Source organism: Schistocerca piceifrons, chromosome 7, assembly GCF_021461385.2.
Source record: "Schistocerca piceifrons isolate TAMUIC-IGC-003096 chromosome 7, iqSchPice1.1, whole genome shotgun sequence".
Classification (NCBI taxonomy): domain Eukaryota; kingdom Metazoa; phylum Arthropoda; class Insecta; order Orthoptera; family Acrididae; genus Schistocerca; species Schistocerca piceifrons.
In genome coordinates this window covers 23777013-23921191 of record NC_060144.1, presented here as the reverse complement: position 1 = coordinate 23921191, position 144179 = coordinate 23777013, and the positions used below count along the sequence as shown (strand labels likewise).

Here is a 144179-nt window from a genome sequence, read left to right as displayed (position 1 = left end):
CTTTTTCTCATGGTAACCTCCCTCTTGGCAGTCCCCTCCCGGAGATCCGAATGGGGGACTATTCCGGAATCTTTTGCCAATGGAGAGATCATCATAACACTTCTTTTAATTACAGGCCACATATCCTGTGGATACACGTTACGTGTCTTTAATGCAATGGTTTCCATTGCCTTCTGCATCCTCATGTCGTTGATCATTGCTGATTCTTCCGACTTTAGGGGCAATTTCCCACCCCTAGGACAGGAGAGTGCCCTGAACCTCTATCCGCTCCTCTGCCCTCCTTGACAAGGCCGTTGGCAGAATGAGGCTGACTTCTTATGCCGGAACTCTTCGGCCGCCAATGCTGATTGTTTATCAAAATTTAGGCAGTGGCGGGGATCGAACCCGGGACCGAAGACGTATTGATTATCAATCAAAGACGCTACCCCTAGACCACGGGTATCCGTCATGAATTGGTTATAGAAACAATATTCCACACATTGCCTTCTCTACCAGAAATTGTTTAAATAATATTCCATACACTACAATCGATTTCCCACCGGATTCTATAAATAAATAAACTATATTCCATACACAGTCTTGTATGCAATAAATAGTTTAAATAAACAATATTCCACATATTAGCTTTTCTACTGGGAATTATTTAAACAACGTTCCATACGCTGCTATCGAATTCTCATCAAACAGGCAGTCAATTGAGTCTTTTTCCCGACATTTTCCAGATGGGAGGTGTGGGGGGGGGGGATGTCTCCCTGAGGGGAGGGCTTAGTTAATTGGTTGGTTTAATTAACTAGTCGATCTTGTTGATAGAGTAGGAGGAAGCTATTTGAATAACTCAGGCCTGAAAATGTACTTGTGTTGGCAAGGTGGAGGCAAGGTTTCCGGAGGAATGGAGGAGGGAGATGGGGAGGGATGGGGGATTTCTCCGAAAGATGTATTATCTTCAGGGGGCCATAAGCCAACTGTCAGGGTCATAAACCCCTTAACAGAACAACAGGTTAATGGAGGGGGTCACAAATCAATCAGCTGTCACAGTTAAATTAATTTGTAAATCAGTTTGATATCAAAAGTGGCGTAAAATAATAAATTAACGGCCTTTCAGTCAAAAGAGAACAACTGATTAAGGCTGACTTGGAGCAGAACAATAGGTTTGCCCCTGAATATATGCTTGACAATGACGTAAGCAACTTGCACTAACGAAATGGCCTGATGCCCCCATTAACATACTGCTCACCACAGCGTCACTGACCCACCAGATGCGTTATATTATCTTTTGTGGATGTGTGCAGGTCTTTGTACAGCGAGTTGCTGCTTTGTTTGAGCTCAAACTTGATTTCTTTTCCTTATCTTTCTTTTTCTTATGTTAGCATAATGACACCATTTCTTGTCACCAGTAACGATACAGGTTAATGACTGATATTGGTCACGACCTGTTTGATGACAATGCACAAATGGCAACCTGCTGATTTTTGTGGTTTTTGACATACAGCATATGATACCCACACAACCAATTTTTGAACCTTCACCATTGCGTGCAAATGTCAAACTATGGTAGAATAATGACAGTTCGTCACACTGGGCAGTTCTAGGGTACATTGACGAAGATCATTCTGGATTAATGTGTATAAACGATCTTCATCAAACCATGAAGTCTTCCTAGATGCGGAGAGTTACTAATGTCAAAACGATTCTCCTTGAAACCACAAAACAATTTCCTTGCTGTGCTCTGTCCAGTGGTATTATCCCCATACACAGTGCAACTGAGTGTGGCTGACTCCACCGGTCACCCCTCTACGAACATAAACAGAGTAATATATCGGAAATTCGACTTGGCACATCCATTTTCTAGCGTCCACAGCTCCACTTGCTGCCTCCAAATGACCAAATGTAAACTAAAATAGCAACAGTGAACTACAAATAAAAAATAACGAATCGATAAATAAACCCATTGCAACAGGAATGCCAACATGCAGAACCAATACGGTACAAACTTATGCACCAACCAAATAGAACAGGTAACTTTCAAGCTTTAGACAGAACAGAAGTTGTCAACATTCGACTTTCATTATAAATTCATGATATGTCTTTTTTGGATCAGGTTGCTTGTGTGGATGTTTACGTTGCTATTTGCAAATACTTTCCTTTACAGCAGCATAAACAGACGAAGCTAATTCTTTAAACATTTTGCCAACTGCGCAAAAAGCAACTCTAGGCTATCATGAGAGTTACTTGAAAAATGATTGCTGGTGGTTGCTGGGAGACAGTACGTTTAAATATACAGCCTTTGTGGGGCGGTAAAATGTTTAGAAGTGAGTTTGTCTTAGGACGGTATTACACGATCAAATTTCTTTGTCAAATATCTTTGTCAAAGATATCTGATGGTGTAATAGGGAACTTCGTCAAATGTCGTCCAATATTGGATCAAATCTAGGGCCTCGCTGTAGATTTGATCAAAGAAGTCGCTTGTCTTCTGTTAACTGCAATGTCACATGTTACCACATGGAGCGCTAGCATCGCTACAGCGTTCTGTCGTCTGTAGTGTTTTTATAAATATTGCTTGTAAATACAATTGGTGTGTGCCGACAACTACAAAATTAATAAAGATGTATGAAGCTGATGAGGCCCTCTCCCGTAGCAAGGAATCGGAGTGTTACAGTGAGCCTGTCTTCTGCAGGTGTAGCAGTTCTTAAGTGAGTATTGTGCTTTGTGATATGAGGATACACTTCACTGAGCAGATACAGAAATGTATGCTCATCCATTCTTAAGTAATTGATGTACGACTTGACGTCCTCCACTATAAGCTCACGTAACAAGTTTTGTTGAATGCTTTTATCGTGTGGTCGTAATACCCACGGCTTCACCCAGGTCTGTTTCCTTTTTTTCCACCACTTCTCTCCCGCATGTGCACACAGTGCAATTGTGGTACATGCAACTGCTGCGGTTAACAAGAAGTTGTCGTTGTCAGCCATCTTGAACTTTGACAAAAAATTTGATGACAGTGTAATACCCCTTCTAGCGCTACGTCAAAAATCTTTGTCAGATATATTTGACGTAATATTTGACCACATCTTTGATCAGATCTTTGGCAAAGAAATTTGATAGTGTAATACCAGCCTTATGTGTTACAAAGAGTTGCAAGGAAACTGTGTACCGCACTGGCATTGCTTGTCTCATACGACTTGTGGGCCAACAGCATCAATCGACAAAATGTTCTGAACTGCAGCACAGCCTCCGTATGTAATTCCCGAACTAGGGTGTAAAGCTGCGTTTACACCCGAGCAACTTTCATTGTGCACTAGGCGCATGAGGTCGCTGCAGGAAGAATGAAGGGGGCGCGGGCAAAGGTGCGATGCGCGTTGTGGAAGTCACGCTTGTCTGTAGCAGAATCCACAATGCACGCCGGCCGGTGTGGCCGAGCGGTTCTAGGCGCTTCAGTCTGGAACCGCGCGATCGCTACGGTCGCAGGTTCGAATCCTGCCTCGGGCATGGATGTGTGTGATGTCCCTAGGTTAGTTAGGTTTAAATAGTTCTAAGTTCTAGGGGACTGATGACCTCAGATGTTAAGTCCCATAGTACTCGGAGCAATTTGAACCAATCCACAATGCACACGCTGCATCGCGCAGCACGAACGCACGGCGCAGAGCTGCTGAGAGTGGAGCAAATTATTCGGCAGGTCCGCAGCAGTATTCCAGTCAGTAACAATGGAAAAAGAGAATAGCCGTCCCAACAGAGCCAAGCACGAACGAACCACTGGGCGGGAGTTGTCCGTAGTTGCGCAGAGTGGAGCGGCCTGACGTCGGCTCCGGAGGCGCCGTGGTGTGACAGGAATGGCACGGAGAGGAGCGGCGCGGCTGTTGATGTGTGTGCGCGCGCGCGGCCACAGTGCCCGCTCTAACCCGGCAAACACGTGCAACAGTCGTCCGGCTGCCCGCGGTACTCTCCGCGTGTTTGTTTGTTTCACAAGCGCTGATAGCTGCAAGACTCAGTTTTCTACACGCCTTTGCGTTAGCTCCATGGGTGGACTAATAAAAGACATATAGAATTTCTGGAGGATTTACGGTCTTTTCCTTGTTTGTGGTTCGTCAGTTCTGGCGAGTATGCAGACAGAATGAACAGAAAATATTATCTACAGTTCGTCACAAATAAGTACAATATGCAAACAACGAGCAACCCTGTTGTTGTTGTTGTTTTTGTTGTCTTCAGTCCTGAGACTGGTTTGATGCAGCTCTCCATCCTACTCTATCCTGTGCAAGCTTCTTCATCTCCCAGTACCTACTGCAACCTACATCCTTCTGAATCTGCTTAGTGTATTCACCTCTTGGTCCTCCCTCTACGATTTTTACCCTCCACGCTGCCCTCCAATACTAAACTGGTGATCCCTGATGCCTCAGAACATGTCCTACTTCTTGTCAAGTTGTGTCACAAACTCCTCCCCAATTCTATTCAATACCTCCTCATTACTTATGTAATCTACCCATCTAATCTTCAGCATTCTTCGGTAGCACCACATTTCAAAAGCTTCTATTCTCTTCTTGTCCAAACTATTTATCGTCCATGTTTCACTTCCATACATGCCTACACTACATACAAATACTTTCAGAAACGACTTCCTGACACTTAAATCAATACTCGATGTTAACAAATTTCTCTTCTTCAGAACCGGTTTCCTTGCCATTACCAGCCTACATTTTATATCCACTCTACTTCGACCATCATCTATTATTTTGCTCCCCAAATTGCAAAAGTCCTTTACTACTTTAAGTGTCTCATTTCCTAATCTAATTGCCTCAGCATCACCCGACTTAATTCGACTACATTCCATTATCTTCGTTTTGCTTTTGTTGATGTTCATCTTATACCCTCCTTCCAACACACTATCCATTCCGTTCAACTGCTCTTCCAAACCCTTTGCTGCCTCTCACAGAATTACAATGTCATCGGCGAACCTCAAAGTTTTCATTTCTTCTCCATGGATTTTAATACCTACTGCGAATTTTTCTTTTGTTTCCTTTACTGCTTGCTCAATATACAGATTGAATAACATCGGGGAGAGGCGACAACCCTGTCTCACTCCCTTCCCAACTGCTGCTTCCCTTTCGTGCCCCTCGACTCTTATAACTGCCTTGTGGTTTCTGTACAAATTGTAAATAGCCTTTCGCTCCCTGTATTTTACCCCTGCCACTTTTAGAATTTACGAGAGAGTATTCCAGTCAACATTGTCAAAAGCTTTCTCTAAGTCTACAAGTGCTAGAAATGTAGGTTTGCTTTTCCTTAATCTATTTTTTAAGATAAGTCGTAGGGTCAGTATTACCTGACGTGTTCCAACATTTCTACGGAATCCAAACTGATCTTCCCCGAGGTCGGCTTCTATCAGTTTTTCCATTCGTCTGCAAAGAATTCGCGTTAGTTTTTTTCAGCTGTGACCTATTAAACTGATAGTTCGGTAATTTTCACATCTGTCAACACCTGCTTTCGTTGGGATTGGAATTGTTATATTATTATTGAACAAGATAAAAAGCCTTCGTTCCCCCTTCCGAAGCGTCATACGTAACGAGTTTATGAAGAAGGGGAGTGGTTTTGAGGCTGTTGACGTGCTGGATCTCTCCTGCTTTCTTTAAAAGGCCTTTCTCTTTATTCTCGCTAGGGCAGGGACAAAGCTTGGCAGAGAAATATTCACGGAGAGAAAGGTTAACTTTCCATCACTGCATCGGCATGCTCCGACTGTGGGGCGCACCAGCACTTTAATCACATCTTCTTTGCTTGCCCTCGATACAGAAGGGACTCCGACTGGAGCTTATCTACATGTGTAAAAACCACTTACTTCCCATCAAATAATCGCCGGCCTGTGTGGCTGAGCGGTTCTAGGCGCTACAGTCTGGAACCGCGCGACCGCTATGGTCGCAGGTGGCAATCCTGCCTCGGGCATGGATGTGTGTAATGTCCTTAGTTTAGTTAGGTTTAAGTAGTTCTTTTAAAGTTTTAGGGGACGAATGACCTTAGAAGTTCCATAGTGCTCAGAGTCATTTGAACCATCAAATAATCCTGTTTCTACGAAGAAATTATAGTGGGATCCAGAAAGGATGCCAATTCGCGCAGGTCGAGACTCCGATGGGTACTGCGTTGATGCTGGTTGCATGCGTCGGTTCCGGTAAGCGCATACAAGAGCTCCGCGCGTGAAGAAAGCGTGTATACTGCAATTATGACTCTCCCTTGCTCGGGCAGAATTTGTCTCTTACCACCAACCGTGACATCTCGCAACAAATGGAATAAAAATTTACTAAATAACTCGCGTCAATCACGTTTAATGGTGGCATTGGGTACAGCGTTCACAGAATAGCCCTGAGAACACTACTGAACGCTTATTGGTCGTCGTAAAATGAGTGATGTAGATGTGTAGAACAAGGCTAAACGTAACCGCCATCGTTCGTGCCTCCAGTATAGTCACTTTAAATTTACTAGTGTCCGCCCACGGTAGCTGACTGGACGCCGGCACGGTGCCTCAGCGTGTTCGGTCCGAGGGTTTAGCTACCCTCTGCAATAAAAAACTGAGTGAACGCATCAACGAGCAACCTGAACGAGTGTCGTCAGACGTCCGCCACGAACAATTTCAACGAAAAATATACAACAAAATGAGATAAAAAGAAGAAGTGGTCAGCGCGACAGAATGTCAATCCTATGGCCCGGGTTCGACTCCCGGCTGGATTGGAGATTTTCTCCGCTCAGGGACTGGGTGTGGTGTTGTCCTAGTCATCATCATTTCATCCCCATCGACGCGCAAGTCGCCGAAATGGCTTCAGATCGAAAGATTTGCACCCAGCGAACGGTGAACCCGATGGGAGGCCGAGGTCACACGACACTATTATTATTACTTACTAGTGGAATTTGACTCAAAAGTTGGAATTAAAATATTTATAATTAGTACTGAACAAGAATTTCGGGTCTTTTTTATAAAAAAAAAATTCGCCGAATGAAGTGTAATAAATTATAGCTAATGATGTTACATTTATTTATATTAATTTCACAATTAGAGGAGTTGCTTATATTCACACTCGGAAAATTTGACAATACGAACTAATTCTTCTTTCTTCGTGTGTATAGCGCAATACACCACTTCCTGCAAGAAGTGCAAGCTTTTATGTACTTATAGGTCTTTGCTCGTGGCACATAAATAACAGCATCCTTTCTTTGGCAGACTGTACACAGCTGTACATATTACTTTCCTTCACAGCACCGAGCGAGGTGGCGCAGTGGTTAGCACACTGGACTCGTATTCGGGATGAGGACGGTTCAATCCCGCGACCGGCCATCCTAATTTAGGTTTTCCTTGATTTCCCTAGATCGCTTCAGGCAAACGCCGGGATGGTTCCTTTGAAAGGGCACGGCCGATTTCCTTCCCCATCCTTTCCTAATCCGAGCTTGTGCTCCGTCTCTAATGACCTCGTTGTCGACGGGACGTTAAACACTGATTTCCTCCTCTTCCTCCTCCTACTTCACAGCTGTGTAATCATATTTCCTCTGCTTACAGTACTTTGATGTTGATTACGCTCGTACCCCAAGGTTAATATTGCTGTTATGTATTTTGAGTGTAAGCCTATAGCATTTTGAGCGCGTCTGTTCATGTTGACAATTTTTTCGAGCAGCATCTTTCACATACTATTTTCTTTCAGAGCTCTTTGTGGGATGATCCTTTGCCCATTTCTTGCGTGTATCTCGATATACAACGTACGAAATGTATGCTACAACGTCAGTCAAGTTGAAAAACACCGCCACTGGCCATAGCCACGTTGGCCGACGGCAGCTGTACATTCTTACACACTTAACAAGTCTATCCACTGCTGACTTTGTACAGTTGTATAATGGGATGATGTCTAACTTCTCTTCTGTCACATTCACATCGTGGTGTGGAGCTGACAACACTTTAACAACCATTCCAGTCTTAGGCAGGTAACTGACTAAAGTGTCATCAGCCCTGATTAGGAGGAGGAGGAGGGGAGGATATTAGTGTTTAACGTCCCGTCGACAACGAGGTCATTACGAGACGGAGCGCAAGCTCGGGTGAGAGAAGGATGGGGAAGGAAATCGGCCGTGCCCTTTCAAAGGAACCATCCCGGCATTTGCCTGAAGCGATTTAGGGAAATCACGGAAAACCTAAATCAGGATGCCCGGAGACGGGATTGAACCGTCGTCCTCCCGAATGCGAGTCCAGTGTGCTAACCACTGCGCCACCTCGCTCGGTCCCTAATTACGGAAACCGGACTATTTCCTGTCGGAGCAGTTTTTTTTATTTATTTTTTATTTTTTTTTTAGGAAAACAGGATGGAGCTCGTCACTTCGAATAGTACCAACTGTGCTTATTTTCAGTCATTATCAGATGCTACTGCAACGGTAGTGAACTTTCAATCCATGGATCCATGGTGGTGTTAGAGATTTCAACCAAACTTTTATTTCAGTCTCGCTGTTATGGTTCTTCTCACTGGTATCCTTTGCAGCCTAGCGATCCCGCATGAAACACTATTTCATATCTGAATCACGTAACAGGTTCACCTGTCTCCTATATTTTCCTGATTTTGTTGGAATATATAGTCTGAATGGCATCGCACATGGAAGGTCATAAGTACTTCATCCACCGAAACTGACTCACAACGATTATACCGGGTGATCAAAAAGTCAGTATAAATTTGAAAACTTAATAAACCACGGAATAATGTAGATAGAGAGGTAAAAATTGACACACATGCTTGGAACTACATGGGGTTTTATTAGAACCAAAAAAACACCCCATATTGCTAGACACGTGAAAGATCTCTTGCACACGTCGTTTGGTGATGATCGTGTGCTCAGCCGCCACTTTCGTCATGCTTGGCCTCCCAGGTCCCCAGACCTCAGTCCGTACGATTACCTGAAGTCGCAAGTGTATCGTGATCGACCGACATCTCTAGGCATGCTGAAAGACATCCGACGCCAATGCCTCGCCATAACTCCGGACGTGCTCTACAGTGCTGTTCACAACATTATTCCTCGACTATAGCTATTGTTGAGGAATGATGGTGGACATATTGAGCATTTCCTGTAAAGAACATCATCTTTGCTTTGTCTTACTTTGTTATGCTAATTATTGCTATTCTGATCAGATGAAACGCCATCTATTGGACATTTTTTGAACGTTTGTATTTTTTAGCTTCTAATAAAACCCCGTCATTCCAAGCATGTGTGTCAATTTGTATCTCGCTATCTACATTATTCCGTGATTTATTCAGTTTTCAAATTTATACTGACTTTTTGATCACCCGGTATAACTCAGGAAACTTACTATCATTTTCCGTGTATCCCTGATAGGAGCAAATTTGTCGGTCTGTCTTCGAACTGCTCGAATTAGAGCATCACCAAAACTCAAGCATTTCAGTGACTGTCTTAGTCTGTGCTCCGAAAATGAAGCTTGATAAATCGGAAAATTGTCTTTGCTAAATATACCACATAAACTGTCCTTGTCCTATTTGAGGACTCCGCAGTTCAAAGGAATTCCAGTTCCTGGCACAATTTCTTCCATTTCAAAAGCTTTCGAATTTTTCTCCAAGATATCTCGAAATGATTCCGAAGGAATGCCTAGCTTTAGACTGGTGTACATCACAATATCATCCAACATCTTATCATCAAAGTACACGAGAAGAACTTTTCCTGGTGTTTTAACTCAGATTTAGTTCCTTTTGCAGCTTTAATTATGTTACCAGCAGATCTCCGTCTTTGATTTACAGAAGGTTCTGTCTTCCATATCAAAGCTGATGAAGCCTCCATTTCTCTGTCAAAGTGATCAATTTGGTCGTGTGGTCTGGGTCGCCTTCTTGATAATTGAATATTTATAAAAATACTGAAACAGAACCGAAAGCTAACAAGCTGACCACTCATCTACCAAGGCAGACATCCTAATATACTCAATAATATCTGCAAACAGTAATAAATATCAGCACTTACGCCGTTCATTTTCATCCCATTCGGGAGACTGCTTCATCTGGAAGTTCCACGAGTACATCTTTAGTTTCACTGCTTGAACTTCCGGATAGCTCCTCACTAAATACATTGCCTGAGTTCTCAAGCAAACTTCTTAGTCCGTCATCTGTCTGTTTCATCTTTTTATACATTCTGTCGCTTACCGGTTGACTGAGGCTGACTTTTGTGCTGCTACACATTCAGTAATAACAAAATGTTCAAAAAATAAAAAATGTTCAAATGTGTGTGAAATCTTATGGGACTTAACTGCTAAGGTCATCAGTACCCAAGCTTACACACTACTTAACCTAAATTATCCTAACGACAAACACACACACATCCATGCCCGAGGGAGGACTCAAACCTCCGCCGGGATAAGCCGCACAGTCCACGACTGCAGCGCCTTAGACCGCTCGGCTAATCCCGCACGGCAGTCATAACAACAATGAATGTAAACCAAAAGCCCGTCAGTTGTAGCAATTATCATTACAATAAATGCCACGTACGTATTAAATAAAGCACTCAAGTAGCGGGACTGCAATTCGATAACTTCTTTTGTGTCAGTCACAGACCCTCACTGGTACACAACTGTTACTGTGACCACCGGCTGTGTTCGATGTCTACGTGCAGTGCCCACTCACACACAGCAGTAGGGAGCACCCTAAGGAGGGCATATAAAGCGTGTCTTGGGGACACGGAAAACAGTGCAGGTGTTGCCGTAAAGCGCAAACCGATTTATCTGACATCCAGAAGGGCATGATCATCGGTTGTTGGGCCAAGGGTGGAAAAATTTTCAAAACGTCTAAGTTCGCATGTCACGCTGGTTAAGGTATACTGTGCAGGACAAAATGACACTATGCAAAACCAGTGGCGAAAGAAATGTGATGCATCAAGGGCCATAGATGGCCGAGATGAACAATGACTACGGAGACGTGTAAGGGCGAAGAGACATGCAACTGCAACACAGCTGATGTGAATTTCAAAATTTTCCCAGTGAAATGAATGTTCCAACAAATGTTGGGCTCGCAGCCGGTCGTCGTGTAATTCAGTGCGCGATATCTCGACTGGGGACCTGCCAGTCACCATCAGGTGGAACCATTGAGGACGGAGGAGGACTTGCTCAGCTCCGCCCTGCATGGCTCACTGCGAGTATTCCAAGCGTGCGTCCAAATGCACCTGTCGGCGGCAGCACCCTCGCTGGTGGAACCGCGCAACTCAGCTCGCCTCTGCTTTACCACTCCAAGCAGTTCAGACCGTTTGGTTAGCTTTAATGTGGATTCAGTTTTTACAAACGTCCGTCTCGCAGATCCTTTGGCATTAATTTGCAAAAAAAAAAAATTCGGCGGACATTACTGCTTTGTTTCGGCATGCCCTTTCCTAAACCTGTTTTATGCTGAGCGAAGAATATTTTGAAGATTATATTAAATTTGAGCCTCCAGTTTCTAACAACCCTACCACAACAAAGGTCAAAAATTTATTATGATTACAGTGTTGCTCACGCTGCTAAATATTGCATATTGGGGCAACAACAAAGTTATACTATGTGGCAGGTGTCATTAGAGCACAGTTAATAAAGTCATTTCTTGAAATAATGGATAAACTAGGCACTCATCTTTTCGTGTTTCCCACGCTGGTCTCGTTGTGAACTCATGGCTCAATCGTCGTAAATCTAGGTAGTGATGATTCTAAGCTCGGATGCAAAGAGGCCTAGGTGTTATTATGCGATATCAAAAGTTTAATAGATGTGTTTCATAAACCATTCTTGAAGATTAAACTTTTGCAAGTTAGGACAATGGTGATGTTAAAAAGTAATCAGCACTCCGAATTTAAGTTACACTTCCTTTTTATTACTTTTGATGCAATATCACGTAACTCGTTCCAAAACATCACTTCACAATATAAAACATGCTTCAAAATATCTTCCTCGCTGTTAAAGTTCACATTTCATAAACTGACTACAATTTGCGTCTTTTTAATATGACGACCAAAGCTTGAATCTCTAATAACCGCTTACACGCCCAAAAATCAGAACTCATTCTCTTATATAGTCTACTCCCTCTTAAGCTAACTTAAATCTACTGAGCTCAGATGCTAAACTAAGGGACGAGGCAATGCAGCAGCACAAAACAATTAACACAAACAGCAATGACAAAAAAAAAATTCAAATTTGCAAAGCAAGCAGCATTATAGAAATTAGCAAAGCAATTGCAATATTACAACTAATATAAGGCAATGTGCGGCAAACAAGAAAAATAAATCTGGCTTAGCAGAGTCACACAAATTAAAATTCAGTAGCACTATGCCTGGCAAACAGCAGCAGTAAATGCTATAACGTTTACCTAAGCATGACAAAGCTCAAGCAGAAAAAATAGTACAGTAAAGATAACAATGCAGACAAGGGAAATGTATAATCACATCTTAATGTCTAAGTAATTAAAGTGGTGCACCACAACAACTTATTGTAAAAAAAAATATTACCATGTACTTGAAAAGAATATTATGTATGCAGTTACTGTTACTAGTCCCTTCTTATTGTTCTTTCCTTTCCAAGTGCTCTTTTTTTGAAGAATGTGGATCACAAAATTATTATTTAATAGATCTGTTGACAGAAAGTGTTCACATTAGCAAATGCATTTAATTTTATTTTATGAAACCAATGCTGCAAGACAGCTGGAAACCAGATATCAAATGAAATAAGCAACTATGAAAAGCAAAGCATAAAAATATCATTCAATAGTCATGTGACATTTCATAAGTTAGTAGAAATTCTCTCAACTAGAGAGACAGTAGTCATAATCAGGTGTATAGACATAAAAATATTTCTCGTCATTTCATTAGGCATTTCAGTAAATATCATAAATTAAGAGCTCCACAGTGTAATCATATGTTTTCAAGTTCGACTATGTCGTTTTTGCGATGCTTTCTACAAAGGAACGTCAATAGCGAGGAAATGGCCTCAATTTTTTTTCTCCACCTGTACCTCTGAAGGGGGCGCACGCTAATGGCTCTTTTCCAGGCGAATGTCGCCCAGCTGGGTGCCCACGACGCATTACGTGCAGGTGGTCACTTAACTTTCTTACCAAAATATTTACGACACCAGTTTCCGTTACAGTGACAGTCTCATATAAAAATATTTCACAGGTCATGAATTTGCGTTACAAATCTGTAGAAACAAAATGCTGTAAATATAACAGCGTCCAAAAAGTTTTCGTCGGCATTGTGATACATTCACGCATTTACATACATTTCATAACTCTTAAAGTACGATTCTTGGTTTCCAACAACCTTTTTCACAAGTCAGAGTCCCTAACCACTATTCATTACTCCTTACCTTATTACACATATAAATATTCGTCGACACTTCTTCAATATTTCATTATAACAGATACGTAGCATAATCAAATAACTCTTATAGCATCAGCTTATTGATCATAAACATACCGCAACACCATAATACACATAGTCATCGTAATAATAACATCATAACACCTCAGTCAAATCTCAAAAACGTTGTAGCTTTCTGCAATAATTTCAAAACCTAAAAAAATTCTCTGCTCATTTCAATAGTGTCATCTACCTCAAACGTACTTTACAATCATGCTCCCTTACCAAATACATCATTCAAAGCTCTCATAGTATCACAATGGTTCTGAAAAAGTATGAACAGTTCACAAAGTACAGACAAAATACAATTTCGTAAGTGTGAAGTTACCCAATTGTGTAATTACGTAAGCATTTGTCAATGATGTAATAAAAAAATGTTTGTTTCTCTGTTAAATAATCAGATAGCTGTGTAATTTATGTGTTAGAGAAATACGGTACCGATGTGTAAAGTTGTATAAGCAAATACCATATTAGCTAGGGCTCCTTGTGCTTGCCAAACACATGGTACACAAAGTAGGCGTGTACCCCCTGAGGATTAATGTCATTATACCCTCAGGTGTTACAGATTATAACAATGGAATGAAATTATTACGGAAAACCTTTGTATCATTGTACTTGAAATATCTTTAAAAATAAATGTTTTAAATACAAAATTAATCACTCAAATACGTGTCCTGTAGCGCTAAATGTGCGTCTTGCTGTAAGATAATCGCTGTAGAAGTGTCGTAGTTATCGTCCTCCGAAAGCTAAGTTCTGCAGAAGCCAATGTACTTACCTCATGATACACCAAATTTCAAGTAAACCAAAATGTTGCATTAAAATCTCATTAGCAATACTAGTAAATGTTCTAAGTATGTAAGCCATATATTCGTTACGTAATCGTGCAACTAACAAGCAAGAATGTACAAATAACAACACTGTGTCGTCTGTTCACTATAACAACGCATTCGTAATTTCTGTTTAAATAAGTTCTCTTGGTTCTAGACTGGATATTTAACTTCAAACATTGTTGCATGGTAACAGTTTCTAAGTCTGACAATGCATACTAGAAATGTGAAGTGAAAAGTTATATGGCAAAGACAAAGTTAAAAAGCAGATTATCTTTCAATAAACGGTTTTACATGTGAAATGTGGTGTAAACCTTTACTCTTCCTAGTGCACAGAGTTTCAACTTCAAAGCAATTATCATGTTGTATACATCGGTAAAGAATGCTAAAATTTTTCTCAAGGCTAGCGTCTTATGTTATTTTTCTCGGAGCCAGCGGGCGCACGCGGCTACCTGCGGTGCGAGTCATTATCTCTTTGTTGGTGCGCGCCGTTATTGGGATTAGGAGACGTAGCTTCTACAAATTCACGTTGTCGAAAGTGCCCTGCTCTGTTTGAATCCCGCAGTTCTGATGAAATTCAGGTCTGTCGTTATGATTATCTCGTCTGTCGTCATGTCGGTAGATTTCATAATTTCTTTCTTGTCGGTCATGTGGTGGAGAATTTCTTCCTGAATCGTAACTGCGCGCTGAACTGTTGCGTCTGAAGTTATTCTGTCTCCCTTGATAATAATTGTTTTGGTTCCCATATTGTCCATTTCTAAGGTAATCTCTGTCATATTCACTACTTCGGAAATGCGATCTTTCTCTGTAACTATTATTACTCTGCCAGTGGTTGTCATATGGGTGGTGTCCGTTTTGGTCACGATTTGCGCGTGTAAGTAGGCTGTTTAGGTTTTTTTATTGGTAACGCCACTTCTGTATAAAAATCACTGGCTGTGCTGTGTGCAGTCTGTGTCTAGTTTGCATTGTTGTCTGTTTCTCTGATTGTCTCTGTGATAGTCATTACTATGGAAATGCGATCTTCCTCTGTAACCATTACTACTCTGCCAACGGTTGTCATACGGGTGGTGTCTGTTTTGGTCACGATTTGTGTTGTGAGAATAGCCTTGTCGTGTCCAGTTATTATTTCTTTCATCGCAGAATTGCGACGGATGTGACCTGTAATTGTTGTGTTCCTGTTTTCGCGTTCCGCGATTGTCAGTGTCAATTTCTAATTCTTGTAAGAGTCCCTGAAAAGCTTCAATGTCGTCTTTGCAACGTCCTGCTAAAGTAATATTTCTTAAATGTTCAGGCAATTTCATTAAGCAAATGCAGATGAGTTCTGAAGGGCTGTATGGGTTTGAAACATATTGATTCTTATGCAACATGTCTTCAAAATATTTGACAAGACTGGAAAATTCTGATTGTTCAAAGTGTTTCATCATCATGATGCTATGTTTTACTCGGTCTTGTGTAGCTTGAGACCAATATGCTGAGAGGAAAGCATGGTAAAATACTCCTTCACTGTGACAATCGTGAATGACCGATCGCATTCTTACAGCTGGTTCATACTCTAAATAGCCACACATAAATTCTAATCTGTGCTCTAATGACCAGTTGGGAGGAAAACAATGAGAGAATTGATGGAGCCACGCTTGTGGATGAATGTCATTGCCAGAATTCTTAAATGTTTTGAATTTGCGTGTAGTAATAAACAGCTTATAGTCAAAATCATCATGTCGGCGAGCCGCATATTGGTCATTGTTAGGTCGTGTCGGCCGTTCCATCTCAAAATTTGGTGCACATTGCCAATTTCTTTCATAACTTCCGAAATGCCCTGTGTTAGTATTTTGCGGCTTTTCCGTATTTCTAAGTCCCTCTTCCCGTGTTGGAGCGCGAGTGTCCTCTGAAATACGTAATTCTTGTATTACCTGTGTCAGCTGATCTTGTACTTCCCGGATTTCTCTTTGGTGTTGCGTATTAATTTGATTCAGATTTTGTTTCAGTTTCCTAATTTGTTCGCTCTCTTCTGTGTCATTAAAGACTACCGGTTTTGTGTCATTCAGATTATCATCTACCTTCGTAGATAAATTATTTAGCTGATCCGAAAGTTCAACTACTTTCTCTGATAATGAACTAATTTCCTCCATGTGTCTTTCTGAACCAATTTTCAGAGTATCTACTGTGCCCTTTAAGTTTTCTTGAGTTTTTGCAAGTTGCATAACCGAATCGGTAGATGCAACTGAGTCAATTTTAGCTTGCAGGGTCTCATGATTTTGATGAACAATAGTTTGCAGTTCTTTTATGGCTGCTTCGTGATTCTGTAATGCATTTTCATGACGCGAAAAAATAGGTTGGAAATGCTCACAAATTTGTGTTTTTACGTCATTATAGACTTTTTGACATTTCGATTCGATGTTATGTAACTCAGTAGTTAAATCTTCACGCGTTTGTTCAAGCGTCGTGTCTAACTTTTTAAGATTTTGTTCCACTGTGTCTAACTTTTGAAGCTTTTGCTGTGTTTGTCTCTGATTTTGTTCCATTGTGTCTAACTTTTGAAGCTTTTGCTGTGTTTGTCTCTGATTTTGTTCCATTGTGTCTAACTGTTGCTGTGTTTGTCTCTGATTTTGTTCCATTGTGTCTAACTTTTCAAGCTTTTGTCCCATTTGTTGCATTAATTGTAATAACAATGCACTGGTGTCTGAAACATGTTCCTCAGTGCATTTCGGCAGTGAATTTGCACCGGCAACATTCACATTTTGACAAGCGGAAAATGTGTCTTGACTCATTTGAGAAAACGGTGAGGACGCAAAGCCCGAATCTACAGTATTTGCAAAATTGTGTCCTGTCATTTCGGATTCCTGAGGCGAGCTGTTGCCGAGCGATCGATCGATAATGCTTCCCTGTTCACTACCTGTTTCACTGTCTACGCCATTGTTTGTAGCCCGCTCCATTTCCCTATGCACAGTTACCAAATTACTACTTTGAACGTCTGTTAATTCATTACACAGTGGTGCTGGCAAGCTACGCTCGTCGTCACTATTATTTCTCAGTTTACTTTGGACCCTAGTGTTACGTTTTTCACACGCCATTATTGTCACAATATGTCACACGATAACACAGAAAAGCACAATTTTAAGAGCAAAAATAAGAGAACACATTAAAATAGCACTGAAAATAATATCTAGTTAATTGCAAGCGCAGCTGCGAAATACTTGGTGCAAATTTACATGCATGCCACAACTGTTTTACTGTACAACGATGAAATACTACAACTACAAAGGAGATTCTCTCTATAATTACGCGCTAGCAATAAACAACAGCTACACTAATTACACAAACTACAAAAAAAAAATCAGAAGATTCCAGTGAGGTATCCTCGGCTAAGGGTCGACATATGAAGCGTCCCCTTTCAAAGAATTATACAAGACTGTGCTTTAACTGACACACAATATTTTTAGCGCAACGCAATCTGACTTTCAAAAAATCCCTACGAAAGAATGGCCCTGACTAACATTAACCTATGCGTTTCACAAATCGCTTACCTCACAAAAATCTTGGTTACTCGAACTACTGCAATACAGCAGGCGCCACTACTGCCAGCTAAATAAAAGATTCAAACTATGGAAGGCACTAACTACTGATAGGGATAGTTAGCAAATGAAAGATATTAATAGAGAACAAACACTGTATTTACCTTAATAGTCATAATATATATAGCAGTTCATGACAAATTACAAAACTCCGCCATCTCTCTCCCCACATCCACCACTGCTGGCGGCTCACCTCCAACTGCGCAACGCTACGCGCTGTTCACATCCAGCTGCCGCTGCCCAACACTACAATGGCAGACAACAATGCAAACTAGACACAGACTGCACACAGCACAGCCAGTGATTTTTATACAGAGGTGGCGTTACCAGTAAAAAAACCTAAACAGCCTACTTACACAAGTACGTCAGAGATCATAGTGACAAAAGAAAGAATACACATAAGAATATTATCATTGCAATATATACAGTGTCAGTCACTTAACGTTACCGCTGGATATATTTCGTAAACCACATCAAATACTGACGAACCGATTCCACAGACCAAACGTGAGGAGAGGGGCTAGTGTAATTGTTTAATACAAACCATACAAAAATGCACGGAAGTATGTTTTTTAACACATACCTAGGTTTTTTTAAATAGAACCACGTTAGTTTTGTTAGCACATCTGAACATATAAATAAATACGTAATCAGTGCCGTTTGTTGCATTGTAAAATGTTAATTACATCCGGAGATATTGTAACCTAAAGTTGACGCTTGAAACCTTCGACGTTCAGTTGCGTGTTGTAACAAACACGGGCCACGGTCGGCGAGCAGCATCTCCAGGGACAGGTTTACGATGACCACCGTGTTCACGAGTGTGGCTGTAGTGCACTGTTGGGGTTTGGTCTAGCTGTCGCAGTGTCTGCACGTAGCGCTTGCTGCTATTGTTATTCTGCATTCGTCTCCGCACGCAGACCAACTGTAGTACACCGTGTTACCAGACGTCTATGATGGTGTAGTGTTGTAGGAACTGTGACCATGGTGTATTCGAACTCTGAAAAGGCGGAGATGATACTCATCTATTGCGAGTGTCGACGAAATGCAGCTGAAGCCTGCAGGGTGTATGCAGAACGGTACCCGGACAGAGAGTATCCAACGTGCCGCACATTGCAAAACAGCAACCGCCAACTGTATGCAACAGGTATGGTCGTAGCACGCAAACGGGTCCGTAACAGGCCCGTCACAGGAGAAGCGGGTGCAGTTGGTGTGTTAGCTGCTGTTGCCATGAACCCACACATGAGTACACAGGACATTGCGAGAGCCGGTGGACTGAGTCAAAGTAGTGTCATGAGCATACTGCATCGTCACCGCTTTCACCCGTTTCATGTGTCGCTACATTAGCAATTACATGGTGATGACTCGAGTGCAATTATGTCAATGGGCATTAACAGAGAATGCGTTGCAGTTCTACCTGTTTACCGATGAAGTGGGTTTCACAAACTACGGGGCAGTGAATCTACGGAACATCCATTACTGGTCCGTGGACAATCCTCGCTGGCTCAGACAGGTAGAGCGACAGCGACCGTGGACTGTAAATGTATGGTGCGGAATCATTGGCGACCACCTTATTGGTCCTCACTTCATTCCAGGGGCCCAAACAGCTGCAACATACATAGCGTTTCCACAGAATGATCTGCCAACGTTGCTCGAAAATGTCCCACTGGAATCGCGTCGACGTATGTGGTATCAGCATGATGGTGCACCTGCACATTCCGCAATCAACACTAGGCTGACCCTTGACAGAATGTTCGACGGGCGTCTCATAGGACGTGGAGGACGCATAAATTGGCCAGCCCGTTCTCCTGATCTTACACCTCTGGACTTCTTTCTGTGGGATACGTTAAAGGAGAATGTGTACCGTGATGTGCCTACAACCCCAGAGGATATGAAACAACGTATTGTGGCAGCCTGCGGCGACATTACACCAGATGTACTGCGGCGTGTACGACATTCAATACGCCAGAGATTGCAATTGTGTGCAGCAAATGATGGCCACCACATTGAACATCCATTGGCCTGACATGTCGGGACACACTCTATTCCACTTCGTAATTGAAAACGGAAACCACGTGTGTACGTGTACCTCACCCCTCACGGTAATGTACATGTGCGTCAGTGAAAAAGATCAATAAAAAGGTGTTAGCATGTGGACATAATGTGCTGTTCCAGTCCCTTCTGTACCTAAGGTCCATCACCGTTCCCTTTGGATCCCTACGTAATTCGGTGCTCTCCGATACACACGATCGAACAGCGGAGGAGTGGTACTCAAGCGTCAACTTTAGGTTACACTATCTCCGGATGTAATTAACATTTTACAATGCAACAAACGGAACTGATTACGTATTTGTCTATATGTTCAGATGTGCTAACAAAACTAACGGGGTTCCATTTAAAAAAAACGTAGGCTTGTGTTAAAAAACACACGTCCGTGCATTTTTTTATGGTTTGTATTAACCAATGACGCTAGCCCCTCTCCTCACGTTCGATCTGTGGAATCGATTCGTCAGTATTTGATGTGGTTTACGAAATATATCCAGCGGTAATGTTAGGTGACTCACCCTGTATATATATATATATATATATATATATATATATATATATATATATATATATATATATCGAAGTACCTCTACATTGATGAAATCATATCTGAATATTGTCACAGAAATATGTTAATTATTTTACAGAAACACGGTAGAATATTGCTGGTATCGAGAGGTGGAGGTGACGTGTCGTAATGGTTACGTAATTCAAGTACCATTACAAGTTGCATAAGCAAAGAAACATTACCTAGTTTTCGGCTATAATAAATGGTTCAAATGGCTCTGAGTACCGTGGGACTTAACTTCTGAGGTCATCAGTCCCCTAGAACTTTTGAACTACTTAAACCTAACTAACCTAAGGACATCACACACATCTATGCCCGAGGCAGGAAGCGAACCTCCGACCGTAGCGGTCGCGCGGTTCCAGACTGTAGCGCCTAGAACCGCTCGGCCACTTCGGCCGGCTCGGCTATAATAATGTAGCCTTCTTCAGAAATGCCACAATATAAAATGATAGCCGATACCACAATCTATTGGTTATGAACTGCAGATTGAAACTGAAGAAACTGCAAAAAGGTGGGAATCTAAGGAGATGGGACCTGGATAAACTGAAAGAACCAAAGGCTGTAGAGAGTTTCAGGGAGAGCATAAGGGAACAATTTACAGGAATGGGGGAAAGAAATACAGTAGAAGAAGAATGGGTAGTTCTGAGAGATGAAGTAGTGAAGGCAGCAGACGATCAAGTAGATAAAAAGGCGAGGGCTAATAGAAATCCTTGGGTAACAGAAGAAATATTGAATTTAATTGATGAAAGGAGAAAATACAAAAATGCAGTAAATGAAGCAGGCAAAAAGGAATACAAACGTCTCAAAAATGAGATCGGCAGGAAGTGCAAAATGGCTAAGCAGGGATGGCTAGAGGACAAATGTAAGGATGTAGAGGCTTGTCTCACTAGGGGTAAGATAGATACTGCCTACAGGAAAATTAAAAAGACCTTTGGAGAGAAGAGAACCACTTGTATGAATATCAAGAGCTCAGATGGCAACCCAGTTCTAAGCAAAGAAGAGAAGGCAGAAAGGTGGAAGGAGTACATAGAGGGTTTATACAAGGGCGATGTGCTTGAAGACAATATTATGGAAATGGAAGAGGATGTAGATGAAGACGAAATGGGAGATAAGATACTGCGTGAAGAGTTTGACAGAGCACTGAAAGACCTGAGTGGAAACAAGGCCCCGGGAGTAGACAACATTCCATTAGAACTACTGACGGCCTTGGGAGAGCCAGTCATGACAGAACTCTACCATCTGGTGAGCAAGATGTATGAGACAGGCGAAATACCCTCAGGCTTCAAGAAGAATATAATAATTCCAATCCCAAAGAAAGCAGGTGTTGACAGACGTGAAAATTACCGAACTATCAGTTTAATAAGTCACAGCTGCAAAATACTAACGCGAATTCTTTACAGACGAATGGAAAAACTGGTAGAAGCGGACCTCGGGGAAGATCAGTTTGGATTCCGTAGAAATGTTGGAACACGTGAGGCAATACTAACCTTACGACTTATCTTAGAAGAAAGATTAAGAAAAGGCAAACCTACGTTTCTAGCATTTGTAGACTTAGAGAAAGCTTTTGACAATGTTAACTGGAATACTCTCTTTCAAATTCTGAAGGTGGCAGATATAAAATACAGGGAGCGAAAGGCTATTTACAATTTGTACAGAAACCAGATGGCAGTTATAAGAGTCGAGGGGCATGAAAGGGAAGCAGTGGTTGGGAAAGGAGTGAGACAGGGTTGTAGCCTCTCCCCGATGTTATTCAATCTGTATATTGAGCAAGCAGTAAAGGAAACAAAAGAAAAATTCGGAGTAGGTATTAAAATTCATGGAGAAGAAGTAAAAACTTTGAGGTTCGCCGATGACATTGTAATTCTGTCAGAGACAGCAAAGGACTTGGAAGAGCAGTTGAACGGAATGGAAAGTGTATTGAAAGGAGGATATAAGATGAACATCAACAAAAGCAAAACGAGGATAATGGAATGTAGTCAAATTAAATCGGGTGATGCTGAGGGAATTAGATTAGGAAATGAGACACTTAAAGCAGTAAAGGAGTTTTGCTATTTAGGGAGTAAAATAACTGATAATGGTCGAAGTAGAGAGGATATAAAATGTAGACTGGCAATGGCAAGGAAATCGTTTCTGAAGAAGAGAAATTTGTTAACATCGAGTATAGATTTAAGTGTCAGGAAGTCGTTTCTGAAAGTATTTGTATGGAGTGTAGCCATGTATGGAAGTGAAACATGGACGATAACTAGTTTGGACAAGAAGAGAATAGAAGCTTTCGAAATGTGGTGCTACAGAAGAATGCTGAAGATAAGGTGGGTAGATTACGTAACTAATGAGGAGGTATTGAATAGGATTGGGGAGAAGAGAAGTTTGTGGCACAACTTGACTAGAAGAAGGGATCGGTTGGTAGGACATGTTCTGAGGCATCAAGGGATCACCAATTTAGTATTGGAGGACAGCGTGGAGGGTAAAAATCGTAGAGGGAGACCGAGAGATGAATACACTAAACAGATTCAGAAGGATGTAGGTTGCAGTAGATACTGGGAGATGAAGAAGCTTGCACAGGATAGAGTAGCTTGGAGAGCTGCATCAAACCAGTCTCAGGAGTGAAGACCACAACAACAACAACAACAACAACTTAGGTAAAGTTTCTTTGCTTATGCAACTGGAGGCTGAAATTTAATATAATTACATTTTACAGTCGCTGACTCTGCTGCACCATGCTAAAAATATTCGTATTTTGAAGAGACTGACGGCGTCGCCATGGGCAGCCCACTGTCTCCCTTGTTGGCCGACCTTTCCATGTAGCATTTCGAGGAGAGCGCGTTTGAATCAGCTGCCCTTAAACCATCTGTATTTTAGATGTATGTGGATGATACTTTCATACTTTGGCCTTACGGAGATGGTAAATGGGTGGAGTTTCTTCAAAACCTCAACTCTATTGACAACTGCATTCGGATCACCGTGGAAATAGAGAAAGATTGCTCTCTGGGACATTCTGTTTATCGTAAGCCCACTGCATACTGATTTGTATCTCCAAGCGTCAAGTTTTCATCACCCGTCGCAAACTGTTAGCGTGCTTAAGACACTCTTACACAGAGCTCACGCTGCCTCAGACCCAGATAGTTTGCCTAAACAGCTCGCCTCTCTAACCAAAGTATTAAAAAAAGGGGCATTCCACCAAATTAACAGGACACTGACAGTTAAAATAAAGTATTAGGAATGGATAAAGAGGAAAATCTTTAGCTATTCGTAATTTTGTGGACGGCATTTCGTTTCAAATAGCAAAAATTTTCCGTAAATTTCAAATGAAACTGCTTTCCCGTCCACCATCTAAGATTGCAGACCTTTCGGGACTGGTGGAGGACTACGTGTCTGTTTTTGTACATGACCGGAATTTACAAAATATCTTGTCAGTGTGGTAAGGAGGAGAGGAGCAACCAACTCCATCATGGCTGGCGTTGCGATATTTGCCACAAGTGACTTCACCCTTACATCCTAAGTTGGTGTGCCCAAAGCGCTGGCATTTGAAACTGCACTTTGCGTTTGGGACATGGTCTCATAGGACCATATGCCTGCCTCGATATGCTGTGGGAGTTTCGTGCTACTGAACTAACGACAGAGAAGCCAGGTTTTACGAGGCCCCCATCCACTCTGTTCAATACACTTTGCAAATCAACGAACCCTTCTTGAGCCCACTCACCTTTCAGTTCCCTAGGAATGTCAACCGCATCCCTATAGTTCAAGGTGTTGTGCTTTCCATGGCATCTTTACGAAGGCATTTAGATTTCCAGAGGTAGGTTGCTTGTTGGGAACTAGCAGTTTCAACCAAAAATGTTTTGTTACACAATTGCTTGACTGATTTCAGTTACATAGCATGCCCTGTAAACCTTTTTACTATAAATAGGCGACAAACTTATCAAGCAGTGTTTGACCTGCAGCTTGTGTTCTGTTACTATGTACTGAAGAACCATGTATAATCCGTGTGTCAGGACGACTGACAATACAAGCCCTCTTGTGAGATTGGGTGTTGGTACCTACCAGGAGACCACCCATTCCACTGGGAGGAAGAAAAGGAAAGTTTGAGAGTTCCATCGCAGTCCCATGAGCAGCTAGGCAAATAAAAGTCCACCTAAACAGAGCCCCACGCGCCTGGGTAAATCTTACGCAATAGCGGCGAGGCATGTTCCCAAGAGGTTGCTGCAAGCGACTGTTCCATATCAACAACCATGCAGCTCTTCGGCGCGAACAGCACTTTATGGTTGGAGCTTGTTTTTAAGAGAGCTTTTACCATCCTCGCAGTCTGGGCGGTGAAGTCGAGATCCCCATTCCCTGTGACACACAACATTTCACTGCTGCACCACACGGTGGCTGCTGAAGTGTGCCCAGACCTTATGGTGACTTGAAGACTGTTACCAGTCCCCAGCTCAGGAATCCTGGGGTCTCCAAGCAAGTGAATGCTGACTCCTGAGTGCTAGTCTGAATAACACAGGTGCTACTGTGCTGCATACAGGATGAGTCTCAGGCGTTCTAAAGGTTCTAAAGCTATCCTATTCGAAACATTTTAAGTATTTAGTCACTGAATATTTAACTAACAGGACAGAATGCAGTAGAATGGACGGTGAAAGTTTCATATCTTAGTGTGTATAAAGTATTTAGTAGAAAGGATCAGCACCATTATAACTGTGCTCGGCGAAAATGCTGCTATGTAGAAGAAAGTATCATTACTGGACAATCATAAGGAACTGTGTGGAAATGATGAATGAATGTTACCTTGGCATACTGAATAATGATCAATTTAAATTTGTGATAATGTCTCTAACATAGAGAAAGAACCCAATAGTATCTAAGTACAAGATAAACCGTAACGGTCAAATAAATATTTGGGGATAATAGTATTAAATGGAATAGTGACATAGAATAAGTATTACGGAAGGCGAATAGAAGTATTTAGCGAAAATGCAGTGCAACTGTAAAGGAAATCGCATGTAAGGTGCTAGTCTCCTAGTTATGGAGTATCAGTGTACAAATGGTCGCAGGTTCGAATCCTGCCTCGGGCATGGATGTGTGTGATGTCCTTAGGTTAGTTAGGTTTAAGTAGTTCTAAGTTCTAGGGAACTGATGACCTCAGCAGTTAAGTCCCATAGTGCTCGGAGCCATTTGAACCATCCCCACGGTGAATTGTAACAAACTACCTGACAAATTAAAGCGAAATTCTAGTGACTGTGTGAAAATACAGCTGCTGTAGTCTGACTAGTTTATTTATTTGCCTACAGTCGCGTTCCTGGCTGGACATGTGCCCTAATTTAAATTGAGTGGGTTCTATATACAAATTATACTATGTTTCGATCAGGTACATACGTGTGTCAGGGCTATGATGTCACATTCTGGGACGTCATAAATTTCACAAATAGCGCCATGCAACATCAAGTTGTGGCAGAATTGTAACAAATCATCGCGTGCACTGTGATAAACTGCCACATACATTGACACAATACAGCAAAATGCTAACACATTACCGCACACATCACCACTGTTAAACGATATTGTAGAAAACTGTCCAACATATTGTTATACGCCTCCTTAAATGCATGTTCTGCTGTATTCGTTGACATCTTTATTTATAGAATCTTAAGCATAGCCATCACCTTCACTGAATAGCTCATCACAGTCTTCTTTAACTAAATTTAGTTATTCTTCTGATATTCTCTGTGAACCACGTATGCTGCTGTAATACATAACGCATTATCACTATAAGCCTCTAACATATTTGCAATGATAGTCTTCTATTTGAGCTCGTTAAAATGCTGTCAGGTCCAATCTTACAATCTATTAACACCAGCACAATGGTAGCTGATACATTGACAAACACAAATGGCTGCAGAATTAAGTCGGTGTGTAACAGGTAAACACAAATTGTGCTCCATAGAATAGGACGACTACGAGCAACTGTTGGATGAAGCTGCTAGCGACTGTACTTGGAAATCTGTCTCTTAGAGCATTCGTTTCGTGACTACATATAGATACTGCTAGTAGGAAGGTTTTACAGTTCCATAGCTAAAGTTATACAACACTATTGCAGTTGCAGAGGAAAAACGGTAAGTAATACATAAATTTGTAATAAAATCCGTTGTATGTGTACACTATACTCAGTACAATAGTTTCTTTTCAAATAGTTGTAATCACTAATACAGGTGATGTCTTTCATCCATGCTGATGATCACACCGCTTTAACCACCACGATTTCGCAAGAACTACGTCATCGTTCTTCTAGGGGATCTTATCTGACTTCCCCGAGTACCCTTCCATATGGGGTTGTATCAACCTGTTAAGATCCTAGCAGTGCACCCCTGAATTTTGTATCTATTGTCATGCCTTCTTGGTAAGGTTCAAATGGATCTGAGCACTATGGGACGTAACTTCTGAGGTCATCAGTCCCCTAGAACTTGAGTTAAACCTAATTAACCTAAGGACATCACACACATCCAAGCCCGAGGCACGATTCGAACCTGCCACCGTAGCAGTCGCCCTGTTCCAGACTGCAGCGCCTAGAAGGGCTCGGCCACTCTGGCCGGCTCTTGATAGAGACTCCAAGCACTGAAAACTATTCAATAACTGCAGAACTGGCAGCTTGTATGCGATTTCCTTTACAGATAGATTGCATTTCCTCTGAACACTTCCATTCGCCTTCCCTTATACTAACTTTATGTGATCATTCCATTTATTAGTATTATCCCTAAATATTTATTTGATAACCATCGCTGAAGGTGGCAGGGGTAAAATACAGGGAGCGAAAGCCGATTTACCATTTGTACAGAAACCAGATGGTTGTTATAAGAGTCGAGGGACATGAAAGGGGAGCAGTGGTTGGTAAGGGAGTGAGACAGGGTTGTAGCCTCTCCCCGATGTTATTCAATCTGTATATTGAGCAAGCAGTAAAGGAAACAAAAGAAAAATTAGGAGTAGGTATTAAAATCCATGGAGAAGAAATAAAAACATTGAGGTTCGCCGATGACATTGTAATTATGTCAGAGACAGCAAAGGACTTGGAAGAGCAGTTGAACGGAATGGACAGTGTCTTGAAAGGGGGATATAAAATGAACATCAACAAAAGCAAAACTAGGATAATGGTATGTAGTCGAATTAAGTCGGGTGATGCTGAGGGAATTAGATTAGGAAATGAGACACTTAAAGTAGTAAAGGACTTTTGCTATCTGGGGAGCAAAATAACTGATGATGGTCGAAGTAGAGAGGATATAAAATGTAGACTGGCAATGGCAAGGAAAGCGTTTCTGAAGAAGAGAAGTTTGTTAACATCGAGTATAGATTTAAGTGTCAGGAAGTCGTTTCTGAAAGTATTTGTATGAAGTGTAGCCATGTATGGAAGTGAAACATGGACGGTAAATAGTTTGGACAAGAAGAGAATAGAAGCTTTCGAAATGTAGTGCTACAGAAGAATGGTGAAGATTAGATGGGTAGATCACATAACTAATGAGGAGGTATTGCATAGAATTGGGGAGAAGAGGAGTTTGTGCCACAATTTGACTAGAAGAAGGTAGGACATGTTCTGAGGCATCAAGGGGTCACCAATTTAGTATTGGAGGGCAGCATGTAGGGTAAAAATCGTAGAGGGAGACCGAGAGATGAATACACTAAGCAGATTCGGAAGGATGTAGGTTACAGTAGGTACTGGGAGATGAAGAAGCTTGTACAGAATAGAGTAGCGTGGAGAGCTGCATCAAACCAGTCTCAGGACTGAAGACCACAACAGCAACAACAATCATCACTTATCTTGTAATTAGATACTATCACGTTCTTTATGTTACAACTGTTCGGTGTACGCAGATATAATTTAGTCTTCAGTTTTCCACAGTGACTGTCCAAAGATGATACTTTTCTCTACACAACAGCATTGTGACTGAACAAACTAACAGTGCTGCTAAAACTGCCTGCTAAATACTGTAGTTTATATGTGCTGTGATACAAGATATTTACCATCCAAGTACACTGCATTTTCTTCTGTCAGTTAAACGTTCGTAGATTAAAGACTTAAAATGTGTCAGGTAGGATGGTTTTAGGAAGCCTAAAATTCTTTCTGTATGCTACACACAAAAGGATAATATCATTTGAATGTTTAAAACCAAATCACAGGATTTTTTTCTGCCCACTATGTTAAACAAATAAATATAACGTTCCTGTCCTACAACTCATGTGGTGGTTTACCCATTCAAGATTCCATTATAATGGAATGTGTGGCGACTACTCTCACATCCATGACAGTAAGCAACTATGGTTAGTTGCAAATGTGTCGTACCACTTCCACTGTTCGACCACAGCCTTCCAGAGATTTAAGATGTCTGCATCGACCATTTTGGTCCGTATGGAATGAGACTTCGCCTTTTGACATCACATGTCGCTGGTTGCTGTGGTGTTCTGACCCTTAGTCATCCCATGAGATAAATGTCGATCGATGGATATGTGTGTATGGTGTCACCGCCAGACACCACACTTGCTAGGTGGTAGCCTTTAAATCGGCCGCGGTCCGGTAGTATACGTCGGACCCGCGTGTCACCGTCAGTGATTGCAGACCGAGCGCCACCACACGGCAGGTCTAGAGAGACGTCCTAGCACTCGCTCCAGTTGTACAGCCGACTTTGCTACCGAAGCTACACTGACAAATACGCTCTCATTTGCCGAGACGATAGTTAGCATAGCCTTCAGCTACGTCATTTGCTACGACCTAGCAAGGCCCCATTACCAGTTTATATTGAGATTATTATTGATGTATCAATAAGAGCGATGTTCTCCAATTATGGATTAAAGTTAAGTATTACATCAACTACGTACTTTATTTGCTACTATTAATTCCCTTAACTGTTCCAGACCTCACGCCAGTTTGCGTGAGCTAAACGCGTGCCTTACGGCTACCTCCGAGTGGCTTGGCTGTCTTGCCAAGTTACTACAGTTTGGCGACGAGTATAAAAACGGTCTTCTTCTTTATATTGCACTAATTTACTTGTCATGGCTTCGCCACAATCTCCAGATGTACTGTCCAAATTTTATCGCTTGCAGAATCAGACGCAGGCCTTGCTGGATGCCCTTGGACAGCTCGTCCAGGATCAACGTGCAATGCAAAACGATGCGGCAGCCGTCGCTCCACCGCTACCGCAGCCACAACATGCTGTTGCTGCGACTTTTCGTCCTTTTGATGCGGCACTGGAAAGCTAGACGGAGTGGTCACGCCAATTTGGATTCCATCTCGCCGCCTACAGAATTCAAGGTAACGAGCGGCAGCCTTTTTTGTTGGCATGCGTCGGAGTGTCCACGTACCGTGTGATAGTGAAATTATTTCCCCGGCGCGACGTACCAACTCTGTCCTACGACGAAATTTTGTCTGCATTAGATGCATATTTCAAGGAATCAGTCAATGTCGTTGCAAAAAGGTATACGTTCTTTCGTACAGAACGCACGGCCGGTCAAACTAATCGGGAGTTGGTTGCAACTTTGCAAGGCCTTACTAGGGATTGTGCTTTTGAGTGTGAATGTGGACTCCCTTATTCAGATACTATGGTGCGTGATGCAATTGCACAGAACGTTTCTCATGTTCGTATAAGAGAACAGATTTTGAAACTAGTCAATCCCTCCCTTCAACAAGTAATAGACATATTGGATCGGCAGGACACACTTGACTTTGCTCAGGAATCATTTGACACTTCGCCAGCTGTGTGTCACATTACCTGGCCCGCCGGGCGCGCTGCACGGAACAGTAAACAGCCCTCATGCCCGGCCGCACAGCTGCCGCCAAGCTCTCCGCTACGTGTGCCGCGCAAACAAGCAAATGCAGTGCTAAAATCATGTCCGTGGTGTGCAACTAGACATTCGCGTGAGAACTGCCCGTCAGGCCAAGCTATTTGCTTTTTCTGTAATAAAAAAGGACATGTTCAGAGTGTTTGCCAGAAAAAGCTCAGATCGGACACTCCCAACCATTCCAGGCCCTTTGCTTCGCGCTGGAATCGAACCAATAATACTCAGGCTCGTGAACCTTCGCCCATGGACATTCATGCAGTTCATTCCACTCCGCCCAGTGCCACTCTCTTTAACAGTGACTGTGTTCGTCCCACAAATAGTGTGCGTCGACGTCGACGGACATCCCGTCAAGTCGCAAGTGCTTCTGTACCAGTGTCTGTTCACGTTGCACGAGACAGTCGCTCTTGTCGTCAGCAGAACAATAAAATTGTTGTAGACTTGGACATTAACGGCAAAGGGATACTGTTCCAGCTCGATACCGGAGCTGATCAATCACGACACGTACAAACAGCTGGGCACACCTCCGTTGCGTGCCACAGATGTTAAGCTAACTACATATTCAGGTCACGGGCTCCCTGTGTTAGGGCAGTGCAGCCTTCTTGCAACATACAAGGGACAAACAAAACTTGTGTCATTTTACGTACGTCGTTCTTCTTCTGCAGTGAACTTGTTTGGTTTAGATTTATTTCAGTTGTTTAACTTGTCTATAGTCAATCAGGTCCTATCAGTGAACCAGACTGTGCCTTCAGCCAGTGTTTCTCGTCTATGTGAAGAGTTTGCAGACATTTTTGCACCGGGCCTTGGTTGCGCTACGAACTATGAAGCACATTTGGAACTGAAAGTCAACGCGCAACCGAAATTTTTCAGTGTGCGCAATGTTCCCCACGCATTGCGTGATGAGGTCGCAAGAACGTCACACGATTTGGAATCACAAGGTGTGATTGAACGTGTGCAGGCTTCTCTCTGGGCATCACCCTTAGTCATTTCGCCAAAAACTTTCGGAAAATTGAGACTTTGTGTGGACTTCAAGGCGACGGTGAATCCACAACTAATGATTGCAACTTTTCCTTTACCCCGCCTGGAAGATCTTTGTGACAAACTGTACCTGGGTAAATATTTTTCGAAGTTGGACCTCACAGATGCGTACTTGCAAATACCGGTGGACGAAGAATCCCATCGCGTTTTGGTGGTTAACACGCATCTTGGCCTGTATCGATTCAAAAGACTACCATTCGGGTGTGCATCCGCCCCTGCATTGTTTCAGCAATATCTGCAAACTGTTTGTGCCTCGCTCCCTACTGCAGCAAACTATCTGGACGATACTGTGATCTCCGGAAAGACGGAAGAAGAACATTTAGCCAATCTCAGAACATTATTTCAGGTCTTGCGACAAAATGGTCTTCGCTTGCGGAAGGACAAATGTGTGTTTTTAGCTCGTGACTTACCCTATTTGGGACATGTAATCAATGCCCAAGGCATACATCCCAGTCCAGAGCACCTCCGTGCCATACAGGACTTGCCTTCGCCGCAGAATTTGAAGCAGCCACAGAGTGTGCTGGGAAAAATCAATTACTATAACAAATATGTGCGCCATGCCTCTTCCATTTCAGTTCCGCTTCATCGCTTACGCCCCAAAGGTGTTCCGTTCGTCTGGACGACGTAATGCGAACGCGCCTTTCGCCAGTTGAAATCGGCGTTGCTTTCCACTACTTGCCTTACGCCATTCGATCCCCAGAAACCCCTTTTGTTGATGGTGGATGCATCGGATTTCGGGATCGGTGCTGTGCTTGCGCACAAAGATGTTTCACACGATCGCCCTATTGCCTTTGCGTCCAAATTGCTCTCGTCTGCGCAAAGAAATTATTCACAGATCGAGAAAGCAGCTTTGGCTCTCGTGTTTGGTGTTACAAAGTTTCATGATTTCTTGTATGGTCCTCACTTTCCCATCATCACAGACCACAAACCTTTGACATCCCTTTTTCATCCGAACAAGCCTGTCCCTCCACGTACAGCGCAGAAATTCATTCGCTGGTCTATTTTCCTCTCGCAGTACCGCTACGATATCTTGTATCGGTCCACTGCTAAGCACGGAAACGCCGATGCGTTGTCGCGTTTACCTGTTGCTGAGGATAGAGCATTCGATTCTTCCGAACTTGCTTGCATGTTCATTGATGCGGAAACCGATGACGTGGTCGAATCGTTTCCGATTGATTTTCGTCGTGTAGTTACAGCAACAGCTGCTGACCCTGTCCTTGCTACCGTTCTGCGTTTTGTTGCTACGCAATGGCCCTTGTCAAAGTCACGGATCGCGGATCCGTTGGTTCGCCTATTTTTTGCTCACAAGGAGAGACTTTTTGTACGACGTGGTGTTTTGCTGTTGCGTTCTGATAATGATCAGTCCAGGGTCGTAGTCCCACGTTCGTTGCAGTCTTCTGTCTTACGGCTTCTCCACCAAGGACATTGAGGTATAGTGATAACGAAACAACTTGCTCGTCAGCACTGTACTTGGTTCGGAATCGATGCTGCGATTATGGATATGTGCTCTTCTTGCATGGCGTGTGCCGAACAACAATTCGCCCCACCGCGGAAATTCTTTGCATGGCCGAAAGCCACTTCCCCTTGGCAACGCTTACACATCGATTTTGCTGGTCCATTCTGGAATGCTCGATGGTTGGTTGTCGTAGATTCATTCAGTAATTCTCCTTTTGTTGTCAAGATGTCTTCCACGACGTCATCTGCCACCATCCAAGCGTTAACCGCTATCTTTTGTATTGAAGGTCTTCCACAGACTATTGTTTCCGACAATGGCCCACAATTCATGTCCGCAGAATTTCAGTCATTCTGCAAGGCCAAGGGTATTCAACATCTGACATCCGCGCCGTTTTCGCCTCAGTCAAACGGTGCCGCTGAACGATTGGTCCGGACTTTCAAGTCACAGATGTTGAAGCTGAAAGAGTCGCAATCTCGGGAGGACGCGTTATTGCTCTTCTTGTCCTCGTATCGCTCTCAGCCCCGCGATGGTCGCTCGCCGGCTGAGTTGCTCCGCGGTCGTCCTCATCGAACCTTGATGTCTTTGCTACATCCGCCGCAGCAGGTTCCTGTGCAGCGGCAGACGCCTGCTTTTTCTCCAGGCGACGTTGTATACCATCGCAACTATCGAGGTTCACGGTGTTGGCTCGCAGGGCGCATTCTTCGCTGCCTCGGCCGCGCTACGTATCTGGTTTTGGGGGCCTCTGGTGAGGTGCGCCGGCATCTCAATCAGCTGCGCCTCTGTCGTCGCACGGGTTCTGCCGCTCCCCGTCTGCTTTCAGCGACTCTGTCGTCCGGTCAGCGCCCTGGGGACCCATCTACTGGCTCGCCTCATCCCCAGGTGATACCGACGCTGCCTTCCCTTTTGCCCCATGACGCGCCACCGCCGCCGCCGCCTGTTCTCCCGCTGGCGACGCCCGCAGTGGACGCTTCGCTGCAGCCGCCCAGCGCCTCACTGGGTCACCCGCCGCCGATCGCTTCCCGTGACCAGCTGTTCTCCGACATGGAACTCTTGCCCGCTCCGGACCAGATGTCGTCTTCGCCCGTCGGCTGCCCCGACGCGATGGAGGTCGACCCTTCGGCCCCTCCTGTCTCTCTACGGGCGCATACACCGCATGTTGGCGTGCACCCTGGACTAGGTTTTCAGGCGTTTCCTAGATCCCCTCGGACCGAATGGCAGGGTGCGGGTGGCACAGCCTCGCCTGTTGTTAGGCTCCCCACCTCGTCGCATACGTCAACATGGGGTCCTTCCCACGGCGGGCGGAAGCCTTATAACACAACCGTTCGCCGATTTCCGGGGGAGGAATGTGGTGTCACCGCCAGGCACCACACTTGCTAGGTGGTTGCCTTTAAATCGGCCGCGGTCCGGTAGTATACGTCGGACCTGCGTGTCGCCACTGTCAGTGATTGCAGACCGAGCGCCGCCACACAGCAGGTCTACAGAGACGTCCTAGCACTCGCTCCAGTTGTACAGCAAACTTTGCTAGCGATGCTACACTGACAAATACGCTCTCATTTGCCGAGACGATAGTTAGCATAGCCTTCAGCTACGTCATTTGCTACGACCTAGCAAGGCGCCATTACCAGTTTATATTGAGATTATTATTGATGTATCAACAAGAGCGTTTTTTCTCCAATTATGGATTAGAGTTAAGTATTACATCAACTACGTACTTTATTTGCTACTATTAATTCCCTTAACTGTTGCAGACCTCACGCCAGTCTGCGTGAGCTAAACGCGTGCCTTTCGGCTACCTCCGAGTGGCTTGGCTGTCTTGCCAAGTTACTACAGTGTGATCAATTTTTATGTCTTTTGCAATGCTTCCAGTCTGATGTATGGCTCTGCTATCGACCTTCGTTCACAAACGTGCGACAGTTGTCACCGGTCATGCGAAGTGTAGCAAGGCAGGTCTTCATTGAACCAGAAGGCCTACGCTGCCACGTCTAGATCTAAGTGCAACACTTCTTGGTGTAATTATTTCAGGATACTTCGACAACCTATAAACGGTGGTCTTAGAAAAGTGACTATGCAAAAATGGTTCAAATGGCTCTGAGCACAATGGGACTTAACTTCTGAGGTCATCAGTCCCCTAGAACTTAGAACTACTTAAACTTAACTAACCTAAGGACATGACACACATCCATGCCCAAGGCAGGATTCGAACCTGCGACCGTAGCGGTCGCGTGGTTCCAGACTGTAGCGCCTAGAACCGCTCGGCCACTCTGGCCGGCAGTGACTTTGCAGGCAACTTCAGTGATTCCTTTAGGTTTGGAAGCAATACGTACAGGATTTCATGACATGTCAATGGACATTGCTGTGGGTCTGAGCAATATTGGCGTGGGCACTAAAGCTGGCTGTCAGCCGTGATGAACTGGGTGTAGCACAGCGACCGTGAGGGATGGTGCTGTCAGTTTCCACTGTGTGGTGGAGGCATCTATGCTCACTCGGCGGCTGCTTGCAGCCAGGCGGGTTTTGCTGCTCATGACCTCACATCAGTTCATGATGTGGCAAGGAGAAGAGTCTCCGCAGCATTTGCTGATGTATGATGTCGTTATAGGATGGGCTGCATGCTTTTGTGTGAGATGTTGCATAGGTATCCCATGGTGAGAGTAATCATAATGAATGGGGCTCTCATCCACTAGTAGATATTGGGATCCTACAGCTAGCACAGCACGCCGTTCCTTGTCTCAAAATTCTCCCCACAAACAGATTGTCGACCATTAATCTTTTACCATATCATACTTTTTCGTCCACTATGTTGGCAACATATTTAATGGTTCCAATTCGACTTGTCGCTTCATGAAACATGTTTAGCTCTCAAATGCAGAAGGTACACGCCTAGTTCACGTAAACTTCACGCGTTTTGTCAGGTCTGGGGGCCAGCGGAGGGTTGTTTGCTGCCACACTCATTTTCAGGCAACTAGTCCTCTTAGTACATGTTTGTCCTTTCCATACATTAATATTTTGTGGTGAATTTTTAAGAATACAGTACCAGAACCTTCCAGCTCCACAGAAAGGAACTGTTCTTCTGAAATTTTTGAATTTCCCAAAATTTTAAATTAGGAGAAATTGGTTATGACACGCTGAGAGTGAGTGGGTGATTGCAATTGCAGTAGTGGCAGAAATCGGAACTATTATTTTAGGTTTGCGAGTATCCCAAAATTATTTACTTAGGGAAAGTTTGCTAGTTCTGTCATCTAGGATTGTTACATCAGAGGAAACCTGACAACACCACATGTGTGTAGTAGACCTGCCTAACCTGCAGTTTGCACTAGTAGGCCGTGACGCTACAGTTGTAAGGAAAACCGAGTTTTAAACTTATGGGAAGCATTTTAGTTGCATAATATAATTTACATCTAGAGAACCTCATGTGGAGCTGTTCAGACTCGTCACAGTGTACAACTTGCAGAAATGGCCGGCCACCTGATTTTACTGGGTCCCACAGTGGGCCATAGCTATTGCATCACTGTGACCTGGCATGGCTTGCAGCATCATTTACTGTGGCCTGCAAATCTACCCTTTAGCTTAAACAAATAAATGAAACCGTTCCTATACTGCTACACACACACAGTGGCACCGACTGGTCGTTGGACTCGTAACTTACGGTCTAGGGTGAGTGGACGTGGAGAAGGAAGACAGCTGTGCTAATTTCACCGTCCTGGATGAGAATTTTTCGCAATTTTTAATGTAGGACAAGTAAGCTCTGGTGTAATGAACCTGGGATTAAGTGCCAGCAGCTTCCTGTGGTTTTTAAGAGACCACAGTGTCTCTCTTGATTTGTCCTGTATTTGTTTGAATAAAGATACAGTTATCTCTGTTCTGTCCTAGTAAAAACATGTTGTAAAAGTTTAATGATCCGCCATTTGAAACTGGTAATGTCAGTGATTTTCTACTTAGGACAAGTGACCCTCTTGGATTCTAGACTTAGCACAAGTGACATGGCAACGTTACAGGCTGTCCCAGTGAGCTGTAATGTCACAGTTTTAAACACAGAACAAGGGACATCTTGGCTTCTGTGCTTAACACCAGTTACATGTCAACATCACCAGCTGTTGCAGTATCCTATTCTGTCTTGGAATTGACAAGTGGCCATCTTGGGTTTTTGAACTTACCACCAGCAGGACAGTGGCTCAACTTGGATTTTTAATTTCTTGAAATTTTACACTTAGTACAACTGGGCTATGCCCATCATCTTGGAGTTTTTGAATTTTCTGCCAGCTTTTGAATTTTCCATCACATTATACGTTTGGCAAATGGCGTGGAACTTCTGTGAGATCAGAGGTGTGGGAGATGGGGGGGGGGGGGGGGAGTGGCCATGTTATTGTGCATTTTGCATGATATTTTGCAACAGTGCTGACGGGTTCAGTGCTCTCATTTACTCACTACTTTGGCCATCATCAGTTAGCAAAACTCATTCACTATTCTCACTGTCTCATATCTTGAAACTTCTTTATTATGTTTTTAGTTAAATTAAAATAACTGAAGTGGTGAAACTTCTTAATTTAATTTTTACTTGGACTGGAATAACTGGGAGGATGAAACTTTTACGTTATTTAATTCTGAATCTGTTGAGTGAAACTGAAATACTGTCTCTCTTTATCATTTCATATCTGACCTACAGAATTTGCCCTGACAAACAGAACTCAAACTGTTCCTATTCATTAATTACAATATTCAACGATAACGTGATGTGACTACTTTAAAATTAACTCAAAAGAATGCCCCTGAATTAGAAGAAATCGTAACAAGAACCCATACGTATCATAAGTCACTTACCTCACAGAGAATCTACATGACGAACTACTACAATGCAGCAAACACCAATAAAGCCAGCTAAATACAAGATTCTAACAACTGTAGGCTCTAACTACTAATAGGCATGTGGTTAGCAATGGAAAGATTTTTTTGCTGAGCAAACAATACACATGCAGACCTTCCTCTCGCATTAATACTGCAAACCTCCAACACTGCTAATTATTAACCTCTAACCTCCATCACTGCTGACTTCTCACTCTCAACTTACATCACTGCTGGCTGTTCACCTCCCAGTCCGATTCCGACCAGCCACAGTGGTGCACAGCGCTGTCAGAGATTTTGATGTAGTCTAAAGCGCTGCCAACATACAAACACACACATACAGGCTACTTACATAGCCTCCCCTGCTCCTCTCAAAAAAATTGTACAAAATAGTTTGGGCAGTGGCTGAGACTAATTTGTTAAAAATCTTTTCATATTAACAATATCAAACAGAGCAAATGTACACAATTAGTAATATACTGTTGGTCAAAAGCAAAAATTTTCCTCACAGTTCCTAAAGACAGTCCTAATCGTTCATGATGTGGGAAAGGGGGATAAGGGAAGTGAGTGAAGACTGGTGTTAACAGTGCTCTCTATGTCTGTTAATATTTATGAGTATTTGTTGCATACAATGTGTAAAACTGATCTCTTAAGAGCACAGACGATAATATAAATAGTTAAAAGGGACACAACTTTTTAAAGAAATTTAAACTTCTTAAATTTTTAATTCTGATAATTCAAAAACTAAATACTGTATTTCTTTACAAACTGCTTATTAACTGATAAAATCTGGAATTCTTTGCAGTAAGAGGTCCTGAGTTCATTTCTTAAACTGGCTACTAGAGCGTGTTGTAAGGGCGAAGAAAATGTTATTATAAATGTTAGTATGAACGCTTTAGTAGTTGCACAAGTCATGGTGCTGTTGGAGACGGTATGCCCTTAACTTCCTCACTCTTTCAGTTAACGTACCCAGCTAGATCCAGGGAGAGCTGCTGTTCATCTTCGTGTTGTGTACCAGGCTTAAGGGCGCATAACAGATTTTACGCCACCAGGCAGACATAGGCACTCACCTTTCAGTTACTAGCAGCAGGCAGCAGATGGCGCTCACAAATTCGGATCACTTCCCGCTTCCGTACCACGTCCGTATGCACATCGTTCTAGTCCGCCCATAGTGTTGCCGGCCACAAATGGAAGCGCTACCGACGGTGTACTACAGCGATTCCGCCTTGCACTGCCGGAGATGGAAACCTGCCGCCAGCAGGCACAAAACACGACGTGCTGCGGACTCTCTCACAGTTGTGATTTCTAGAGTTAGACGACGCAGGTCTGGCCCTGCAGATAGACCAGCACAGTTGCTTTCAGAAGACAACATTCCCACTTAGCAGTCACTATTTACACACTAATATGACAATCACGAGTGTCTAAATCATTACATTGAGTCATAGTGACAAGATCATATCCTGAAAAGCTACTTAGATTTCAAGGGATTACGTATAGGACGTCAAGTGCTACATGTACAACTTTATCAAAATTAAGTACTATATTGTAACAAACTCTTAATAAACGCTTTTGTTTATTTCATATTGTGCTGCCACATTTCTTTTCTACTTTAAAGCAAAGTGTTTAATTAATAAGTGTGCAATTTGTTGCCTGTTTTATTAGGCAATAGTAGGAATCACGTTTACTGCAGTCGTAGATGTTCGGGTTAAATTAACAGTATCATCCAGTTACAACATTCCTAACACTTGGAATCCGAAACAAAGAGCGACTTTGCAATTTTTTCGTTGCTAAAAGACGATCAGTGAAGTAAGGTCATAGAAAAAAGTTATAGGACCGTCTGGAGTTTGGCCACAGAACTTCCATATTTGTAACTTGACACTTACTCACCGAAACACACACCACAGACGTCTCGTCAGCAACTGCACTACATTATGGGTCGACTTGTAAGACTGCCTTAATACATTCGCGTAAAACTTTGGTTTATACATTTTTTTCATGTTGTCAGTATTCAGTTCAGCTTATGTTATACACTCATACTCATAAATTAAGGATTATTGAAGAATGTGGTGCCACACAACGTGGCAATACACGAAACTGGCGCCAATAGCATCAAACATCCCCTTAGAGAAATTAGTGAATTACTGTGCTGATAAACCTCTTACGTTATTTGATTTTCAAACAGCTAAGCAGAACTGAACGTACTCAGATATTTCTCTCTTTACTTATTCTGATCAACAGTAAACTGACACACAATATTTTTAGCGCAACGCAATCTGACTTTCAGTGATCTCTACAAAAGAATGGCCCTGAAAAATCTGGCATCTCTCACTCCACATCCACCACTGCTGGCTGCTCACCTCCAACCGCGCAACGCTACGCGCTCTTCACATCCAACTGCCCAACACTACAATAACAAATATTCCAACAATGCAAATCAGCCACAGACTGCACACAACCACAATCAGTGATTTTCATACAGAGCGCTTCGTGGCGTTACCAACATAAAAACTTAAACAACCTACTTACAAGCATAGACACATAGGGAACACACTCGACACAGATCTGTAAGTCCACGGTATTGGTGATAAGTTGAGAAAACCGTCCCGAAGCACATGTGCTACAAAACGCCAGTTTTTCCTGCACTCCGACATCAATATGGGATATTATCACGATGAACATGTACACAGGCCGCACAACGGGTTGGCATACTCTGGATCAGGTGGTCAAGGAGCTGCTGGGGTATAGCCTCCCATTCTTGCACCAGTGCCTGTCGGAGCTCCTGAAGTGTCCTAGGGGTTTGAAGACGAGCAGCGATACGTCGACAGAGAGCATCGGTTTAGTTCTGGAGAACAGGCAGGCCACTTCATTCGCCTGATATCTTCTGCTTCAAGGTACTCCTACACGATAGCAGCTCGGTGGGGTCGTGCGTTATCAGGAGGACGGTGGGAGCCACTGCACCCCAGAAATGGCGGACATACTGGCGCAAAATGACGTCGAGATACACCTGGCCTGTTACAGTCTCTCTGTAAAAGACATGCAGGGGTGTACGTGCACCAGTCATAAACCCACCCCACACCATCAAATCACGACGTCCCTACAGGTCCCTTCCAAGAACATTAAAGGGTTGATATCTGGTTCATGGTTCACACCAGATGAAAACCCGGCGAGAATCACTGTTCAGACTATACCTGGACTCGTCCGTGAACATAACCTGGGACCAGTGTTCCAATGACCATGTTCTGTGTTCTAGACACCAGGTTTTACGGGCTCTCCTGTGACCAGGAGTCAGTGGAATGCACCTTGGAGGTCTCCGGGCGAATAAACGATGTCTGTTAAGTCGTCTGTAGACTGTTTGTCTGGAGACAACTGTTCCAGTGGCTGCGGTAAGGTCCTGAGCAAGGCTACCTGCAGCACCTGTGGACACTGATGGTGAAAGGTCTCTGTTGGATTCCTTTCATGTTTAATTTCGTAAATCTGTTGTCATTTATGGAGTAAATTCCTCTCCTAAATTTACTGTGGCGTTTCTGACTATCTGGGAGGAGACTGAGTAGTGGAACGTGTTACTTTTACACATAAACAAGAACGATCTGTCACACTACTACACTTTAAAACACAGTTTATATGTAATTCATGTCACACAGTCTCATACGGAACCTACATCCGCTTTCTTTTATATACTGTATATGATAAGATATTGTCATCCCCCTTCCCTTCTGTGTGAGAGTATGAATGAGCAAATGTATTTGTAGTTGCATGCTTGAGGGTAGCAGACAAGCCTGTCTGCTAGAGAACAGTAGGACCAACGTCAGAACAGGTAGCTACGCTTCCTAAAAGCAAAGAGTTTTCTATCCTTAGTATGGTTCTGTCCGTCCGTTGTCATGTTGGTATAGGAAGCTGCCCCTCTGGCCACTTCCGTTTGTCTTTGTGAGCCACCCTCAGGAAGCACACTCGGCAGTAGGCAGTTGCTGTGGGACCGTGGCGAGCGTCTGAAGTGGTAAGATCTCCGGCTAAGCGCGTGTCTGCTAAGTCGTAGGACAATGGATTTCTTAAGTTCAGCCTAACTGAAAACTTAATACCTTGATTTCAGATTTAGCTCTAAAATATCTAATGCTATCTTAAATTGCAGCGGAGTGTAATTCTCGTGTGAAGTTCAGATTATTTTGCGGTAGTTGCTTTGTCATTACTTTGTGAGTAAAGTGGAACCACGTGTTGATCAGTAACTCTAACTAAGTTCATCAATCTTAAATGTGAATGCTTGTGTGATTATAAAGTCTCGTCTTGACAATATTTTACAATATAGCAACTTTTCTTTATGCTTTTCTTTATGTTCAACCCACGTGGAGTGTACTTTGCGAGACCAGTACCACGTGCTTATATAACTGTTTGACCCATCAGGTTAATAGTAAGATGTTAGTAACCAGTTCAAGGTTTTTCTTTTGTCAATTGCTTTTCGATCGAATTTATTTTAATTATCAAAATTACTGTGGAGTTATACGCTTTCTGTAAACCAAGTTGACCACGTGGAGCATGTGGTGTAATCATCAAAGTAGCCTTCAGCTATTCTTTTTGGGAAGATTTCACAAAGAGTTAATATGAATTTAGTATACCAGTGTGTGGTAATTACATGACGGACAGGATTGTGTTACGAACGTAATTTCTTTGGGTAAAAACTGAATCTGTTGGTTGTGCTTAATTTCTTCTTGCTTATGTTTCAACGTTCTTTGGGTGTTGTTTTGTGAATGCAGTGTTGTAGGCAGTCTCCCAATCTTGGCTCCATATTTGACGTGTTCCGTAAGATTAAAATCTCACATTTTTACAATCCTTAAACAAGGCACCAGCTCAGTTATAACTCACGTATAATATGCTGATATTTCAATGAACAATCTTAAAATAAATTTCCAAATATAAACTGATTTCTTTCTTTTTATTTAAATTCTCCTTTTTATATATAGATATATTACCGGTTGTTGTATGACTGTAAAAGATTATAATCAATGTTAGTCTGATTGGTAATGTGGTAAACCTAGACTAGTTACCTGGTGAAACAGTTGCGCAGTAATGCACGGTTAACTTCTCCCCAGACAGCTCACAGCTTTTAACCCGCTTTTATTCTACTATTAGCACCCGATTTCAGCATAGCAAATTCTTGTAGCAATACTACACATGGCGACCCTGTTCTGTGATTCCGCTAGACTCTGGAATCTCTGAGACGTTAGATTGCAAGCGTTGTATAATCTTAATTTTTTTCCCCTACAGCGCTCAAACAACTTCTGCGTTGTTTCTGAGGAGACTTTCTAAAGATTCACTGCGTTGTTGAGCGGCGTTGTGTTGCTTGTCTTGTTGTTTTGTTTTCTATATTTGTGTGTTTTATATGTGTGTGTGGTTTTTTTTCTCTTGCTTGTAAATTCCACTGTTTCGATCAAAGATAAAAATTTGTTTTGCGTGTGAAAAAGTGAGTACTAGATTGGGTACCTTTCGTGTAACTGTCGAAATTTTTGGGGGATACATTTACTGTGATTAGTGTGTTGCGTACTGGGTATAAATTGAACTAATGCAGACACGTAACCAAACTAAAAGTAAGCGGTCCGACAACTTAAGCAACATGGACCAAGGGGATAATTTGATTTCGAATGTTAACGCGTCGGGCAATGGGAAATACTTCAGACGAAATGCAGAACAGCACGAACGGGCTCACATCAGAGCCACAAATTAATTTGCCTCCAACTAACCAAATTGATTTGGCAGAACTCATGAAAGCCTTATTGCAACAAAATAAAGAATCACACGAAAAATTGATCCGCGATCTAGGGGAACAAATGACGCAGAAAGCAGAAGAATCGTTCCGAGAACAAAAGGAATCATCCGAAAAATCGATCCGAGAGCTAGGCGAACAAATAGACAAAAAACTAATCCAGCAGACAAATAAAGTCGACAAGTCGATGCAGAGAGTGTCCGATGATATCTCACAAAGAATAAACAATTTGGCAAGTGAAATAAAAAGTGATATTATGAAAGAATTAGGCCGTACATTTGAACAAATCGATGACCGTCTGCAAGCCTTAGAACAGGGCAAGCGGAGTGGCGAGGCCGAATCTAAAGAAAGCGAAAAACGGCTACTTAGGAATTTCCAAGAGCTGAGGGAAGAATGCCAAAGGGAACACCAGCAGGTACTCTCGAGAGTCCAAGAGGTGGAAACGCATTGTCCCACGTCCGTTAGCAACACAATAGCGGACAACAGTTTAGCGATCCACGCGTTGGAACAGCAAGTAGAACAATTGAAGCAGACTGGGGCGGAGGACAAGAGACAAATAGATGATAAGATTGCGGCATTAGCGGACATTGTAGGCACGATGAAGCTGACGGAAAGCGAGAACAATACTACACTGATAGCGGCCGCAGAGACCGAAGAAGGTCGTTCGCTTCTGAGATTTCAGAAGGGACAGTTCGAAGTGAACAGGCAAAACAGAGCTGTAACAGGCGAATTACAAGAACGCGTGGTGCATCTGGAAAACCGCATGGCGTGTGATTCCGAACTCGCCAATAGCACTAAAAATAGCTGTACGAACAGTGCAGAGAGGGACTCCGGCCACGAGGGAGATTTTGACGACAGGGAAGAATGTAATTTAAGGGGCAGACATGAGAGACATAGAAACATTCAAGGGCCTTGCCAGGAGGAACTGCGGGGATTTGATTTCAAACATTTCCTTACAGTAAGAAAGTTTGAGATATTCCGAAATTCGCAAAAAGGAATACATCCACGTGCATGGCTCGAGCAATTTGAGTTTTGTCTTCCCCCCGACTGGGCAAGTTCACATAAGATAGAATATATGTGTGGCTGTTTGGAAGGCGAACCGGCGATTCGCATGAGGTCGGCAGCGCGTCACTGCAACTCCACTCGGGAGTTTCGACAAGCCTTTCTCTCCGCCTATTGGTCGGAAGCGGCACAAGACAGGGTCAAACATGGCATAATTATGCTGCCAAATTTGAACCAGTCTGGTTTCGGCAGCCCTGCACGCCTATTCGACCACATGCTGCAGGCAAATCAATTTTTATACGACCCATACGGGCCTGCGGAACTAATTAGGATATGCATCACCAAATTGCCGATGCACTTGCGGCACGTCATTCTTGACGGACGATGCAAAGAGGACGTGGAAACGTTTAAAACACTTCTCCAAGAGTTGGAATATAATACAGCAGAATGCCGGCCTAATCAGGCACAAAATTATTACGGGGCACAGCAGCGCGACCGCAGTCGTGGCCGTATTACTAATCAACGGCGTGACTGGTCGTCGCGACGCGAACGAAACAATAATCGGGACCGGCCGTATAGAAACTGGGGTAACAGTCGCGAACACAGGTGGAACAACAGAAATGATCGAGGACGTGGACAAGATCGTGAACGCTACAGGTACGGCAACCAGAATCGATACTACGATGAATACGGTGGGAATAGGACTGTAGGCGGAGCACCTCATGATGTTGAAATTCGGCCGGGTAACCCTAGACATAATCCAGCAAATGGAAGTGAACAAAACCGACAATGATAAATGATCAGCGCAGAAGGCGCCCAATCGGAAGAAATGAGTGACGTGGCAAATGAGTAGAAAGGACAGTGAGAAGTAGAGAGGACGGTGAGGAGAAAGAATTGATTAGTTTAAATTTGTGACATGCATTTTGAATAATATGTTGGTAAAAAATAATGATAAAGATGTTTTTATGTGATTGATTGAAGTGATGTTGTTAATTTGTTTTCTTTCCTTGTGCAATTAGGATTTAGTTTGATTCAAACGTAAAGATAAAAGGTTTCCTTGTGAACGAGTGAAATGCTGTTTTTTTTGTGTGTGTAAATTGAAAAGAGCCGCTCCTGAGAGAAGCAAGATGTGTGTTGAATTAATGCAAAACTCAGGGGAATATCCGATCTGTGGGTATTATGGGTCTGGCAAACCCAGGTCCCCAGCTGTTGGTAGCCTTGTTTCCGATTTTCTGCTTTCAGTGCTACTATCTATCTATTACTATTCTATATCTGTCAGTATAAATGAGGATCTCTTACTATAGTATGCGTGCTGTATGAATATTTTAAGACAGGAGAACTATGAGAAAGGAATGAGTAAATCTGGAATCTTGAAAACAGGACGCGATAATACGATTGTTTAACCATTGGCTTCCCAATATGCGATGATATGTTAATATTGATGATATATGTCTTTTTTGTTCTTTATAGCTGAGTACGGAAAGTGCTGTCTGTGGATTTCGTAAGTAGATTGATTCCCTTCAAGGTGAAAGAAGAATTGTGGTTTGTGTAATTTACGTCGCCCTGAAATATTATTGTGGCAGTCAAATACGAGCAGTTTTCCAGCAAATGGAGAATGGAACGGAAATGTGGATCCTTTTTGTAGTCTTCACTGATGTTGAGCCAGAGCCTAAAAAATTATTCTGCGTTAATACTTGTCCTAGAAAAGCGACGTTTATGTATTTTTGCTGATGCTGTGAGCATTACAGCTTACCGTTTTCGCTGGTGCGGGATGCACTGCAGCCTATATGATTTGTACTGAGGAAATTTCCCTCTTGAAGGTAGAGGATGATTAAATAATTTTGATTATGGGAACGAAGGAAAGCTTGGTTTAAGGTAACAAGGATGAAGCAAAACATTTGTCATTTAAACTGCAGGAGGATTCGGATCTTTTGTGTCTGTTGTAAGTTCAATATGTTAAGATGATACTTTTTTACAGAATAGAGGTGACCACAATTTTGCCATTCATGAGAAATGAATCCAGAATAACCACCACAGGCGAAATGACTGATTTGGAAGCGAGAGGTAACTTAAAGAAGGAACGAAATCGCAGCAAAATGGGTAAGAAAATGTAGTATAACCTGTATAGTGCAGACATTTTTACCGTTCTCAGAGCCATCTGTGTGAGTAATTCTTGTGGTAACGTAATTTTAGATGAAATTTTCTTACTGTTTTATGTGTGAATATATGAGTATGATAAATGTATAATTGCGAGTCTCTTTTCAGGTGTGCGAACTGGTATAAATGTTTTGGTGTGTAAATAACCATTTTTTTTTACTGTGTATGTTTAAGGAAAGTTTCTCCATATTTATCATGTGACAAGACGTATGCCGCGAGCGTCAAGAAGAGGACGAATTAGAACAATGTTGTAGTGGTATATACACGGTGCTGAAATAGCATTGAAGTAGCTTATTGGCTTAACTAGTAGTGGATAGAAGTAGAATATTGAGTAATGCATGTTTATGGGTAGTTAGTTTGTAGAATAGACAATAGGTGTGCATGTATGTGTGTGTATATAACATGTGAACCCTATGCTGTCCTGACCTATACTTGCACAAGGCATAATCCTATTCATTTTAGTGAATTAATAAGTAGCATTGGATTTATTAAAACGTAAGTGAACCACATTAGTGATGTGGATTTAAATATTGTATTGTCAGTTCATTTAATTTTTTATTTTTTTTTACATTGTAAAGTCATTTCACTTTTACTTTTTTTACATTGTCAAGTCATTTAAATTTTATTTTATATTGTCGATTCATCTAATTATTTTTATAAAAAAAAATTAAGCCTCACTTTGTTCTTAAAAATTGTGAAAGACAATACTAAGTGGTATTATGTATGACATTGTGTAATCACATAAGGATGATGAAAAATTTCTGTGAATGCAGTTGAGAACGTGAAAGCGAACCGGCAAAACTCTTAAGAGACAGCGGGAGCAGCCGGACTAGTTGTAAACTGGCGGGTTTCCCAGCAGGACACGCTGTCAGCCAGGCCACTTCGGGAGCGCCGCCGACAACAAAAGAAGGTACGCGGCAAACACTTTCCCTTGCACCTGGAGCTAATGGGCGGCCGCCCCGGGCGACCCTTCCTCGAGGCGATGACCAGAGATGGGCGAGCGGTCCACCGCGCGGAAATCCATCTGCTGGCAACGCACCACACGCACGCGACCGTGACGAGACGGCCGCGGAGAAACAACACAAGGGGCGTGGAGCCTTTTGACAGGTACTGTCCAGAGAAACTTGCAGATGTCAACGACGCCTATCGACATTTCCTGACGGATGCCTACTGTCAAGCGACAGTAAATCATGGTTCGATGTTCTCTGGTCGCTAAGGGTGGCACATAAGAAGAGCCATTAAGTGTCATCCTTGCCCAGGAATATCAACCTGGCGTGTCAATCGAGGATACCGCACGAATTTGACAACACAAACATGGAACCAAATCGAGATGTACGTGACACAGACCACCAAGAGAAACTTCATGAGAGGGCAGAGACGGCGGGATTGCACGCAACAGATGGACAAAAATCCCTACTGACAGCTGCGGCGACGAACCCCCTCCCCCACCCCTTATACTGTGCCTCGGAACAGTGGAACTAGTGAGTGTATCAGTGAACAGTGATTATACGGTTCTTAGTTCAATGCATATACGTGTGTTTCTGTCACAGAAACTTTGACTCGTGTGTTTTGCAGGGATTCGATTTATTGGTGTTTATTAGACTGACTCTTGTATTTTGCAGGTGTTCTATTTTTGTTTTTTTTTTAGACTTTGACTCTTGTATTTTGCAGGTGTTCTATTTACTATTTTTTTTAGACTTTGACTCTCGTATTTTGCAGGTGTTCTATTTATTGTTCTTTTTAGACTTTGACTCTTGTAGTTTGCAAGGTGTTTTATTTATTGTTTTTTTTTTTTAGATGTTGACTAGTGTACTGTTTTATTGATCAATGTTTGTTCTTGTGTGATGTATTAGATTTGTGTTATTTTGTTTCGTAAATTCATTCATGTGGCATTGCATAGTTTATCAGTCAGATTGCTATTCATTCTCATTGGACTGTAATCGATTAGCCTTTGCATGGGGCATATTTATTGTGAGGAACCCCTTAAGTGTAACAATCACATAATTATTGAAGTTTCAGTATAATGACACAGTGCTCATTGTTTGCTAGCTAATTGAAATATAGGAGAGTGATTAAATTGTGCCACATAGTTATTTTAATTCTACAAATTACTAGTTTTATACGATATAGAATTTTTTTGCGATAACCACTTTGTAAAACATGTTTTTTTCTCTTATCCATTTTTTTTGCTTTTGCGGATTGTGCATTGTAATGTTCTGCTTTATAATACCGATGTTATTTGATGTTCTTTTTTTAATTGCTGTGGCATCTTTGCTATTTTCATAAATTTTACTTGTTAATAAACAGTCATAAATTTTCCTGTGATCAGCTGGCTCTTGCAATGAGCAAATACTGGTGAACACCATAAGGGTAACAACCAGAAATTGTTGTCATATTAATGACACAGGAACCATTGTTTTTACTTGCTGACCGAATTAGGTCTACAATATCTTTTAAATAGGTGTCACAGATTGTTTTTTTTTTTTTTGTTTCCTCCTTGAAATTGGTAGATTCTAAAGATGTGTTGAAATTATTGTGTTTTAGCAAGTAGCTGGTGACCTTTTGCCTTTTTTTTTTACATTTTTGGTTTAAGTAGGGTGTGAGAAGCCTGCTTGGGAATGTCCTAGCATGGCCAGAAAATTCCCTGCACAGTCTTTTCCCGGAGCGTTGGGTTATGAAAGGTCTCTGTTGGATTCCTTTCATGTTTAATTTCGTAAATCTGTTGTCATTTATGGAGTAAATTCCTCTCCTAAATTTACTGTGGCGTTTCTGACTATCTGGGAGGAGACTGAGTAGTGGAACGTGTTACTTTTACACATAAACAAGAACGATCTGTCACACTACTACACTTTAAAACACAGTTTATATGTAATTCATGTCACATAGTCTCATACGGAACCTACATCCGCTTTCTTTTATATACTGTATATGATAACATACTGTCATCCCCCTTCCCTTCTGTGTGAGAGTATGAATGAGCAAATGTATTTGTAGTTGCATGCTTGAGGGTAGCAGACAAGCCTGTCTGCTAGAGAACAGTAGGACCAACGTCGGAACAGGTAGCTATGCTTCCTAAAAGCAAAGAGGTTTCTATCCTTAGTATGGTTCTGTCCGTCCGTTGTCATGTTGGTATAGGAAGCTGCCCCTCTGGCCACTTCCGTTTGTCTTTGTGAGCCACCCTCAGGAAGCACGCTCGGCAGTAGGCAGTTGCTGTGGGACCGTGGCGAGCGTCTGAAGTGGTAAGATCTCCGGCTAAGCACGTGTCTGCTAAGTCGTAGGACAATGGATTTCTTAAGTTCAGCCTAACGGAAAACTTAATACCTTGATTTCAGATTTAGCTCTAAAATATCTAATGCTATCTTAAATTGCAGCGGAGTGTAATTCTCGTGTGAAGTTCAGATTATTTTGCGGTAGTTGCTTTGTCATTACTTTGTGAGTAAAGTGGAACCACGTGTTGATCAGTAACTCTAACTAAGTTCATCAATCTTAAATGTGAATGCTTGTGTGATTATAACGTCTCGTCCTGACAATATTTTACAATATAGCAACTTTTCTTTATGCTTTTCTTTATGTTCAACCCACGTGGAGTGTACTTTGCGAGACCAGTACCACGTGCTTATATAACTGTTTGACCCATCAGGTTAATAGTAAGACGTTAGTAACCAGTTCAAGGTTTTTCTTCTGTCAATTGCTTTTCGATCGAATTTATTTGTAAATCAAGTTGACCACGTGGAGCATGTGGTGTAATCATCAAAGTAGTCTTCAGCTATTCTTTTTGGGAAGATTTCACAAAGAGTTAATATGAATTTAGTATACCAGTGTGTGGTAATTACATGACAGACAGGATTGTGTTACGAACGTAATTTCTTTGGGTGAAAACTGAATCTGTTGGTTGTGCTTAATTTCTTCTTGCTTATGTTTCAACGTTCTTTGGGTGTTGTTTTGTGAATGCAGTGTTGTAGGCAGTCTCCCAATCTTGGCTCCATATTTGACGTGTTCCGTAAGATTAAAATCTCACATTTTTACAATCCTTAAACAAGGCACCAGCTCAGTTATAACTCACGTATAATATGCTGATATTTCAATGAACAATCTTAAAATAAATTTCCAAATATAAACTGATTTCTTTCTTTTTATTTAAATTCTCCTTTTTATATATAGATATATTACCGGTTGTTGTATGACTGTAAAAGATTATAATCAATGTTAGTCTGATTGGTAATGTGGTAAACCTAGACTAGTTACCTGGTGAAACAGTTGCGCACTAATGCACGGTTAACTTCTCCCCAGACAGCTCACAGCTTTTAACCCGCTTTTATTCTACTATTAGCACCCGATTTCAGCATAGCAAATTCTTGTAGCAATATTACAATGGTCAGATAGCGGTCTTCTTGTACACTGTCGACGTCCCATACTGTAGCGCCTGGACACGTTTCCTGTCTGCTGGAATCGTTGCCATAATCTTGAGATCACACTTTGTGGCACGCGGAGGGCCTGTTCTACGACCTGCTGTGTTTGACCACCCTCCAGTCGCCCTAGTATTCTACCCCTCATAACGTCATTAATACGTGTTCTTTGAGCCATTTTCAGCACACAGTCCATTAGAATGTCTGAAAACGTCTGACACTTACTCGCTGCACCGTACTCTGACATGCACCAACACACCTCTGCGCATGTGGACTGTTGCCAACGCCACCGTGCCACGACCGCAGGCCAATTGCACCGCATGGTCATACCCCTAGGTGATTTGAACCCCAGAGCGTAATTTCAACATGTATCAGCATTATCCTTAGTTTATGAGCATGAATGTATTTCATGTAGTTGAAAAGTTGTAAGTTATTTTACAGTATATTAAGATATGTTGTTTCCAATGTAATGAGAATCATTTTCAAAGGGGGTTAATAATGCCGTTTCTTGGAGGTGGTCGCAACCATTGTGCGACTTTGCAAAGTGATATGCTAAACGAAAAAAAAAAAAAAAAATACACTATGCAGCACGAAGGATGAAGTGATGTAAATGTACGTACAACCAAATGATTACAATTACAGAAATGTTGGATGATTTATTCAAGAGAAAGAGTTTCAATAAATTCGGGAAGTCAATAACGCGTTGGTCCACCTCTGGCCGTTAGGCAAGCAATTATTCGGCTTGGCATTGATTTATAGAGTTGTCAGAAGTCCTCTTGAGGGACATCGTGCCAAAATCTGTCCAACTGACGCGCTAGATGGTCAAAATCCCCAGCTGGTTGTGGTGGCCGTGCCTTTAGTGCTCAAGACATCCTGAAGTGGGGAGAGATCCGGCGACCTTGCTGACCGAGACAGGGTTTGGCGAGTACGGTGACAAACAGCAGAAACTCTCGCTGTGTGCGTGCGGGCGTCATCTGGCTGTGGTGGAAACGCGGAGTGGCTTCTCGTGCAGGGCAACAAAAGGAGGCACAGAATTTCGTTGGATGACAACCAAAGGGATTCTGCTATGAAATGAAATGGCATCGGTTTTGGCTGTCTGCCGTATGGCGGTCGATAGTCAGATTGGTATCCCACCGCTGTTTGGAGGTCTGCAGACACATCTTCTCACCTTCGCTGGACATGTGAAGCAGCACTCATCATTGAAGACTATTCTACTCCAGTCAAAGAGATTCCAGGACGAAGACGTGTCTGGAGACTGCCAGAACAAGAACAGCTCCGTTTTTTTTTTTTGTCTTAGTGTATTTTAAAAAACGTTGACGCATTAGTGTGTTATTCCGAATTACGTTCGGTTTCCACTGCGGTTGTGCTCATATGCCAATGAAAACAGCTCCTCCACAGTTTACACCTACAACACAATTCTGTGGGAATATTCCCACCGATTGCTCTCGTCATTTGTCAGGACGCACTCGAAATGTTCGCGGAAATGTAAGTGGGAGAAATACATTTCGTTGGAGCATTGCGAGGCACACACAGTTGTATTCTAAGTAACAAGTAATGGATGTGAGCAGCCTTTTATTTACTACGAGTAGCTTAGATGTTTTTGCTACTGAAGTCTGTGCAGGATAAAATGAGAGATCAAAACTGAATCTACGCTATTTGCAGTGGAGTATGAGACAACAAGTTAGTCAGGCACTAAAACTGCACTTATCGAAGCAAATCTTATCGAAGAATTGATGATAAACACAGTTCACCTGCTACACGTATACCGACAGTGCGCAGTCAATAAAGGCAAGCAGTTTAACAAGTTACCGATGCACAGTAACAAAGGAATAGGACAAGTGTTGCGATCAAAATATTTCGACTTCTGCTAATATATATGATACACTGACGATGGACTCAGAAAAAATGAGATACTGAGCGTTAATAGAGTCACATTACCGTTATTGTGGTTTTCATTCCTCTGGCTATAAAACTTCTTTCTTCTGGTTACTAAACCATCATGTGGATAAGGTCACATTTTCATCAACAGTTTATCGAGAAATACTACTTTTAAATGTTTATATTAGTATCAACGAAACTTTAAAAGCGGGGCGTTTGCAATTCAGAGACTAATAAATTCTCAAATAGTAGTAGCAATTTGTTTCTAGTAATTTGTCTAAGAACCTAATATATTAAAACTCCCTTTTGTGTCCATCTGTACTTTGTCATAAATTGTTTTCGAGAAGAATTATGCCTTGAGCAAACACACCTTTCTTCCCTTGTCACCTATACAAGTAACAATGAAGTTTCGCCAGCGTCGGTGGGTTCTCCTCAGTTTTCTCTCGAATAACGGGTACAGAATTGCATTAAAACGCAAAGGTCGTTTAAAAAAGCGTCTAATATTTCTACATGAGATGCTGTTGGTGAAAACTAAAAGAAAAATTCCCGTAATTATCGTTTACGAACCAATATCTGTTTAGATATGGCGCCATTCTGCTTGTGACGACTAAAGTTTATTGTCTGGAATCACAAGAGATGGCACAGTAAATCTCCATAATAGGCATGTGCGCGCACATGCAGTTCGACAATCATGAGGTGAGGCGGGAATGTATGGGCAGGAGCTGACGGTGACGGACTCGTAGGATAATACAGTTCACCAAACGACTTAACAGCTGCTGCGTATCACCGATTTCTGCGCGATGAATAAATCACGAACGCTGTTGCGGAAAGGCAACGACTGTAGTTTATCCTCGTACACAATGGTTCAGCCTCCACCTTCTCCCCGGATCGTGTGAAAGTATCACACCACACCGTTCCACAGGCGATGGATTGGTCGAGGTGATCCTGTAGCATGGCCTCCCTCTTCACCGGATCTGAATCTGTTGGATTCCTGTCTATGGTTACATCCAAAGGCGTTGGTGTATTCCCAACCCTTCGACAATGTACAGACGTTCCAGAATCGTGTGACGGTTGCATGTATGGCAGTATGCATTTGAAAGAGCGCGTGATTCACTGTAAAGAAGGGCTGAAGGATGTGTCTGGATGCGTGGTAACCTCATGCGGCGCTGCTTGTAGTGTCTAACTCATCGTAACAGACGGTCAGGAATGGCAGGACAGATTGGCGCACATCTCACCAGGGACTGGTTTCTGGGCTACCAATACAGAAACTTTTCTCTTTTTTCTTATGGTTTTGACCAGTACTATCTCCTGTAGAAATATGTGACACTTTTTCAAAAACATCCTGTATAAGTTTCAAAAGAGATGGCATAGTAAATTACCATCATGCGCATGCGTGGGCACATGCAGTTCATCGGCAGTCGTGGAGGTGAACCAGGAACGTATGGGCAGTAGCTGACGCTGACTGATTCGTTGGACAATACACATCATGCAACCTTCCACCCATTATTCGAGAGAAAATTTAAGAAAAAAAAGAGGAGAAGTGTGTTTGCTCAAAGCACAATCCTTTCCCGAAACATATTTATAAGAAGTTTACACTAATTGGTGAGTAATCTTACTCGCAAAAGTGAAATAAACAAGTAACTTCACACACAAAACACACAGCTATTGGAAAGTTTCGTATAGTAACAACTTCATTTGTGCTCAGTTGCACTCTGTAGGAAATGCAGTAGTTTATTGACAGTGCGATCTATTTCAGAGTAATACAATTCTCTTCTCAACGCTACCTTCTGTGACAGAGAGTGTCTCCCAAGATTTCAAATGAATGGGTATTACATCACTGAAATAGTATATATACCCAGAAAAGAAAAATAGAAAAATTACGACGGCAAAATGGTTTCAAATGTCAAGAACTGCATGACGACTTCGATTTCGAACAACGTTTAACCGAATGCCACTCTTCCGGCGATCATATGGAATTCTACCAGAAATACACTTCAACTTGGGTCAAACATATTACAAACTAAAATCTAACGTATAACTGAATATCAGTTTGGTGATGATGGAGCGAAATGGAATGAAAACGATTTCAATATGAGAACCAATGCTAGAAAATATTTACAAAAATGGTTAAGTTGATAACACCTTAAGTGAAATGAACTAAATTAATGACCTGTAATTCTGTGTGCATTGAAGCTACTCACATCCTTCGTTCAACTCTGGTACGCTTTTACTTACCCGTGCTATCCATGTTATGTGAGTGTATTATGTAATTTGACCTAGTAACTCGAAACCGAAACGGGTCATTTATTTTCTGTAAGACCACCAAGACTGTAAACTAATAATAAATAAATGTTACAGTTTTACGCAATGAGCAATGGAAATACAAGTTGTTCAATCACTAGTTTATTAGGTATTGTTGTGTTTGAAGTCAATGTGATGTCACTGAAATAGCTAAAATAAAGAAATATGGGAAATTTTATTTGTCCTATGAAATTAATATTAGCGCAAATAAAGTCATCAGCGAAATGAGATATATACTCAGAAAAGAAGAGTAGAAAAATATCGGCGGAAAAATTGGAAGACAAATCAAAAGCTGCATGACGACTTCTACGTGTAACAACACTTAATTGAACGACTCTCTTCAGTCGATTATGCAGAATTCTACCAGACAGGTAGATACCAAGGACCGACGGAACACACTACAACTTGGGCCAAACACATTTCGAACATTAATGTAAACAATAATCGAACATCAGTGTAACTGATAAGGGAGCTAAATGAAAGGAAAACGAATTCAGTACAACGACGAATACTAGAAAATATTTACAAAAATGTTTAAATTGTTAACACCTTGAGTGAAATAAACGAAGTTATTGACCTGTAAGTCAAAAGCTTTTAAAACTGAATGGCAGTGACAGAAAAGAAGCATGAGAATTCTCACTATATGTTATGTACCCGCATCACTGCAAATTTGCTATGAAACGACATTACAATATCATCCAGATAGAATTTAATGATTTAGTTGGCAATGAAAGAGCAAAAAATTACAGCGGTCGACAGATGGGATACTTTGTTCATGTGTCAAATGAACTTGGTGCCAAATTCGTAGGCATGGAGGACACGAGGAAATTCGTGGTACGTATAGTAAAATTTCTCATGTCACGCGCATGATTCCGCTGTCGGTTGCAACGGTTTCCGATGGAACTGAACGAACGGCATGGAGACTTCGTATATTGCTGCAAAGTACGTTGGTTAAGTCCGCCCGGTTAGCCAATCGGTCTAACGCACAGCTTTCCGCAGTGGGAAGGAGCGCCTGGTCCCCGGCACGAATCCGCCCGGCGGACTTGTGTCTAGGTCCGGTGAGCCGGCCAGTCTGTGGATTGTTTTTAGGCGGTTTTCCATCTGCCTCGGCGAATGCGGGCTGGTTCCCCTTATTCCGCCTCAGTTACACTATGTCGGCTGTTGCTGCGCGAACAAGTTCTCCACGTACGCGCACACCACCGTTACTCTAGCACGCAAACATAGGGGCTACACTCGTCTCTCGTCTGGTGTGAGACGTTCCCAGGGGGGGGGGGGGGGTCCACCGGGGGCCGAACCGCACAATAACGCTGGGTTCGGTGTGAGGCGGTGAAGGGGTGAAGTGGACTGCGGTAGTCGTCGTGGGGTTGCGGACCACTGCGGCTGCGGCGGGGACGGAGCCTCTCCGTCGTTTCTAGGTCACCGGTTTTCGTTTTAAAACTCGCCATTGTTGAATTAATGAAGGAAAAAGGAGTGCAGGAATGAAAATGAGAACATCAGGAGTCGACTGCTGACCTCGCGATTCAAGTGGACTTGACTGCACGCTACCTACAGAAAGACACTGCATGGAGAAAAAAACAACTTCCTTCTAATTTGATGGGGATGAATTTAGAAAGAAAATTGCGTTTTAGAAGAGATACATTCTGACCCACAGTCCAGTTGCGTAAGCACACTGACATTAAAGAAACCACGAGGTTTGAAGAATATATTGTGACCTTCAAAGAATCACAAAGACGATGCCAATATCACACTTGTTTTAGAGTTGTTTCCGAGACCGTTTCAGTGCATGTGCAGATGTAACTGATTGATCTACAAGGTACAGTAGTTCTTTTTTTATAGATAAATACCTTTAACGTTAATACTCTCCAGTAGTTTCCACATCTCTATAACTAGGTTGCAAATGTGCTATAATATTTCGACCAACACGTGTGTGAAAGGCATTTTTTCAATTATTAAACTAAATAACGTGGAAACCTGAGCTCGAAAACCTATGAAATTCCCTGGGTCTGTTCGTATTCTGACAGCTTGTACGAGATGAAAATTATGTCTTCAGTGCACAAAAAATAATTAAATAATACTGAAATTTGTTTTGTTTGTGATCTGTGTCATTGAGAAACATGAAATATAAAACGAAGCCGTACACTGTAAGACTGAATTGCCATTTAAACATGGTGCATACTCAGTTTTTCCCTCCTCACCCTCTGACAGTGTGGCGTTGGGGTGAGAAGAACATGCCAGCCAGGTTGAGCGCTACGGCACTCGTGCCGGGGCATGGGCCATGAGCCGAGTTCTTGGCCACCCCTGGTGTCAAATACAGATACCCATACCACTCGCTCAACCCTGGCGCACTTTTACTAGTTCATCCCGTACATACTCGTATAGTGTGAATGCTTGACCTAGTTTTCTGCAGTGAGTTGTGCCCAGAAAGAGTAATTTATTTTCTGTAACACAACTAGGACTGTACACTGTTAATGAACGAACGAATATTATGGGTTTGAGCAGTGAGATGGGGATAACATGTATTCAGGTACAAATTTATTACATATTATTAGATTTACATTTGATGAAATATCTCAGAAAAAAATAAAAAAACCATAAAAATATAATTAAGCTATGAAATTTATGTCTATATAATAGTTTCAATAGCCCAAACACCAATATGAAATTGCTAATTAAATTCATTTTACACTTGCTGTTCTTTGAACCAGCACTTTTAACTTTGGTAACTGACAATATCTTCAACGTCATATATAGGAAAACACAATTACTTACTACAGTTTCACATTTATAGAACTGTGTCTATTCAGTCTTCATGAGATGTAAACAAGAACAAAACTAGATTTTAAATATAATAGTCTATTCTTTAACTAATTTGTAGTATTTATGCAAGTGAAACAAGTTAAACAACTCGATACCAAGCAAATGTTTATTTTTGACTTAAATTATCACAGTTTCAACCACTGAAGAGTTTTTTCCAGGGAGTTTTGGGACGTTCACTATATTAGTTTCACATTAAAGAATCAGTTATTGAATTTTGTGAATATAATACCGCCATAGAAATCAGACGTTGAAAACTGGCCAGTATGAGTTGCACATTGAGCACTACTGTGTGTAGTGTTAGTATTGGGACAATGTACATCAGTCTATGTCTGTTGTCTTCAACCGGTAATGTCCGAGGTTATTTCACAACAAAAAATGTTAACTCTCCACAGGGGCATATCTTGTTCATTTCATTCAGATAATTTGACGAATTCCATCAAATAAATATCACATGTATAACTATATCAAAGAACTTTGATATATATTTCCAAAGAAATACTATTTACACATATCAAAATAGATTCTGCTGGTTAAGACTCCACTGACACGTAAAAATTGAATACTTTGGTGTTAAGAGTCCATTTGAAATAGCATGGAAGTTTCAACTCACAAGTGTTACAACAGAACCTACAAAATTAATCAAAAATATACATAGAGAATTTAGTTTCACAGATATAAAACTGTGTATTGTCACGTACTTTGTACTTCATCAGAAATTGTCTGAACCACTGATAGTTGTGATGTATTTAGATGTCGCCATTCTGCTGCATTATAATTAAGGATAAATGTAAATTATTAACAGCGTTTCACTCAAGAGCTCAGGATTCGAATGGCCAACAAAAACCACGAAATAAGTGCAGGGACAACAGTTTGTTTCCAAAATGATGTTATTCAGTTCTAGAGCTGTAGGTTCATCTGGATAACAAATTCCTTGTACCTTGTAGTGTTCCTGTACTATACGGTAACACAAGTTTTACTTAAATTCAGCACAATTACACAGCTTTTCGACGGTTGTAAATACAAGTAACGTACTCTACTCAAAGCTACATGAGAGAGTCTAACGCGTTTTCCTATTGAAAAAAATACCTATGTTACAGAAATATTACGAATAAGAATACATCTGAACAAGATTTCTCTTACTGATAACTTCTTTTCTAAGTTAAAAATTGCAGATTGACTTTATTATGTCAAGCTGCAGAGTTCGTACACAGATAATTATGTACTTTGTCATTCAGTATTGTTAGAAGTAACAAATCTTCACACGATCAAGTGAAAAATGAGATATACTGATATTCGAAAGTGCTGGACTGAACTTTGTGTAAAAATCTGTTTTGAAATACGATACAGGACTGTAATTAAGATTATTTTTTGTTTTCTTCGTCACTGTAGTGGGCTGCTCCAGATCGTGTGCCGACCCGCAGTTAGCGGTGGGCGTGGGTGGGCAAACAGTTGACTCGCGGGCACCCGGGCTGCAGCGTGCACTTCAGCACTGGCCTGGTCGCGTGCCCTCGGGCTGGAATGGCCCAGTGGTTTGCGCATGCGCGGGACGAGTGCAATGCGGCTACCCTGCTGGTAACCTGGCCTCGCTGCGCATGCTTGCCAGTCAGCTTACGGCCTCTGTCTCAGATGCCTTACAGCACGGGGCAGCGCTGGAACAGCCTACAGTAGAGCACGCATCTGTCCGAGAGTAGAGGAATGTTTCTTGAGGGATGTGTGATGTTAGCACTATTTTTGCAATACATTACAGCGAGCGTTAGTCAACAGAAAATTGGTAAGAAAGCTTAGAAAAAAATACGTTTCCAAATTAATTTCTTTGATAAATAATTTGGCATGTTTAGTATCATGACGAGAGTATAAGACGTAGACGTCATTTATGGAATATGGTCAGCATTACTATTATATAATCATAAGAAGAGATTTTGCTTTTGCGATGGTTCAAGTGAGATTTTATTTTCTGTATCTAGGAATAAGGAACTTAGTTTCAGCAATAATAAAACATATAAGTGTTTTAGAAAAAAATGTTAATCATAAAGCTACATGAAATCAGTACTTAAATAAATGTTCAAAACTTTGTCGCCGAATTTGGAAATAAAGATGAAAATATTTTATTTGTTGTTTTTTCATTTAGAAAGATGAAGCTGTTATGTGCCTGCCAAAGACATTTGGAAATTGCGAAAACTGATTTCGAATTACATATATGCCTCAAGGCTGTCGTGTGGGATTAGCAAAATATATGGCAAGCAATGCGTTTCATTCGTTCTGTTTCTTAAAACGCTTAATTGTTATCTGTGTACGACGAAAGAATCTTCAGATCTTCAGTTTCTGAATGGGCGTCGCACATTCAGCACATGGGCAACGTCGGAGGACATTGCACGGAGCATCACAGTTACTTCTGGCGCTTATGGCAGAAACAGCAGGAGCTCTAAATGGCAGTGATACCGGCACGTGCTTCACCCCGGACGCTGGCATTCTTGGCCGCAAGCTGTCAGACGACGTCTGCCTAACTAGATTCGCTGTGAGGCTCAGCTGGTTTCATCGACTGCCCTAAGATGTTGCAAGACAGTAATAAGATTTGATCACGAGGTCAACACACAGCTTTCACGGCTGTGTATTCAACTTTACAAATGAGATGTCGGCTTCTCCTTCGAGAAACTCATTATTTCGTGCTCTTTTCTTATTTTCTGTTTTACTTTTTTTTCTTCTTTATTAGAACACTCGATCATACGTGGACTGTTCGCGCTGTAGCTAAACAGGCTCATCGTGTCCGTACATGTACTTTTCACAAAGCCACTGCATTGTGAAGGTTTCATACTGTATACCACTGCTGCTCAGGGGGAATTGGAGCAGCGAAAAGTACACAAAAATAATGGTAATGGTGCGAAATCTGCACTAATATTATATTTACAGCAGTAGCTGTATGCAGTTCATTAATTTTTACCTTTTTCCAAGGTGAAAGACGATTTTTCGTATTATTGTGGCCGCTTTCAAGCAGCCTGGCAGTATGGTCAGGTTTTAAGATTTTATTGGCTCATATTAGCCAAGACTTTTGTGAATCACGCAATTTTACTGTACAATTTTTGTTTTGTTTTCTTTTTCTTTTTAATTCTAAATTCGTTCCTTCGCCTGCAAGGATTACGCAGGCAGGTAGAGGAAGACAGCTGTCTTTATGGGAGGGCATAGTGGGCTCGTAAATGTAATGTTTGAGGGTTTGATTGTAGTAGGTGGACGTTTGAGGCTTTCATGTACGCAACATCTGAGACGGAAGGCTGGTACCATTGCAGCCAGTGTTCTACTTGGGACGTAAAACCACTGAACACCTCGACAATAGCTGACTTCATTTAAATACAATCTCTCGTGCCGAGTACACTGTCCCCAACCAAGGCGAAAGGAGTCGCGAACAGCACCATATAATGTCTCACTTATAAGCAGATGACACATGGGACACGAGCTCACCAGCATTCAGGTGGAATTCCGAAATTTATCTCTGACCACTTGCCACTTTCAATTAATAATTTCTATATTCAGTGTGGTCCTGCATTGGCGTCATGCAGGCCACAGCAGTCACCCACATGATATTAACGGGCCAGCCATGTCTGTTAATGTGGCCGTTGGGCACTGCAATACGTTGTTGTCGCATTCTAGAAGGCAGTGGGCCAGATGGCGGCGCGCTTCAGCATGAGGCGAGTTTCACACATGGGTACATGACAAGAACCGAGCTCTTGTCACACTGTATCCAACCAGGGCAAGTATATATGCCACCACTTCTTTCACTGGCACTGTGCATTTATCGGCACCCGTCACAGAGCGGTTACAACAAGTGTTACGGAAGGTCCCTTCAGACCGCGGCCTTTTGCAACTGCGATAATCGCACTTTTCCTCTGCATCTTTGGCACTCGAGGAAGGACAAAATTTAGGGGAGAGGAGAAGGAGATATAAACTACTAAGGGTCAAGAACCGAAGAAAGAGTTGTTGGTATCTTTGTGGTATGCTGTACCCACTCTGACCTTGACTGATTTCTCGTTGTCATAGAATTTGCAGTACCGTGTTCTTAATAGTTATTTAATTATTTCTGCAATGGAATAGCTGCACCGGATTAATTTTCTGTACATCATTTATTAATCTGTGTTAGGATAGAAAGTGCTCAGAGCCCTTCGACCCAAACTTATAATGTGCAGCTTTTATAATTTTTGACACTGTATGGAGTGGAATTGGTGTTAATAATTAATACTTGTTTGGTATATGGATCTTACGATGTACATTCAATTGACCACGATCCTTCTGCGAAGCTTCCGACGTTTTGTACATAAATTACAGGTCCCACTTACATCTGATAGCTCGAAAGGAACATTTAGGGACTGAATAATTGTGTTAAAACATTGTGCTAGATTCATAACAAAGGAAAATTTTGCACCATCGGCTGATGTACCGAACGATAGACGAGTGGAATTTAGGACTGTAAGGCGGGTGCCAGGTGAAAGTGATTCGGCACATAGCCCAGTAACGGCGTCACAAAAAAGGCATTTTGCTTGCAAAAAATGAGGTAGAAGATTCAATTTTATCTTGTCTACTGAGTTAACGCTACGTTGAGTCCAAGTTTTCGAGCTCAGAAACCCTCGGTACAACTTTTTGTGGCCAAAAAACCAAGAAATATTGGCACTTTTTTCAGGTTTTGGTCTATTACTCGAAAACAAAGCAGCGTACTTAAAATGTTACCCTTACCTCAATGAAACCGCATTAAATTTTCGCCGAATGAGCTACTTAAATACCAAAATAGGAGCAGTCGTTTGGCCGGAATCAGTTGTCAAGTTTCGTTCATTTTTACCAGCTTAGCTAAAAAGTCGGTTCCAACGCCTGTAATTCAAAAACTGCTACTTCAGTTCAAAAATGTCGAGTTATCATAGTTGTAGAGTGTGAAATCTCCTGTCACAAGGCATCCACTTTTTCTGTTTTAGGCACTATTAAGCGTTCGCACACTTGAAAGTCAAAGGAATTTCAGTTTGTTGTTTCTTTTTAAGTCAGAATGAGCCCTAGGTAAATAAGAAAAGTGTTGCTTTGTCACATTCATTGATTTCCGAAGAAAGGTCACGGTCATTTCTATCTTCACTATTGAATGGGCTCAGTACAGTCATATACAAGAGATCCGGATTAAGACTTATTGTCGACGCTTTTAGTGCAATTGGACGCGCAGCTCCAATAATGGAAGCTTCCCTATTTGAGACGTCCTTGACTGCGCGACCTGAGCATCCTAACCATAACCAGCGAAGGATTCTTCCAGCGCATCTCTGACAACGCCGATTTTAACATATGTAAGATTGACGGGTTGAATTCTTTCCTTTCCACGGGAGGAATCATGGCAGTCTCTCCCTGCACTGCTATAGAGTCTGACAACACTGATCGGGGAAGAAGACGTCTTATATTTTTTCCTATCTAAGAGATGCTACTCGAAGGGGATGAAAGTCTTCTGAAAAATATCGCCGTTCAGGGACACAGGGTTCTTCATCAGACATAATTTTCGATGAAGATACAAATGGTGCAGTCGCACAAGAGTAGTTTCTCGTAAATAAGAGCAACGAGAACGACTTGCTTTTAATCCTCATGAGGAAATTTGAGGATGTAGGTATTCAAGTGTTACAAGGAGAAGAGTATGGCGATTCATTAGTTGTGGAAGTAGCTATGTCCCGAGTTACTGAGTCTGACAATCATAAGCGAGGACATAGGCGTGCTTGTTCTCCTAACCGGTAGAGAAGACTCCTAGAACAACCCGTAGTTTCATAAAGTGGGACGAGAGAGTGTGGTACTCTAGTAATTCTTTCAGTTTAGATTCTGGATCTGCACTTTTGAGCCATGCCTTCACAGTATATGATACACAATCCTCTGTTTTTTTGGCTATGGAGAAAGGAAATTACTAAACCATATGGAGCAACAGCCACATCTTAAATTGCAAGTTGCTGAACTTGTTAAACCCTCAGCCTCTCAAGACTTAACAGCATAGGCAGTAGAACAGTGTACGGGAATTACAGCTGCGCGGCTTTGGACGACCTCAGGCACGAGCTTTTCGCAGTCTACCCCGAGAAAATCTTTCAAACACGAAAGGCTACCGCCAACATCGCATGCAGCGAGGTGGCACTCACTGTGATCCTACCATGAGCTGTAAGCTTGGCAGGGGCAGAAAACTGATCCGTTCCAGTGCGGCTGGAAGAGAACAGCCTCGTTTCCCGCGACGATGACAAAAGATGCGGCTCCAGATACGCTACTGAACGTGTTTTCCTGTGCACGCAGAATGCGGTGGACAGCAGCATGTGGATGTCCCAAATCTGGACTGAAGTGCTCATCGGCGTGAAAACACTCTTATGGCTTATCTTGCGAGAACTCCCCAGAAACTGGACCCGGCAAGAATGTGGAGAAGGTAGAAGATATGTTCCAGGTCGAGGAAGTTCGTGACACAGGAGATCGGTTGCTGGGAGCGGGTCATGCCGTAGTCTCCCAAACGACGGCGATGGAATTGAAACTTGATAAAATGTTAATCTCTGATATATTATTGTTTTTTAAATGTTGCCATACCATTTTATTTCTTCATTAGTACAAATTTTTATGTTACTCATATGTCCATTACCATGTACTTGGTTTTCATTTTAGCAACCGACTCATACCAATTAAGACATGTGTAAAAACGGATAAAAACATAATTGAACGAAGAAAATTAAAAATGATACACACACAGAACACATATGTGCTCATTAGAGAGCCATCTCCTCACTGGAGATTTCATTTCATTGGACAACTGTGACTTGAAAGAAAAACAATAGAATGTAATTACTTTGGCTTTTAGGTGCACAAACGTTTAATAGTGCCTAAAACTGAAAAACTAGATGGTTTGTAATATGAAATTCCTTGCTTTATAACTTTGATAACGTGACATTTTTCATTTGGAGTAGTCGCTTTTGAGTTACGGGCGTTCGAGCCGACTTTTTAGCTGAACTGGTAAAAATGAATGAACTTCGACAACTGATTGCGGCCAAATGGCTGCACCGATTTTCACATTTAAATAGGTCATTCGAGTCAATATTTAATGCTCTTTCAGTTTGGTTAGGGTAACATTTAAAGTAGGATGGATAATTTCCGAATAATTGGCGAAAGCCTTAAAAAAAGTGCCAAAATTTCTTGGGCTTTTGGCTGCAAAAAGTTGTCCCGAGGGTTTTCGAGATCGAAAACTTGGATTAAATGTGCTGTCAACTATACACACAACATAAAAATATGAAATATTTTACCTCTTTTTTGCAAGCAAAACGTACCCCGGTACTGGAATAACATCTCTCCCCGTCACCTGAGGAATCTGTTGCAAGATAGCTTAAATGCTCGCAGAAGCTGGTCGACTTGCTGCTTGTTCTGAATTCGTGTCTGTAATTGGTATGCGAACTGTCTGACTACCACCTAGAATCTCGTATATGTGTTCCTCTCGACGTTGGCCTCTTTCGCACGCTTTGCGAATGTAGGTGAGTAGCAACGCTGTAAGTAGTGCTGTAACGACGAGAAAGACCCACTGTGCCAGGGTGGGGATGAAGGTCACCTCTGCGTAGGCGAGAACGTCGCCTGTTGCCTGCCGCTCGACGAGGTCCCGCCCGCTCTCAGGGTCTCCCACCTTATTCACCTGCCGAGCGCCACTGGTTGTCGCCTCCTGGGAAGAGCACTCGGTCCACTGGAACGTCAGATCGGCGTCCAGCAGTATCAGCTGGGGGATCGGTTCCAGAATGCACTCGGATACGAGCTGGAGGTTGTTACCCCGCAGTCGTAATTCGCTGAGGACCGGCACCTTGGAGAAAACCTGGTCCGGTAGTTTGCCGAGGCTGCAGAAGGACATGTCGAGGGCGGACAGCGAGCTGGAGACCAGCATGGGGCCCCGGCCGGGTAGCACCAGTGGATTCCAGGACAGGTCCAGAAGCTCCAGCCGGCGGCACTCGGCGAACGCGTCGCGGGGCAGCACGTTCAGCTCGTTGTGTGAGATGTTGACCTCCTTGAGGTCTCTCAGCTCGTAGAATGCGTCGGGGGATATCTGCAAGATACGGTACCAGAAGTGACGTTACATGCTGTATCTCGTCCGCATCTCGTGATCTAGGGGTCAGCGTTGCTGTCTCTGGATCACGGGTTCCCGGGTTGGGGATTTTCTCTGCCCGGTGACTGTGTGTTTGTGTTGTCCCCGTCATTTCATCATCATCCTCATTTGTGAGACTAGATTGGTTTGTGAAAAGAAAATGGACTGTGTAAAAATTGGGAATTGTACGGGCGCTGATGACCACGCAGTTGAGCATCTCACAAAGCAAACATCATCATCATCATCATACAGTATCTCAAGTGAGAGAACGAATTGTGGCACATTAATTAAGGAATGTTTCTGAAATATGGCTGAATTACTCCGCAAGCATGTCCTCAAGCTATGATATCATAATTTTTATCTTAATTGATTCATCAATTTTGGCAAAAAAACGTGATGAAGGACACACGACAAAACTACATCTTAGTTTAGAACGTACGCCATTTTGCTATTTTGTAATTTTTTGGAACTTTGGTCCAGGAAACAACCATTTAATGATATTACCATATCGTGGTCGCATATAAGTTGTTACTACTGAGGACAGTGTCCTCCACACCAGCACGGACAGGCCTGCTCCACGCCAGCGATTCCTGCATCGCCAAGGTGTGTAGATCTGATGACGATCTCTGTAGTACTTCGAAAGCAGTCATCCACAAACAAAAAGTAACAGCTTACACGCGGCCACGGCTGTGTTTACTAAAGGAATTATTGTTTCATCAAATTAAAAAAACTGTGCTGAAACGTCCCCTTGGAAAAATTTATGAATGATTGTGCTAGTAAACCCCTTACGTTATTTGATTTTCAAACAGCTGAGCAAAACTGAAAGTACTCAGACATTTCTCTCTTTACTTATTATGATCATCACTAAACTGACACACAATATTTTTAGCGCAACGCAATCTGACTTTAAAAAATCCCTACAAAAGAATGGCCCTGGCTAACAATAACCAATACCGTTCATGAATCACTTACCTCACAAAAATCTTCGTTTAACTACTGCAATACGGCGAGCGCCACTACTGCCAGCTAAATAAAAGATTCTAACTACTGAAGTAATTAACTACTGATAGGCATAGATAACAAATGAAAGATTTTGATAGAGAACAAACAATGTATTTACCTTAATAGTGTTCAAAAGTCATATATATCAGTTCATGATATCCAGTACTACAATTTTACTGTCCTTGATGGACACACGCCCAGATCATCTGCTCTCAAAACTCCGCCATTTCTCTCCCCACATCCACAACTGCTGGCGGCTCACCTCTAACTGCTTAACGCTACGCGCTGTTAACAGCCAACTGCCCAACACTACAATGGCGAATATTCCAACAATGCAAACCAGCCACAGACTGCACACAGTACAGTCAGTGATTTTCATACAGAGCACTACATGATGTTACCAACTTAAAAACCTAAACAGCCTACTTACAGTGCTATTACTCTGTGCACAATATCCTGTGGGTTAATTAAATTGTTTGTTTTTTGATTTCGAATAAGAACTACTGCAGGCGTTCCGTCATAAGACACATCTAATTATGGAAGGATCAACATTATCTCTTCGGATGGGAGGCTTACCAATGACTCGTCGATTGCTTCATCACTTTTTCCAAAAAAATATAAAAAACTCTCTTACATTATAGGCCGACCGAGGAGAGAGGATCCTTAATAACCACCATATATCTTTTAAATTATGCAGCTGCGTGAGGAGGTTTCAAAAACAGACAAAGGTACATAAAGCAATAGCGACGGAACTTGAGCGCCTTGTTCCCACAGCGCAGCCGCACAATACCATACGCAGTGTCACAACCTGCTTCAGTCATTAGTATATAAACCTCTACTACATTCTGAGCCACCAGGATGACATTTGGTAATGGGAAAATGTGGGACGCCACAGCAAAATTGTTAGAATGGTTTCAGTCTACCGGACTAATGGAGCATATTAACAAACTGATGCTGAATCGAAGTCAATGGATTTCAGGTGGCTAACGCTGTTCCACATCCTATTGCTAATTGTCAGCAACTCTTAATCACTGATTCGGCATCGACAATGACCAGCCAGGGACGGACGGTGATTACTCACTCTCAGAGGTGGTGAAACGGCCCGACCTAGACTGTCCTTGCCGCAGCCATGGTGAAGTTCTACACAGGCCATCCGAGCGTTCTGTGTGACGCCTCAGACCGCGTGGATACCATCGCTGTTCATCACGGGAGAAGGCTGCAGAGAACAAGACAGCGTGTACACTGAACTGGACATCAGTGGCGTGATGTAGCCGCCGATCGGGGCTAATGTAGCTTGCTAAGTTGCTGCAGACGCGTTGTGACGACACCATGGATGCCGTTACGTCCTCCAGCATCTGCAAAATCGATGTCTTTGAACGAGGAGGTGTCTATGTGCCGCCGTTAAATGTACACTGATAAGCCACATGATTATGACCACTACCCAACGCGACGTTGGGTGCCAAGCACGTGACGCGCTAACGAAAGAATGTTAGCGGAGCAGACACGGAAGGGGGATCACCCTAGCGAAGATACGGGCTGCAAATGGGGAAAGCCATTCACATAAACAACTTTGACAAACGGCAAATTATTATTACGCAGAGCCCGTGAACGAGTATCTTGAAAGCGGCGAAGCTGGTCCAATGTTGAGTTGCTACTCTCGTGAGCATCTACGGATAGAGGTAAAAGGAACGTGAAACTACCGCTAGGTGCTAAATGGTTGGACGTCCACGTTTTTTCACAGAAGTTGAGGTTCGGAGGTTTGCCTCCTCTGTAAAGTAGGATAGATGGTGATCTGCGGCATCTCTGCCGAAAGAGCACAATGCTGGTGCACATACGTTTCTGAGAACACCGTTCATCGTACATTGTTGGACATAGATCCCCGCGGCAGACCATCCTTACGTGTCCACATGTTGACCAAACGGCCAGCCGCTGTGGCCGAGAGGTTCTAGGCGCTTCAGTCCGGAACCGCGCTGCTGCTACGGTCGCAGATTCGAATGCTGCCTCGGGCATGGATGGGTGTGATGTCCTTAGGTTAGTTAGGTTTAAGTAGTTCTAAGTCTAGGGGACTGATGAACTCATCTACATCTACATACATACTCCGCAATCTACAATATGGTGCTCGGCGGAGGGTACCTCGTACCACAACTAGCATCTTCTCTCCCTGTTCCACTCCCAAACAGAACGAGGGCAAAATGACTGCATATATGCCTCTGTACGAGCCCTAATCTCTCTTATCTTATCTTTGTGGTCTTTCCGCGAAATGTAAGTTGGCGGCAGTAGTGTTTAGATGACCAGAGTCAGCTTCTTATCGAATAGGAGTCTGAAAAACTGGGACTGTACAATGATGTCCACACACTGCGAAATAATAAGCCATGGGAAACTGGCCTAAGCAGAGACCTTTTGGATGGTACCTTGGGGCTTGCATTCAGCCGAACGCTACAGACCGGGAGCTGTACCAAATGTAAAACACACTGCCAAGCAGCAATGCATGACCAATGGTCTGATGGAGATCACGAGTCTATGATGGTTGTGAGGAAAAGAAACACTCAGCATAGAGCTGTGAAGGATGCCATTTTCTTGGACTCATGAGGCACTAAGTGATTAACAACTCTAAACCGAAACAATTGGCAAACAAAAACTGATGAATAAAAATCAGAAGGGGGCCTCAAAAGCCTCAGTTGAGGACATGAAAAGTCTGATGTTACCAGTGGTAGCGTGTACCTTATGCAGGTAAAAGAAGACTGGTGAAAGAGGTGCTGGTCTCTAAAAAAAATTTGTCAGATTGCTGTTTCCTACCTAAACAAATGGTTGATTGTGGATCATCCCACTGAGAACCCACACTGATTCACATTGATAGGGGGACAAAAGGACTTCCAATTCAAGACTCAACATAATCTTCCAGGATCATCAGACAGTAGTTGTCGACAGATGTTGGATGTTTGCATGGGTGAAACATTGGGACGATGATACTATATGACCCTTGTGATAGGAAAACAACTTCCAGCCAATACAGCCAGAGACCCTGAGGACTATGAGTAACATTCAGATGTAGGATCGTCTGATTATGAATGCATTTATGCTAGCACTCTGGTCAAGTGCCGCGTGGGATTAGCCGGGCGGTTTAAGGCGCTACAGTCATGGAATGTGCGGCTGGTCCCAGCGGAGGTTCGAGTCCTCCCTCGGGCATGGGTGTGTGTGTTTGTCCTTAGGATAATTTAGGTTAAGTAGTGTGTAAGCTTAGGGACTCATGACTTTAGCAGTTAAGTCCCATAAGATTTCGCACATATTTGAACATTTTGAACTCTGGTCAAGTGATCTAATGACAAGCATATGGAAGTTGAAGTGTGTTATCATATATTTTCATTTTCCTGGCTGGTTAATTCCACAGTTTACAGACACAGTGAAACTGACAGTCTACTGTTTCTCGCAAATGCGAGAAACCTGGAAACATCAAAAGCCAACCCAAAAAAAAAAGCTTCTACTCACATTTCCGATGGGGTGATTTTGGGTGTCTTTGTATCCTGAAGCCTGGATCCTTCACAGGCTCCTCAGATGTTAGGTCCCATAGTATTTGTAGCCATTTGACTCGTTAACCCAACGATATCATCAGTTACGATTGCAGTGAGCGCCGGACCATCGGGGTTCGACGGACGATCAACGGAAACATGTCGGCTCTTCTAGTGAATCACATTTTGCTACACTAGGTGGATGGTCGTCTCCACAGACGCCGTCGTCTAGGTGAACGGCGGCGCGCCGCCGACACACGACGGTGGGAGCAGTATTACGCTATCGGAGACATTCTCTTGCGTTTGCAGCTACCAGCTGACAGCTGCGGACCACGTGCATCCCTTCATTCTTATATCTTCCCCGACGGCGATGTCGTCTTTCAGCAGTATAGTTCTCTGTGTCTCGGAGCTAAAACCGTCCTACAGTGATTTGAGGAGCATTATAGTGAACTCACGTTGATGTCTCGATTAACAAATTCGCCTGATGCAAATCCTGTAGCGCCCGTATTAGTCGCTATCGGGCGCCATCACCGTGAACGGAAATCGGCGACCCGTTATATGAGTGAATTACACGACATGTGCGCGGACATCTAATGCCACATACCTCCACAAACCCACCAACAGACTGTTGCATCCCTGATATGCAGAATCACTGATGTATTCCGTTCCGAAGACGAACAAACAAGCGACTAAGCAGGTGGTCGTAATGGGGTGTCTCATCTGTACACTTTTCCGTAATGTCTTGTTTGTGAAGCTCGTAACTTCTTAATGATTACTTCAGTGTTTTTGATATTGTGGAGGAGACGTCAAAACGTTGCTGTATAAATGTTTTGTAATTAACATTCATCAAATTATTACATCATTCCGCCTTTCTCTTGATAGGCGTCCACAACTGTTTCTCATCGTCTCAATGATAAAATCCGCTACAGTTGCAAAAATTATTTTTTTCTATATGTCCTGTTTCTGGACATATGTTCCATGTTTTAGTTCATCTTTGTCAGTCCAAGAAGGACAAAGGTTTAAATAGATTAGAATAACTTAACATAGTGCATCTCTGGAGAATGGCCCGCGAGAGAACATCCTCTTCAATATTAGGTCTACCAGAATGCCTCCCTCAGTGGAGGACAACGATCCAGGCTTAGGGGCACGCCACACGTGTATTCACAGAGTTGCATAGACCAGAACGAATCACAATTCAAAGTCGAAGTATTATGCACGTATGTGAACGTCTGCTCGCTTCCCGTGGAAATAATAATTTATTGTAAAGAAAAGGGTATTAGTCAACTACTCTACATCTACATCTACATCTACATGATTACTCTGCAATTCACATTTAAGTGCTTGGCAGAGGGTTCATCGAACCACAATCATAGTATCTCCCTACCATTCCACTCCCGAACAGCGCGCGGGAAAAACGAACACCTAAACCTTTCTGTTCAAGCTCTGATTTCTCTTATTTTATTTTGATGATCATTCCTACCTATGTAGGTTGGGCTCAACAAAATATTTTCGCATTCGGAAGAGAAAGTTGGTGACTGATATTTCGTAAATAGATCTCGCCGCGACGAAAAACGTCTTTGCTTTAATGACTTCCATCCCAACTCGCGTATCATCTCTGCCACACTCTGTCCACTATTACGTGATAATACAAAACGAGCTGTCCTTTTTTGCACCCTTTCGATGTCCTCCGTCAATCCCACCTGGTAAGGATCCCACACCGCGCAGCAATATTCTAACAGAGGACGAACGAGTGTAGTGTAAGCTGTCTCTTTAATGGACTTGTTGCATCTTGTAAGTGTCCTGCCAATGAAACGCAACCTTTGGCTCGCTTTCCCCACAATATTATCTATATATCTGAGACAGGGAAACCATTGCGCCTTTAGACTCCAAAGCTTTTTCTCTTGTCGTTCCCATTTTTGGAACTCTTTTTCTTTGGGAAAATGCGCAGTAGGCTGACGCTAGCGAACACTGTTGCTAAAGGGTTCTCCAGTGGCCATGCCTTTTCTGTTTTTTTGCTACGCGTCTGGCACACAGCTGTTAGACGTAGTAGCTAACAAGCAGTGGTAAATTCATGTAAGAGTGCGCTCTGTAAGTATCAATATTTGTGCTTGAGATCTTGAAATTTATGGAGGAAATTGGCGATTAGTGTTTTCTGCAGTAGCAAGACGCCCCATCTAAACCGTAGCCACTCACGCAAGATATATCCAGGCAAAATTTGGTGCTGCAAGAACAGCACCTTCAATACATCAAGACCCGTACCAAAAGCAGGCAATATGGTGTGTTTGGTCTATACATATAATATGAGGTGTGAAGATACTGCTAGTGCATATTTACACCATACTCTCCAGTGCAGTATCTCTAAAAGGCATGCTGTCGCGTGTTATTTCACAACCATTATTGTTGCCGCATAGACGGATATTTTAGAAAGAATCGTAGTGACATTTTTGGAACAATATAATAACAGTTTATGGCAGATGGAGTTACATTTTTTTACAAGTACCTTACTACCATTTTTGTTTAAATACTATCAAAGTGCTATTTCTTGTGCTATTAAACGAAAGACGCTGTTATGTGTGATTATATTGTTCGTTACTACGGCATATTTCGGCGTGATTGCCGTTTTCATGTTATTTGTGAAAATTACAGACTTTGCCACAATATATCAGTTTTTTCTTTTGTTGACCAAAAAGGAGGTTGCAGTTTGCGTAACAATTGGTGTGGTAAATTTTCATAAGACAATAATCTTGTACAAATTTGATAGGCCTTGTTGTAACAGTACTTGATTAACTTAACTTGCTTAGTTTCTCAAGACAAAAGTAAATCCACCTACGTTCTAGTAAGTAAGTTCTTCTATTTCATAAGTTTCGTAAAGCTGATTGCTAAAACATTGACGCTATATCTATTGTGAATTTCATTCTATTACTGAAAATTAAAGTTGCATACCTTCAAAGATAATATCATTAACAGTTTAAAGTTCAATGGAACTCTTTTCAAGATTTGTTCTCTCAGTGATGGCTACCAACTTTTAGTAGACAGTATGCGCTATTACTTTCAGAATGCAAATACTGAAGGTGAGTTTGCACTGGTTCCTGCCCCAGTTGCAAATACTGACACCGTGCTTTAGTGGGAAACCTCAGTTACCAAGCCGATAAGTACAGTAAGAGTGAAGTGCAGAGAGGAATGTTGATTCTAGAGGGAATGAAGCCCCGTCACACCCTCAAATTCCACTAAATGTTCCGCAGTTATTACCATTGCCTTAATAATAGGCAGCGATTAAGTTTCACAAAAGAGTTCAGGTGAAGTAAAAGCAATATTTAATTATAATTACAATTTTTAATAATCTTTGCGAGTTCGTGATTCGACGTTACGAGAACCGCTCAGGGTTGAAGCAAGTTCAAGCAGTTTAGTAGGTGCAAACAGCCGCTTGTAATTATAAACTATAGAAGCTCCTTAAGCTGATAGAGAGAGCAGAGAGAAGAGAGGTTTTAAGTCATGTTGCTAGCTGCAAGTACAGGCCTCTAGTTCCAAGGTTGCCCCCGAGACCTCTCAGAGTGACCTCTGTAAGTATCACATTTTAATGTTCCCATGTAGTTTTCACATTCCTTTTTGATCCCACGCTGATCTAATTGTAAGTGTGATGAGCAACGGAACTATACTTCATTATGCGCAACTGATTATTTTATAGATTAATCGGATTTACTTCTCGTACCGTCAAATTATTTAAGCGGACTTAGGTAATTATGCATCTGAGTACACCACTATAGTATAAGTAAATACCTTTCTTAATTCTTGAATTGACTAATAATTAATGTCGCTATGCGTTTGCCGTTTATTACGAAACTTACCGTAATTATATTCCCAGACATACACTCATGTTTTGGACATTGATGAATATGAAAGCCAAATCACTTCTAACTAAAAGAAGATAACTGTTTAAGCGAAAGTTGTTTATTTTGGTAGCACAGGGAATTTCCGTGGAACTGCACTCTCTTGTCGCGTTGTGCTTCATTATTGCTGACGTAGTGGATTGTTTTGTCTCCATTGCAGAAAATAGCCAGTTGGCTACCTACTGAGCTGCAAGTGTTTCCCGCGCTAAGTTGTAAAATGAAACGAGGATAGTGCTCAATATTGAAAATCGTTACAAGAAAACATACGCATCTATATCATCCTCTTGATATATGGAGACTACTGCTTCAGAATTGACGACGAAGAACCTTAGTTACAAAGTCTAGGGCAATGAAGAATCTGTTGAAGTTCCAGGTACATCGTCCTCTCTTGATTTAACTTTCGACAAATTTGACGTTGGTGCTTAGATAAATCACAGATCTATTGGCCGTGATTTAACAATGAAGTTTATTACTGAGTCTTGGATGTCGTCTAAAGAGTTTGCTTTTCCTGCCACGGAGCCAAAAAGAAAATTGTGTTTGCAGCATCAGTGGCTAAAAGCCTATGCTTGGTTGATGTACTCACTGAAACTAGATGGGGTCCTATGTAAATATTGTGTTATGTCCAGTAAAGAACAAGCTATGTGAAATGATTAAAACTATGGTGCAATGGAAAGATACACGTCACGTGTTTAAAAAACACGAATAAATTATTGGAAACAAAACGAATATCTGATAATTTTGTTCTGATAATACTGCTGCCAACTTTACTCATAAACAAGAAAATGTCGTCATTCGTATGAATTTCGCACTTATAATAAAAATACAGTGCAACAGACGTGCTCAGAGCAGAAGCCATGCTGCTGTTGGGAAGACTGCATATACTATTTCGGGGAAAAAAATGACTGCATTATTCAGTATCTACACTGCTGGAAATCACCGACCCGTACTGGAATGACGGCAACTTCACAGCTACACTGAGGATGCGTGTGAAATATGGGGACGTGCCTGTCAGAAATCACGTAGAAACCGCGCCATTAAATGCACTTTACTCAAGTCGGAGCAATGAACTAATATCCGTTTACGGCTTTTTAATTCAATAAAATATCACCAATAAAGCGAATGGGTCACAGTTTTTTTAATATTTTGACAGGTGACACCTGCGATATGTGAGCGACAGACAGGGTCTCAGTGCGTCTAGGCTATGTTGAAAGATCGTTTGAGGTGTCCTTGGAACTGTTCCAGTACGTGAGTTAACAGGTCGAGGGTTAGTGGCAGTAATCGTGCACACTCTAGAAAACTATGAACTTGATATGCCTTATCTGTGTCGGCAAGCTATGCCGCAATGAGTGGATATCTTCGAGGGGTGCAAGCTGTAATTCGTGAAAAGTTTCCTCAACCTAAATATGTACACTGCAGTTTTCACGGCCCCGGTCTGACTCTGCTCAGTCGTTTCGAAACTGCACAGACACGTATCCTCAGCTATAAATTTCACTGAGGATTGTTCACAAATGTTCAAATGTGTGTGAAATCTGCTAAGGTCATCAGTCCCTAAGCTTACACACTACTTAACCTAAATTATCCTAAGGACAAACACACACACCCATGCCCGAGGGAGGACTCGAACCTTCGCCGGGACCAGCCGCACAGTCCATGACTGTAGCGCCTGAGACCGCTCGGCTAATCCCGCGCGGCTGATTGTTCACAAAGCACAAATGTTCTGAAAGTAAAAGTCACGGAATATTGCGATGAGCATATCACAAGGACCAGTCTCTTGTCTATGTGTGAAACGAGATGGGTTGAAAGATACGATTCACCGATAAGAGTAAGGAATATTTACATTCCAATCTTGTACGCTCTGGACGTGCTGTTAACAGAGCCGCAAACTGGATACCTCGGACAAGGCCAGCCACGTTCTTTCTGCTTTGGAGAAGAGCGAATTCCTGGTCTCACTTTTTACAATTAAAGAAATGTATTCATTAATAAGCACTTCAGAAACTCCAGGGTTATCTCTCAAAGGCAACTGAAAATGTACAACATATTTGCGACGTGTTGAGTGACATTGCAGACTGCAGATTCAAAGAACTGTTCTCTGAAATGAAGCTGCTAGCAGAAGAAGCTAGAACCGAACTACTTCTCCATCGTATTAATTCACAACAGACGTACATATAAAATGTGGCGTTACCACGTGATGTCACTACTACAGAGGACTGCTTCGTATTGGACAACGTAGCGCCGCAGCTGCATCAAAGATTTGTGAATCATAACTCATCGGTACCGCTTTAACTTTAGTTTTACGTAAACAATGCACTGACGAGCATTTTGCTGACAGAGAATCCATTGCTGCAATCAAGCGGTCAGCCACATTGATGAATGTGGGTTCAAGTCAGAAATGCAATTGCAGCAGCGCAAATGGAATAAAATACCAAAATTCTAATCGACATAATTGTGCTCTCGCAGCTTTATGTCACTGCAATGAAGATTTTTTTCGTTAATACGAACCGTGAAAGCTTTGGCTTCCATTCCACTATCCACAGCAATACGTGGGAGGGTCTTCTCATCATCAAGAAGAAAGGAGACTATTTGTGCAGCAGCAATGGAAGTACTAGACTCTCTGCCTTAGCACTGTTGTTTCTTCGTACGGCCTTAACATTGGCCTACATCCTGATGAAATAATTAAAAAGTATGCTGAATTTGGTTCTCAGAGACTTGCCACGTAGTAAAATGTAATATTTTGTCTACTGAAATATATGTGCGCAATTATAAGTTAGAATAATGTTACAATTTACAATTAAGGGTTTCTTGTCTGATCCCCAACTCTCTCCAAAACAAAATACTGGCCACGGCCCTGGGGCCAGTTTTCACGGTCCCTCGCTCAGTCGTTTCGAAACTGCACAGTTTTTCTCGGTTGACATATTTCATTTCGACTGGTAAACAAATGGAAAGTTAATGAAGCACCTTTTCACATTGCACGCCAGAGGTAAAGGATGGTGTTTACGTTAAAAATTAATTCACGGAAGAAAAATTTATTTGTTATAGCTTTTAAATAACATTGTTTCATGGTGGTGGTGGTGGTGGTGGTTAGTGTTTAACGTTCCGTCGACAACGAGGTCATTAGAGACGGAGCGCAAGCTCGGGTTAGGGAAGGATTGGGAAGGAAATCGGCCGTGCCCTTTCAAAGGAACCATCCCGGCATTTGCCTGAAACGAGTTAGGGAAATCACGGAAAACCTAAATCAGGATGGCCGGAGACGGGATTGAACCGTCGTCCTCCCCATTGTTTCATGTTGCCGGCTAATGAAGCCTAGCAAGGGTGTACGCGAACAAAGATAACTTCCATGCCGCTGGTGTGGTGTACAGGCAAATATCAAATTTCAGGGGCTGGTCTGACCATGTTACCAAATGTTCGTAAGATATATCTCGTTATAATGGTAAATGAGATAAGTAACAACACATTCAGCCACAGATAAACGTTTGAAGCTCACTAATGCGAAGAAAATATTTGTGGGCGCTAATAACTGAGATTCTGATCGTCCCAAGCTAGCACAACAACGATCAGTTTAGTTGTTGTAGCCGTAGCCTGTGAGGAAATTCCACACAATTTGCTCACTATCAACAGCTTGGGGGAGACAGTTGAATTGAGGGAGTAGTTTTAAAAGGGTACTCTAAGGGAAGATGCGCCCTGAGTTTGTGTTTTCCAGTAAAATACGAGCTCGACAGGACGATTAAATGCAGGAGAGACGGTTGCCGCTTACTGTCGTGGTCAGGCAAAGATAATTATCCGCAAAGTTTGCGTGTATGTTTACGAGAAGTTGACATGTTGAAGTTCAGTGACAACTCAGGTGATTAAGTAATAAGAGGATGGTGCATAGAGCATGACACACGGGTAGAGACTTAATTGATAGGAGCTATGGCAGTGACTGCGGTGACAAGTATTTGATAGAACTAGCATAGAATTGTGATTTATTTAAAGTTAATACATGATTGCTCTTTCATGTAAAAATAGCAAAAAAAATTTTTTTTTATCCCAGAAATCTGTTTTGTGGCCTATGGTGGAAATTTTTTCTTTCTTCTCCTGTTAATACATCAAGCGCAAATTTTATAAACCAATCGAAGTGAGTGAGGAACATAATGTACACTCCCATTTTATTAAGTTTATAGTCTGTTAGGAGAGAGAGAAAAACAAGTAGAGAGAACTTAGAAAAAAAAAGAGAAGGAGGCCTGAAATTAGCAGAAAATTTTATGAAAGGAATTGGTACTAAGTGTAATAACATGTAAATCATTTTTCAGTTGAAATTCATAGCATATTTTATTTACTATTAAATAGAGGGGAAGAGACTGCAACAACTTTGAATGGTTCCCTGGCTCAGCTTTAGTGAAAGAGCAACAAATGGGTGATGGAAGTGGAACACAGCAAACCATGTCCAATGTGTCCAAATAGCAGGTAGCCTTAGTGAAACATGGACTAAATTCATTACATAAAAAGATGGTCATGGACGTAACGGAAGATGAGACGTGGGCTATGATAAAGCTGAGAGAATTTGACTAATGCTGAGTTGTTAGATGTGGAAGTTTTGAAAAATAATGAATTAGCTGTGATTCTGCCTCACTGTACAGTAGTAGCATGTCTGTGGGAGATGGAAGGACTATACAAGGGAATGCATAAATACCACCTAGCAATGTATTTAATAATGTATACCAGCATAACATAAACTGAGGTGGAAACTGCCTGGAGGAAACAGATGATGTTTTGTAAGATGACAGTATCCATGGTTACCTCCAATGTCACAATTTGATTGAGCAACAGGCAATTAGACTTAACAGCTGTAAGATAACAGATGAACCAGCCCTGATCACAAACCCCAGAATATCGAATAGTTTGATTAGGACAAAACAACAATCACACTGTTAAAAGAGTAGCGCGCGCCTTCTTGCATCGTGTGTAGAAACGTGTTGCTTTACCAGAGACGCCAGTGGCGTAAAGCCGTCGGCACACGGACCGTGCTGTCGAACGTCAACGTTGAGCGTGGTAAGTTCAACGTGCTGCTGAACGCTCAGAAATGATGTGACTTGTGCATACGGTACGTGGGCCCCAACGTTGTATACGCGATCACAGCGCACTCCATCGGCAGTTGCGGGAAGTTTCTAGTTCGCAAATCACACTGTTTACGGAGGAGGAGATTAGTGTTTAACGTCCCGTCGGCAACGAGGTCATTAGAGACGGAGCGCAAGCTCGGGTGAGGGAAGGATGGGGAAGGAAATCGGCCGTGCCCTTTCAAAGGAACCATCCCGGCATTTGCCTGAAGCGATTTAGGGAAATCACGGAAAACCTAAATCAGGATGGCCGGAGACGGGATTGAACCGTCGTCCTCCCGAATGCGAGTCCAGTGTGCTAACCACTGCGCCACCTCGCTCGGTTCAGTGATTACGAATCGAGCGCTTGTAAAATACCCACGTTAGCTCTATTGAAACGCACATGTCCTGCATCGTCCACGAAAAGGAAAGTACCATGTCCAGTCAATAAGGACACAGGCTTGTAAAAGTTCAATTACAAACTGTGGTGTGCGTACTGTAAGACCTTCGATACACACACCATCAGATTATTTGACTTGTCGCTCTAACGAAGTAGGCGAGGGTCAGCAATATGTCTCGTGGTCTTATCGTGGCGTGTTTATCTTCTGCCGTTAGGTCAGACGATAGAAATGCCACTTGCAGGCTTAGAGTAGCAGATTGACGGTGACCAACTTTAAACAGAACTTGATTAATTTTCACACACATTTATTAAAATAATAAAAAGGCGTAGATATTATGTAACTTGATTCTGGATGCTGTTTACAATGGACAGTCTGAAGTTCCTTTAGTCTTGGTAAGTTAATCTTATTCTCACATCTCTGATACTTGACAAAGTGTCTATTCATTTATCTCCATGGCTATGTACAGGAATATGATAATCTTATTAGGCGCAGACTGAAACTTAACTATAGACTGGTACAGACTAATGTAGACAAATGCAGACTAATGCAGACTGGTACAGACTGGTGCAGACAAATGCAGACTGACTAATCGGAGGTCTGTACACTCATTATAATGCCTCGCGCGTTCAGGTATCACTGCGCGAGTGTGATCCGCGAGGAGAAAAGGTTCTACGTTAGCAGCGATCTCATTGGCTGCGGTACATATTAATACGCGGATCGGCGTAAGCAGAATTTGGTCCGTCTCTAAGACAGCGCCATCTGGTAGTGCGGAGACGGACGAGCGCTGCGCCTGTGATGTTGTGCTTAGCGGGGCGTGCTCTAGTGGGAAAGTTGTGTACGCGCTGACTACGCGGAACTATGTACACAACAGTAGATATCTTACTAACTGAAATTTAATTATAACAAACTGTACCAAGAACAATGCGTTTTGGGTGGATCTTCAGTGTGTCGCTGCCTTCAAATAGCATACTCTCATATACAATTATTCTTTTGCCACGAATATCATATTTCTCATTATTTTATTGGAACGAATCACACAGTTAACGACGGGTTATCCAGTGATTCTCAATTTGCTGGTGCCCAGAAACGGCATGTATACGTATAGGCAGGAAATGAATGCCAATATGGCGCCTCACAACTCTGTACTGAAGGGAGACGGCGTACGCGTGACGTAGGTGGCGTTGTGCTGTCTCATTGGTCAACGCTCAGACGCACGCTCAGAATATCTGACATGCCAGATATTACTCTGCACGTTCGTGAAGACTCCCGATCGTGCTATTCCACACTATGACGTCAGAAACTCAGCACGCTCAACGCTCAACGTTCGGTTGCACGGTCCGTGTGCCGACGGCTTAAGGGAGCTACCCCGTGGCCTCGGACGAAGAGACAGCGTATACCCAGCCACCCGTCCAAGTGGCGTCCGGCACGAGCAGAACAGGGCGAGACGGAGACACAGAGGCGGCTCTGACGGCCTAGAGTACAGTCGCGTATGCTGACGGAGGCTTCAGGATGAGGTGAATCACGCGAAGAAAGAATGACATCATTAACCGTCCTGACACAGAATACTGAATAGAAAAGTGCTCAAAGAAGCTTTATTTTCACAGAGTAGTATCTAGTATGCACAGTTGGTGCAAGAGGTAATTCCAGTGTCAAGACGACAGTTGGTATCACAAAATATGAGAAGAAATAATTGAAAGTATAACAAGAATGACTCTAGGTCTGTATTATTTCAACAAATCATTTACCTACAAAAATACTGCAAGAAAGGATAGACGCGACACACAGCAGTGCCATCACACCTCGAAGTAACAAACAAAAGAACAGTACAGTACATATGTAGAATTCTTAGGCAGAAAAAGAAGACGACATGAATGTGTTAGTTATCTGCGCGTTGCAGAGTGTTAAATAAATTTCCTTAAATAGGTTCCAATAGGAAATGCATTTCGACCCCAACTGTAAATGCTGTCATATTATAAAATATGGACAGACAAAAATTCAGTTGCCCATAAATATTAACATTTAACAGCCAGATAATAGTAGTCGTCCGCAGCTCGTGGTCGTGTGGTAGCGTTCTCGCTTCCCACGCCCGGGTCCCCGGATTCGATTCCCGGTGGGGTTAGGGATTTTCTCTGCCTCGTGATGACTGGGTGTTGTGTGCTGTCCTTAGGTTAGTAAGGTTTAAGTAGTTCTAAGTTCTAGGGGACTGATGACCATCGATGTTAAGCCCCATAGTGCTCAGAGCCATTTGAACCATTTTTAATAGTAGTCGCACTGTACTCGTCAATATGTGCTAGTGTAAAATAGGTCCCATTTACACTTGTCTCATGAAACAAAATGGCTCTGAGCACTATGGGACTTAACATCTGGGTTCATCAGTCCCCTAGAACTTAGAACTACTTGAACCTAACTAAGCTAAGGACAGCACACACATCCATGCCCGAGGCAGGATTCGAACCTGCGAGAGTGGCGGTCGTTCGGTTCCAGACTGAAGCGCCTAGAACCGCTCGGCCACGCCCCCCGGCTCTTATGAAACAAAACAGTAAAGAATAGTAATGAAAATATATCTATACACGACTTTAAAAGCATGGATGAACAGTTATGTAAGGAATGGTAACTGAGCCGGCACAGCTCGCTATTTAAATTTTCTTTTCTTTTTGAAATCATCCGCCTTGTCAGTACTCGCCGGGATGTAAACATCGAGATCTGATTGGAGTCTCTGGTCGCCGCCTGTCTTTGCCGAGGCGACAGAACGAGGAAGACGGCGGTTGCTGCTCGTTAGCTCTGTACTGTGCGTGAGCAGAGACGTCGGAGGGCAAGGCCGCTTGGTCGGTGGGCCACGTGGAAGCAGTCTCTTGGGGATGGAACGCCGTGGGCTCAAAGAGCCTAGTGCGGAGCGCCGGTGTTTTCCCGAAGGCGGTCATCGTGTGATCATTCAAGGGCTCATAAGTAATTTCTTGGTTCTGCCCTTGGATTCCGACGAAGAATTACGGGATACCAATTCGATTCTACACAGAGTACGCGAAAGAACTTGCCCCCCCCCCCCCCCCTTCCAGCAGCGGTGTACCGCAAGTCTCTAGAGGAACGGAAGGTTCCAAATGACTGGAAAACAGCACAGGTAGTTCCAGTTTTCAAGAAGGGTCGTCGATCAGATGCGCAAAACTATCTTTGACATCAATCTGTTGTAGAATATTGCTCGCGTATCATGTCATTTCTGGAAACCCAGAATCTACTCTGTAGGATTCAACATGGATTCCAGAAACAGCGATCGTGTGAGACCCAACTCGCTTTATTTGTTCATGAGACCCAGAAAATCTTAGATACAGGCTCCCAGGTAGATGCCATTTTCCTTGACTTCCGGAAGGCGTGTTCGATACAGTTCCGCACTGTCGCCTGATAAACAAAGTAAGAGCCTACGGAATATCACACCAGCTGTGTGGCTGGATTGAAGAGTTTTTAGCAAACAGAGCACAGCATGTTGCTCTCAATGGAGACACGTCTACAGACGTTAAAGTAACCTCTGGCGTGCCACAGGGGAGTGTTATGGGACCATTGCTTTTCACAATATATACGAGGCCTGTTCAGAAAGTAAGGTCCGATTGATTGCCAAATTGAAACCACAGTGAACATCAGAAATGTTTTACTTGTAACAATTAGCTACACCTTTCAGCTACTTCTCTACGTAGTCGCCGTTTTGACTTAGACTTTTGTCATAGCGTTGTACCAACTTTTCAATAGCCTCATCATAGAAGGCAGCCGCCAGTGCTTTCCGCCAATTCTCCACGCTGGCCTACACCTCGTTGTCTGTGTCAAAATGTTGTCTTCAAAGACAGCGGTTCATGTGACCAGAGATGAAACTCAGGGGGAGACAATTGCGGACTGTATTGTGGGTAATCTCACATTTCCATTTGAAAACGATGCAGGAGCATCTTCATTGCCCCTGCAGAATGCGGCTGAGAATTGTCTTGAAGAAGAAACAGCACGACAGTTATGTAATGTTAGCTGCATAGCTTCAGGCGAAATTTCTCACCAGGACCTCGTACTTGGCGGCAGACACTATTTTCTAGACATCTTTACGCACTCACTGCGAGCTCAGAAATGAGAAGAGCGACGTGATGCTAACTGGGGTTATACTAGAGACACTACCCAACACATCTGTGCAAAGCTTTATCGGATTTTCATAGTCGTTTCCATTTCGCGACCGATCGGAGCTTACTTTCTGAACGCCCCTCGTATAAATAACAGTAGATAGTTTCGGAAGTTCCATGCGGCTTTTCGCGGATGATGCGTTAGTATACAGAGAAGCTGGAGTATTAGAAAATTGCAGCGAAATGAAGGAAGATCTGCAGCGGATAGGCACTTGGTGCAGGGAGTGGCAACTGACCCTTAACATAGACAAATGTAATGTATTACGAATACATAGAAAGAAGGATCCTTTATTCTATGATTATATGATAGCGGAACAAACACTGGTAGCAGTTACTTCTGTAAAATATCTGGGAGTATGCGTACGGAACGATTTCAAGTGGAACGATCATATAAAATTAATTGTTGGTAAGGCGGGTGCCAGGTTGAGATTCATTGGGAGAGTCCATAGAAAACGTAGTCGATCAACAAAGGAGGTGGCTTACAAAACACTCGTTCGACCTATACTCGAGTATTGCTCGTCAGTGTGGGATCCGTACCAGGTCGGATTGACGGAGGAGATAGAGAAATCCAAAGATGAGCGGCGCGTTTCGTCACAGGGTTATTTGGTAAGCGTGATAGCGTTACGGAGGTGTTTAGCAAACTCAAGTGGCAGACTCTGCAAGAGAGGCGCTCTGCATCGCGGTGTAGCTTGCTCGCCAGGTTTCGAGAGGGTGCGTTTCTGGATGAGGTATCGAATATATTGCTTCCCCCTACTTATACCTCCCGAGGAGATCACGAATGTAAAATTAGAGAGATTAGCGCGCACGGAGGCTTTCAGACAGTCGTTCTTCCCGCGAATCATACGCGACTGGAACAGGAAAGGGAGGTAATGACAGTGGCACGTAAAGTGCCCTCCGCCACACACCGTTGTTTGGCTTGCGGAGTATAAATGTAGATGTAGATGTAGAAGTCTGCTGTATGAGGTGAACATAAGAATTCCAGAAAGGTGCACGTTGGTGGCGCGTATATCAGACTTGTGAGTGCTGCAAGCTCTGTTTCGGTACTGCGGTCTCCTGTTAGATCGCTGCTTGGGAGGGGAAGCGTTGATATCGGCATAGTCAGCTGCTTTGAAGTAGATGACTGTTTTGGATCAAAGGTGGATCCAGGTTGACGGACCGAATCATTGCTTGTATTATTACGAAACCTAAGTCGGCCCAGCGTGTTAAATTCTGTTATCTACACTTATAAGGAGTAATTTGACACTCTGGTAGTGCCCACGAGTGAACTTTGGAGATACTGTTAAGTGTTTGTAGTAATGGAAAGATTAACCGAGGAGCTTTTCAGTAGGACACTTATGAATCGTGTTAAAAGCAGTCCACTTCTTATAGTATTTTACGGTTCTGCTTGTCGTGGCGAAATCATCGACAGTATTTTCATAATTTAGCTTGGGACGTCATTCTGCGTTTTGGTGTGGCCATCCCAAGAGTTTAAAACCCCAAGTATTTTCTTACTGCCTTTGCTGAGGTTGCCTAGCAACAGTTCAAAAAAATTCAAATGGCTCTGAGCACTATGGGACTTAACTTCTAAGGTCATCAGTCCCCTAGAACTTAGAACTACTTAAACCTAACTAACATAAGGACATCACACACACCCATGCCCGAGGCAAGATTTGAATCTGCGACCGTAGCGGTCGCGCGGTTCCAGACTGTAGCGCCCAGAACCGCTCGGGCACCACGGCCGGCAGCAACAGTTGTTGATTTGTATCTTGTCTGCTGTTTGGCGCGGTGTGGCATAGTTGAAGTGTTCAATAGTACCGCATCTACTCCCTCGCCCGTTTCAATATCTGCAAACCGCTTCCATATCGACGTATAATCCCAGAATGCAATTTGTGTAAGTCGGTTGCGCCCTGTTATCGTTTTGTACATCGTGGAAAATATTTCCTGTGCCGCATGTGATACTGAAGGACAGCACGGTGCACAACAACGCATGACCACGACGAAATCAAAATTTATGTATTGTATACCATTTATTGTTTAGCTGGGTGTCGTATGCATCACATGCAGGGAGGTTTAAAGGGAAGGAAAATATTGTGTGATACGGTGCGCATCGTAGAGGCTACGGGGTTTGAGTGTACGTTAGCGGTAATCAGATTTTATTGCATTTATAAGTTTTTGTTTTAATTTAAAATTTTGCTATCAATATTTTATCGCCTTTAGAGATCAAAGGAGATATCTAGGAAAATTTTGCAGTTGTTATAATGCGTTATTTAACCTTGCATTATGCAATTTGTCTTTTTTTTTTTTGCTTTGCTTAGAAAGGGCTTTTGAGTTTTAAGCGTTGTAAATTGATTCTGAGAGCTGTTCTTTGAACTGTTATTGTTCAAGAGACTATTGATTAAATAATTCTTTAGGAATTGCTGTTCATGATAACGAATGTTCACTTACTATTTTAAAATCAAAGTTAATAAAGTTGTAAAATTTTAATGGTAAAAAATAACTTTTATTAGAGAAACTGTGACTGCCCCCACTCCCCAAAACTTCTACGCATTCAAGGTATCGGCCTTCGGGCGTTGTCTGATGGCTTCCCCGGTATCTATCCCAGCTAAGGCCTTCGGGGTCTTGTCAGTAACGTTAAACGTGGGTAGTCAGGCCAGATTAGAGACTAGGAAATCTATGTTTGATCCTCGTGTGACGATAGTACCACGGAAATATTCTGACTAGAGGACTGTACAGTGGAATATTCTGACTAAAGGACTTGATACAGTGGGAGGGTTCTGACTAAATAGCACATGCAAACTCATAAACAGCTGTACAGATAAGACACGTAACGCTGTGTTATTGACTAACAATATTGACACAGTGCTTAGGGTGATGATTAATCGTTTAGGGCGCTAAGTGGCGAGGTCATCAACTTGTGTGAAGGGCTTCGCTCCGCAAACAAGACATGTATTCTGGTCACGCGAACAGCTTAGTATTTCAACAGGATAAGATGTTGCCAGCAATGTGGACTGATGTTGCATAATGGTTTGCTTTAAAAGAAGTGCATGGAAAACTTTTATTGGGGCGCACAAGATAGTCAAGTGCTAGTGTGCAGTAATTAACGAAATAAGTACTTCTGCTTTATTGCCGACACTGGTATAGTGCCGTGGTTGATTATATTCACAGTGGATAAAAAAACATGAAGCCGATAACCAAACACAGTAGATCACAGGAGAGGAAAGAGAATACAGAACTGTGACCTGAAGAACATATTGGGAAAAGACTACGGTGATCGCAGTCACAAGTGAAACCACTCGATCTGAAAAAAATATACGAGCAGACCATTACGCGGAAGAAATGGCGCAGTAGGTGGGCACGGAAGAGCTGCCGACGCGCCCGGCGTAGTCCAGGTGTCGCGCAGCAGCGGTGGTGCAAACACCTGCTGGCTTTAGCCTGGCGATGACGGCAGAGCGGGTGACACCGAGCAGAGGACCAGCGCTGGCAAGCGGGATTAATGACGCAAGCGACGCACCCACGTGAACAGGTGGACAGGTAGAGCGTGCCAACCTTCCGTCAAGCGAGCAAGAGAACCCTCGTCGTGAGCAGTCTGAAAACGACGCGACTGGAATCTGTCCCACAGAAGACATAGACCCAGGGGGAAGAAGCGGAAATTTCGAGGATGGCACACACGGAAGTTGTTCAGTTACTGTTACAAGCAACGATTGAAACAGACACTTAATTGCAAAACAAGGCAGAGAAATGTTAGATACATTTGACGAGCAAATCGCAATTGTGACTGAAATTAAAAATGCACTTGAAGAGACGTAGTCGACTTTGCAGACTTCAAGAAGAATTTAATAATTCCATTCCCAAAGAAATCAGGTATTGATAGATGTGAAAATTACCGAACTATCAGTTTAATAAGTCACAGCTGCAAAATACTAACGCGAATTCTTTACACACGAATGGAAGAACTGATAGAAGCCGACCTCGGGGAAGATCAGTTTGGATTCCGTAGAAATGTTGGAACACGTGAGGCAATACTGATCCTACGACTTATCTTAGAAGAAAGATTAAGGAAAGGCAAACCTACGTTTCTAGCATTTGTAGACTTAGAGAAAGCTTTTGACAATGTTGATTGGAATTCTCTCTTTCATATTCTGAAGATGGCAGGGGTAAAATACTGGGAGCGAAAGGCTATTTACAATTTGTACAGAAAGCAGATGGCAGTTATAAGAGTCGAGGGGTATGAAAGGGCTGCAGTGGTTGGGAAGAGAGTGAGACAGGCTTGTAGCCTATCCCCGATGTTATTCAATCTGTATATTGAGCAAGCAATAAATGAAAGAAGAGAAAAGTTCGGAGTAGGTATTAAAACCAATGGAGAAGATATAAAAACTTTGAGGTTCGCCGATGATATTTGTAATTCTGTCAGAGACAGCAAAGGACTTGGAAGAGCAGTTGAACGGAATGGACAGTGTCTTGAAAGGAGGGTATAAGATGAACATCAGCAAAAGGAAAACGAGGATAATGGAATGTAGTCGAATTAAGTTGGGTGATGCTGAGGGAATTAGATTAGGAAATGAGACACTTAAAGTAGTAAAGGAGTTTTGCTATTTGGGGAGCAAAATAACTGATGACGGTCGAGAGCTGCATCAAACCAGTCTCAGGACTGAAGACCACAACAGCAACAGTCGACTTTGATCGAACATGAGAAACTGCTGGACAGACATGACACGTAGATTACTAAATTTTAAAGAACAGTTAAGTATTCCCTTCCAGAATTAGTGCATCAAAGTCAAAATTATATTCGGACAGACAAAAAATTCTGGACACCGAAATATAAAACAGTAAGCATGAGAACAGAGTTCCATTGTACTTTACCAATGGTTCGAAAAGATTGTGAAGTTAAGCGAGACAAAGGGCAGAAAAATTAGTGAGAAGTAGCAGTAACCCCGACTGGCACATGCTGATACCAAACGTTCACTGGGTAAAAATATTAATGACGTTCAGAAAGACTCCACCAGGGGAGGAAACGTTATGAGCCAAATACTGTTCATGCATAAAGGAATGTAGGTCAGACAACTAGAGAGAACAACCCAAAAGTAAGAAAATGATATGCAGAAAAAGAACATTTTTGGAAACACTAATGATTTGTAACAGACAGCAGCGACGCAAGGGTGCTGTCGGTGATGGGGACGAATCGGTACGGCAGTTCACTGTCGCCAAACTGGACAGAAGATAGGAAGACAGGTTTTATACGAAACTGCCTGGATGGATACACAGAACTTCAGACAGTGTTGATGGCTCACGTCTGCTGAACTACAGAAGAATTTAGGAACAAGTTCTTAAAAACATTTTCGTGCCAATGTCGTCAGCCCAAAGAAAAGGCTGAAATTTTCAACTCTCATAATTATCCAGATGCGGAACATATAAAATGAAACACTATCAACATAAGTATTTATTCCTAGCACAGCCAATTTAATTCGCATGCTCGTACGAAAGTTGTCACAGCAGTACAAGTGATTATTATTATGAGTAGGAGATATACCATGAAGCAGTTAATTTCGACTCTGGAAAATCTGGGCAATGATTGTCGTAATGACATGAATTACAATGGCAATAGAGATGTTTTCCGCTAGAAAGACATTTTGAGCAGCATGAAAGGAGTTTCCAAGCAAGGAATCAAGAGAATAAGGATTAGAGAAATCGGTGGAATAAATGTAGTAATTACTGGCCAAGGAATGGAAATTGTTTTCAGGGAGATAACAGGTACACTAACAACCGACCTCGGCAATGGGCAAGGAGAGACTTGTAAAATAATAACATAGAAATGCGACCATTTGCTTCAGCTGCAGAGAAAGTGCTGTGAGCGTGTATAGGGATTCCATCCAAGCATGCAAACAGGAAATGGATTAATACAACAGTTTACAAGAAATTTGTAATGAAAGTTCTCGAAGGTGCAGAAAGACGCGAACAGAATATGTTAGGCGATCAAACGCAAAACAGTGAGACGATAAATTACAGTAAACCGGGAGGCCTTGGCGATGACAGCTTATGTCATGAGCCAGTGAGTAATGAAAAAATAAATTTGGAAGACGACAAGTGCCTAGAGATAAGTGGATTTAGGGACAAACATTTAAAAATATTAATGGCCTTGCTGTGCTGGTACTGCGAACGGCTGAAAGCAAGGGGAAACTACGGCCGTAATTTTTCCCGAGGGCATGCAGCTTTTACTGTATGATTAAATGATGATGGCGTCCTCTTGGGTAAAATATTCCGGAGATAAAATAGTCCCCCATTCGGATCTCCGGACGGGGACTACTCAAGAGGTTGTCGTTATCAGGAGAAAGAAAACTGGGGTTCTACGGATCGGAGCGTGGAATGTCAGATCCCTTAATCGGGCAAGTAGGTTAGAAAATTTAAAAAGGGAAATGGACAGGTTAAAGTTATATATAGTGGGAATTAGTGAAGTTCGGTAGCAGGACGAACAAGACTTCTGGTCAGGTGACTACAGGGTTATAAACACAAAGTCAAATAGGGGTAATGCAGGAGTAGGTTTAATAATGAATAGGAAAATAGGAATGCGGGTAAGCTACTACAAACAGCATAGTGAACGCATTATTGTGGCCAAGATAGACACGAAGCCCACGCCTACTACAGTAGTACAAGTTTATATGCCAACTAGCTCTGCAGATGACGAAGAAATTGAAGAAATGTATGATGAAATAAAAGAAATTATTCAGATAGTGAAGGGAGACGAAAATTTAATAGTCATGGATGACTGGAATTCGAGTGTAGGAAAAGGGAGAGAAGGAAACGTAGTAGGTGAATATGGATTGGGGCTAAGAAATGAAAGAGGAAGCCACCTGGTAGAATTTTGCACAGAGCACAACTTAATCATAGCTGACACTTGGTTTAAGAATCATGATAGAAGGTTGTATACATGGAAGAACCCTGGAGATACTAAAAGGTATCAGATAGATTATATAATGGTAAGACAGAGATTTAGGAACCAGATTTTAAATTGTAAGACATTTCCAGGGGCAGATGTGGACTCTGACCACAATCTATTGGTTATGACCTGTAGATTAAAACTGAAGAAACTGCAAAAAGGTGGGAATTTAAGGAGATGGAACCTGGATAAACTGAAAGAACCAGAGGTTGTACAGAGTTTCAGGAAGAGCATAAGGGAACAATTGACAGGAATGGGGGAAAGAAATACAGTAGAAGAAGAATGGGTAGCTTTGAGGGATGAAGTAGTGAAGGCAGCAGAGGATCAAGTAGGTAAAAAGACGAGGGCTAGTAGAAATCCTTGGGTAACAGAAGAAATATTGAATTTAATTGACGAAAGGAGAAAATATAAAAATGCAGTAAATGAAGCAGGCAAAAAGGAGTACAAACGTCTCAAAAATGAGATTGACAGGAAGTGCAAAATGGCTAAGCAGCGATGGCTGGAGGACAAATGTAAGGATGTAGAGGCTTATCTCACTAGGGGTAAGATAGATACCGCCTACAGGAAAATTAAAGAGACCTTTGGAGATAAGAGAACCACTTGTATGAACATCAAGAGCTCAGATGGAAACCCAGTTCTAAGCAAAGAAGGAAAAGCAGAAAGGTGGAAGGAGTATATAGAGGGTCTATACGAGGGCGATGCACTTGAAGACATTATTATGGAAATGGAAGAGGATGTAGATGAAGATGAAATGGGACATACGATACTGCGTGAAGAGTTTGACAGAGCACTGAAAGACCTGAGTCGAAACAAGGCCCCCGGAGTAGACAACATTCCATTGGAACTACTGACGGCCTTGGGAGAGCCAGTCCTGACAAAACTCTACCATCTGGTGAGCAAGATGTATGAAACAGGCGAAATACCCTCAGACTTCAAGAAGAATATAATAATTCCAATCCCAAAGAAAGCAGGTGTTGACAGATGTGAAAATTACCGAACAATCAGTTTAATAAGTCACAGCTGCTAAATACTAACTCGAATTCTTTACAGACGAATGGAAAAACTAGTAGAAGCCGACCTTGGGGAAGATCAGTTTGGATTCCGTAGAAATACTGGAACACGTGAGGCAATACTGACCTTACGACTTATCTTAGAAGAAAGATTAAGGAAAGGCAAACCTACGTTTCTAGCATTTGTAGACTTAGAGAAAGCTTTTGACAATGTTGACTGGAATACTCTCTTTCAAATTCTAAAGGTGGCAGGGGTAAAATACAGGGAGCGAAAGGCTATTTACAATTTGTACAGAAACCAGATGGCAGTTATAAGAGTCGAGGGACATGAAAGGGAAGCAGTGGTTGGGAAGGGAGTAAGACAGGGTTGTAGCCTCTCCCCGATGTTATTCAATCTGTATATTGAGCAAGCAGTAAAGGAAACAAAAGAAAAATTCGGAGTAGGTATTAAAATCCATGGAGAAGAAATAAAAATGTTGAGGTTCGCCGATGACATTGTAATTCTGTCAGAGACAGCAAAGGACTTGGAAGAGCAGTTGAACGGAATGGATGGTGTCTTGAAGGGAGGATATAAGATAAACATCAACAAAAGCAAAACGAGGATAATGGAATGTAGTCGAATTAAGTCGGGTGATGTTGAGGGTATTAGATTAGGAAATGAGACACTTAAAGTAGTAAAGGAGTTTTGCTATTTGGGGAGCAAAATAACTGATGATGGTCGAAGTAGGGAGGATATCAAATGTAGACTGGCAATGGCAAGGAAAGCGTTTCTGAAGAAGAGAAATTTGTTAACATCGAGTATAGATTTAAGTGTCAGGAAGTCGTTTCTGAAAGTATTTGTATGGAGTGTAGCCATGTATGGAAGTGAAACATGGACGGTAAATAGTTTGGACAAAAAGAGAATAGAAGCTTTCGAAATGTGGTGCTACAGAAGAATGCTGAAGATTAGATGGGTAGATCACATAACTAATATTGAATAGGGTTGGGGAGACGAGAAGTTTGTGGCACAACTTGTCGAGAAGAAGGGATCGGTTGGTAGGACATGTTCTGAGACATCAAGGGATCACCAATTTAGTATTGGAGGGCAGCGTGGAGGGTAAAAATCGTAGGGGGAGACCAAGAGATGAATACACTAAGCAGATTCAGAAGAATGTAGGTTGCAGTAGGTACTGAGAGATGAAGAAGTTTGCACAGGATGGAGTAGCATGGAGAGCTGCATCAAACCAGTCTCAGGACTGAAGACCACAACAACAACAACAATGGAGCTTTGGACAAAAGAGAAGAAAATGAAGAAACTTTGTTTATAAATATGCTGTACAGACACGATATTTGTGAAGGTTTGTTCAGAGAGAAGGAGCTGCAAAGGAAACCTGTATCTGGAGGCTTGTGTGAATTATGGCAAGGTGGTATGGTAATGATTGTAGACATTGCAAATGATGCTGTGGTAATGTCAAGAGATGTTTTGAAGAACTGCGAAGCTGTTAAACCATGTACGTTATTACCCATCCCGAAACTGTAACTGAAAAGGACAATTCTAAAGAAATGTATTGAAGGAAATGAGGAGGCCAATACAGTCGTGGGATGTGAAAGAAGGGGACGGAAGCTCAAGCCACTGATAGTGGAAGGACAGAATGTGAATGTTATAATAGCCAGTGATTATTTAAAGAAGAATAAAGGAAGAATAGATTTATGTAGTGGATGTGTGGACTCAACAATATACGGGAAGGAAAGAGTATTATGTTTTGAAGAAAAATAGCTTAATAAAGTGGAATCATTGTGTTTGTGAGTTATTGAAATAAGCCTGGAAGACTCACAGGAAGAAAGGGATCATGCATTGATTCATGATAAAGCAGAATTGTCATCATCGAGATGGTGCAAACTCTGCTGATGGCCCGTAATTAAATGGCCGAAACCTAAGTTAGCGTTGGCTGCGATCAACACTGTTTTAAATAATTTTATCACAATAAGATCGCTGTTCGCCAACAATGTTATACAAAAATATGAAGCTTGTGAGTCGGTCAGAGGGTAAAAGGACAATTGGTTTAGCATACAGTAGGGAAGAAAGGAAATTAGAGGAAGTTGAAGATGAGGAGAAGGAACGAGGTACCTACTGTGATTTGGAAGAAGTATCGAAACTTTAAGGTGAAATTAATATTTTGACAATTGATTTACAACAGATGCTAAAGCAATGTGAAACGGAAAAGATGGAAGCAGAAGCGTTATTTGAGAAAATCAACATTAGAAATTCAAATGTTCTGACATGGCAAGGGATTTGGAATCAATCAAGATGACGATATAAAAGTTGGAAAAGGAAATATACATTACTAAATACTGGCTGAATAAATTACAAGCGGCAGTCAACAGCTCCGTTTTGTCCAGGATGCCTGTTCACAGTATTACTATTCACTCTTATGTCTACGGAAACCTAGTTTTGACCACAATCCCCTTTCACTGTGATGGTCTTAAGCCACGCTACTGGGAGGTGTTGGATGCCCTGATGGTACCACTCTACTGGTACACGCCAGAGCCAGCGTCTTGCTGCATCAATAACTTCCCCACCATGCACGTATTGCTTCCCGCGGGGTGCATTCTTCATTGGACCTAACAGATGGAAGTCGCAAGGTGCGAGAAACGGGCTGTGGCGCCGCGCGGAATTAGCCGAGAGGTCTTACAAAGCCATCACCGGACTTTAACTCTCATCGTCAAAGAAGTTACAATATTCGTAAACAGCGCTGGAGAAAATGTTACTCTTCTAGAGCGAGGCACAAACACGAAGTAAATGTCGTACTGACAGTGCAGTGATAAGGCGATTAATAAGTTAAAAGTTGCAAATGGGGGAAACTAGGAAAAATATTAACACTAAACTGGAAACAAAATTCCTGTATAACAATTTAAATTAAACTGACAATCCCAATAAAATAAAAAAGCTACTAATTTTACTTTATTCGGATTGTTAATTTAATTTGATGCTTAGGCACTGTTTTACAAGTTTGGTGTTAATGTTATGTCCTGGTTTTCTCTCTTTATATGTAGTTACTGTTCAACGTTTAACTCTTTAATTGCGTCACCACTGCACTGTCAAAGATGACAGTTACTTTGTCTTTGTGCCTCAGCTAGAGCGACCAAAATTTGATCACCGTTTTAAGGTAGATGCCCAACATCTGACAATGATTTACGCGTGGTTTAAGGCAGATTTAGTCGCAATAAATTTCAGCTGCAAAAGTACGTCGTATTTTTTTGGAATGGGTGACTGTAGGGATATAAATATAAAAGTCTGGATCTTCCTCACTAATCATTTGGTAATATTTTTGGCCATTCATTTGCATTTTTAATGTAACTTTGTATGGCTTGTGTTGTGTGAGTCAACTGATAAATAAATAATATAGTGAGTGTGTTTAAACATGAACATCTCTATAATCCCCTTTCGTGAGCCCTTCTTATGTCCGTGCGTTATTTATACCACAGCTGCCGATCTGTACAAGACAATTACATCAGAGGCTCTCCAGTACTGATCAAGAAACAACTAAACATCTTCTCTCTCACGCCCCTTCTAAACGCTTAGGCTAACGATAAGTCATTCTTTCTCCCCTCCTCGCGTTCCCTTGAACCAAACTGTCTCCTTTCCTTAGAAGCACGAGAAGAAGAAAGACTGTATGTCAACAACAGTAGCGATTATTGTACGAAAAACGTTTGAGCTCTGTCCGTCAGTGAATTTGATCTATCGATAGTATGTCGCGGGATTAGCAGAAAGTCGGGAAAGAGTGCCCACTTAGTATTTAATCCCTCATATCTAATAGATGAGAAGGTTAAAACAAACTTTTCTTATAATAAATTATTAGTAGTTTATTTAGGAAAAATATATGTCAGTTACAGCTGCCTAACGTTTACCATAAACACTAAATGTCAACTATGTAAAACACTGATAGCCGGCCGGAGTGGCCGAGCGGTTCTAAGTGCTACAGTCTGGAACCGCGCGACCGCTACGGTCGCAGGTTCGAATCCTGCCTCGGGCATGGATGTGTGTGATGTCCTTAGGTTAGTTAGGTTTAAGTCGTTCTATGTTCTAGGGGACTGATGACCACAGCAGTTGAGTCCCATAGTGCTCAGAGCCATTGGAACCATAAGACACTGCTCGTTCGTATTCTTAGCCGCATGGTCTGGTAAGAGTACGCGACATGTAGTCAAAGACTACAGACTAACATAAATCACAAGAAAATTCACCATGTCCTTCATAAACTGTGCATTCTTCATGCCAACATTCGGAGCAATTATCGCACTTAATCCAGACTTCCGTGAATAGGATATTTGTGTTGTGGCGTAACAAGCTAGCTACGCCACACTGAGAAGGGAGCCGAAAGGCACGCGTACACACACACACGCCGACTGGCGTCAAGTCTGGAACAGGATACGTTATGACTGCTATCAAGAAAATACGTAGCTTTGGAATATACTTAACTTTATTCTTTGTTGGTTTACAACGTTCTTCTTGAGACATTTATACGATAACTCTCAAATTAGGTAAGGCTAATGGCGCCTTGCTAGGTCGTAGCCATGGACTTAGCAGAAGGCTATTCTGTCTCTCGGCAAATGAGAGGAAGGCTTCGTCCATATTGTCGCTAGCAATGTCGTCCGTACAACTGGGGCGAGTGCTATATCGTATCTCGAGACCTGCCTTGTGGTGGCGCTCGGTCTGCGATCACACAGTGGCGACACGCGGGTCCGACATGTACTAAATGGACCGCGGCCGATTTAAAGCTACCACCTAGCAAGTGTGGTGTCTGGCGGTGACACCACATTTGTATACTTCAGCACAATTCAAAACGTTAGATGCCTCCTCGGTTTTCGACCTGGCTGTTCCTGAAGATGATGACGCGATTAAATCGAGAATAGCCCTAGAGATTCTGCGTTGCTCGTTACTGGTATTTTGTCTCTTCTTGGTTTTGTCTGGATTAGCTTCTTTTCCTAACAACGAATTTTCTTGATGGAGACACAAACAAAATCACGGATTTAATTTTTGCCATTTTCTTCTCTGTTGTGGGTAGATCATATTTTGGCAGCTGGCGAATGCTGGGTAGGCCCACACCTGTTCGTACATCAGCACCTTGAGCTTCATTTGTATTCTTGGTTTTTTCCTGGTGACTCAACTGATAAACTACGTGTCACTGGGGAGCAGCATTTGTCCGTGGGCTCCTGTTGAATTCCCATGCCTTCTTCAGTTTTTGGATATTCGGCTCTGTCAATTATTTACGATGGAGTAAAGGAAAACATAGGTACAAAGAAGGTAGCTGCGAAGAAACCATGGGTAACAGAAGAAATACTTCAGTTGATTGATGAAAGGAGGAAGTGCAAACATGTTCCGGGAAAATCAGGAATACAGAAATACAAGTCTCTGAGGAATGAAATAAATAGGAAGTGCAGGGAAGCTAAGACGAAATGGCTGCAGGAAAAATGTGAAGACACCGAAAAAGATATGATTGTCGGAAGGACAGACTCTGCATTCAGGAAAGTCAAAACAGCCTTTGGTGACATTAAAACCAACGGTGGTAACATTTAGAGTGCAACGGGAATGCCAAAGTTAAATGCAGAGGAGAGAGCAGATAGGTGGAAAGAATACACTGAAAGCCTCTATGAGGGTGAAGATTTGTCTGATGTGATAGAAGAAGAAACAGGAGTCGATTTAGAAGAGATAGGGGATCCAGTATTAGAATCGGAATTTAAAAGAGCTTTGGAGGACTTACGGTCAAATAAGGCAGAAGGGATAGATAACATTCCATCAGAATTTCTAAAATCATTGGGTGATGTGGCAACAAAACGACTATTCACGTTGGTGTGTAGAATATATGAGTCTGGCGATATACCATCTGACTTTCGGAAAAGCATCATCCACACAATTCCGAAGACGGCAAGAGCTGACAAGTGCGAGAATTATCGCACAATCAGCTTAACAGCTCATGCATCGAAGATGCTTACAAGAATAATATACAGAAGAATGGAAAAGAAAATTGACAATGCGCTAGGTGACGATCAGTTTGGCTTTAGGAAAAGTAAAGGGACGAAAGAGGCAATTCTGACGTTACGGCTAAGAATGGAAGCAAGGCTAAAGAAAAATCAAGACACTTTCATAGGATTTGTGACCTGGAAAAAGCGTTCGACAATATAAAATGGTGCAAGCTGTTCGAGATTCTGAAAAAAGTAGGGGTAAACTATAGGGAGAGACGGGTCATATACAATATGCACAACAACCAAGAGGGAATAATAAGAGTGGACGATCAAGAACGAAGTGCTCGTATTATGAAGGGTGTAGGACAAGGCTGTAGCCTTTCGCCCTGACTCTTCAATCTGTACATCGAGGAAGCAATGATGGAAATAAAAGAAAGGTTCAGGAGTGGAATTAAAATACAAGGTGAAAGGATATCAATGATACGATTCACTGATGACATTGCTATCCTGAGTGAAAGTGAAGAAGAATTAAATGATCTGCTGAACGGAATGAACAGTCTAATGAGTACACAGTATGGTTTGAGAGTAAATCGGAGAAGTACGAAGATTATGAGAAGTAGCAGAAATGAGAACAGCGAGAAACTTAACATCAGGATTGATGGTCACGAAGTCAATGAAGGTAAGGAATTCTGCTACCTAGGCAGTAAAATAACCAATGGCGGACGGAGCAAGGAGGACATCAAAAGCAGACTCGGTATGACAAAAAGGCATTTCTGGCCAAGAGAAGTCTACTAATATCGAATACCGGCCTTAATTTGAGGAAGAAATTTCTGAGGATGTACGTCTGGAGTACAGCATTGTATGGTAGTGAAACATGGACTGTGGGAAAACCGGAACAGAAGAGAATCGAAGCATTTGAGATGTGGTGCTATAGACGAATGTTGAAAATTAGGTGGACTGATAAGGTAAGGAATGAGGAGGTTCTACGCAGAAACGGAGAGGAAAGGAATATGTGGAAAACACTGATAAGGAGAAGGGACAGGATGATAGGACATCTGCTAAGACATGAGGGAATGACTTCCATGGTACTAGAGGGAGCTGTAGAGGGCAAAAACTGTAGAGGAAGACAGAGATTGGAATACGTCAAGCAAATAATTGAGGACGTGGCGGGCCGCATCAAACCAGTCAGTAGACTGATTGAACGAGAATATTCCAGTCGAAGGATTTCTTAGCTCATGGATTGCGGTTAGTCTAGAACACGCAGCTTGAATCAAAACACTCACATCTGTCTGCCTAATGGTTATTCCTGGATTAGTTCAAATGGCTCTGAGCACTATGGGACATCTGAGGTCATCAGTCCCCTAGAACTTAGAACTACTTAAACCTAACTAACCTAAGGACAGCACACACATCCATGCCGGAGGCAGGATACGAACCTGAGACCGTAGTGGTCGCGCGGTTCCAAACTGATGCGCCTAGAACCGCTCGGCCGCACCAGCCGGCCCTGGATTAGTAATCATTAGAAACAAAGACGGAGGGGGTAGAGGGTTAAGAGCATGTGCGGAGTTTTCCTGCTGTCTTAGACCGTGCTACTGATAAGTGCGCCACACAGTTCAAGAAAATATCACAAATGGCAGTTTCTGCTTGATTCCGCTGTTTGTCGTGCCGTGGTTTGTTCCTCACAGAATGGCCATTCTTTTGGCAAATGATTTTGTGTTCTAGCGCCTGCCTATTTAGTGCTTACTGCTTACGATATACAACTTAATGATAACATAACTTGAATTAAGAACTTATATTTACCTGCTGTAACCAATAAATCTGGCGGAGCTCTTAAAAATTTCATGTGCCTGTGTCGGTATAGAAGGAACAACTGAACGTACTTTTTTCGTTGTCGGCCAGTGAGGCCATTGTACAGAAAATCCCACTGAGAACTCTTACCAGACGCATAGTCGTACCCGACCCCCCCATAACATTCGTAACAGTGGTCACTGATGAAGTATATGAGAGAAAGAGGCGCTCAGCGGGGGAGCCGTGGGGACTGGGATCAGTTTATATATCTGGGAGACCCCACATAATACGCGGGAGTTGGTCACCCTATCGTCAGGCTAGGTGAGCGTCATCTTTATTTGTTTAGAATTGTTTTTAATTTTTTGACGACGACAGTTAAAGACTGATGATGGCCTTGTAAGCCGAATACTGGCTAACAAAATGTTGTAATCCTGTACAACATAATCAATACCGTGTTTTTTTTTTTACAATTTTGTTATTTGTAGTGATTGTGATGGGGATAGACTCTAAAAAGTGGACAGTTTATTTTCCCGAACGCCAAGAACCTGCTACTGGCCATGCGACCTCTCCTGTTGGTGATAACGTTTGTGGTAAGAAAAATGACGTCACGAATATTTAACATAATGCTGACATTTGCGTTAAAAAGGAAATAAACTGAGAACACTGAAAGTGAGACTGAAAGTGAGACAGGACGTTGATATCCACAGCAGACACACTAGTATGTCCTGCTGAAATGACTGGCATTTCAATCACCTGGTTCAGCATATGTCCTGTTGCCTAGAAAGCACAGCGTCCGCCATGGCTCCTGATAACTTGTTTCATGCGTGATGGCATCGATGCGTAGAAGGCACGAACGACGTCCTGTGGTGAAGCCATCTGTGTTGTGTTCACCTGGTTCCAAAGTTCATCTGTGGTGGGTGACATTGGGTCACAGTACTGCACCCGTCGTTCCACGATACCCCACACATTTTCAATTGACAAGTCTGGTGATCTGGCGGGCCAGGGCAAAAGGCTGGCACCAAGAAGGCACGTGTTTGTTCGGCAATACGTGATCATGCATTGTCTTGCTGGAAAATGGCGTCTGGGGTGTTGTGCGACCTTACCCATCTCGTCGCATTCTACAGCCTTTCGAGAACCTTTCTGCACACACCCTTTGCACTGCCGAAACACTTCCAACCTCGCGAGCACCAGTTTTCCGGATGGATGCACCACATTATCTCATGATAGTAACGCGCCCTCTTTCAAACTCAATGATTTGACGGTACGGTTCGCGCATGCGCCTGCTCAAGTCACACTGATCCATTACCTTCGGTTTGCAGCGACAACAAGAGTCGCAGACACATTTTGGCGGTGGATGGTGTTGCGCCGCGATATCGATGTTGACCTTGAACCCGTTGGCCAAAATGGTTCAAATGTTAACAATTTCTGCAGAATACGCGGTTGTACATGTCCTGTGAATTAAAATTGCTACACCAAGAAGAAATGCAGATGATAAACGGGTATTCCTTGGACAAATATATTATACTAGAATTGACATGTGATTACATTTTCACGCAATTTGGTTGCATAGATCCTGAGACATCAGTACCCAGAACAACCACCTCGGGCCGTAATAACGGCCTTTATACGACTGGACATTGAGTCAAACAGAGCTTGGATGGCGTGTACACGTACAGATGCCCATGCAGCTTCAACACGATACCACAGTTCATCAAGAGTAGTGACTGGCGTATTGTGACGAGCCAGTTGCTCGGCCACCATTGACCAAACGCTTTCAATTGGTGAGAGATCTGTAGAATGTGCTGGCCAGGGCAGCAGTCGAACATTTTCTGCATCCAGAAAGGCCCCTACAGGACCTGCAACATGTGGTCGTGCATTATCCTGCAGAAATGTAGGGTTTCGCAGGGATCGAGTGAAGGGTAGAGCCACTGGTCGTAACACATCTTAAATGTTACGTCCACTGTTCAAAGTGCCGTCAATGCGAACAAGATGTGACCGAGACGTGTAACCAATGGCACCCTATACCATCACGCTGGGTGATACGCCAGTATGGCGATGACGAATACACGCTTCCAATGTGCGTTCACCACGATGTCGCCAAACACTGATGCGACCATCATGATGCTGTAAACAGAACCTGGATTCATCCGAAAATATGACGTTTTGCCATTCATGCACCCAGGTTCGACGTTGAGTTCACCATCACAGGCGTTCATTTCTGTGATTCAGCGTCAAGTGTAACCGCAGCCATGGTCTCCGAGCTCATAGTCCATGCTGCTGCAAACGTCGTCGAACGGTTCGTGCAGATGGTTGTCGTCTTGAAAACATCCTCATCTGTTGACTCAGGTAATGAGACGTGGCTGCACGATCCGTTACAGCCATGCGTATAAGATGCCTGTCATCTCGACTGCTAGTGATACTAGGCCGTTGGGATCCAGCACGGCGTTCCTTATTACCCTCCTGAACCCACCGATTCCATATTCTGCTAACAGTCACTGGATCTCGACCAACCCGGGCAGCAATGTCGCGATACGATAAACCGCAATCGCGATGGGGCTACAATCCGACATTTATCAAAGTCGGAAACGTGATGGTACGCATTTACACGAGGCATCACAACAACGTTTCACCAGGCAACGCCGGTCAACTGCTGTTTGTGTATGAGAAATGGGTTGGAAACTTCCCTCATGTCAGCACGCTGTGGGTGTCGCCACCGGCGCGAACATAGTTTGAATGCTCTGAAAAGCTAATTACACTCCTGGAAATTGAAATAAGAACACCGTGAATTCATTGTCCCAGGAAGGGGAAACTTTATTGACACATTCCTGGGGTCAGATACATCACATGATCACACTGACAGAACCACAGGCACATAGACACAGGCAACAGAGCATGCACAATGTCGGCACTAGTACAGTGTATATCCACCTTTCGCAGCAATGCAGGCTGCTATTCTCCCATGGAGACGATCGTAGAGATGCTGGATGTAGTCCTGTGGAACGGCTTGCCATGCCATTTCCACCTGGCGCCTCAGTTGGACCAGCGTTCGTGCTGGACGTGCAGACCGCGTGAGACGACGCTTCATCCAGTCCCAAACATGCTCAATGGGGGACAGATCCGGAGATTTTGCTGGCCAGGGTAGTTGACTTACACCTTCTAGAGCACGTTGGGTGGCACGGGATACATGCGGACGTGCATTGTCCTGTTGGAACAGCAAGTTCCCTTGCCGGTCTAGGAATGGTAGAACGATGGGTTCGATGACGGTTTGGATGTACCGTGCACTATTCAGTGTCCCCTCGACGATCACCAAGGTGTACGGCCAGTGTAGGAGATCGCTCCCCGCACCATGATGCCGGGTGTTGGCCCTGTGTGCCTCGGTCGTATGCAGTCCTGATTGTGGCGCTCACCTGCACGGCGCCAAACACGCATACGACCATCATTGGCACCAAGGCACAAGCGACTCTCATCGCTGAAGACGACACGTCTCCATTCGTCCCTCCATTCACGCCTGTCGCGACACCACTGGAGACGGGCTGCACGATGTTGGGGCGTGAGCGGAAGACGGCCTAACGATGTGCGGGACCATAGCCCAGCTTCATGGAGACGGTTGCGAATGGTCCTCGCCGATACCCCAGGAGCAACAGTGTCCCTAATTTGCTGGGAAGTGGCAGTGCGGTCCCCTACGGCACTGCGTATCACAGCATCATCTTCTGTCCGTTAAATTTCGCGTCTGTAGCACGCCATCTTCGTGGTGTAGCAATTTTAACGGCCATTAGTGTACAATAAGTAGAACAGGAAAGAATTGTACATAAATGTTGAGTTTAGCTAAATACACTCCTGGAAATGGAAAAAAGAACACATTGACACCGGTGTGTCAGACCCACCATACTTGCTCAGGACACTGCGAGAGGGCTGTACAAGCAATGATCACACGCACGGCACAGCGGACACACCAGGAACCGCGGTGTTGGCCGTCGAATGGCGCTAGCTGCGCAGCATTTGTGCACCGCCGCCGTCAGTGTCAGCCAGTTTGCCGTGGCATACGGAGCTCCATCGCAGTCTTTAACACTGGTAGCATGCCGCGACAGCGTGGACGTGAATCGTATGTGCAGTTGACGGACTTTGAGCGAGGGCGTATAGTGGGCATGCAGGAGGCCGGGTGGACGTACCGCCGAATTGCTCAACACGTGGGGCGTGAGGTCTCCACAGTACATCGATGTTGTCGCCAGTGGTCGGCGGAAGGTGCACGTGCCCGTCGACCTGGGACCGGACCGCAGCGACGCACGGATGCACGCCAAGACCGTAGGATCCTACGCAGTGCCGTAGGGGACCGCACCGCCACTTCCCAGCAAATTAGGGACACTGTTGCTCCTGGGGTATCGGCGAGGACCATTCGCAACCGTCTCCATGAACCTGGGCTACGGTCCCGCACACTGTTAGGCCGTCTTCCGCTCACGCCCCAACATCGTGCAGCCCGCCTCCAGTGGTGTCGCGACAGGCGTGAATGGAGGGACGAATGGAGACGTGTCGTCTTCAGCGATGAGAGTCGCTTCTGCCTTGGTGCCAATGATGGTCGTATGCGTGTTTGGCGCCGTGCAGGTGAGCGCCACAATCAGGACTGCATACGACCGAGGCACACAGGGCCAACACCCGGCATCATGGTGTGGGGAGCGATCTCCTACACTGGCCGTACACCACTGGTGATCGTCGAGGGGACACTGAATAGTGCACGGTACATCCAAACCGTCATCGAACCCATCGTTCTACCATTCCTAGACCGGCAAGGGAACTTGCTGTTCCAACAGGACAATGCACGTCCGCATGTATCCCGTGCCACCCAACGAGCTCTAGAAGGTGTAAGTCAACTACCCTGGCCAGCAAAATCTCCGGATCTGTCCCCCATTGAGCATGTTTGGGACTGGATGAAGCGTCGTCTCACGCGTCTGCACGTCCAGCACGAACGCTGGTCCAACTGAGGCGCCAGGTGGAAATGGCATGGCAAGCCGTTCCACAGGACTACATCCAGCATCTCTACGATCGTCTCCATGGGAGAATAGCAGCCTGCATTGCTGCGAAAGGTGGATATACACTGTACTAGTGCCGACATTGTGCATGCTCTGTTGCCTGTGTCTATGTGCCTGTGGTTCTGTCAGTGTGATCATGTGATGTATCTGACCCCAGGAATGTGTCAATAAAGTTTCCCCTTCGTGGGACAATGAATTCACGGTGTTCTTATTTCAATTTCTAGGAGTGTAGTTAGAAACCCGTCTTGTCTATTCACAACCACATTTACCACATATCAAAGTAATGTGTTTCCAACTGGAGTCATTGTTTGGAACGGGTGTATGTCGAAGGTAGGGGAGGGAGGAGGGGAAAGGAATGAGGCTGATTGGGGTAGAGATAGGAAACAGGGAATCGTGGTGGGGATGTCATGAGTTTACTAAGAGGCAGTGTGCTAAAATTATAGAACGTATAATTATGCAAAAATTCTCGATGATACGCTAATAGTGAAGAACAGTGGGTATGTATAATGTAAACTCCATTACGTAGTAAAAGCCTGAAATCGAACCAGGGGATAGAGAGCGGGCAAAGAACGCTAGACGGACGAGGGGCAACTGGAGGAATAGTGGCGGGAGAGGATCTTATACGAAAATTGCGAAATATCAATTATGTAAAAAGCCTCCTGTTAATGTACCAGATAGGTTGCATAAAACTGTAAGTTTGGGATAAAATAGTAGATATGTAGTAGTAAATGATAGTAGATAGTAAAATGGAAATAAAACAGCGAAAACTGAATTAGTATCTTAAATAATTAATTGTGTGGAACTTTGAAAGTGTAAAGTCATGAGGTTTTACTCTGAAAGTTGTTGTTGTTGTTGTGGTTGTGGTCTTCAGTCCAAAGGCTGGGTTGATTTTGATGCAGCTCACCATGCTACTGTACCCTGCGAAAGCCTCTTAATCTCCGAGAAACCACTGCAACCTACATCATTTTGAATCTGCTTACTAAATTACAGAATAAAAATTGTGTAAAATTATATATATCGTGTACTTGTCACAACACTAAAATTGTGGCTTTATATCGAGAGTTACCCCGCATAATTCTTTCCGATTTCTTCCTCGCACAGGATACATGTAAATGAGAATAGAAGTTAACCGGCACATGAAGTAAATCGTATTACCTGTCATAGACGAAACTCTTAAAATAAAGGAAAGGAAAATGTCCATTATAAAATGTGAAAGAAAATTGACTGAATTTTTCTCGTAATGATGCATGTAGTGATGGAGGTTCACGCTAAGAGACTGCCAGTCTCGTCGCACATAGATGCTATAAGCTTCTACCGAAGCTTTCAACTTCACTTCAACAAGGAACTGAGGTAGTGTAAAGGCTTGTAGGGGAGAATGTGTCGTAAGATGTGTAGGATAATTTGCCGTTAAGGAACTGAAGGGCAGCGTCCACAGAATATCTGTAGAATGTAACTGTCGCAAAAACATATGGCCTTCACGGTCTGTATCTTCAACTGGAAAATGAACTGTAAGTGTAACAGAAAACATTGTTTAAATAAGTTTGACCGAAAGATATAGCAGCTATGGAAAGGTAATAAACACATTTTAGCAGTTACTAGCGGTAGTCACTATGAGTATTGACGCAAATAAATGTACAAATGAGCCAGTCAGAATGTGGTATATTCCTGATAGGGGTTTGCTGGACGTACAGACCTCACAACAGTGATGACATTCTGTTACTGACAACAGAATTCATGCTATGGACATAAGCGAGGCATTGTATTCTGGTCCCTTCTGACAGTTTGAGACCATGTCGGATTCATTTCATTCATCGGCACCAACACCAGCATGACTGAAGTCAGCATTTGACGTACGGTGATTGCAAACGTAAATTATTCAGCGCTATATTTTACCTCAGACAGGCGACCCTCGGTGATTTCCAGCACTTCCAGGCGCTCCAGTCCTCTGAAGGACCTGCTGTCGAGTGTGGTTATCCGGTGCTGAGTGATGCTCAGCGTCCTGGGGGAGTAGCCGAGGAACCTGGGCACCCGGGTGAGCCCGACGCAGGATACCCGCTCGCCACTGTGCTGGCACGAACAGCCTGCAGGGCAGGCTCTGGCAGCGTCGGCGCAGACCGACTGGAAACCCAGGGCGAGGACCACGAGTAGCGCGGCGATTGGCTGCGACAGCCGTCGGTCTCTGAAAAGTCCAGACCAGCAACGCTGCCGTCAGTCGCTCACCGTACGACACCGCGCAGTCTATAACATGTTTGACTAGCTCAGAGTTTTCGCGTACTGTGGGATCAGTAATCAGTTGCTACTTCAGGGGAGAGAAGGGGTGTCACAAGGTGATGACCCCCAAAAATATTTGAGTAAGTGTTCTTGTACATTTATGTATCTACAATTATATTTAGTTCCAACAGCCTTTCAGAACCTTCCTATTGAGCAAGATGGATTCCAACCAGGATAGAGCTGCGCTCTTCAAGTCTTACCTTTAACAATATTTACTGAAGCGGAATACCATAGAAGCAAGAAATATCAGTTGCTTTTGTTAAGCTAAGTGCAACACATGACGCGGTTTGGAGCCATGGACTGCTTTGTAAATTATTAGAAGTTGTTGCATGGAGAGAGACGACAAAAGTAAGTGACATCATGTGAGCTGGAAGAACATTTACAAAACCTACGGCGAAAAATACTAGCTCTCAAAAACTATTGAATAATGGCTTACCAAAGGGATCCATCCTCGCTCTTCTCTTGTTTAATTTATACTTACCTGATGCACCTCGTAGACAGTCCAGAAGCTTTGACCATGTGACCGACTGGGCAATAGCCACCCAACGCAAGATCTCTGAAATAACTGAGGAAATCGTTACTTCTTATCCAGACATCTCAAGCCAATATTTCCGTAAATGGATGCTACAACTCAAATAAGACGAAAGTTACATGTTATCATCTGTCCGGTAGATTGGCACATAGAGCCCTTGAAGTCTATTTTGAGGGGACCAAACTTCATCACAGCATGCATCCATAATACATTGGAATCACATTAGAGAGGACACTTTCTTTTAAGGAGCACTTGACTCGAACATCTGCAAAGCTCAAAAGCAGAAACAACATTCTCCATAAACTCTGGGGCGATCGTTGGGGATCATCAAAAGACGCTCTTCGGGTATCAGCAGTCGGATTGTGATACTCAAAAGCAGAGCACTGTGCGCCTTTCCGGGTTAATGGCCCCCACATAACGGTGATAGAGATACAAATTAACGAAGCCATACTCATTGTTAATGGGTCAACACGATGTACTCTCACATACTACTTATTTATCTTGAGCCACCGTCCATCTCCTGATATCAGACGGACGAGTGCGCTACTGCGTGAATACCAAGAGATTGCTTCCAGTTTTGAATGACATATTCCCTGCGGAACGAAAAAGACTAAAATTAAGACATCCTATCGATGAGTGGAAACGCTGCTGGCAACAAAACTGTTCTCCACAATGCCTCACGAATCCCCCTGGGTTTGACTAGCCTCGGACAATTCTGACTACCTTCAACTGCACCCGAACAGACCATAGAAGATGTTCAGACACTCTGCGGCAAATCTTCATTACCATCGAGTAACTGTGAAGCAGAAGAATAGGCAGATGCTCATGTCATATCAACATGTCCCACAGCGCCTACAACGTTTCTTTCAAAGAGATCCTAAAAGTGACGAGTCGTGGGACAAAGTACATAAAAGACCTTGTGGATGACATCGGAAGTTCACTGAGGCTTTTGGCAGATGATGCTGTGATGTATCGAGAGGTTGTAACAATGGAAAATTGTACTGAAATGCAGGAGGATCTGCAGCGAATTGACGCATGGTGCACGGAATGGCAATTGAATCTCAATGTAGACAAGTGTAATGTGCTGCGAATACATAGAAAGATAGATCCCTTATCATTTAGCTACAAAATAGCAGGTCAGCAACTGGAAGCAGTTAATTCCATAAATTATCTGGAAGTACGTATTAGGAGTGATTTAAAATCGAATGATCATGTAAAGTTCATCGTTGGTAAAGCAGATGCCAGACTGAGATTTATTGGAAGAATCCTAAGGAAATGCAATCCGAAAACAAAGGAAGTAGGTTACAGTACGCTTGTTCGCCCACTGCTTGAATACTGCTCAGCAGTGTGGGATCCGTACCAGATAGGGTTGATAGAAGAGATAGAGAAGATCCAACGGAGAGCAGCGCGCTTCGTTACAGGATCATTTAGTAATCGCGAAAGCGTTACGGAGATGATAGATAAACTCCAGTGGAAGACTCTGCAGGAGAGACGCTCAGTAGCTCGGTACGGGCTTTTGTTAACGTTTCGAGAACATACCTTCACCGAAAAGTCAAGCAGTATATTGCTCCCTCCTACGTATATCTCGCGAAGAGACCATGAGGATAAATTCAGAGAGATTAGAGCCCACACAGAAGCATACCGACAATCCTTCTTTCCACGAACAATACGAGACTGGAATAGAAGGGAGAACCGATAGAGTTACTCAAGGTACCCTCCGCCACACGCCGTCAGGTGGCTTGCGGAGTATGGATGTAGATGTAGATGTAGATATCCACATATAGCTGTTTTCATTTGTGTTATTCGATGCTGGGTAGCTGTGTTTAACTGTTGACATGTAGTAATTTTGTAATCTTTCCATCTATACGATAAATAATACTCACTAAGGTAACTTTTGGAGAATAAAGTAACCTGAAATCTAAAAGTCTCGAAAACTGCAAGGAGTTCTAGAAAGTTAAGAGCCGTGGTACGTTTAATACACGATACTTTTCTCTTTCTTTCCCTCGTCGATGGGGTTCTGTGCTGACCACCTGTGGAGAACATTCTAACCCGGTGACAGCTCTAGAGGACAGCACCCGTGTGTTGAGCTGAGAGAGCGACGGCCGTCCCACGCCACTTGCTATCGACGCTCTTCTGTCTGTTGCTAGATTCTGTCTCACGGGGGCGACCGCTCGCCGACTGTAACCCAGCAGGCGCTCGGCTCCTTCTAAGTGGCTAAGGAAACGTGGCACTTGGCAACGTCTTAGCGCAGGGCGAACCGTAGCGCAAGACTGTTGAGCCCGCCCACACTGTGGTTTCGCAGATAGTGTATATCCGTTTGAATTGCACATGGCTACATAACCCGTGCAGGTGGCTGTATCATTACGTGGAGAAGTGTCGGCCGTCTCCGCAAACTTCTGCTGAGATGTGCGAAGTTAATTCGGCTCCGCTCCTGCGTGCCGCAGCTGAACACGCAGTTTGGGCAACGGCCTGCAGTACTCTCAAAAGCAGCCATTAACAGGCTGAGCGCACCGGCTGCTCAGAGCAACACACGCCGTTGGAGAGTCTACAGGTAGAACACGAAAATCACAGGAGGTCGAGTGACAGAAAGGATCTATCCGCCCATTCCCCGTCGCTAAAATGAAAATACCGACAGAGAGACCCTGATATTTTAAGTGAGGACAGTATAATGTCCATTACTTTTGCTTGATGATATATACTCTGAGGGACAGATTAAAACTACAGTAGTCTGGAATGAGATTTTCACTGTGCAGCGGAGTGTGCGCTGATATGAAACTTCCTGGCAGATTAAAACTGTGTGCCGGACCGAGACTCGAACTCGGGACCTTTGCCTTTCGTGGGCAAGTGCTCTACCAACTGAGCTACCCAAGCACGACTCACGCTCCGTCCTCACAACTTTACTTGCTCACGAAAGGCAAAGGTCCCGAGTTCGAGTCTCGGTCCGGCACACAGTTTTAATCTGCCAGGAAGTTTCATACAGTAGTCTGCGTTCAACCTTGATGGTCTACAGTACCGTAGAACACACCCTCGCCCGAGGGAAGACGCAAACCACCGGCGAGAGGGGCAGCGAAATCCGTGACATTGCGCCTCAAACCGCGCGTCCGTTCCTCGCGCCGTCAGTTAAAATCGTAGCCACATTACCTATATGTTATGTGTTCTGCTTACCTATCGGGCGTTACCTCATTTCGATCACTTTGTTTGCATATGTGAACAGTGTCTTGCTAGATTCTCATAGTAACCGGAAGCAGTGAACCTTGTAGAAACCGATTGAGAATGAATGAAGGGCTGTGCAACCTATGAAACACATTTGTTGTACATCCTCCAGTCAGCTACTTAAAAATAAACAGTGTTTATTGCAAATTTGAAATTCTCAGTAATAAGTTCAGATTTTATTCGAAAATTGTTGATTGACAATGTGAAACAGAGGGATGCTGTAGAACAAATAGAAAATAATACAGATTTATCATATAGTTCTAGGAAACACAATTTCCTCAAAGAAAGAAAAAGGTAAATTAATAAACAAACGCAAAGTAAACATATAATCCACCGTCGAGTTTACATAAAACATATGTCTGATATTCATAAACAACTTTCGGCTTTATCGATAGTAAAGAGAAGCTGTTGCCTTTCACTGTAATGAAGAACTTTCTACTGAGAACAAAATAATAACAATAATTTTGTAGATTTTATCACGTTTGTGCATCTAAACTGCACCTGCGTCGGAAGTAATTGCTCTGGATACACAAAAAGAGCAGAAATTACGTGATCAAACAATTATTATTATTTACAAAACGGAATTAACATTTTATAAGGAAATGAAATAGACAATGGACTAACAATGAATGATGTGCAGTAGTAATAACGTGCAAAACAAATGGACAAATAAAAACAAAAAGAAGTGGTTAGCTCCTAGTTTCTCTCTCTCGCATTCATTTACATTTCTTTGCCTACGAATGATACCAATACTACCAGCAATCCCACCATTTACTACCGAACTGTAGATTTGGTAGAGCGTAACTCTAAGGAAAATGAGAACATAGAATGAGAGCTAATTACTCTGAAAAGAATGGGAACATAGGAAACTCTAGGTGAGAAGGAAATGAGGAAAAAGTATTTCTGGGAAAATATCAGGCCAGTAAACAAACAGTGTTATGCTGAAACTCTATTTCGGGATAATCCACTGGAAGAGCTACTAGGAAAGTCTGGTAGACCAATACAGTACTCAAAAAATAGAATTCTCAAGTCGGGATTTCGACAGCAGGTGATGGATGGAAAGTAGTTAAAAAAGGGATGAGGAAAGGGGCGTATCAAGACTTCCCGTATAGCAAAAACCGGTGTAATAAAGGTATTGTGAAAGAAAATTGCCAGAATTGTGGAGCAGTTCTATTGTCAAGTGTAAACTGGACGTAGTTCGTCTAGCATTAAGGGAAATACCTACCCTGCAATTCTGTGTGCCCACTGGCTGACACAAACTAGGCAAAATCTCGTCTTTGAAGAGGAACCATTCAAGTCAAGATTCACTGAAATCTTATTCCAAGCGAAAAAAAATAGGAACTGAGGACAAACTAATAAGATGAATACAGGCAGGGTGCACTAGTGATGGCACAAGCGGGAGCGTGTGGAGTTGGGGAAAAGTGTTGTTATAATAATACAGGTGATTGCAAGGAGAGTTTGTGAACTGGAAGAGGAGGACTATGGCTGAGGAATTAGAGTGGGCGGGGTCCGGATGGTGGGAGGGTGGGGCGGGGGGGGGGGGGGGGAGCACTAGTAGAGAGATCTGTGCCTCGACCAGATGGCAATGACTGAAGCGCTACAGGGCCCAAGAGGAGGGACAGCAACGCGGATACCAAGGCGCTCGGTGGTCGTTGTGGCAGTGGAAACACCGGTATCAGCACCAGAAGTTTCCTGAAGCTGGTGAGAGCGTAGCTGCAGACCTCATGGCAGAGTATCTGACTATGCTGATCACAGACGAGGCAGCGTGGCAGTGGAAACAGCGCCCCTCCACTGTAGGTGTTCCCAGTGTGGGACGACAAGCAGACGCACCTGGCCAAACAGTCCTCCCACCCTGGCAACAGGTGGCGTCACCGTTGATACGACGCCCAACACAGCGAACAGACAGTACAGGACATGACTCAAAGCAAGTAAAAGGAACCAAACATGTTTACACATGCATGTCAGCTGCCGTGGTGACACTCTGGCATCGGTTTTTGACCCCATATACAGGAGTAAGCTTCACCTGAAAACTGGGTCGACGATCGAAGAGCTCACCCACAAATAACGTGTGTTAATGGGGGTAATCCTCAGAGTGTGTCTATTTTTTTTAATTACATGTTTTATTGAACTAAAATAAGTATTACGAAGATTTATAAATTTCTATGCGTGTTTATGCCTATGCAAAAAATATCATTTCCTTCTCTTGCAATTAAAATAATAGTGATAAAATTTTAAAACAGAAGAATTGTCACTGCTGCATTCTCATATCTGATCTCAGAACAGTCTTCAATCTAAATCTTTTCCTTTATAGCTTAAAATGATTTCCTCAGACGTCTTATTCCATCAGGTCTGTTTTTGTTTTGTATTTTCCTTTCTTAGCCCGTCTCGAGTATCAATGCCGATAACTGCGCACTGACGATCCCTACCTCGCCCATGGATGAGATTTGAGACTCCAGTGTTGCAATGACAAATACTCGGAAGTCCTGTACAGCAGAGTTCTTACGTATGGCGAGAAAAAAATGCCAAGTGTCCAAAAACCAGGCAACTACATTTTGTTTTAAGTCAAGGCATTTCTAATTCAATTTCAAACGTTAATCGTTTTCTTGGATAGATATTTGTGTTCCATGCTTACATCAACACTACACACTTCGTATAAGGCTTAGGGAGTCGTCTCATTTTATGTTTCTTAGCAAGAGCTGCGTGGTTTTTGGTGATGAAATCTAGCCACGTAGCTCTAACATTTGTGGGTAAATCTTTGCGTGGACATTTCTTGAAACTTGCGACCAGTTTCTGTGAGGATATTTGATTGCTGTAGAATGCTTAGGAGCGAGTTGGATTAATTGTTGGTATGTTCTCCCTGCGGATTATTTCTACGTAGCAGAGACAGACAAATCTCTACATTTTGCATCCTGGATCGACATAAATCGGCGACCTTACATTTGAGGGTCGAAACATCTGGAAGATATTTTCTGTGATGCTTCCTGTACCTTCCCTAAGTATCTTGCTCGTATGTTTTAGGGATAATATCATTTTAAAAGAGAAAATACTAACATAAAGACACTGTAAAAGCCGGCCGTTGGTGGCCGAGCGGTTCTAGGAGCTTCAGTCTGGAACCGCGCGACCGCTACGGTCGCAGGTTCGAATCCTGTCTCGGGAATGGATGTGTGTGATGTTCTTAGGTTAGCTAGGTTTAAGTAGTTCTAAGTTCTAGGAGACTGATGACCTGAGATGTAAAGTGCCATAGTGCTCAGAGCCATTTGAACACTGTAAAAGTGGAATAAACAACATAAACTATACAAATAGTCTTGGGTAACTGACAGTCATTTCTCTTCTTTTGTTGACCGTATGTCTTTCATCATTTGTGTGGGAGCAAGTTTCCGATTAGACAGGGTTGATCAAATATCAGTGAGATATTTTCCCTAAGGGAAGAGATTGGGAAGATGACATAAACTTTTTAACTTAGAATGATCAGGTTTAAGAGGAAAATTTTTGCTGAGTTCAAACACCAAGAAAACTAATTTTCGTTTTATTTCGGAAGAGTTTTTTTGTTTATTTTTAATGGAAATGGGAATCTTAGGGTCAGCCTGAGACGTAAAGAAAATATTCTCATTTGTTCTGAGGTTTTTTTCCTTTTTATTATTTAAGGCTACAAAATAATTTATTTTGCAAGTTAGGCTGACTTTGAAGAGACTTTCTGGTCCAGTAAGAAGTATTATTGTCTAATATTTAGTGCGATAGTGATTTTAGGTTCAAATGGCTCTGAGCACTATGGGACTTAACATCTCAGGTCATAAGTCCCCTAGAACTTAGAACTACTTAAACCTAACTAACCTAATGACATCAAACACATCCATGCCCAAGGCAGGATTCGAACCTGCGACCGTAGCGGTCACGCGGTTCCAGACTGTAGCGCCTAGAACCGCTTGGCCACCAGCGGCCGGCTGTGATTTTAGGCTTAATAACGCAAAAGGAATGCTAAGAATACTGAAAAAGCTATTTTTTATTTGTTAGTGCACCGATTTATCGCTTATATTTAGGATTCGACACACATTTTGTGCAACGATTTGTTTTTTTTTTTTTTTTAATGTAACAATATACCAAGACATTCCCTATTTATGGAAGCGTGTTCTATTAACGAATTTATTACCCGAAACGCGATGTCCTAGTGTGTTAGTTTCGCTTTCATTACGTCAATAGAATCAATGTTGTGTTGACTTAATACGAGATCACTACGCGGAGTGTTTCCTGCATCCGTTTTAACTTCCAGCAGGTACCAAGTCAGCTGTATTTCGGGGCTTTACAATAGGATACGAATATACAGCGTGGGGAAAATCAAAGTAGGCCGGACGAGTGGATACGACTGGAGATGAATAAATGCATATAACCACACCACGTGACGCGCTCACCACGTGTACGTCTGCTACGTGATCCGGACCGGTTCAGATAGTGTGCGCTGTGCCATTGTGAGTGGAGTAATGCCGATGGGTACTCGAAGTGGAGCAGCGGGTGTTCGTTGTGGAAAGTTACGTGAGAACATAGTCGTGGAAACGGTGTGGTCAGTTGCTTGCTGAGAAGTCTAATAGTGTCAACGTGCCAGCTAAGAGCGCCGTTCAACGCTTAATCTGGAATTTGCGTCAGACAAGAACTGTTTCGAACACGTCAGAAAGCATTCTGAAACATTCCCGCATACCAGAAAATGTGGCTGCAGTTCACCGCAAAGTGCTTCAGAGTGTTACCATATCAAACCGACACATGTCGCAAGAGACCTACGTATCACGTTATCACGTCGATCCTGCGGACGAATACACCACCTGGACCTGCATATCCATCCCTACTGAGTTCTGCTGTCCATGCATTAAAACCATCAGCTGCGTAACTTCCACGAAACACCACGGCGTGATCATAAGGTTGGAATTTGGCGTGCAGTGTTTGCACGCCACGTTATTAGTCTCATCTTCTTCATCTTCTTTCATCAGACCCTGACTTCGGCGCGTTACATTGCTAACATTTGGAAACCATTTGTGGCAGCATTAACGGAGGAGGAAAAGACCTACAGCTATTTGCAACTGGATAGAGCAACTGCCTATACAGCTGGCCGAACGTTGGAGCAGATTCGCACAACATCACGCCTGACAGAGCTGTTAGCAGAGGTCACTCTGGTCGCTGCCCTAGCTGGCCACCCAGGTCATCTGATCTGTCAGTGTGATTACTTTGTTTGGGGAGACCTCATGTCTAAGGTGCATCGCAAAAACCCTCGTAGTCTTCAAGAACTGCAACAGAACATTTCGGATGAGATTGTAGCAATTCCAGCAGCTTCGATCCGCCTTCAGCAGCTTGCTAACTAGAGTCCAAAAGTGCCACGAGCTGAGTAGTGATCAGTTTCAGCAGCTGTTATAGATTAATACTGTGTTTCCTTTCCTCTGCTGTGTTTCTCTGTACCCTGGAACTCTGTCCTCCAGGCCACCTTAATTTGCTCCGCCCTGTACATTCGAAAACTCGACTGCTCACACTGTGGTGCAACGGAAGTTAGTGGTAGTTACACCAGGATTCTTACCGCCAGAGCGTGTGCGGGTGAGAAATAAGATAATGGTGCTATGGTATTAAGTTATTGAATCAAGAATTTATTTTCTAATTTAAATATCTTGATTCATAATTTTCGTCACCGCCACCAGAAATAATAAGCCGACCACCGCCACGCACTAACCGACCGCCAGCGCGGAGATACTGCCAGCCAATGTTTGCCACTATTTGCCCTCAGTTGAATAACCTGCGAAAACAATTGTAACTGAAAATCAAATGGATATCGTTGTCTTAATTAAATAACACATAATGAGATTATGTATGCTTGTTGACATCTTATTGTCAAAGCTAGTCGTGTATTTGTTACGATGAAGTAAAGTCCACAAGAAGTGAAAATTATTTTGTTCATCTTCTCAGTCAAGACCCATTACTATTATTTTATTTATTTTGCAAGGACTGAGGGAAAATTATTTTTGTGTTTTGACTGATTCTTTCAGCAGAAAGAGAAAATAGTCTGAGATTATGATTTACAGTTCAGCTTCAGATTATTCAAGGCACTGCCCATTCAAGAGAATGTTTTCCTCACTGACAATTTTCGACGAAGATGACATTTAACAAGAACAAATGAAAGTGTTTTCGCTCAAGATAAAGTCAATCTACGTTCGAATTCGCTAATTACTCATCAGGAAACTTCAAAGATTTAGTTGTGGCTTATGCACTGGATAATAGAAATCCGAACACGGTCAAGAAAGACTGAATCAGATGTTTTGTTGAGTGGAAGGCTGATTTACCGAAAACTGAATTTCTGCTATACTTATATGTCGGCAATTGGATCCCTAATGCCGCAACACACACACACACACACACACACACACACAATCGCACGCGTACTGTAATGGACTGATAAGTCTCTAATCAAACCAGTACTGCGCAAACTCCACGCGTACTGCAGTGGGCTGATACGTCTCTCATCAGACCAGTACTGTGTAAACTCCACTTAGCACAGTTATTTACTTAATTTGTTATTGTCATATGCTAATATTCTGCATCAACTCTTGTGGAACAAGGTGGCTGATATTAAAAACTATGGCCATATATTGATCGATTACAAGACTGTGTCCGGTTTACGGGTACATTGTATTTAATTACTGTTTATACTAAGTAATTCACAAGAAAGTTTGGAGACAAGCATCGGATCGTACCAAGGAGCAATACTATTCTCTCAAAGTAAATGCTTAATCAGATCGAAAAAGACTGGCATACTATGATTTATAGAGAAGACAAGGAAATTCGAAAATACCAGATCAGCTTCAACAGTGATAGTATAGGATTTAAGTTAAACAAACTGTTGATCTCTCTCTTAAATAAAAGTTACAGAACTACCTCATCTGTTGAACGAGATTCACCCAGCGAAGAGACAAGGAGATCAAAACACTGCACACAGATCTCGGAGCAGTGGAGTTCAGACACCAGTCCCGCCATTAAGATTTAGGTTTCGCATGTGTTTCCTGAAAGGTTTAAATCAAATACAGAGATAGTTAATTAGAAGAAGTGATTCCCTGCTCCATCGTTGTCCCATTCGATGTGCTGCTGCCGTTGTAATGATACCATAAGCGAAATTACGTTAAACCGCAATCTGCCTTTCTTTCTTAGAAGGATCTGTGAGACAAACGTCTGCACGACTCGGCTAATTTCGACTCGGTTCGGGTGACAGTATGCCAAGGTACCAAATTCAAATGGCTCTGATCACTATGGGACTCAACTGCTGTGGTTATCAGTCCCCTAGAACTTAGAACTACTTAAACCTATCGAACCTAAGGACATCACACACATCCATGCCCGAGGCAGGATTCGAACCTGCGAGCGTAGCAGTCGCACGGTTCCGGACTGCGCGCCTAGAACCGCGAGACCACCGCGGCCGGCTGCCAATATACCACGACGATGTTGCGCTGTTGCCGATAAGTGATTCTTTGGTTTCTTCTGCGTGTATCAGTTAAGCGTTTAAGCTTTTACTTAAAAAAAAAACAGCACACGACGAAATATCTAATCCCCGTGCTAGTATCCCCTGATGATGTCTCATGCCAAAGAAAGCGAAATTTTGGGCAGAAAATTGAAGTTTAGGCCTCTAACAAAATCCTGACAAAACAGACTTCAACAATAATGAGACACCTGCACATCTTCTCAGTTTCAGTTTTTCTTTTTGAATTATCTGGTTTCCATTAGCACCGTTAAAGTCTGTGTATTGTACGCCTTCCATGGTTTACGTAGTGAACAGTCGATGTCCCATTTGTTACATGAAACCTACCCTTAGAAAAATTTATGAATGACTGTGCTGATAAACCCCTTACGTTATTTGATTTTCAAACAGCTGAGCAAAACTGAACGTACTCAGACATTTCTCTCTTTACTTATTCTGATCATCACTAAACTGACACACAATATTTTTAGCGCAACGCAATCTGACTTTCAATAATCCCTACAAAAGAATGGCCCTGACTAACAATAACCTATACCTCTAATGAATCACTTACCTCACAAAAATCTTCGTTACTCGAACTACTGCAATACAGCGAACGCCACTACCGCAAGCTAAATAAAAGATTTTAACTACCGAAAGCACTAACTACTGATAGGCATAGTTAGCAAATGAAAGATTTTGATAGAGAACAAACAACGGATTTACCGTAATAATGTTCAAAAGTCATTATTATATATATATATATATATATATATATATATATATATATATATATATATATATATATATCAGTTCATGATAGCCAGTATTACAAATTTACTCTCTCTGATGGACACATGTCCAGATCATCCGCTCTCAAGACTCTGCCCTCTCTCTCCCCACGTCCGCCACTGCTGGCGGCTCACCCCCAACTGCGCAACGCTACGCGCTGTTCACATCCAACCGCCCAACACTACAATAGTAAATATTGCAACAATGCCGACCACCCTCAGACTGCACACAGCACAGTCAGTGATTATCATACTGAGCGATACGTGGCGTTACCATCATAAACACCTAAACAGCCTACTTACATTTATGGACACTACTTTTGTTTCCAGTGTTCGCAAACAACCGCTTTAACATGCGCTTCTAAGTATTTTCAAGGCCGTCTCAGTACTCGTAGTGCGTTAATGGGTTCATTGCGTAGCTGATTTGATACACCCAACATATTGTGTGTTTCTTGCAGTAAATACGCGATATCGAAGTGTAGCTAGGTTTCTGCTTTGGTTGTCAGAAATGATGTGACGAAAAGGAGGGTGCTGTTCTTACCTGCTGGCCTTGGCAGACAGACCTCGCACCAGCCCACGAGCTACGGTGGACAGCGCCCTGGTTTCCATCGCTGCCTTCTTACGTGGTCCTCAGGTTTACGGAGTCCGACAGCCGCTCCCGCTTGACAGACAGGCAGTCACAGTCAGGATGGTAAGATTCGCTACAAGTGTTTCTCAAAGCTTCAGTTATCGCAAAGGGACTTTCTTATCTATCGTTGGCGATACGTTTCGGAGCTATTATCCGGGTAGCAGTACACGTAGGTTGAAATCTTATCGTTACTGGGTGCATACTCTAAGATTTACACAAAGCAACAACTCTTTTCCCTCTCTCTCTTTCTGCCTCTCACTTTCTCTTGTGTTGTGTTTGTGTGTGTGTTTGTGTGTGTGTGTGTGTGTGTGTGTGTGTGTGTGTAATAAAAATGAGCGAAGATTTGAGAAATGAATATACACACCCACAGCTGGAGCCGACTTGTCGAAGAGTATACATGCGAGCTATTTGCGTTTTAGACGAACTGACAGGAACACATGGAGTGTTGAATCTTGCACCGACTATGATCATTTTAAAACTGGAAGAGGCGGGCCAGCAACTATTGTTACTGGACAAAGCTGTGAAAGCTGAATATTTATTATCGGAGAAGGTTTCCCATAACGTTGCGCCGCGCGGGATTAGCCGAGCGGTCTCAGGCGCTGCATTCATGGACTGTGCGGCTGGCCCCGGCGGAGGTTCGAGTCCTCCCTCGGGCATGGGTGTGTGTGTTTGTCCTTAGGATAATTTAGGTTAAGTAGTGTGTAAGCTTAGGGACTGATGACCTTAGCAGTTAAGTCCCATAAGATTTCAAACAAATTTCATTTCATAATGTTGCACCAACTTCATGATGTCATGAAAACAGTTCGTTTGGTCGTAAAATGCGGTCGGTAGCTCTCCCTTCGGCCGAGATCAGGCTTCAGAAGACCCAACGGAACCGACCGACGGCCGTGTCATCCACAACCACTGGCCATCGCTGGTTGCGGATGTGGAGTGGCACGTGGTCAGCACGTCAGAACGTTATGGGAAAGTATTATCAGTTCCTGCCTTCCATGACGAAGAAAAGAAAGGATTTAAACATAAAGTGCCCTATATAAAGTAACAATTAAAGAAGCGATGGCTAGATTTTCGCAAAGTTGAAAGTACCTTCCTAAAAAATGACCATAACTGCCTGCGGAGTATCATCAAAATTCGCTGTTGCGAAACTCGAATTGGAGGGTCATCAAACTTGTTCGTAGAGTTAAGCGAACGTAGTAAAAGCCTTAAGACAGCAATTTTGGCGCCACAGAATTAACGTATGGCCGCAAGTGAAGCTCCGAGCATCTGCAAATGTTGAAGGTTCCAAATTGGTCACTTCATCTCCTATACGAGAGAGGCATTCGATCCGAGTCGTAGAGACTTACAACCACAAAAGCCTCGCTGACAACGAAACAAAATGGAACAATCCGAACAGCTGATAAGAATGTCTACCTCTGCTACAGTATCCTTCAAGAGGTTAAAAGGCAGCGCTACCCTCTGATTGAATTCTGTCAAGTGACTGCCACATGTGCAGAGATTCAACTTCAAGCCTTTGGAAGAGGTTTTAAATGATCTTCCAAATGATGACACAGATGCACTAGAACTTGTCTATAAATTGGGTTGTGATGGTTGACAGCGAATTTAAACCAAAATCTGAAAACAACCATGATCATGACGCGAACATATTTAAGTCATCTTTAGTGCCCCTGCAACGAATAAAGAACTAACTCCTCGCTACTGAAGACCAATAAAAATTAGATTTATTCATGAAACGGCTAAAAAGGTACAAAATCGCAATAACAGAGGGTGATTTATCCATACATTGCTGATGAATATGATAGATGCAAAGGTCTTCAATGAAGCAATTTGCAAGGCTGGTTCAAAAGACTTCAGTGACATTCAGAAAACAAAATACACACGTCAAAAAAAGTTTTGCATCACCTCGGTTCTGAGCGCTCCGGAACCTGTACAGAAAAGTGGAATAGAGATCAACATAAACATCATTTCCGCCCTTTTTATTGCTCATGAAAACCACACACTGCATGTTGTACAGTGAGACCTTCAGAGGTGGTGGTCCAGACTGCTGTACACACAGGTACCTATAATACCCAATAGCACGTCCTCTTGCATTGATGCACGTCACTGTTCGTCGTGTCATACTATCCACAGGTTCATCAAGCCACTTTGTCCCACTCCTCAACGGCGATTCGGCGTACATTCCTCAGAGTGGTTGGTGCGTCACGTCGTTCATAAATAGCCCTTTTCAATCTATCCCGGGCATGTTTGATAGGGTTCATGTCTGGAGAACATGCTGGCCACTCTTGTCGAGCGACGTCGTTATCCTGAAGGAACTCATTCACAAGATGTGCGCGATGTAGGCGCGAACTGTCATCCATGAAGACGAATGCCGCGCCAATATGCTGCCGATATGGTTGCACTGTCGGTCTGAGCAAGCCATTCACTTATCGTACAGCCGTTACGGCGCCTGCCATGACCACCAGCGGCGTACGTCGGCCCCACATAATGCTACCTCAAAACAGCAGGGAACCTCTACCTTGCTGCATCCGCTGGACCGTGTGTCTAAGGTGTTCACCCTGACCAGGTTGCCTCCAAACATGTCTCCGACGATTGCCTGATTGGAGGCATATGCAACATTCATCAGTGAAGAGAACGTGATGCCAATCCTGAGCGGTCCATTCTGCATGTTGTTGGGACCATCTGTACTGTGCTGCAAGGTGTCGTGGTTGCAAAGATGGATCTTGCCTTGGGTGTCAGGAGTGAAGTTGCGCATCATTCAGCCTATTGCGCACAGTTTGAGTCGTAACACGACGTCCTGTGGCTGTACGAGAAGCATTATTCAACATTACGGTATATTAATAATTATTCAACATGGTTGCGTTGCTGTCAGGGCTCCTCCGAGCCATAATCCATAGGCAGCGGTCATCCACTGCAGTAGTAGCCCCTGGGCGACCTGAGCGAGGCATGTCATCGACAGTTCCTGTCTCTCTGTATCTCCTCCATGTCCGAACAACATCGCTTTGGTTCACTCCGAGACGCCTGGACACTTCCCTTGTTGAGAGCCCTTCCTGGCACAAAGTAACAATGCGGACATGATCTAACCGCGGTATTGACCGTTTAGGGATGGTTGAACTACAGACAACACGAACCATGTAGCTCCATGGAATGACTGGAACTGATCGGCTGTCGGACCCATTCCGTCTAATAGGCGCTGCTCATGCATGGCTATTTACGTCTTTGGAAAGGTTTAGTGAAATCTCTGAACAGTCAAAGGGACTGTGTCTGTGATAAAATATCCACAGTTAACGTCTATCTTCAGGAGTTCTGGGGACCAGGGTGATGCAAAACTTTTTTTGATGTGTGTAGTAAATACAGAAGATCTTCAGGTCAGCCTGCCTACACTCCATGCCAAAATTAGATGTTTCGAATTTTTGTATCATTTGTGGTATAGAATAAACATCAAGAAGTTGCAAATCCGTTCAAAAGAGAAAAACTAAGTTACTCAAGAGACGAAAAAAAGTCACACAAGAGATGTTTAGAAGTCACTTGGGGTTAGCTGTAGGTGCAAGACTAGGGAAATAGAAATGATGGGAATAGCAGCACAAGACATTTTGCAGACGCTGAAACATCAGCAGAAATAACAGGTGTAGATCTGCAACTCTTCTATTCAGGGATATTCTAGAGGCTATTTCCGGTGGACATCAGATAGACATAGACTGATTTGCTGCTTATACTTTTGAAACACCAGGACTGTATGTTGATTTACATCAACGGAATCCTTTGTCTTGTCTTCCCCTGTATACAAGATTTTCGTGTATGCCCAACTGTTGTTGAACCCACAGTTTATCAGAAGAAGCCGCCGAGGCTCGCAATAAGCACTTTCGTCTGTACCAGGAAATTCTCACGAGAAGAATACAGTTTGGACATAATAAACAGGCTACTACTGACATTTGATCCATAAGTGACGCGTATGAGACCGCAGCCAAAGGAAACCAGCAAACCTTTCCTAAAAGAGAGAGTTAGATCTACTGCTCTCGAGCGAAGAATGGATGAGGCAGGTCTCTTAAGCTGAAAATGATGATGAAGAGGAGTGCCCAATAGAAACAGACTGCTCAGATGAACAAGACTGGAAGGCATCACCGGAATAATACGAATCTAGCAAGAACACCATAATTTTGTTTTATTTTATGTTACGTAGTATGTACATATATTATTATCCTGCAAATATATTTTCTAGGATCTCATAGTACATTAAATACCCAACACTAATTTTAGCCAAAATGTTTTGCGATGGTGAAATGGTACCTCCTCAAGCAGGGTGGACATCCCGTATCCGTGACAATAACAGGCGACATGTCCTCACTTGTATATTGCATTCTCTAGGTTGATTGTAACAGCAAAGAGCATGCAGTAGATGTTCTTCACAGTAGCGAAGATGAGCATAACTCTTAAAACAGGGCCGGCCAAACGCTGCACAGAGTGCAGACGTGCGGAAGTGCTGCACATGTGCGCACGTGTGCGACAGCGAGCGACAGCGACATCTGTTATTAGACATGTGTGCTAAATGAACGGTGGCGGCTCCACTTCCCTTTGGTACAAGCAAAAGCGCAACATATCCAGTCTCGTATATCCCTGGTGACTGTAACCTTAACAGAGAAGTACTGAGAAATGGCAAGTACTATGAAAGAGCAAAGGACGGGAGATCTATGCTCTCAGTCGTTTAAAAATGACTGGGAACTGCAATTCTTTTTTGTAGCCGTTGGTGAAAACTCACAGTGTTTGCTGTGCCGCCGAATAATAGGGGTCCAGCATAAGTTTTCAATTGAAAGACATTACAATACATATCACAAACACGAGTGTAGTGTACTCAACAGTGAAGAACGGCAAGCAAAATTAAATGTCATTCAGAAAATGGATGAGACACATCAACTCGATTTTACTGTACGTCAAAGTGACTGATACTTCTTAAACTCTTAGTTTTTTGTGTTACATTTACGTCTGTTTTACTGTACGCTGTACAACGTACTGTTTTCCATTTTCCAGAATGACAACTACACTAAATCTTCACAGCGAGCAAGTTTTAAAATCGCATTAAGAATTGCGCAATCTGGGAAACCCTTTTCCGAAGGGGAGTTTGTGAAAGGGTGTCTGATTGATGCTGCAGAACTTGTGTGTCCCACGAACGTTAGCAGGTTTCAAGAAATCAGTCTATCTAAACAAACAGTGACAAGACGTATCAGTGCTATGGCCGGCGATCTGCACAGGAAACTAGTAAATAAGGCTAAATACTTTGTTGCTTTCTCTGTTGCGCTCGATGAAGCAACAGATCTTACAGATACAGCCCAGGTTGTGGTATACATACGAGGTGTCGATAACGAACTTTGTGTAACAGAGGAGCGACGTCTCTGCGTAGAAACATGCACTACATGTACGCTGACGGCTGCGGCGTGCACGCTGTGACCCGGAAGTTGCACATGTGCAGGAGCACCGCACGCGTGCAGAATTTCTGGCCGGCCCTGTCTTAAAATATGCATTTTAGAGCCCAACTTTACTGGACATGTTTGTCTTGCTTTTGGTCCATGCAGCTGCCTCTGGAACAGGGAGTGTTTTTTTAAGATTATGTGTACATGTAAACGTAGGCTTTCGCGGCCGTTGTCACAGCCAATAAAATTATTCTGGGTTTCAGGCAGCATTGTCGTCTGTAAAATTCCGACGTTTCGGCGACTGTTGCAAGGCGCCTTCCTCAGGGTGTATTGCTAACTGCTGAATGAGCTCTAGTTTGGATACTTATATACTATGGAGGAGTGCTGTCATTGGATGTGAGGGTGAGGAGGAAGGGTATTAGGAGTTCATTTTATTGGTCTTTGCATTGTGTGTTATCATTGGCGGAAATGGGCGTTTGCCATTGAAGTTTGCTTTACAGCTTTCTCGACGTGGGAGTTTACCGTAAACCAGACGGGAAACTAGGACACAGAGTTTATAGGAAGCCCACCAACACGGACAGGTACCTGCATGCATCCTCCCACCACCATCCTACGCAAAATAATTCGGCCCTGCAAACTTTAACACAACCTACAAGCTGAGCTACAGAACCTCAGGTCCATTTTTGGAGCTAATGGCTACGAGATGAGGATGATAACACAAAAACATAGCGCCGAAGGAGAAGGGCAACAGGGAAATGCAGAACGAAGCACAGAATACCGTCATGCTACCATATGTACAAGGGGTTAGTGAACGTCTGGGCAAAATTCTCCGTCTGGCAGGCATTAAACCGATTTTTCGTAGCAACAACAAAATAAAAGACATTCTGGGCTGGACGAAAGATACAATTGGCAAGTTTCACGCCGCCGGAGTTTATGAAATCGGGTGCGAATGCGGACTGGTGTATGTAGGTGAGACTAGCCGGCCAATAAGCACAAGGTTAACTGAACACGAGAGATACATCGGCCTCAAACAATACAACAAATCAGCGGTGGCTGGACATCAGGAACAGTGCAGGATAAAGATGGAAGCCGGCCGCGGTGGTCTCGCGGTTGAGGCACTCAGTCCGTAACCGTGCGACTGCTACGGTCGCAGGTTCGAATCCTGCCTCGGGCATGGATGTGTGTGATGTCCTTAGGTTAGTTAGGTTTAAATAGTTCTAAGTTCTAGGGGACTGATGACCACAGATGTTAAGTCCCATAGTGCTCAGAGCCATTTGAACCATTTAAAGATGGAATTTCGAGAGGCCCGATACTGGCGAAACAGCCGTTTAGCGTGAGGAGGACAATCAGAGAGGCTACAGAAATAGCCAAGCGACCTGACAGTATGAATAGAGAAGACGGTACCGATTTCCTGCGTCTTGGCTGCCAGTAGTGACAGCTTTGCGGAAGGACAGCTCTCGCAGAGCAACAGGCGCGCCGTAGAGCACAGCGGTGGAGGGTACACACAGCGCTGACGCGGACTAGTCGATACTAGCCAGTTATCCTATTCGCCGATTTCCACCCGTGGCAAGCAGTAAAGGAACCTCCAATGGCAAACGCCCATTTCCGCCAATGACAACATGCAATGCAAAGACCAATAAAATGAACTCCTAATACCCTTCCTCCTCACCCTCACATCCAATGACAGCACTCCTCCATAGTATATAAGTATCCAAACTAGAGCTCATTCAGCAGTTAGCAATACAACCTGAGGACAGCGCCTTGCAACAGTCGCCGAAACGTCGGTATTTTACAGATGACAATCCTGCCTCAAACCCAGAAGAATTTTATTGATTCTGTGTGCATCCTTGAATATTTGAGTTTTGTGGGTACTAGAGCGTGGAGTAAGGCAAACAAGTGGTGGGCAAAACAAGGAAAAAAAGAAAACGATGCCTAGTAGCGTGTAGAAAAGCCGTGGGAACGGAAAACAACTTCCAGGCTTCTCATAATGCATACATACATGCGGAGTACAGTTTTCAAGAGTATCTGATACCATTTTCCCTTAAAATTAGCGGCAAGCTCAGGTATCGATTATGGCGATGGATAGCGATCACAACGCTTTTCTCCTAAGTAGGAGACAAAGGCTCAGTAATATTGTGGTTTGATGACTGTAGAGGCCAGGGTAGATGCGACAATAACATCCTCGTGGTCACAAAACCAGTCCTGGACGATGCAAGCTGTGTAAACAGGGGACCTGTCTCCGTGGAATATAGCACCACCATTTGGAAACAAACATTGTGCAGTGCGTATGGGCGTGATCAGCCAAAATGATCGCATAATCCATGTCTGTAATGAGACCTTCCAGAATAATCGTACAGGAGAGGGGAGGCGGGGTCGAAAAGTTGACAGGGTGGTGCAAAATTCCTGGGACCCAAGTCTCATGTGGAAACTAAGTCTTTCAAGAGTTCGGATCCCCAAGAGTGCTCAGTTGGCTAATATCAGACTGCTATTGTAAGATAAGTTTTGCTGTCATATTGGATTTCAGAACATGTCCAAAGATGGCAACGTTCGAAAGTCAGCGATTGATGATACAGTTCAGCGCCACCTAGTCCTCAATATTACTGTTAAATCTCCACCAACAGAAGGTTGCAAGTGACAGTTCACTTTTACAGTGACTGTTCTACGTACGGAAAAAAAGAATCGTGCAACGAGTACCGTGTAAAAGGCTAGTCCAATTACATGGACGCGAAATGGTGAAAGGTACATCGCACAGGAATGCTATACCGCTTCTGCTGTCACATGACTGTTTTTCGGAATTCTTATTAAAGGACCAGTGCTTGCTTTACTTTGTTTATAATAACCCAGTACTTGAAAACAATGGAAATTTTATCAAATAAATTGATTCAATTTAGAAACTGCAAATTTTGACACCCTGAGACGGCGAGTTGAAGTTTTGTCTGCATTCCCTTCGCCAATTATCAGTTAAAACTCCATTTTTTAGAAAAGTGATTATAATTGAGACCAATAAACAAAAGAAAAAACTTGTTAACGAGATTAAAGAAAACTTTAGATTAAACCCATCCCTGTTCCTCAGATCTCTTCCTGTGAATGGGAGATATTGCTGTTGTTGTGGTCTTCAGTCCTGAGACTGGTTTGATGCAGCTCTCCATGCTACCCTATCCTGTGCAAGTTTCTTCATCTCTCAGTACCTACTGCATCCTACATCCTTCTGAATCTGCTTAGTGTATTCATCTCTTGGTCTCCCTCTACGATTTTTACCCTCCACGCTGCCCTCCAATGTTAAATTTGTGCTCCCTTGATGCCTCAGAACATGTCCTAACAACCGGTCCCTTCTTCTCGTCAAGTTGTGCCACAAACTCCTCTTCTCCCCAATTCTATTCAATACCTCCTCATTAGTTATGTGATCTACCCATCTAATCTTCAGCATTATTCTGTAGCACCACATTTCGAAAGCTTCTATTCTCTTCCTGTCCAAACTATTTATCGTCCATGTTTCATTTCCATACATGGCTACACTCAATACAAATACAGGGCTATTATAAATGATTGAAGCGATTTCATAAATTCACTGTAGCTCCATTCATTGACATATGGTTACGACACACTACAGATACGTAGAAAAACTCATAAAGTTTTGTTCGGCTCAAGCCGCACTTCAGGTTTCTGCCGCCAGAGCGCTCGAGAGCGCAGTGAGACAAAATGGCGACAGGAGCCGAGAAAGCGTATGTAGTGCTTGAAATGCACTCACATCAGTCAGTCATAACAGTGCAACGACACTTCAGGACGAAGTTCAACAAAGATCCACCAACTGCTAACTCCATTCGGCGATGGTATGCGCAGTTTAAAGCTTCTGGATGCCTCTGTAAGGGGAAATCAACGGGTCGGCCTGCAGTGAGCGAAGAACCGGTTGAACGCGTGCGGGCAAGTTTCACGCGTAGCCCGCGGAAGTCGACGAATAAAGCAAGCAGGGAGCTAAACGTACCACAGCCGACGGTTTGGAAAATCTTATGAAAAAGGCTAAAGCAGAAGCCTTACCGTTTACAATTGCTACAAGCCCTGACACCCGATGACAAAGTCAAACGCTTTGAATTTTCGGCGCGGTTGCAACAGCTCATGGAAGAGGATGCGTTCAGTGCGAAACTTGTTTTCAGTGATGAAGCAACATTTTTTGTTAATGGTGAAGTGAACAGACACAATGTGCGAATCTGGGCGGTAGAGAATCCTCACGCATTCGTGCAGCAAATTCGCAATTCACCAGAAGTTAACGTGTTTTGTGCAATCTCACGGTTTAGAGTTTATGGCCCCTTTTTCTTCTGCGAAAAAAACGTTACAAGACACGTGTATCTGGACATGCTGGAAAATTGGCTCATACCGCAACTGGAGGCCAACAGCGCCGACTTCATCTTTCAACAGGATGGTGCTCCACCGCACTTCCATCATGATGTTCAGCATTTCTTAAACAGGAGATTGGAAAACGGATGGATCGGTCTTGGTGGAGATCATGATGAGCAATTCATGTCATGGCCTCCACACTCTCCCGACTTTAGCCCATGCGATTTCTTTCTGTGGGGTTATGTCAAAGATTCAGTGTTTAAACCTCCTCTACCAAGAAACGTGCCAGAACTACGAGCTCGCATCAACGATGCTTTCGAACTCATTGATGGGGACATACTGCGCCGAGTGTGGGAGGAAGTTGATTATCGGCTTGATGTCTGACGAATCACTAAAGGGGCACATATATCGAACTTTTGTGAATGCCTAAAAGAACTTTTTGAGTTTTTGTATGTGTGTGCAAAGCATTGTTAAAATATCTCAAATAATAAAGTTATTGTAGAGCTGAGAAATCGCTTCAATCATTTGTAATAACCCTGTACTTTCAGAAACGACTTCCTGAAACTTAAATCTATACTCGATGTTAACAAATTTCTCTTCTTCAGAAAAGCTTTCCTTGCCATTGCCAGTCTACATTGTATATCTTCTCTACTTCGACCATCATCAGTTATTTTGCTCCCCAAATAGCAAAACTTGTAACCTCCCCACCGTAATTTAAAAGAAAAAAAGACAATACTTAATACAAATGGGAGCCGAGTGTAACCTCCCCACAAAAATTTTAAAAGAAATAAATGACAATATTATTTAGAAATGCTAATGGACATTGCTCTAAGCGTAACCTCGCCACAATGAAATCTACTGACAATGACAATTAAACAAAAATTAGCAATCTGACTCAAATATAAGTTCTTCACAAAAAATTAAAGTCTATTCAGTGATAAGAAAATTCAATTAAACCGAAATATCGGTCTTTGGCCCTGTGTAAAACAATCAGAATTAGATTCTTACCTCAGTATAACTGGATGTCAAATTTCTGCTCTTATTCTTCGCCACGGCTTGGAGGAACTGCATTGTAAATAATAATATTCCTTTTTTTTGTGATTTTACTGAAATTTTTCTTTAACGGAAGTGGAATGAAAGGGGAAGTGCAATTAAATCTTTAGTTCAATAAAAAATTAAATTTTTTGAAAAAATGCTTTTGAAATAAAATTATTATTGGGGCACTTGTTGGAGAGTAATTACAATAAATAAACTTTACGTTATCTGAAGATTACCTTAATTAATAATATACCTCATTCAGCCTCTTGACCAGAATGCCATGTCGACGCTTCCCGACTCCTTACACACACATCTCCACTCGAATGAACTGCTCTACATGACGACTACTACTGCACTGCACTGCACGACTACTACTAGCGAACTGCTCGCAACTAAATCGAGCTACCGACTGAGAACCGCTCGCAACACTCGCGCGGTCAAGCGCAGACTAACTACGATAAAATGGCTCTCTGGTCAGAGACGCTGCAATGCCTCGCCATCGCTGCTGCGTTACATACGTGTTTCATAACCCTCCACTGGGGGGCAAAAATTTGGCAGCGATGGTGAGTCATTTGGACTTGCCAATCGTGGCAAATTTTTTTTTTTAATTAATAAACTTCTACAATTTACAGAATATTTAGATGCAGTACATAAAGTAAATGTTGTGCACACGCACTAAGTACTAAATATATCAGACAAAGACAAAATGTGAGTACAAAACATAGTAGCAAATCAGAAAAATGTATATACAAATTATTTGACAGAAAACAAAGTGCACAGGCACTGAAAAAATTCTTTGGCATATTCAGAACAAATAAACAGACTGGCAAAAAAATATCATGATGACAAGTGATATGAGTGCACATGCACTGCAGTTGAGAACATATCATTAAAATAAAAATGTATATACAATATAAAAGACAAGAGTGTACATATACTGTACTTCAGAACAAATCGAAAAATATATCTTTAGCATTTTCGCAATAAATAAACATAATGGCAAAAAATCATGTCCAAAGTGCACACGCACTGAAAAAATGTCTTTAGCATTTTCACAACAAATAAACATAATGGCAAAACATCATGTCGACCATTGACATAAGTGTACTCGCACTGGAGTTCAGCGAATCGAAAAATGTATAACCCACGAACATAAATGATGTTACCAAAAAATGATTTTCACTATGTGACAAGAATTAGGATAGGAAAGGGAAGGATTGCATCATGGTTGTAGCACTTTAGATTGCACACAGCTGTTCTGAAAGTCCATATCTTTCCACAGAAGTACAACACCAAGTGACACAACTTGAAGTTCTTTTCCCATCAGAATTTATCAGTGTAGCCAAGACACTGAACTGTCGTAGTAATGTTCCATGTTTTCATTTTGGCAGTACATTAGGTACACCAAACAGTGGGACCATAATAACGTCTTCATCGCTCACGGTGGTGGACAGCATGTCGTGTCAACACCACGCTCTTACAAGGCACACCAACGTAGAATTAGTACAAAACCAAAGATAGTGCTCCATGATCACTAGGATAAACAGGACAAATGGACATTGCAGTAATTCAGGGTACTTAGCTTATGAGGAGAAGGACATTATGTCACATAATATTGACAATTACAGACTTAATTAGTAGTTTGTGGCATTCATAGCCCAGTTATTGAACATTTCTGTACCAAGTATGTAGTATTACAGAAAAATGTTCATTAATTGTTTTACATAGAATCAGTACCCTTCTTTTACTAGTTACAAAGTATAGTATGGTTAATTAATCATTTGTCATTCCAATATAGTAAGAATCATTAGCCTTTTCCTAATTACAAAGCATTATTAAGCAATCACATTCTTTCCCAATTACAAAGTATGAACATTGAAAATAAGAGCTAATTAATGGCATAATTAATAACATAATTCGTTGATTGACATTAATTATAGGCACTCAGTGGCCAGCAAGTATTGAATAGAATAAAACATAGTTCATCATTCAGTATTACTCAGATCATTACAAAGTCAATATTAAAATCAGTTAATTACAGTCATAGCATTAATAATCATGGGCATTATAAGTAGTCTCATTACAATAAACAGTGGCAGTTATTAGCTAGTGACAAAGCATTATTTTAAATATATACTTTTTTTGTCTCATTAAGAAGTCATTACTCAAGTGACATATTATTCAGAGCTAATCAGTATTATTCAGAATTTTCTCAAACTGGTATCACTACTTGGGACTGGTAATACATTTTTTTTTTTTTTTGTTAGCAATGCATTGCGTTGGGATCGATAATTAATTGCTGAGGCATAACACTATTTGTTTTTGACCTATTGCTGCAAATGAGGATAGGGAACGTCATTCGTCATGAGTCAGCTGTAGCAAGGTTATGCAACAAGGCAGTATATGTGATCACATTCATAAATGATAAACACAAATGGGTAAAAAATAAAAATGCAAGTACTAGAACAGGTATAATAAGTAACTGGTTTAGTAAGTATCATGAAAAGCTTCTCCTGGAAAAAATACAAAATGGATTATTGACCTGAAAGAAGAAACGCACACTATGCTGAAAAGTAGTGAACTTCGAATTAACAGGCAGTGAAATGTGTATAAAAATGTGTTCCATAGCTGTCCTTTCCAAAACTTTCCGTCATCCTACTATACAATATAACACCTGCTGTCAAAACAAACTGCAACAAATACTTAAATAACTACGTAGCATAAATACATAACTTCAACACTATCCTCATCTGTAAAGAAAAAAAACTTCATTATCAATACCATCATAACTTCACTATTATCATCACCTGTAAAGAAAAACTTCATTATTCATAATCCCATTTCCTTCATCATTATTCATCAGTATTCAGTATCATCTGCAAAAAATCACTTCATTACTCATTATACAACTATTCCTTATCTCTAGCATATTTCATCACTAAAACTAAGATGTGTAGTTCTGTCTGACAGCCTGCATCAATCACCTTGTATTGTGAAAGAAAAAATTAGTTAAGACTGCTATTCTACGATGAGTATAGTATATTCTTGTCAATACTTGTTAATCCTGATCCATTTACTCTTCCTCATAAAGTTATTGCATCTTCTTTCGTTTATTCCGTAGGTGAAATTCCCATTTCTGTTGAATTTATTTCTTACATGCATCATTTCTTTCTGAAATTGATGAACAAAGATTGTCTTGCATTTAAATCATATACCCACTAAATAATGACTGGTTTATGGTGACACAATTAACCATACAGCATAACATGACAGAAAACGTAATATGTCAAAGACATTGACAGTGTTCAGATGCAAAAATGTACACAGAATAATACGATGCAGCAGCAAAAAATGTAAAACAGTCACGATGTTGAGATGTCATAGGGCAACAAAAAGTGTCAACGTCGACTGGTATGTGTTATATCTTAACTATTTCACAATACATACAAATAAAACTGGAGTATAATCATACACAAAAAAAGTGGAAAATGTGCACGGTCTGATGTGTAACGACAAGAAAAGCGACCTGCTAACCTTACCTTGCCGGGCACTTGCCAAGAAAAAATACGATAATCATCAGTAATTAGTCAGGTGAAATAATTGCACTAGTAAATGGCATCATAGTGTGTTGAATCATACAGTGGTTTCACTCAATAAACGGTTTAATGTTTGAGATATGGTGATTGCCTTTCGATTTTCTAGTTCTCAAAGTTTCGACGTGTACAACATTGGGGTGAGGGATGCTGCGAATCCGATATGGACCTGCGTATAGAAGTTCAAATTTACTGCACTTACCTTTTAATTTACTGGATAAATAGTGTGTACGTACTAGTATCTTCTGTCCAACGTGAAAGTCGCGGCGTGTACAAACCTGTTTTTGCTGTCTTCTCCGGCGCTCTGCGGCACGTTTGATGTTGTTCAGCGCAATGTCAATTATTTCGTGGTGTCTTAGTCGCCGACATTTGGGGAATTTTACTAATTCTTTAATTTTGTTTGGTGGTTCAACGTTTTTCAGTATAACAGACGGAGATAGCATAGTGGATTCATTTGGAATGGAATTAATTACGTCTTGGAATGAGAGTATGTGTGTATCCCAATCAATATGTCTTTTGTGGCAGTATATTCTACACAGTTTACCAATTTCTTTCATTAATCTTTCACAGGGGTTCGAAGAAGCATGGTACTTGGATATATAGATCGGAGAAATGTTTCTAGCTCGTAACATGCGTGTCCATATGCCAGAACGAAATTGAGATCCATTGTCAGAAATTACTTTCATCACATGCCCTACATGAAATAGAAAATGTTTTACAAATGCTTTCGAAACAGTTTTAGCAGTAGCTTTGCGTAACGGAGTGAAAGTAACAAATTTTGAAGTGAGCTCAACAGCGACAAAGATGTAGCAAAAACCTCTGTTAGTTCTCGGAATCGGACCAAAAATGTCTACTGCGGCCATATGCCTTAATTTAACAGGTACAATGGGATATAAAGGAGGAATATGTGAAGTGGTGTCTGATTTAGCTTTCTGGCAAATTTTACAAGACGCTAAAACTCGTCGTATACGTTTCTCCATGTTGGTAAAATAACAGTTCTGCCTCAGTATAAGAAAACATTTTCGTGCTCCGTAATGTGCGTAGCTTAAATGAGTGTACCAGATTAGTTTGTTAACCAGTTCGTCAGGAATGCATAATAACCAATTGTTGCTGTCAGGATGAGAGCGGCGAAACAGAATGTCATTGCGTACAGTGTAGTGGTTCCTAATCGTAACATTTTTCCTATCTTGCCAAAGGTGTTTAATTTCTTTCCACACATTGTCTTTGTTTTGTTCTTGTGCTATGTCCTGTAATGACGATGAAATAAAGTTTTCAAATGCAACTTGCTGAATGTACATGACACTGAAATTTGTTTTGCAGAAGTTGGTTGCTACGTCTTGCTGATTGTTGCCGAGAGAACGCGATAGTGCGTCTGCTATAACATTTTGTGTGCCAGGAATGTGAACTATTGTAAAATTAAATTCTTGTAAATAAAGTTTCCATCTACTTAACCTGTCGTGAGTAAATTTAGCTGAAAGCAAAAATTGTATAGCTCTATGGTCTGTGTAAACGGTGGTATGTCTGCCATAAAGAAAATGCCGAAATCTCGTAAAAGCCCATACGACGCATAATGTTTCAAGTTCTGTAACAGAATAATTTCGTTCAGCAGGTGACAGAATGCGGCTTGCAAATGCGATGTTTTTAATTACTGTAGAACCATCTTTTTCAATTTCCTGGAAAATGTGTACGCCTAAAGCGGTGTTAGAACTGTCGGTGGCAATGGAAAAATTTCTGGTAAGATCTGGGTGCGATAAAAGTGGAGCATTCAATAAAGCATGTTTCAGGTTCACAAATTCAGAATGTGCTTGCTTGTCCCAAGACCAAATAGTGTTTTTACCTGTTAATTGGCATAATCTAGGCGTGTCTAAATCGGAGCGATGAATAAATTTACGAAAAAAGTTAATTAAGCCCAAAAAACTGCGTAATTGCTTCTTCGTCGTAGGAACGGTAATGTCACGTAGAGCTTGAAGTTTTTCCGGATCAGGTGCAATCCCTTCTGCTGAAATTACGTGTCCAAGAAATTTTATAGAAGTTTTGCCAAAATGCGATTTACTAAGATTAACTGTAAGTCCTTGTGCATGAAAAGTTTGCAACAGTTGTTCAAGAATCAGATTGTGTTCAGACCAGTTAGCTTCTGCGATAAGAATATCGTCTACATACGTCGTAATTCTGTCCTTAATGCAAACGTGTGTCGGATGTCGTCAAAATTAATAACATTTTCGTGAACTAAATTCTGCGTGTCAAAAGTAATGTTTGCGTTACTGTAATATGCAATCTGTGCTGTATCTGGTTAAAATCTATCGTACGTGTTATTATTTACGGGAGAATGTTGTGGCATATCCACTATATGAATTGTTCTGTTATTTCTTACTGACGTGTTACGCTATAGATGACACCTATTGTTTGCATCATTCATGATAATGTGTTGTTGTTGATGTTCTTGCTGCTGAAAAGATCGACTGTTATTAAATGTACGCTGAAAATTGTGCTCGTTATTTTTACGTCTGTCATGATAGTAATTTCTATACGGCGCATTGCGATAGGAATTGAAATGGTGTGTTGTCTGTACGTAGTTATTTTTTTTTTGCTGCCATGCGTTACTATTTGTTATACCAGGGACTATACGTGCACGCGGCGAAACATTAAAGTTTGGTTGACCTTGTAGACTGCATTGTTGGTTACGTATGCTAAGCGGCTGACTTTCATGCTGTTGTGGTGAAAAGGTCCATTGTTACCAAAAAAATGCGTTTGCTGTTGATTTTACACATATTGATGATCACGATTTTATCCGTTATTAAAATTACGCTGGTTCTGGAGTGCCTACTGGAAATTGCCACATTCGGCAAAATACTTGTCATATCCGGTTTTCTTTGTCATTTTTCTTAATTCTAGGTAGAGCAATAGTTAAAGAGCAATTTTGATAGATATAAAGGATAGTAGAAGAAAAGGCAGCAGTGCAGAAAACTAAAGATGAAACAGCACTACTACAGCTCGGGGCCCTATGCTCGCTACGGCACATATTCATTAAAGCGTAATGAATCCCCTGAGGTCATTTACGCACTGCAAATCAATTTTAGCTTTTGCGTTGCAGGCAATAGCGGTAAAATTCCAAAAGTAAATTGTTGTAAGCACGTTAATTCAAGTTTCCTCATTACACGCAATGCTGATGAAAATGCAATAGCAAATTGTCGCAACAGGTTCAAAGCTAGCTTCTGCATTACAGGCAATAGCGGTGAAAGCATAAAAACAAATTGTCGTATACACCTCAAAGCGTGTACCTGTGTTCTGTCATTATTAAATTCTTTACATTTTCTTACAAATACAAATTGCTTATTATCAACGCTCTCGTCACTGAATTTGAGAACACGTTCAGGTTTGTGTGAAAGTCTGTTCGTCTGTGTAATTACGGATTTCAAGTTGCGTAGCTTTTCATATTTTAAGTCGCGTGGCTTTTCGGATTTTAAGTCGCGTAGTCTCCATAAATTGCTTAAGTTATACGCGCTGCGTGAGTCAGACAAATGTTCGCAATGTGGCGGATTCTGTGACGTATTGGTGACTGAAATAGTTTTCAACTCTGTTACTTTAATACTTTCGTCAATTTGGTTGTTGTGTCGTTCACTTTTATTAACAATTTCCGTATTCACAGTGTGTGAAACTTCCACTGACTCTAAATTAACTTCGTCGCGAATCTGTACTGCGTTTTTAGGGCATTGTTCAGTGACTGCATTAATTTCGTGTATCTGTGTTGCGTTTGCTGAACGTTGTTCAGTGACTGATTTAACTTCGTCTTTATGTAATTCTGTTGTGCTTTCACGTGTACTATTTAATTCTTGTGCAACAGTGCCAACCTTTTCATTACTGTTAGTAGCACAAGTCTTAGTATTCACACGTAATTGTTCTTTAATGTCCTGGCATTGCACGGTAACAGCTGTATTCTGTTCACTAACTTGTCTGTTCCGTTCGTTAAGTTTGTCTTGTTTTTCGATCGTCAGTTTAAAACTTTCATTAATTATTTCGCGAAGTTGTTTGTTCCGTTCTTCAAGTTTTTCATTAAGTTGTTTAAACATTTGTTGCAAAAATGCTATAATTTGAGCTTCAGTAGCATTACCTGCTATATTCTCTGTACTGTTTGACGGTGTATCTACAATTGTCGCGTTTTGTGTGACCATTTGGTCATTCTGTAATTTACAAAAACGTTGATCAGTCGGATGTACATTGTCAGACACTGTTCTGGAATTAAATAAATCCGTCCTACTTTGAGTATCCTGTTCATTTTCATTAAAAATATTTGTCTGTACGTTACTTGAATTTTCCAAATCGGGTATGTTAAGCTGGGCAGCGCTCATTACAATAGAGCGTTCCGCGTCATCAATTGTCGTCAAATTAACAGACGAGACAATTGAGTTCGTTTGTTCATCATTAATATAAAAGTCATCACTAGTGGTTGTAATGCACTGATTGTTAGTGAACGCAGGATTGTCATCATTACACTGCGTGTCACAATTACTATCGGTTAAGTTGCTTAAGTCGGTAATTTCGTTCACAATACCTCGCGATACACTATTCACAGTCTTTCGCGGCATTTTTACAATAGTCAAAATTTTTCACAAAATAAATAAGCACAATGCAAAAACAACACACAAATACAACAGAGCAAACGAATTGTCGTTGATCTGTGGAAAGAAAGTCACAAGATTAATAAAAGCGTTGCGCCAAATTCTAATTATACTTAAGCAAATAAGAGCAGATATCTGACTGTTTTTCAAAAGACTCTCAACGAAATACGATCCTGGACTGGGTGTCGCCAAGTGTAACCTCCCCACCGTAATTTAAAAGAAAAAAAAGACAATACTTAATACAAATGGGAGCCGAGTGTAACCTCCCCACAAAAATTTTAAAAGAAATAAATGACAATATTATTTAGAAATGCTAATGGACATTGCTCTAAGCGTAACCTCGCCACAATGAAATCTACTGACAATGACAATTAAACAAAAATTAGCAATCTGACTCAAATATAAGTTCTTCACAAAAAATTAAAGTCTATTCAGTGATAAGAAAATTCAATTAAACCGAAATATCGGTCTTTGGCCCTGTGTAAAACAATCAGAATTAGATTCTTACCTCAGTATAACTGGATGTCAAATTTCTGCTCTTATTCTTCGCCACGGCTTGGAGGAACTGCATTGTAAATAATAATATTCCTTTTTTTTGTGATTTTACTGAAATTTTTCTTTAACGGAAGTGGAATGAAAGGGGAAGTGCAATTAAATCTTTAGTTCAATAAAAAATTAAATTTTTTGAAAAAATGCTTTTGAAATAAAATTATTATTGGGGCACTTGTTGGAGATTAATTACAATAAATAAACTTTACATTATCTGAAGATTACCTTAATTAATAATATACCTCACTCAGCCTCTTGACCAGAATGCCATGTCGACGCTTCCCGACTCCTTACACACACATCTCCACTCGAATGAACTGCTCTACATGACAACTACTACTGCACTGCACTGCACGACTACTACTAGCGAACTGCTCGCAACTAAATCGAGCTACCGACTGAGAACCGCTCGCAACACTTGCGCGGTCAAGCGCAGACTAACTACGATAAAATGGCTCTCTGGTCAGAGACGCTGCAATGCCTCGCCATCGCTGCTGCGTTACATACGTGTTTCAAACTCCTTTACTACTTTAAGTGTCTCATTTCCTAATCTAATTCCCTCAGCATCACCCGACTTAATTCGACTACATTCCATTATCCTCGTTTTGCTTTTGTTGATGTTCATCTTATATCCTCCTTTCAAGACACTGTCCATTCCGTTCAACTGCTCTTCCAAGTCCTTTGCTATCTCTGACAGAATTACAATGTCATCGGCGAACCTCAAAGTTTTTATTTCTTCTCCATGGATTTTAATACCTACTCCGAATTTTTCTTTTGTTTCCTTTACCGCTTGCTCAATACACAGTTTGAATAACATTGGGGAGAGGCTACAATCCTGTCTCACTCCCTTCCCAACCACTGCTTCCCTTTCATGTCCGTCGACTCTTATAACTGCCATCTGGTTTCTGTACAAATTGTAAATAGCCTTTCGCTCCCTGTATTTTACCCCTGCCACCTTCAGAATTTGAAAGAGAGTATTCCAGTTAAGGTTGTCAAAAGCTTTCTCTAAGTCTACAAATGCTAGAATGGTAGGTTTGCCTTTCCTTCTTCTAAGATAAGTCGTAAGTTCAGTATTGCCTCACGTGTTCCAATATTTCTACGGAATCCAAACTGATCTTCCCCGAGGTCGGCTTCTATCAACTTTTCCATTCGTCTGTATAGAATTCGCGTTAGTATTTTGCAGCTGTGACTTATTAAACTGATAGTTCGGTAATTTTCACATCTGTCAACACCTGCTTCCTTTGGGATTGGAATTATTATATTCTTCTTGAAGTCTGAGGGTATTTCACCTGTCTCATACATCTTGCTCACCAGATGGTAGAGTTTTGTCAGGACTGGCTCTCCCAAGGCCGTCAGTAGCTCTAATGGAATGTTGTCTACTCCCGGGGCCTTGTTTCGGCTCAGGTCTTTCAGTGCTCTGTCAAACTCTTCACGCAGTATCGTATCTCCCATTTCATCTTCATCTACATTCTCTTCCATTTCTATAATATTGTCCTCAAGTACATCGCCCTTGTATAGACCCTCTATATACTCCCTCCACCTTTCTGCTTTCCCTTCTTTGGTTAGGACTGGGTTCCCATCTGAGCTCTTGATATTCATACAAGGGTTCTCTTTTCTCCAAAGGTCTCTTTAATTTCCCTGTAGGCAGTATTTATCTTACCCCTAGTGAGATAAGCCTATACATCCTTACATATGTCCTCTAGCCGTCTCTGCTTAGCCATTTTGCACTTCCTGTCGATCTCATTTTTGAGACGTTTGTATTCCTTTTTGCCTGGTTCATTTACTGCGTTTTTATGTTTCCTCCTTTCATCAATTAAATTCAATATTTCTTCTGTTACCTAAGGATTTCTACTAGCCCTCATCTTTTTATCTACATGATCCTCTGCTGCATTCACTACTTCAACCCTCAGAGCTACCCATTCTTCTTCTACTGTACTTCTTTCCCCCACTGCTGTCAATTGTTCCCTTATGCTCTCCCTGAAACTCTGTACAACCTCTGGTTTAGTCAGTTTATCCAGGTCCCATCTCCTTAAATTCCCACCTTTTTGCAGTTTCTTCGGTTTTAATCTACAGTTCAGAACCAATAGATTGTGGTCAGAGTCCACATCTGCCCCTGGAAATGTCTTACAATTTAAAACCTGGTTCCTAAATCCCTGTCTTATCATTACATAATCTCTCTGATACCTTTTAGTATCTCCAGAATTCTTCCATGTATACAACCTTCTTTTATGATTCTTGAACCAAGTGTTAGCTATGATTAAGTTATGCTCTGTGCAAAATTCTAACAGACGGCTTCCTCTTTTATTTCTTACCCCCAACCCATATTCACCTACTATGTTTCCTTCTCTCCCTTTTCCAACACTCGAATTCCAGTCACCCATGACTATTAAATTTTCGTCTCCATCACTACCTGAATAATTTCTTTTATCTCATCATACATTTCATCAATTTCTTTATCAACTGCAGAGCTAGTTGGCATATAAACTTGTACTACTGTAGTAGGCGTGGGTTTCGTGTCTATCTTGGCCACAATAATGCGTTCACTATGCTGTTTGTAGTAGCTCACCCGCACTACAATTTTTTTTATTCATTATTAAACCTACTCCTGCATTACCTCTATTTGATTTTGTATTTATAACCCTGTATTCACCTGACCAAAAGTCTTGTTCCTCCTGCCACCGAACTTCACTAATTCCCACTATATCTAACTTTAACCTACCCATTTCCCTTTTTAAATTTTCTAACCTACCTGCTCGATTAAGGGATCTGACATTCCACGCTCCGATCCGTAGAACGCCAGTTTTCTTTCTCCTGATAACGACATCCTCTTGAGTAGTCCCCGCCCGGAGATCCGAATGGGGTACTATTTTACCTCCGGAATATTTTACCCAAGAGGACGCCATCAACATTTAACCATACAGTAAAGCTGCATGCCCTCGGGAAAAATTACGGCTGTAGTTTCCCCTTGCTTTCAGCCGTTCGCAGTACCAGCACAGCAAGGCCGTTTTGGTTATTGTTACAAGGCTAGGTCAGTCAATCATCCAGACTGTTGCCCCTGCAACTACTGAAAAGGCTACTGCCACTCTTCAGGAACCATACGTTTGTCTGGCCTCTCAACAGATACACCTCCGTTGTGGTTGCACCTACGGTACGGCCATCTGTATCGCTGAGGCACGCAAGCCTCCCCACCATCGGCAAGGTCCATGGTTCATGGGAGATAGCATCCGCCAATGCCGAACTAAAGAATTAATGCAACTATGCCGCCTCTGGGATTCCCCTCGCTATTCCTAAATATTACCGTCCTCGTGAACGCCTGTTACCTGTCAACAGCGCCCAGAACTGCCGGAAAGCAATTATGTTGTTAAGTCCTACATTTTCAAGCATAGCGATACTAAGAGCTGACAGCAGCACGCCTCAACATCCGGCTGTTATTTATCTACAATCTTTGGACTGTTGTAAGTTTCGTGTGCAAGGGTGCAAGCTTGATTTCAGTGATCTTAACATTCTGAAATCTAAACGTAAGTCTGTGGCAATGAAGGGAAAAGAAAAAAATAAATATTTAAATAAAAATGAAGTTTTAATGTAACGTGGTTTTAAAGCGGACTAAAAAGTATAAAATAATTTCTCCTAGAGATCCGAAACCCCATGCAGATATCCTGAAAATCTATGCTTGTGAATTTTTTATAGGTATGACAATAATTGTAACATTTAAAAATCAAAAAATAATAGTAATGAGTGTAGACAGAGCTGTCGTTGAGAAAAATCACACAACAGTACATTTTTTTATGGTGAGATTAAAATCGTTAGTGAATAATTCATGCATCGTTTATCTGGGGCATGCACCCCACGTTTTTCGTTTCATATTTCACAAATCGTTTTACAGATATTAAAAACTCACAAGCACAAATTTTGAGGACTACGTGGTGGTAGGAATCTGTATGCGGCTAGGAGGTTTTAAAAAGGTGTTACATTAAAAAGTTTTTTATTTAAATAATTATTTTTTTTATTCTTGTGTGTGTGTGTGTGTGTGTGTGTGTGTGTGTGTGTGTGTGTGTGTGTGTGCGTGTGTGTGTGTGTTATTGAAATTTCTGAATCGACTGACACATTTGCAAGAGGTTACAACAGAGACACGTGGTAAATTTAAGGTTTATTTCCGTTTCTCTTCAGCTGATAGCTTTCTCCTACGTATATCTCACGGATAGACCATGAAGGTAAAAAGTTAGAGATTCTAGCTCACGTGGAGGCCCATCAGCAATTGTTCTTAGCATGACTGGAACAGCAAAAGGGGGAAACAGCAGTGGTGTACAAAGTATCCTCCACCACACCCTAACAAGGAAGCGAGTTGGTATTTCATTGTCCTCGAGTTTGGAGTTATCTTGGAAGTTTCAAGTCTCTAGCTCATTGGGAAGTTAATCTGAAAGCAATTGTGAAATATGTACTGATCAGATAAACAGACAGAAAAGCAAAGAATCCTCAGAGACACTCCAGATACTAAACCTAGATAATATTAAATTGTTATCCATTTTTGAGACATGTTAGAAGCTTCATGTGTCTCGTTCATTAGTAGCAGAATTTCTACCGAACAAACAGGCACTAGAAAGCGACCTTATAAAAACGTGTTAAAAGTGGAAAAGAGGATAAGGGAAAAAATGTGAGACAAATTTATTCAGCCTCAAATCTGCTTCTACCTCAACGTATAGTGATAAAGGAAACGACAAAAACCCACCATCTGATATTCAAGTTGGAGAAGTGGAAACCGGTTGAAGGTAATCTCTTATGTGACTGTGGCATAATTACTATTTTTTATTTTATCAGTTCGTAAAATTTTATTTCCTCGGGTCATTATTGTACATATTATCCGTTCATAGCCAGATAGGTAAACAGTATGACATGTCTGCAGTGGCCAGTAATAATGCAGGAAACACGTCATTCAACTGATGTTCAAGAGTCATTTGAATTTAATGATATTTATGCTGAAATTGAACCACTGAAAAACAGTTACGATGTATCAGCAGCTACAGTTTGGCTCCTCCTTCTGACCAAAATTTGTCGGTAGATGTCGCAAGCCTTTCTCCTTGAAACAACAGCCAACGTATGGAAACTATCACTGGGTAGCGTGTTTTGATTCAGTACACTGTAAGTGATGGTGA

General features: G+C 42.4%; 1 protein-coding gene across 1 annotated transcript; it reads right to left on the bottom strand.

Annotated features, from left to right (window-relative positions):
• Window positions 1–65170: 65170 nt before the first annotated feature.
• On the bottom strand, window positions 65171–119486 carry LOC124805399 (leucine-rich repeat-containing protein 4B-like). Its single transcript, XM_047265961.1, has 3 exons — window positions 119419–119486; window positions 106487–106772; window positions 65171–65872 (listed from the first exon to the last, which is right to left on the bottom strand). Exons 1-3 carry the CDS (start codon window positions 119484–119486, stop codon window positions 65171–65173), a joined length of 1056 nt encoding a protein of 351 aa, XP_047121917.1.
• Between the last annotated feature and the right edge of the window lie 24693 nt (window positions 119487–144179).

What these genes read in the sequence shown, in the direction of transcription:
- LOC124805399 (XM_047265961.1), bottom strand. Translation starts at nt 119,486, where the DNA reads ATGGAAACCAGGGCGCTGTCCACCGTAGCTCGTGGGCTGGTGCGAGGT. An exon ending in CTGTCTGCCAAGGCCAGCAG is followed by an intron (nt 106,773 to 119,418) that starts GTAAGAACAGCA and finishes TGGACTTTTCAG; the next exon opens with AGACCGACGGCTGTCGCAGC. An exon ending in CCGAGGGTCGCCTGTCTGAG is followed by an intron (nt 65,873 to 106,486) that starts GTAAAATATAGC and finishes CGTATCTTGCAG; the next exon opens with ATATCCCCCGACGCATTCTA.